Source organism: Choloepus didactylus, chromosome 7 (genome assembly GCF_015220235.1).
Source record: "Choloepus didactylus isolate mChoDid1 chromosome 7, mChoDid1.pri, whole genome shotgun sequence".
Lineage (NCBI taxonomy): Eukaryota > Metazoa > Chordata > Mammalia > Pilosa > Megalonychidae > Choloepus > Choloepus didactylus.
In genome coordinates, this window is record NC_051313.1 from 100,400,706 (window position 1) to 100,544,884 (window position 144,179).

General features: G+C 39.2%; 2 protein-coding genes across 2 annotated transcripts; both read right to left on the reverse strand.

Annotated features, from left to right (window-relative positions):
* Positions 1-9,909: 9,909 nt before the first annotated feature.
* Positions 9,910-11,241, reverse strand: LOC119540114 (keratin, type I cytoskeletal 18-like). Its single transcript, XM_037844152.1, has one exon. It carries the CDS (start codon positions 11,212-11,214, stop codon positions 9,919-9,921), a length of 1,296 nt encoding a protein of 431 aa, XP_037700080.1. The 5' UTR covers positions 11,215-11,241; the 3' UTR covers positions 9,910-9,918.
* Positions 11,242-45,946: 34,705 nt separating this feature from the next.
* On the reverse strand, positions 45,947-99,462 carry TFAP2D (transcription factor AP-2 delta). Its single transcript, XM_037844518.1, has 8 exons — positions 99,424-99,462; positions 97,889-98,386; positions 94,443-94,503; positions 84,836-85,001; positions 84,538-84,656; positions 70,775-70,916; positions 65,094-65,207; positions 45,947-46,166 (listed from the first exon to the last, which is right to left on the reverse strand). Exons 1-8 carry the CDS (start codon positions 99,460-99,462, stop codon positions 45,947-45,949), a joined length of 1,359 nt encoding a protein of 452 aa, XP_037700446.1.
* Between the last annotated feature and the right edge of the window lie 44,717 nt (positions 99,463-144,179).

Consider the following 144,179-nt stretch of genomic DNA (forward strand, 5'->3'; position numbering starts at 1 on the left):
AGGGTCCCCACTTGGCTAGAAGAGGAGGTAGTGGGGGCATCATTGCCAGTGTCTTAAGATCTGTGGGCAAAGGGCTGAGCATGGGGGAAGCCACATCCTTCTGCAATTTGGAAAGGCCTGTTTGTTAGGTTTAGCTCTCTCCTGTAGGTACCATTTCTATTGTACCAGGGAGGCTTCTGGGGCCATGCTGAGTTCCTGTTGGGAATTCTCTCTCACCTATGGCATTATGGGAATCTGCACATGCAGTTGTGTTGTAGCAGCCAAGATTTGCCTTTTAATGGGATATATTGGGTGGCAGACAAGGGGATCCTCTTAGTCCAAAAAACCTATAGGGAGACATTGTTTGTCATGCTTAGTTCAAGAACTCTGAAAGATGTATATTGAAGTGGCCAAAGCATCTAATCTAAAATCAGTCGCTAGTGGGACAAAGGGCATGGCTTAGGAAATGGTCAGTTGTGCCCATTCTTAGGCATATTGTTGGGGATCTCCCCAGTGGAAAGCAGCAGATGTACATGTGATTTTGAAAATGAGCTGTAATAAAAGTGGGAGATGTGGATGAACATGAATAAGCCTCGTAGGTGTGCATGTCTTAGTATCTGAGGTGGGTTTGTGTCTCGTGGTGTTGGGAATCTGCCTGCCCTTAGAGGACCAGATGATGCCCAGGAATTTGACAGAGGCTGATGGCCCTGTATTTAATGGGGTGCTATTGCCCAGCATCATTTTTTGTAAATGATGTATGAGTATGGCTTGGTCCTCTCAGAAGCCCTCCTGGAGTCATCCCTTTATCTGATGTCAGCTATATAGTAACAGGATTAATTAGTTTTTAAGAGGCCATTTATTAAGGTTCTAGTGGTAGCAGCTGCATTTTTTCTTTTTTTCCTGTAGGTATTGGCACTGAGTAAAACATGTTGGCCAAAGCCATCATGGCAAGGCAATTGCCTCTGCTCCTATTATATATCTTTGATTAATTAGATGTTGGGAATAGGAGCTTTGATTGGCAGGTCCTGTGTATTAAAGTTGGTGTAATTGATGGTTAATCACCCTTCATTGGCGGAGGCTTTAAGAACTGGTGAGATGGTAGATATAATGACTCCCTTTTTTAGAAGATCTTGGACTATTGGCCTGAACCCCACTGTACCTTATTTAGGTGATATTGTGCATTTATCAACTTGTTTGGCAGGGGCAGTTCCATGGGGGTCCCATTTAGCATGGCCTGCCATGGGAGACAAAGATTTGATCTTACTCCAGGTGGCATGTTAAAGCATAAATACCTATGGTGGAGAAAGTAAGAACAAAAAATGCCACCAGTGGCGGGTTTGTTTAATAAGAATTGTTCCAAAAATCACAGCTCCCAGGAGGGCAGGGGACTGGGCCTTTGATATACAGGAGGAGGGGGTGGTGGCCACCCTATAAAGTTCTGATAAGCTGGGATCTGTGACTCATGTGATTTCTCCTAATGGCCTGCCAATAGCTCCACCCCCTCTACAGGCTCCGGATAGTATGAGCCTGGCCACTAAGGCCTAGCATGGCTGCCTGGTAATTTGGGGGGGAGGGGGCTCTCTGCAAGAAAATTTCCCATGACTCAGTGTCAAAAGGGGCCCTCCTCAAGGCTGGAGATGAACTCCAGGCCTCTTCTGTCTGAATGCTCAAGAAATGTCGGGCCCATTGCATCGTCTCAATCTTTTAAGTAACAATGGGGCCTCAGTAACTGTTTGCCAGGAAGCATCTGGCCCTGCTAGAACACCTGCTAAGGACTAAAGGACTAGAGTGCCTCTCTCTCTCTCTTTCTCTCTCTCTCTCTCTGTCCATGGAGAGGGGCTTGGAATCTTTAGTAATTCCAGTCCGTTGCCTCTACTTTCTTTAATAGGGGAGGGGCTCAGAGCCTTCAGTGACACCAGCCAATTGCCTCACCCCCTCTGGGGTTGACAGTGCAACTTGGACCCCATATTAAAGACTCACAGCAACTAATCTGCCACCTCTTTGCCTTGTCCCTTCGAACAAAATATTTATTGGAGTGGGCATCAAAATGATATCTCACTGTATCATTCTTATTTTATGTGGTGGGTTCTTACTTCCTCTATACTGTTGGCCTTTTTACTCTAGATACAGGGGCAGCTCCTCTTCCTTTTAAATATAGCAGGACCCTGGCGGTTGAGGATAAAATTAGCTTGGAGGCTGGGAGGGTCCTGGGGTTGATGTAATTTGGACTCCTTGGCAATGCTTGCTAATTGTCTCACTTTCTGGAGGGGTTAATAATAATTTGAACCCTGTTAATACCCTTAGCAACCAGCCTGCCATTGTTCTTCCCTCCTGCTGAACAAAATCCTTAAGAATTGTTTGCATTTCTAGTCTGGTAAAATTTCTGGTCTTGGTTTCTTCTCTGTCTTGTATTTATTTGACCTTGTAAGGTGTTGCTATAAAAATTGGAGAGGAGCTTCTTCCATCCTGTCTCATATTCTTCTATCTCTCACTTGAAGGTGTCTCAATTGACCTCAGAGGGGTTAGGGTCTGCAGCCAAGGATTGGACCCTCTAAAGCACATGGGGTCAGGGACAAAGAGAAAAAGGTAAAGACAGTGCAACATAAGGGTCACAGACACTTTGGCCAGTGGGGGCCATGCTTTCCTGGTCAGGAGTATTCCATCTCCCTAACTGCTCTGGTAGGGGAAATATTCCCTAAACTCAAGGACAGTTGAATACCCTTGGACAAGATCTGGGAGACACAGCTCAGAAGAAATGATCAGCAGAGTCTTCCATCTTGATACAATGCCTCTGGGTGTCCTTAGGCTTCTGGGTGATAAGGCAAACACAGCCAATGGCAGGTCTGCATGTCCTTAATCCACTTTGTGGCTATTATAGTTTGCTAAAGCTGCCAGAATGCAATATTCAGAAATGGATTGGCTTTTACAATGGGGGTTTATTAGTTCACAAATTTACAGTTCTAAGGCCATGAAACTGTCATTAAGGCATCAATAGGGTGATACTTTCTCTGAGGAAAGGCCAATGGCATCGGGGTTCCTCTGTCACATGGGAAGGCACATGACTGGCTCTGCTGATCCTTTTCTCCTGGGTTGAGCTTCTGGTTTTAAGTGGCTTTCAGCAAAAATGTCTCTGAGCTTGTCTTAGCTTCTCTCTTAGCTTCTCTGAGCTCTCTCTCCAAAATGTCTCTGCCTTTTTTCCTCTCATAGAGGACTCCAACACAGGGATTAAGAGCAACTTGAATGGACAGGGTCACATCTCCATGGAAAACAACTTAATCAAAAGTTCCCATCCACAATAAGTCTACCCCACAAGGTTGGATTAAAAGAACATAAGCTTTGCTGGGGTACATAACAGATCCAAACCAGCACAGTGGCCTAAGATACATAGACCTGGGAATGGCCCCTCCTGTATTTTATGTGGGCCTCTATATCTTTGCAGAATAATAGCCAATTAATTTGCACCAAATTTGCACTGTCTCACTCAGTCTTGTGCTTCCTTTCAGGAGAGTTATAGGGACACATTGTCCTCCCTCTTGCCCTACTAAGGCTGGTGGCTGAATTAAATGGTCTCCAGAGAGCCATCCCATGTAGATCTGCAGCCCTTTAATGGATTTGCAATTTGGGGTAAGTAACCTAGGCAATACCCAACAGACTCAAAGGGTAAAGCAAAGCAGCACCAACAAACACCAGCAAGAGTGGAGCCTTCACAAGTGGTTCTAGCTACTTGGAACAGTGGTTACTAAGCAAGAGAGCATAAAGGCATTATCACCTGGGCACCATCAGTCAGCATCAAATCACCCTGCCCACTGTGCTAGTTGTTTAGGATGTTACGTGAAAGTCCTTTGGGTGATGAGGTGCAAACACAGATAGCCAGAGAGCCAAGAATGCATGAAAGGACAGCTTTGTTAGATCAAAGGCCCTGGAAGGAGAGAGGGGAAAATGAGGATGGCAGAGCAGCCCACTGGGCTTACCTAACCTAGGTTCCTGTGAAGTTCTGTGGAGGAAAAGGGCATATCCACACATGTGGGTCCCAGGGTCTTGCCTTTCTTGTGACCCAGAAGTGATGGGTAGACCTTTCCCATGTGTATGGGGATTGGAAGTTTCAAACTATATGAGGCAAAAAGCAGAAGCCATACTGTATTCAGTCACTTGGTACTCAAACAGTCCAATGCCAAAGACAAGGTGAGTGTTCTGAAAGCTGCAAAAGAAAAGCAATGAATTATGCACAAGGGAATTCCAATAAGATTAAGTGCTGATTTTCATCAGAAACCATGGAGGCAAGAATGCACTGGTATGAATTATTTAAAGTGTGAAAAGAAACAATTACCAACCAAGAATTTTATAGAAGCAAGACATTCTTTCAAAAATGAGGGAGAGATTAAGACATTCCCAGATAAATGAGAGCTGAAGACATTCATTATCACCAGATCTGTCTTATAAGCAATGCAAAAGGGAGTTCTTCAGACTGAAAGGAAAGGACAGTAGAAAGTGGATTAAAGTGGAATAAAGAAATAATGCCAGTGCTATTGTATTATATATTTTGGTATGTAACTCCACTTCTTACTTCTTACAGGTGCTAAAATATAAATGCATAAAAATTTATGATAAATCTATTGTTTTTGATATAAAATGTGCAAAGATATAAATTGTAACAAGTACAAAAATACAGTGGGGGAACAGAGGGGTATAGGAACAGTTTATGTGTGTGCTGTTGAAGTTAAGTTGGTATCAAATAAAATATGATTGTTATAGATTTAGGATATTAAATTTTAACCCAATGGTAACCACAAGGAAAATATCTGAAAAATATATTCAGAAAGAAATAAGAAGTATCTCAAAATGGTACAATACAAAATAATCAAATATTATGAAACTAAGCATTAACAGAAGAATTGAGGGTCAAAATGTAAAAGACTTATAAAGAAAAAATTAAAAAATGATAGAAGAAAGAAATGAATTATCAGTAGTGACTGTAAATGTAAATGAATTGAACTTTCCAGTCAAAAGGCAGAGATTAGCAGAATGGATAAAACAGCACAAACCAACTATATGCTGTTTAAGAGACTCACCTTAAATTCAAAGACCTAAATATATGAAAGGATGGAAAAAAATATTCTGTGCAAGTAGTAACCAAAAGGGAGCTCAGGTAGCGATATCAATAACATATAAAATAATTTTTAAGTAACAAGCTGTTACAAGGGACAAAGAAAGTCATTTTATATGATAAAGGGGTCTATTCACAAGAACACATAACAATTATAAATATATATGCACCTAAGAGCAGAGCCCCAAAATATATGAAGCAAATATTGACAGATTTTAAGGAAGAAATAGACGGTTGTACATTAGTAGTAGGAGACTCCAATATATGACTTTAAATAATGGATAGAATGTATAGACAGAAGATAAATAAAGAGATAGAAGACTTGAACAATACTCTAAACCAACTAGACCCAACAGCAGCAGAATACACATTCTTCTCTAGTGCACATAGATCATTCTCTAGGATAAAGAGGTCACAAACTAGTCTCTATAAATTAAAAAATATTGACATCATACAATGTATCTTCTTTGACCACAACAGAATGAAGCTAGAAATCAATAACAGAGGGATAAATGGAAAGCTCACAAATATGTGGAAATTAAACAATGTGCTCTTCAACAACCAATGGGTTAAAGAAGTCACAGGGTAAATTAGGAAATATCTTGAGGTGAATGAACACAAAAACACAACATAGCAAAATTTATGGGATCCAGCAAAGGCAGTGCTATGAGGGAAATTTATAGCTCTATACACTTACATTAAAAAAGAGGAAAGATTTCAAATCAGAGATTTAACTCAAAGCAAGAGGATTTAGAAAAAAAAGACCAAACTAAACCTAAGACAAGCAGAAGGAAGGAAATAAAGATTAGAGCAGAGATTAAAAAAACAATAGCATCAACAAATCCAAAAGTGATTCTTTGAAAAGATCAATAAAATTGATAAACCTTTAGCCACAATGACAAAGAAAAAAAGAGGTCACAAATAACTAAAATAAGAAATAGATAGGGGGATATTACTACCACCACAGGAATAAAAAAGGAATATAAGAGGATATTGTGAAAAAAAGTATGCTAACAAATTAGGTAACATAGATGAAATGAACAAATTCCTGGAAACACATAAACTACCTACACTTATTCAAGAAGATATAGATGATCCCAACAAACCAATAACTACTGAAGAAATTGAATTAGTAACAAAAAACCTCCCGACAAAGAAAAGCCCAGGGCAGGTGGCAACACTGGTGAATTTTACCAAACATTTCAATAAGAATTAACACCAATCCTGCTCAAACTCTTCCAAAAAGTTGTAGAGGAGATAACACCCCCTAACTCATTTTGAAGCCAACATCACCCTCCTATGAAAGCTAGAAAAAGATACCACAAGAAAAGGAAAGTCACAGACCAATATCCATTATGAATGAATATATATGCAAAAATCCTCAACAAAATACTAGCAAACTGATTCAAACAGCACATTAGAAGAATTATACACCATGATCAAGTGAGATTCATCCCTGGTATTCAAGGGTGGTTCAATATAAGAAATAAATTGACATAATACAACACATTAACAAAAGAAAGGAAAAAAACTGCATGAACATCTCACTTGATGCAGAAAAGGCATTTGACAAAATCTAGTACCCCTTCTTGATAAAAACATTTAGAAAACCTGGAATAGAAGGAAACTCCCTCAACATGATAAAAGGTATATATGAAAAAACCCACATCTAATATTACACCCAATGGCTGTACTGTTAGGTTTCTCTAGGGAAACAGAACCAACAGGAGATATCCGTAAATAGGAGATTTTATAAAAAGTGTCTCATGCAACTGTGGGGATGCACGAGTCCAAATTCCATAGGGCAGGCAGCGAGCTGACAACTCTGGTGAAGGCCTTCAGTAACTCCCCAGGAGAGGCTGGCTGGCTGAAGAAGCGAAGGTTCTCTCTCTTCTCCCTTAACAGTCTTCAACAAATTGGATTAAATTCAGTGGATTGAATTCTCTCATTGCAGAAGACACTCCCTTTGTTGATATAGTCAGCCACAGATGATTTAATAAATTGATGATTTAATAAACCAGCCTTCTGGTTCATTAACCAGCCACAAATGTCCTTGCAGTAATGCTTAGGCCTGTTCTTGCTTGATCAGACAACCAGGCACCATCACCTGGCCAAGGACACATTAACCTAATCATTATAGTTCACCCCTTGTCAATTTGGCAGCTATACACATCACCTTAAAACATACTGAATCTCTAAATAGAACACAATAACAGACATATGTTTTGCCTAACAATACTCAGCTGTCCTGCATACAATAGGAAATGCACTAAATCTCTCCAGAATAGAGTGCAAGTCCTTGGGTAACATTCACTCTTAAACTTGATATCCTATAACTTAAATATATCATAGTCCTTGTTTCTGTAACTGGTCACATGGTTGTAGTTAATATTTATCACTACCTTCTTCCACTACCCATTCCATGTTCTCTTTACCCTCAGCAAGCACTTCAGCTGACCATGGTTCTTTGCCTGGTGGGGTGACCCAAACCTTCATTCCTGAAGTTTCTGGGCCATTGGTAGTCCTGCCTGGATTGGGTTGTTGCAGTTTTCCATTGACTTTAATCACAGTGCGTGGCAGTACTAAGAGACGTCCTAGGGAATCTCCTGTATTCAGGAAAACTCTTTTTTACCTCCATTGTGTAGTTGAAATCCTATTTTTCCTTGATAGTCAGGATCAATCACCCCAGCCAGTAAAGCAATCCCTTTCCTTGTCTGTTGTTTCAGATGCATGAGAAGCCCAAAGGGGCCAGTTCAGTGGAATCGTTGCTGTGTCTCCTGGTAGGACCACTCCTCTTTTTGGAACTAAGACCTGTAGACTAGCAGAGCTTAAGGCTGCAGGGACAGGAAGCAAATTATTTTTCTAGTGGATCACTAGGGGTGATAGTGAGTGGTGCCACTCACATTTCCACCCCTTGATTCCTGGATCCATGAATCCTGGCTATGGGAGAAACAGCACCATAGAGTGGACGCTGATTCAGAGCATACACAGCCTCCTGGAGAACACTGTCCCAGCCCTGCAAGGTATTGCCACCTAGTTGGCACCATAATTGAGTTTTCAACAGGTCATTCCACAGTTTCATCAATGCAGCTGCCTCTGTATGATGGGGAAATATGGTAAGACCAGAGGATTCCATTGGCATGTGCCTATTCCTGCATTTCATTTGCTGTGAAGTGGATTCTTTGATCAGAAGTAATGCTGTGTGGAATACCATGACAGTGGATAAGGCATTCTGTAAGTCTTCGGATGGCAGTTTTGGTGGAAGCATTGTATGTAGGGAAGGAAAACCCATATCCAGAGTATGTGACTATTTCAGTTAAAACAAATCATTGCCCCTTCATTGATAGAAGTGGTCCAATATAATCAACCTGCCACGAAGTTGCAGGCTGATCACCCCGAGGAATGGTGCCATATCAGGGACTGAGTGTGGGTCTCTGCTGCTGGCAGATTGGGCACTCAGCAGTGGCTGTGGCCATGTCAGCCTTGGTGAGTGGAAATCCATGTTGCTGAGCCCATGCATAACCTCCATCCTTACCACCATGACCACTTTGTTCATGAGCCCATTGGGCAATGACAGAGTGGCTGAGGAAAAAGCTGATTGGTATCCACAGTGTGGGTCATCTTTTCTACTTGATTATCAAAATCTTCCTCTGCTGAAGTCACTCTCTGGTGAGCATTCACATGGGGCAAAAATATCTTCGTGTTTTTTGCCCATTCAGAAAAATCTATCTTCCCCTGACTTCTTTGTCACCAATTTTCCAATCATGTTCCTTTCAATCCCTGACCATCCAGCCAAACCATTAGCAACAGCCAATGAATCAGTATACAAATGCACCTCTGGCCAGTTCTCCTTCCAAGCAAAATGAATAATCAGGTGCACTGCTTGAAGTTCCACCCCCTGGGAGGATTTCCCCTCACCACTGTCCTTCAAGAACATCCCTGATTCATTTTGTTTAACAATAATGAGATATCTAAAACAATATTAGACTTTATATTCTGATCTTTCCTAATTTCCATTAACTATATTGACTTGCATCTAAGTGGAAAAGTCCCTTGATCTCTCTTTCTCTCTCTCTCTCTCTCAAACAATTGCATGGCAAATCTAGATTCATTTACCTCAAAATATTTTAAGTGGGAGTAGTGTTTCCATTTTTTTCTTTAAAAAAGACAGGACCAGCATTTTGATACTGATTTCACCAATATTTGTATATCTTAGTATCACAGAAAGATTCACAGATTTTTAAAAACAAACACAGCATGGGCTGGAGTTCCTTAGGCCAGCCTCAGAATTTTCCAGCTTATTTTGTGCATCAAATATAGGAATAATCTCATTTATTTATATCTCCAAAGCTGTTCTCTTCACCTCTCTGCAAGGAAATTGTGAAATTTTCTACATGGAAAATTAACTGCAGTTCACAAACTCTTGGAATATGTCTCAAGTGGCAAGTTGACTTTCTGAGGAGTTCATACTAATGATAAAAATGATGTAGCTTATGTCTGTAAATCAATTAGTTGTCAGTTCCACTATCAACAAGCCTCCATCCAGGGAATTGAAAACCTCGGAAAGGAGAGGTTCCCAGATGACCTGTGGTGGGTATCTTCCTGCAGGGCTTCAGCTCCTCTGGTTTTTGATGGTGAGAATCATCTTGCTCTTGGCTATCGGGATGTCTGAGGGTGGGTGTGGGTGTGGGGGGCTGGGCCTCTCCTCAGGATCTTCCCAATGCTCCTTCTCTACTAACACATACATGCTTTCCTAATAAGATTTTTTTTTTTTTGAAGATGCAGAAGTTTTTATTGGTCACCGGTTCCCCAGAGGGCACCCTGTTTCTGCTGCCTCAGTGCCTCAGAACTTTGGTGTCGTTGGTCTCAGATACCACTTTGCCGTCCACGATCCTGCGGGTGGTGGTCTTGTGGATGGTTTGCATGGAGTTGCTGCAGCCCAGGGCATTGCTGAGACTGAAGTCCTCTCCGTCTTCTAGCAGGCGGCGATGGGTGGCAATCTCGGTCTCCAGCTTGACCTTGATGTTCAGCAGGGCCTCGTACTCCTGGGCCTGGTGCTGCCCCTCTGCCCGGGTCTGTGCCAACTCCGATTCCAGGTGCAGCAGGACCCCGTTGAGCTGCTCCATCTGCAGGGCATAGCGGGCTTCCACCTCCCGCAGGCTGTTCTCCAGGCTGGCTTTCAGATTCCTCATGGAGTCCAGGTCGATTTCCAAGGACTGGACAGTACATCTCAGCTCCGTGAGTGTCATCTCAGCAGCTCCTATCTCAGCGGACTGAGAGGTGACCACTGTGGTGCTCTCTTCAATCTGCTGAGACCAGTACTTGTCCAGCTCCTCTCGGTTCTTCTGAGCCAACTCGTCATACTGGGCTCGGATGTCTGCCATGATCTTGCTGAGGTCCTGAGACTTGGCGGCATCCACCTCCACCGTCAGCCCAGAGCTGGCAATCTGGGCTTGTAGGCCCTTTACTTCCACCTCATGGTTCTTCTTCATGAAGAGCAGCTCCTCTTTGAGAGCCTCGATCTCTGTCTCCAGCTGCAGCCGGGTGACGTTGGTGTCATCAATGACCTTGCGGAGCCCATGGATGTCGCTCTCCACAGACTGGCGCATGGCCAGCTCAGTCTCGTACTTGACTCTGAAGTCATCTGCAGCCAGCCGGGCATTGTCAATCTGCAGAACTATGCGGGCATTGTCCACAGAAACCTCAAAGATCTGAGCCCTCAGTTCCTCGATGATCTTGAAGTAGTGGCTCCAGTCCCTGACCTGGGGTCCCTTCTTCTCTAGGTGTTCACGAATTTTGCCCTCCAGTCTCCGATTCTCAGTCTCCAGGCTCCTCACCCTGTCTAGGTAGGAGGCTAGGTGGTCGTTGAGGGCTTGCATGGTCTCCTTCTCGCCCTGGATGCCCCCCATTCCCGCCAGACCCCCGGCCACCCCGCCGGCCAGGCCCCCGGACCCCCAGCCGCCCCGGGAGCTCGAGGAGCAGGACATGGAGATCCAGGAGCCCGAGCCCCCGGCGCCCGCATAGACGCTGGCCGCGCTGCTGGCCGGCCGGACCCGGTGGCTGGGCAACTGGACTGAGCCCAGGGATCGGTAGTTGGTGGAGAAGGTGGTGGAGCGGGTGGTGAAGCTCATGCTGCCTGGGGAGGAAGGCAAGAGGCCAGGACTCGGGATATGGACGCAGCCCTAATAAGATTTTAAAACTTGTATTTCCAAGCTCCCCAGATCATCCTTAGATTATTTTCTAAGTAGAAGGGAACTGGAAGAAAGAGGTAGGCATTGAGAGCCTTCAAAGGTAAAATGAATTTTATCACATTTTGGATTTAAAACAGTTGCTGGCTCCCTTGGGGCACTTAGAATGAAATACAGGCTTTTCAGCGTGGCCCCATAGCCCTGAACACTTCTCCAGCCTCATCCCACCTGCCCACCTCACCCCAAGCTCCCCAGCTCCTGGCTCACTCAGTGTGTTGTGGTGGCCTCACTGAACTCTGACAGTTCCTACAACCACCAAGCACTTTTCCATCTCAGGAGCTTAGCACATGCTGTTCCTCTACCAGGATGCTCTTCCCTCTGCACTCGGACTGGTCAGTTCCTACACATCCTCAGGTTATGTTCCTTCTTTAGAGAGGTTTGCCCTACACCTCCTTGTCTAAATTAAATCCCTGACATTTTTCTTCATATAATAACACTTAACCCAAATTGTAACTACAAATTTGTATATTTTTAAATGAATTTGAATAAAAGCTAAGTGAGTGGGCATTCACTGTGAGTCTAGCAAATGCTAACTACTTTACATGGATTATCTCTTTTAATCCTCACTATAATATTTATTCTATTTTACACATGATTATAAGAAGTTATGGAACTTACCCAGGGCACACAGCCAGGAAAGTGGTTAAGCCTGGATTCCAACTGAAGCAATTTGACTCCAGAACCCTCCTCATGCCTAACTCTGCTAAACTTCCTCCACAATGGCCTGCTCTGTGCTGGGCTCTGTGGTAAGCAATTTACACACATTCATTGGCACTCATTCAGTTATGCCTCACAACAATCCTAGAAGGCAGTACTATTATTATTAGCACCCTCATTTTACAGATCAAAAAAGCAAGGCATGGACAGTAACTTGTCTAAGGTTATATACAGTTCGGAAGCATATATTTGCACGATCAAGGGACCTAACAAGATTTTGTTGAATGAATGAAAAGACAGTGTTGGTCTTTTCAATCATGGCTGAAGAATTTGTGTGTGCAAATCTACATATATTTTATCATCAAAAATTATTCTCCAAACCCTTAAAGAATACATTTTTTATATCAAACTTTGGAATATTTTCCCCCTTAGACCACTGGTACAATGCTTTTGACTACTACATGTGGCACTTCAGCAGACACATCCTCAGCTCACCCCACAGCAAAGGTGAGCAGTCCTTCGCTGGTCTCTCAGTGTTTCAAAAGGGACATCAACATATTTGCAGTATACCAGTTTTAATTGGCAACTGTGCCAGTCTCCTGTTGTTGTATAACAAACCACTCCAAAACGGAGTGGCTTTAAACAAACCGTTTGTTATTTCTTGTGGGTCTAAGTGCTGGTTGGGCAGTTCAGTTTATCAGCTCTGCTGTGCTTGTCTGGTCTTCGAGGTGCATCTGTGATCACCAGGCAGGTTAGTTGGGAACTCCTCTCTCCTCCAGGAAGCAAGTCCCCCCTCCAACAGGCCAGCCTGCACTTATCCTTTTGGCAGAGGAAGGAGTTCAAGGAGTGGCAATGGGGCAAGTGCTCATTTAAGCCTCTGCTTGTGTCAAGTTTGTTACTTTCCCATTGGCTAAAGTAAGCTACATGGTCAAGCCCAGAGTTGGTGTTAGAGGGCACCACCAAAGAGTGTGGGTACAGAGAGGTGGGAAAATTTGGGCCATCAGTATAATGTAAGACCACATCGTGGAATAGTTTTATTTCATGTGGTTGCCTAGAAGGACAATATTGCACTGACTGCAAACCAGTCTCTATCAGAGGTTCAACTGAGAGAAACAGTCTTCTTAAAGTCCTGACTAAGGGATGTTAGTTAGTTACTCTAAATATAACCCTGGATTAACCTAGTCCAGTAAAGAGCTGAAAAACTGGACTATTATTCTGACCAAAAAGGATCTTATTTTCATTGGACTGTGTTTTGACATAATGCCATTTGTCTAAGAAACAGTCTTTCTCCTTGTTGGATCTACTGCAGTGGTTCTTAATGGAGAAGAGAGAGGAGTTGCTCCTCAGGGGAAATTTGGCATTGGCTAGAGACATTTCAGTTGCCACAGCTGGGGGAGGGAGTGCTACTGGCATCTGGGGGGTAGAGAGCAATGATGATGCTAAACATCACACAATGTACAGGACAGTTCTCCCCAATAAAAAAATCACCTGAACCAAAATGTCAAGAGTGCTGAGGTTGAGAAACTCTAATCTGCTGAAAGGATGTTGTTGATAGTTTTTTTCCTCAACTTCTTTCCTAATCTAAGTGTCAGACATAGTTGCATTTCCAGTGAGCAACTGGTTTGGTTTAGTCTTAGAAACAAGCACTGTGAATTGAGTAAGTGATCAACTTTTCCATTTTGCAATGACTGTTAGAAAGCTCAGTCAGATGTAGCAAACAAAACAAAACAAAGCCCAAACAACTCTATTTTTATTAGCTTCACTTATGGCTCCGTTTTATAGCTGTACCATTAATTGCCTTTTTCTTTCTCAGCTATTTCTAATGGATAACATTTTTTTTTTTTTTTTTTTTCCATTGTGGTGGGCACTTCAGATCTGTGCATTTGACTTGGAAATTGTTTTTAAATACATATCTCCAAATTTTAAAAAGTTGGGAGAATGAAGTAGATTAGTATTGAAACATCCTTCTATTATCAAAATGGAAGGTAAAGATATTACATAACTTTACACCTTCTCTCTCTCTCTTCCTCCTTGTTTATTGTTTGTGTGTTTGTTTGTTTGAGAATTTTGCATCCTCAATTAAAAACTTCAGGAAGTGTTTCTAGAAGAGATGAATTTCTCCTCCCCCGTAGCAGCAGCAGAGACCCATTATGGCAGCATAACCTGCTCAAAGATTCTGATCTGATCAAGTGTGACATTGACAACTTTAACAAGATGCTGAATAACTTCATTATGTGAAATAAGGAAATATCTAAAACATAATTATTATTTTCCATTCTCCTTTCTTTTATTATACTTGATAGTTGGAAATATTACACTTGCAAGAAAACTAAATACAAAAGTTTTGTGAAACTTACCTTAAATCTCCTTTTAAAAATCTTGTTACAAAAGATTGTCTTACTTGGTGTTCTAGTAACTAATTTTTAATGTTACTTCTATCATCTAAAATACGTAAATATCTGGAAGGTTTTCCTAACAAGTTATTTCATTTCCCTCTTCTACTCACATGCGCAGATCTATAATGAAAGTCACATTAATTTTGCAAATGCAGTTGATTTTTTTTTTTTTCATTTTTTTTTAATCATCATTTTATTGAGATATATTCACATACCACGCAGTCATACAAAACAAATTGTACTTTCGATTGTTTACAGTACCATTACATAGTTGTACATTCATCACCTAAATCAATCCCTGACACCTTCATTAGCACACACACAAAAATAACAAGAATAATAATTAGAGTGAAAAAGAGCAATTGAAGTAAAAAAGAACACTGGGTACCTTTGTCTGTTTGTTTCCTTCCCCTACTTTTCTACACATCCATCCATAAACTAGACAAAGTGGTGTTTGGTCCTTATGGCTTTCCCAATCCCATTGTCACCCCTCATAAGCTACATTTTTATACAACTGTCTTCGAGATTCATGGGTTCTGGGTTGTAGTTTGATAGTTTCAGGTATCCACCACCAGCTACCCCAATTCTTTAGAACCTAAAAAGGGTTGTCTAAAGTGTGCATAAGAGTGCCCACCAGAGTGACCTCTCGGCTCCTTTTGGAATCTCTCTGCCACTGAAGCTTATTTCATTTCCTTTCACATCCCCCTTTTGGTCAAGAAGATGTTCTCCGTCCCACGGTGCCAGGTCTACATTCCTCCCTGGGAGTCATATTCCACGTTGCCAGGGAGATTCACTTCCCTGGGTGTCTGATCCCACGTAGGGGGGAGGGCAGTGATTTCACCTTTCAAGTTGGCTTAGCCAGAGAGAGAGGGCCACATCTGAGCAACAAAGAGGCATTCAGGAGGAGACTCTTAGGCACAAATACAGGGAGGCCTAGCCTCTCCTTTGCAGCAACCGTCTTCCCAAGGGTAAAACTTATGGTAGAGGGCTCAACCCATCAAACCACCAGTCCCCTATGTCTGTGGTAATGTTAGCAACCATGGTGGTGGGGTAGGCGAATACCCCTGCATTCTCCACAGGCTCCTCAAGGGGGCACTACATCTTTTTTTTTTTTTTTTTTCCCTGTTTGTCTTTTTTCTTTTTTTTTTTTTTTTTTTAACTTTCCCTTCTTTTTTCAAATCACCTGTATGAAAAAAAAAGTTAAAAAGAAAACAAACATACAATAAAAGAGCATTTCAAAGAGACCATAGCAAGGGAGTAAGAAAAAGACAACTAACCTAAGATAACTGCTTAACTTCCAACATGTTCCTACTTTACCCCAAGAAAGTTACATAATATAGCAACATTTCAGTGAACTTGTTCCTACTACAACCATCAGAAATTAACAGACCATAGTCATTTCTGGGCATCCCCAGAACGTTAAATAGCTTATCTGTTCTTCCTGGATTATTGTTCCCCCTTCCTTAATTGCTCTCTACTGCTAGTTCCCCTACATTCTACATTATAAACCATTTGTTTTACATTTTTCAAAGTTCACATTAGTGGTAGCATATAATATTTCTCTTTTTGTGCCTGGCTTATTTCGCTCAGCATTATGTCTTCAAGGTTCATCCATGTTGTCATATGTTTCACCAGATCGTTCCTTCTTACTGCCGCGTAGTATTCCATCGTGTGTATATACCACATTTTATTTATCCACTCATCTGTTGAAGGACATTTGGGTTGTTTCCATCTCTTGGCAATTGTGAATAATGCTGCTATGAACATTGGCGTGCAGATATCTGTTCGTGTCACTGCTTTCCGATCTTCCGGGTATATACCGAGGAGTGCAATCGCTGGATCGAATGGTAGCTCTATATCTAGTTTTCTAAGGAACTGCCAGACTGACTTCCAGAGTGGCTGAACCATTATACAGTCCCACCAACAATGAATAAGAGTTCCAATTTCTCCACATCCCCTCCAGCATTTGTAGTTTCCTGTTTGTTTAATGGCAGCCATTCTAACCGGTGTTAGATGGTATCTCATTGTGGTCTTAATTTGCATCTCTCTAATAGCTAGTGAAGCTGAACATTTTTTAATGTGTTTCTTGGTCATTTGTATTTCCTCTTCAGAGAACTGTCTTTTCATATCTTTTGCCCATTTTATAATTGGGCTGTCTGTACTATTGTCATTGAGTTGTAGGATTTCTTTGTATATGCAAGATATCAGTCTTTTGTCAGATACATGGTTTCCAAAAATTTTTTCCCATTGAGTTGGCTGCCTCTTTACCTTTTTGAGAAATTCCTTTGAGGTGCAGAAACTTCTAAGCTTGAGGAGTTCCCATTTATCTATTTTCTCTTTTGTTGCTTGTGCTTTGGGTGTAAAGTCTAGGAAGTGGCCTCCTAATACAAGGTCTTGAAGATGTTTTCCTACATTATCTTCTAGGAGTTTTATGGTACTTTCTTTTATATTGAGATCTTTGGTCCATTTTGAGTTAATTTTTGTGTAGGGGGTGAGGTAGGGGTCCTCTTTCATTCTTTTGGATATGGATATCCAACTCTCCCAGCCCCATTTGTTGAAAAGACCATTATGGCTCAGTTCGGTGACTTTGGGGGCCTTATCAAAGATCAGTCGGCCATAGATCTGAGGGTCTATCTCTGAATTCTCAATTCGATTCCATTGATCTATATGTCTATCTTTGTGCCAGTACCATGCTGTCTTGGCAACTGTGGCTTTATAATAAGCTTCAAAGTCAGGGAGTGTAAGTCCTCCCACTTCGTTTTTCTTTTTTAGAGTGTCTTTAGCAATTCGAGGCATCTTCCCTTTCCAAATAAATTTGATAACTAGCTTTTCCAAGTCTGCAAAGTAGGTTGTTGGAATTTTGATTGGGATTGCATTGAATCTGTAGATGAGTTTGGGTAGAATTGACATCTTAATGACATTTAGCCTTCCTATCCATGAACATGGAATATTTTTCCATCTTTTAAGGTCCCCTTCTATTTCTTTTAGTAGAGTTATGTAGTTTTCTTTGTATAGGTCTTTTACATCTTTGGTTAAGTTGATTCCTAGGTACTTGATTTTTTTAGTTGCTATTGAAAATGGTATCTTTTTCTTGAGTGTCTCTTCAGTTTGTTCATTTCTAGCATATAGAAACATTACTGACTTATGTGCATTAATCTTGTATCCCGCTACTTTGCTAAATTTGTTTATTAGCTCTAGTAGGTGTATCGTTGATTTCTCAGGGTTTTCTAGATATAAGATCATATCATCTGCAAACAATGACAGTTTTACTTCTTCTTTTCGAATTTGGATGCCTTTTATTTCTTTGTCTTGCCGGATTGCCCTGGCTAGCACTTCCAGCACAATGTTGAATAACAGTGGTGACAGCGGGCATCCTTGTCTTGTTCCTGATCTTAGAGGGAAGGCTTTCAGTCTCTCACCATTGAGTACTATGCTGGCTGTGGGTTTTTCATATATGCTCTTTATCATGTTGAGGAAGTTTCCTTCAATTCCTACCTTTTGAAGTGTTTTTATCAAAAAGGGATGTTGGATTTTGTCAAATGCTTTTTCAGCATCTATTGAGATGATCAATTGATTTTTCCCTTTCGAGTTTTTAATGTGTTGTAATACATTGATTGTTTTTCTGATGTTGAACCATCCTTGCATGCCCGGAATGAACCCCACTTGGTCATGGTGTATGATTTTTTTAATGTGTCTTTGGATTCGATTTGCAAGTATTTTGTTGAGGATTTTTGCATCTATATTCATTAGGGAGATTGGCCGGTAGTTTTCCTTTTTTGTAGCATCTTTGCCTGGTTTTGGTATTAGATTGATGTTAGCTTCATAAAATGAGTTAGGTAGTGTTCCATTTTTTTCAATGTTTTGAAAGAGTTTGAGTAAGATTGGTGTCAGTTCTTTCTGGAAAGTTTGGTAGAATTCCCCTGTGAAGCCATCTGGCCCTGGGCATTTATTTGTGGGAAGATTTTTGATGACTGATTGGATCTCTTTGCTTGTGATGGGTTGGTTGAGGTCTTCTATTTCTTCTCTGGTCAGTCTAGGTTGTTCATATGTTTCCAGGAAATTGTCCATTTCTTCTACATTATCCAGTTTGTTGCCATACAGTTGTTCATAATATCCTCTTATAATTTTTTTAATTTCTTCAGGATCTGCAGTTATGTCACCTTTTTCATTCATTATTTTGTTTATATGGGTCTTCTCTCTTTTTGATTTTGTCAGTCTAGCTAGGGGCTTGTCAATCTTGTTGATCTTCTCAAAGAACCAACTTTTGGTGATATTTATCCTTTCTATTGTTTTTTTGTTCTCTATGTCATTTATTTCTGCTTTAATCCTTGTTATTTCTTTTCTTCTACTTGGTTTAGGATTGGTTTGCTGTTCATTTTCTAGCTTCTTCAGTTGATCCATTAGTTCTTTGATTTTGGCTCTTTCTTCCTTTTTAATATATGCGTTTAGTGCTATAAATTTCCCCCTTAGCACTGCTTTTGCTGCATCCCATAGGTTTTGGTATGTTGTGTTCTCATTTTCATTCGTCTCTATATATTTAGCAATTTCTCTTGCTATTTCTTCTTTAACCCACTGATTGTTTAGGAGTGTGTTGTTTAACCTCCAGGTATTTGTGAATTTTCTAAGTCTCTGATGGTTATTGACTTCTAATTGTATTCCATTGTGGTCAGAGAATGTGCTTTGAATAATTTCAATCTTTTTAAATTTATTGAGGCTTGTTTTATGTCCCAGCATATGATCTATTCTGGAGAAAGTTCCGTGAGCACTAGAAAAGTATGTGTATCCTGGTGATTTGGGATGTAATGTCCTGTAGATGTCTGTTAAATCTAATTCATTTATCAGATTGTTTAGGTTTTCAATTTCCTTATTGGTCTTCTGTCTGGTTGATCTATCTATAGGAGAGAGTGATGTGTTGAAGTCTCCCACAATTATTGTGGAAACATCAATTGCTTCCTTTAGTTTTGCCAATGTTTCTCTCATGTATTTTGTGGCACCTTGATTGGGTGCATAGACATTTACGATTGTTATTTCTTCTTGCTGAATTGCCCCTTTTATTAGTATGTAGTGGCCTTCTTTGTCTCTCAAAACATCCCTGCATTTGAAGTTTATTTTATCTGAGATTAATATTGCTACACCTGCTTTCTTTTGGCTGTAGCTTGCATGAAATATTTTTTTCCATCCTTTCACTTTCAGTTTCTTTGTGTCCCTGTGTCTAAGATGAGTCTCTTGTATGCAACATATTGATGGTTCATTTTTTTTGATCCATTCTGCGAATCTATATCTTTTAATTGGGGAGTTTAATCCATTTACATTCAACGTTAAAACCGTGAAGGCATTTCTTGAATCAGCCATCTTATCCTTTGGATTATGTTTGCCATATTTTTCCCTCTCTCTATTAATATCCTTTATTGTACCCATACCGAATCTCTTTAGTACTGAACCTTTCTCCAAGTCTCTCTGTCCTGTCTTTGTTTCTCTGTCTGTAGGGCTCCCTTGAGTATCTCCAGTAGGGCAGGTCTCTTGTTAGCAAATTCTCTCAGCATTTCTTTGTCTGTGAAAAATTTAAGCTCTCCCTCAAATTTGAAGGAGAGCTTTGCTGGATAAAGTATTCTTGGCTGGAAATTCCTCTCTCTCAGAATTTTAAATATATCGTGCCATTGCCTTCTCGCCTCCATGGTGGCTGCTGAGTAGTCACTACTTAGTCTTATGCTGTTTCCTTTGTATGTGGTGAATTGCTTTTCTCTTGCTGCTTTCAGAACTTGCTCCTTCTCTTCTATGTTTGACAGTGTGATCAGTATATGTCTCGGAGTGGGTTTTTTTTGGATTTATTCTATTTGGAGTTCGCTGAGCATTTATGATTTGTGTATTTATGTTGTTTAGAAGATTTGGGAAGTTTTCCCCAACAATTTCTTTGAATACTCTTCCTAGACCTTTACCCTTTTCTTCCCCTTCTGGGACACCAATGAGTCTTATATTCGGACGCTTCATATTATCTATCATATCCCTGAGGTCCATTTCGAGTTTTTCAATTTTTTTCCCCATTCTTTCTTTTATGCTTTCATTTTCCATTCTGTCATCTTCCAGGTCACTGATTCGTTGTTCAACTTCCTCTAGTCTTGTACTATGAGTGTCCAGAATCTTTTTAATTTGGTCAACAGTTTCTTTAATTTCCATAAGATCATCCATTTTTTTATTTAGTCTTGCAATGTCTTCTTTATGCTCTTCTAGGGTCTTCTTGATTTCCTTCATATCCCGTACTAGGGTCTCATTGTTCATCTTTAGTTCTTTGAGTAGCTGCTCTAGGTGTGTCTCTTCTGGTCTTTTGATTTGGGTGCTTGGGCTTGGGTTATCCATATCGTCTGGTTTTTTCATATGCTTTATAATTTTCTGTTGTTTTTGGCCTCGTGGCATTTGCTGTCCTTGATAGGGTTCTTTTAGGGTTTGTAGACCAGTTGAAGTCCTTATCTCTAATTTATCAGATCTACAGCTTCGTGGAGTACACTTTCTCTAACTAACCAGCAGGTGGCGTCCACGAGCCACCTGTTCTCCACAAGCCAGATCTCCCCTGCTTAGCCTTTTTGGTGAGTGGGGGAGTGAGTCTTGTGGGGCCCAATTGGTTTCCCAAGCTTGCGTGTGTAGTTGGTGTTGCCTGCCCTGTATGTGGGGCGTGTTTCTGGGCAGTCGGGGAGGGGGGGTGGCCCTAACAATCAAATCTCCCTGATGATCCTAGAGTTTTAAAGCTACTGCAATAGTCTAATCCTTCAGTTCAGTCCTGCCACAGTTTGTCTCTGCCACTGACCCACAAGTCTTTGGTATTGGCGTATGGCTCCTGAGACTTGCAAGTGGGCCCCTCTTCCAGGCTGTGCACCCCGGGTCCTCTGTTGAGGGATGACTGTGCTATGTCACAGGTGAGTGCCGTCCCCCCAGGGCAGTTCTGGGCTGCTGGGCTGTGTTGGGAGGCTCCCAGTCTGCTCAAATGATGGCTGAATGGGGCTCTGTTAATTCACACTGCTCCCCCTTCCCAGCTCTGGGACATTCAGCTGAGGTTGCAGGGAAGGCTAATGTCCACGCCCAGTTTTGTGGTGTGTGCCTGTTATTTGAAGCACTTCCGTCACACTGGGTTGTCTGGGGCAGCTCTGGGCTATGGGGCTGGCGATGGGCAGGAGTGTTTCCTGTCCACCAGGATGGTGGCTGTGAGCGGACACCCCCCTTTTCTTGGGAAGTTGTGTTGTTTAGTGAATTTTCTCAGCCACTGGATTATTGCCTTTTGTCTCAGAGCTCTCTTATTTCTGCTCTTGACTTGACGTGCCCAAATTTCAATTCTTTGAAGCTTTCTGTATTGAGCTTCTTAGAGTAATTGTTTTAGAAAAAGCAAAAAGGATTTAAAAAAAAAAAAAAAAAAAAAAAAAAAAAAAAAAAAAACGGCCCTCCTCAGAGATCTAATGGGTTATTGAAATGCTAATAGACAAAGCAACCAGGGCCATTAAGGAAAGGTGCCCTGGGCAGAGAGATCAGCCTTGCTTCGGGATTTGCATATGCGCCTCAAGGCCTGATCTCCGCCCTTCCCCTTTCTGTGTTCACCAGAACTCCAAAAATCCTCTGCTTTAACTTTGGAGCTTCTCGTGTTGTTTTCCTTCTATGCCCGTCTCCTCTCTGCTGGGCTGGCTGCTCTCAGAGTCTCTGGTGTCTGGCCTCAGTCTATCTATGGTTGGAGTTTGAATCAGTAGAATGAGTTTCCGATGAGAGCAGCCACTGCAATTCTCCCTTCTCCTTCCTGGAGCTGACAGCCCCTCCTCCCCCGGGACTGAGCCTGGCAGGGAGGGGCGCGGGTCCCCTGGCCGCAAAAACTTACAGATTTCGCTGATCTCAGCAGTTCCACGTTTTCATGAGTGTTGTATGAAGTATGCCCAAAGACAGATTGCTCTGTGGTGTCCAGTCCACGCAGTTCCTGGCTTTTTACCTACTTTCCTGGAGGAGTAACTAAAACATACAGCTCACCAGTCTGCCATCTTGCCCCGCCTCCCAATGGATAACATTTTATTATTCTGTAAGTTCCTGAAATCTGCATTAAATCTTTTTTTTGAAGAATTTAGAGGCATAAATGAATAAATACCTAACATAAAAATAAAGTGTTTTTGTTCTGTGATCAAGGGTTTGCTCACAATTTAAGGGCATAATGAGAATTTCTATTTGTAGTCACTGGAAATGAGTGTAAGCATTCAGATTTAGGGCTAGAAATTAATTTGAATGTTAAACGAGACCAATGCAAGGAAAGGATTGAATAAGATTTAAAGTTCTAGAGCTGAACTTATTCAGTATATTCTACTATGTGTCTAGCAAAGTGGTGACTGGCACATATTAAGTACTTGAATGAATTTAATCTGCCTCCAACCAGATAATAAGGGTGGGTGGATTTTTTTATTTTTTATTTTCTGGGTTTAATAAAGTTTTTCTTGACTAAAGGTGGTTTGTTGCTGATTGTTAGAATTTTATTTATGAAAAAATCTGGAATTTCCAAAGTTACCATTATGTGTTCCAGGAGTTTTATGTTCCTGTAACAATTAAATATATATTTTTATACTGGATAAATTTAGCCAGACAATAAGGGGAAACTTATAAGTAGTATACTATAAACATTGAACTGTTTTTTCCTGATGCTCTAAGGAAGCCATGTGCAATCTTCTCCAAACCTCTTTCAATAAAACCACTACAACAGTCTTTTGTCTCAAATAAAGTCATTATAACAGTTTTGTAATCTCTAGGATAAAAGAGTATAATTTCCAGTGGAATTCCATCACTCATTAAGAAAAAAACTTATTCACAATAAAATGGAAGCTAACTAATTAGGTAAAACATTTATGAAGACAGAAAGGAAATGCAGATTTTCTGTGCCCCCTACCAAACCACCAGAAAAAAACAAAATCTCAAACTGTGCCAGTAAATAGACAATTAGGAACAATAAGTATATTTATAACCATTTTAGTGCTGTTCGAGATTATAATAATTTTTACAAAGAGTGCTTTGCTATAGATAGGCCAATAAGCTGTCTGTTATATTTTCTATTACTATTTGATATAAAATCTTGGTTTTAACAATGTGCTTAAAGGACTTCTACATTGGTACTGAGTTTGATAATAACTTTATTTATTAATGCATGAGATACTTTTCACTTATCACTTCTCTGGCATGGTGACTCTGAAAACATTTTAATGGCTTCCAATGATTTACGGTTGTCCCCATCTCTTCTAGAGAATCTTAAATATTTTCTCTATAAATCTTGGATTCTTTGAATTACATATGCATTTGTTTGTCTATGATTTATGTCCTGCTAATCACGAGCCAGATATTGATGAGGGTACAATATTATGCAAGACACATGGATTTCCTCCTCAAAATTTTACGATATTTAATGCCAACACCACCAATATTTGCAATAATATTAACAACTAACATCATTTGGGCCCTTACTATGTGTCAGGCAGTGTTATTGTAGTTTTTACATGGACTATCTCATTTCATTCAATGAGGTAAATAATATTGTCATCCTCATCTTACAGTTGTGGAAACTGAGGAACATCTGTCTTATAGGAAAGATTATTAGACAAATGATTATTAAAAAGTCTTTGGGAGGAGGGGCAAGATGGCAGCATAGAGAGGTGTGGAATTTAGTTAGTCCCCTGGAGCAACTAATAAACAACCAGGAACAACTAGTAAATAATCTGCAACAACTGCTGGGGGACAACCGTGACTGTCCACACATCGTAAACCAACCCAGATTGGGTGGAATGGCTGAGATCACAGCATAAAATCTGTAAGTAAAAACTGCAGACCCATGTTGGGAGCCCTGTCCCCCCATGGCGGGCTGAACTGCAGGACCTAACTGTGAGAGAAAGCGGCATTCTTGGGGCAAGCAAATATAACTCAGCCCAGCTCCAGCTGGGTTTTTTTTTTTTTTTTAATCTTCATTTTATTGAGATATATTCACATACCATGCAGTCATACAAAACAAATCGTACTTTTGATTGTTTACAGTACCATTACATAGTGGTACATTCATCACCCAAATCAATCCCTGACACCTTCATTAGCACACACACAAAAATAACAAGAATAATAATTAGAGTGAAAAAGAGCAATTGAAGTAAAAAAGAACACTGGGTACCTTTGTCTTTTTGTTTCCTTCCCCTATTTTTCTACTCATCCATCCATAAACTAGACAAAGTGGAGTGTGGTCCTTATGGCTGTCCCAATCCCATTGTCACCCCTCATAAGCTACATTTTTGTACAATTGTCTTCGAGATTCATGGGTTCTGGGTTGTAGTTTGATAGTTTCAGGTATCCACCACCAGCTACCCCAATTCTTTAGAACCTAAAAAGGGTTGTCTAAATTGTGCGTAAGAGTGCCCACCAGAGTAACCTCTCGGCTCCTTTTGGAATCTCTCTGCCACTGAAGCTTATTTCATTTCCTTTCACACCCCCCTTTTGGTCAAGAAGATGTTCTCCGTCCCACGATGCCAGGTCTACATTCCTCCCCGGGAGTCATATTCCACTTTGCCAGGGAGATTCACTCCCCTGGGTGTCTGATCCCACGTAGCGGGGAGGGCAGTGATTTCACCTTTCAAGTTGGCTTAGCCAGAGAGAGAGGGCCACATCTGAGCAACAAAGAGGCATTTGGGAGGAGGCTCTTAGGCACAACCATAGGGAGGCCTAGCCTCTCCTTTGCAGCAACTGTCTTCCCAAGGGTAAAACCTGTGGTAGAGGTCCAGCTGGGGTTTTAATTAACAAAAGTGGACTGCAGGGGGTGGGGCAAGATGACAGAGTGGTGAGGTGTAGGTTTTAGTTACTCTTCCAGGGCAGTAAGTAGAAAGCCAGGAACTGCGTGGAGTGGACACTGCAGAGCAATTTGACTTTGGGCATATTTCATACAACACTCACGTGGAACAGCTGAGATCAGCAAAATCTGTAAGTTCTCATGGCCAGGGGACCTGTGCCCCTCCCTGCCACGCTCCGTCCCATGGGAGGAGGGGTCATTGGTGCTGGGAATGAGGAGGGAGAACTGCAGTTGCAGCTCTTATTGAAACCTCAGACTGCTGATCCAAACTCCAAACATAGATAGACTGAGACCAGACACCGGAGAATCCAGGAGCAGTTAGCCCAGTGGAGAGAAGATAGGGCTAGCAAAAACAGCAAGAAAAACCCAAAAAATAAAAGTGGAGGCTTTTTGGAGTTCTGGTGAACATAGAATGGGGAAGGGCAGAACTCACGCAGAGTCAGGCTCATACGCAAATCCAGAAGGTGAGTTTCCTTGTCTGAAGAGCTGGTTTCTCTGCTTTCTTGATTGTTCCTTAATGGCGCTAATCTCCTTGTCTCTTAGCATTTCAATAACCCATTAGATCTGCAAGGAGGGCCCTTCTTCTTCTTTTTTTTAAATCTTTTTCTCTTTTTCTAAAACAATTACTCTAAGAAGCCCACTACAGAAAGCCTCAAACACTTGCAATTTGGGCCCAGACAGAGCAGAGCTAAGAGAGCTCTGAGACACAAAGCAATAAGTCCAGAGGCTGAGAAAATTCACTAAACACCACAACTTCCCAAGAAAAGGGGGGCATCCCTTTATAGCCATCTTCCCGGTGGGCTGGGAATGCTCCTGCCTGGTGCCAGCGCCAGAGCCCAGAGCTACCCCCAAAGAACCCAGTGTGACAGGAAGTGTTTCCAACAATACATGCACACATCACAATATCAGGCGTGGACAATAGCCTTTCCCACACTCTCAGGTAATTGTCCTGGAGCTGGGAAGGCAGAGCTGTGTGGAAAGGGGGAAATTAATATACCCCATTCAGTCATACTTTCAGCAGACTGGGAATGCCCCTATGCAGCCCTGCAGCCAATAACCTCCCTTGGGGGATGGCATTCACCTGTGACATAGCACAATTGTCCCTAAGCAGAGGACATAGGAATATACAGCTTGGTAGAGGGACCGACTTGCAAGTACCAGGGACCATACGCCAATACCACTGTGGGTCAGTGGCAGAGACAAATTGTGGCAAGACTGAACTGAAGGATTAGACTATTGCAATGGCTTTAAATCTCCTGGGAGATTTGATTATTAAAGCCCCCCCCCCAACTGCTCAGACACACACCCTATATGCAGGGTGGGCAACACCAACTACACACACAAGCTTGGTGCACCAAATGGACCCCACAAGACTCACACCCCCACTCACCACAAAGACAAAGTGGGGGAGAACTGGCTTGAGGGGAATAGGTGGCTTATGGATGCCATCTGCTGGTTAGTTAGAGAAAGTGTACTCCATGAAGCTGTAGATCTGACAAATTAGAGATAAGGGTTTGAATCAGTTTACATATCCTAAAAGAACCCTACCAAGTTAAGCAACTGCCAAGATGCCAAAAACAACAGAAAATTTTAAAGCATATGAAAAAAACAGATGGTACAGATAACCCAAGCCCAAACATCCAAATCAAAAGATCAGAGGAGACACAGTACTTGGAGCAATTAATCAAAGAACTAAAGAAGAACAACGAGAGCATGGCACAGGATATAAAGGACATGAAGAAGAGCACGGCACAGGATATAAAGGACATGAAGAAGAGCACGGCACAGGATATAAAGGACATGAAGAAGACTCTAGAGGAACATAAAGAAGAAATTGCAAGAGCAAACAAAAAATAGATGATCTTATGGAAATAAAAGATACTGTTGACCAATTTAAAAAGATTCTGGACATTCATAGTACAAGACTAGAGGAAGCAGAAGAGCAAATCAGTGACCTGGAGGAAGACAGAAAGGAAAATGAAAAAACAAAAACAAAAACAAAAGAAAGAATGGGGAAAAAAATAAAAAACATCATAATGGACTTCAGGGATATGATCGATAATATAAAATGTCCAAATATAAGACTCATTGGTGTTCCATAAGGGGAAAAGAAGGGTAAAGATTTAGGAAGATTATTCAAAGAAATTGTTGGGGAAAACTTCCCAAATCTTCTAAACACCATAAATACACAAATCATAAATGCCCAGTGAACTCCAAATAGAATAAATCCAAATGAACCCACTCCAATATCCTGATCAGACTGTCAAATACAGAAGAGAAGGAACAAGTTCTGAAAGCAGCAAGAGAAAAGCAATTCACCACATACAAAGGAGATAGTATAAGATTAAGAATGCCTACTCAGCAGCCACCATGGAGGTGAGAAGGGAGTGGCATAACGTATTTAAAATTCTGAGAGAGAAAAATTGCCAACCTAGAATTCTTTGTCCAGCAAAGCTCTCCTTCAAATTTGAGGGAGAGCTTAAATTTTCCAGAGACAAACAAATGCTAAGAGAATTTGCTAACAAGAGACCTGCCCTATTGGATATACTAAGGGGAGCCCTACTGACAGAAAAGCAAAGAAAGGAGAGAGATATATGCAGAAAGGTTCAGTACTAAAGAGATTCAACATTAAAGGACATTAAGAGAGAGAGGGAAAAAATATATCTGCCAAAGCATAAACCAAAGGTTAGGATGGCTGATTCAGGAAATGCCTTCACAGTAATAACGTTGAATGTAAATGGATTAAACTTCCCAGTCAAAAGATATAGATTGGCAGAATGGATCAAAAAAAAAATGAACCATCAATATATTCCATACAAGAGACTCATCTTAGACACAGGGACACAAAGAAATTGAAAGTGAAAGGATGGAAAAAATATTTCCTGCAAGCTACAGCCAAAAGAAAGCAGGAGTAGCAATATTAATCTCAAATAAAATAGATTTTAAATGCAAGGATGTTGTGAGAGACAAAGAAGACCACTACATAATAATAAAAGGGGCAATTCAACAAGAAGAAATAACAATCATAAATGTTTATGCACCCAATCCAGGTGCCACAAAATACATGAGAGAAATACTGGCAAAACTAAAGGAAGCAATTGATGTTTCCACAATAATTGCGGGAGACTTCAACACATCACTCTCTCCTATAGATAGATCAACCAGACAGAAGACCAAGAAGGAAACTGAAAGCCTAAATGTGCTAGTTTGAATGTATTATGTCCCTCAGAAAAAGCCATATTCTTTGATGCAATCTTGTGGGGCAGACATAAAAGTGGGGATTAAGTTGGAATGTTTGGATTAGGTTCTTTGCATGGAGATGTGCCCCACCCAACTGTAGATGATAACTGATGGGATATTTCCATGGAGGCGTGGCCCCACCCATTCAGGGTGGGCCTTGATCAGTGGCACCATATAAATGAGCTGACTCAAAGAGAAGAAACTCAGTGCAGCTGTGAGTGATGTTTTGAAGAGGAGCAAGCTTGCTAGAGAGGAACGTCCTGGGAGAAAGCCATTTTGAAACCAGAACTTTGGAGCAGACAGGAGCCACATGCCTTTCCAGCTAACAGAGGTTTTCCGGATGTCATTGGCCATCCTCCAGTGAAGGTACCCAATTACTGATGTGTTACCTTGGACACTTTATGGCCTTAAGACTGTAACTGTGTAGCCAAATAAACCCCCTTATTATAAAAGCCAATCCATCTCTGGTGTTTCGCATTCCAGCAGCATTAGCAAACTAGAACACTGAACAATGATAAATGAATTGAATTTAACAGACATATATAGAACAATACATCCCAAATCACTAGGATACACATTTGTCTCTAGTGCTCATGGAACTTTCTCCAGAATAGATCATATGCTGGGGCATAAAACAAGCCTCAATAAATTAAAAAAAAAATTGAAATTATTCAAAGCACATTCTCTGACCACAATGGAATATAATTAGAAGTCAATAACCATCAGAGACTTAGAAAATTCACAAATACCTGGAGGTTAAACAACATGCTCCTAAACAATCAGTGGGTTAGAGAAGAAATAGCAAGAGAAATTGCTAAATGTATAGAGACAAATGAAAATAAGAACACAACATATCAAAACCTATGGGATGCAGCAAAAGCGGTATTGAGGGGGAAATTTATAGAACTAAATGCATATATTAAAAAGAAAGAAAGAGCCAAAATCAAAGAACTAGTGGATCAACTGAAGAAGCTAGAAAATGAACAGCAAACCAATAAACCAAGTAGAAGAAAAGAAATAACAAGGATTACAGCAGAAATAAATGACATAGAGAACAAAAAACAATAGAGAGGACAAATCACACCAAAAGTTGGTTCTTTGAGAAGATGAACAAGATTGACAAGCCCCTAGCTAGACTGACAAAATAAAAAAAAGAGAAGACCCATATAAACAAAATAATGAATGAGAAAGGTGATCTCACTGCAGATCCTGAAGAAATTTGAAAAATTATAAGAGGATACTATGACCAACTATATGCCAACAAACTGGATAATTTAGAGGAAATGGACAATTTCCTGGAAACATATGAACAACCTAGACTGACCAGAGAAGAAATAGAAGACCTCAACGAACCAATCACAAGCAAAGAGATACAATCAGTTATCAAAAAGCTTCCCACAAATAAATTCCCAGGGCCAGATGGCTTCACAGGGGAATTCTACCAAACTTTCCAGAAAGAACTGACACCAATCTTACTTAAACTCTTTCAAAACACTGAAGAAAATGGAACACTACCTAACTCATTTTATGAAACTAACATCAATCTAATACCAAAACCAGGCAAAGATGCTACAAAAAAGGAAAACTACAGGCCTATCTCCCTAATGAATATAGATGGAAAAATTTTCAAAAAAAACCTTGCAAATCGAATCCAAAGACACATTAAAAAAATCATACACCATGACCAAATGGGGTTCATTCCAGGCATGCAAAGATGGTTCAACATAAGAAAATCAATGTATTACAACATATTAACAAACCAAAAGAGAAAAATCAAATGATCATCTCAATAGATGCTGAAAAAGCATTTGACAAAATCCAACATGACTTTTTGTTGTTTTTTTTAAAATTCAGTTTTATTGAAATACATTCACACACCATACATTCATCCATTGTATACAATCAACTGTCCACAGTATGATCACATAGTTATGCAATCATCGCCACAATCTATCTCTGAACATTTTCCTTACATCAGAAAGAATCAGAACAAGAATAAAAAATAAAAGTGAAAAAAGAACACCCAAACCATCCCCCCTTCCCACCCCATTTGTCCTTTAATTTTCATCCCCATTTTTCTACTCATCCATACACTAGATAAAGGGGGTGTGATCCACAAGGTCTTCACAATCACACTATCACCCCTTGTAATCTACATTGTTATACTATCATCTTCAGGAGTCCAGACTGTTGGGTTGGAGTTTGGTGGTTTCAGGTATTTACTTCTAGCTATTCTAATACACTAAAACCTAAGAGGTGTTATCTATATAGTGCATAAGAATGTCCACCAGAGTGACCTCTCGACTCCATTTGAAATCTCTCAGCCACTGAAACTATTTAGTCTCATTTTGCATCCCCCTTTTGGTCAAGGAGATACTCTCAGTCCCACAATGCTGGGTCCATATTCATCCCCGGGAGTCACCAACATGCCTTTTTGATAAAACCACTTCAAAAGGTAGGAATTGAAGGAAATTTCCTCAATATGATAAAGGGCATATATGAAAAACTCACAGCCAGCATAGTACCATTGAGTATGCTAAGAGACTGAAAGCCTTTCCTCTAAGATCAGGAACAAGACAAGAATGCCCACTTGTCACCACTGTTATTCAACATTGTGCTGGAAGTGCTAGCCAGGGCAATCTGGCAAGACAAAGAAATAAAAGGCTGCCAAATTGGAAAGGAAAAAAGAAAACTGTCATTGTTTGCAGATGATATGATCTTATATCTGGAAAACCCTGAGAAATTGATGATACAGCTACTAGAGCTTATAAACAAATTTAGCAAAATAGCAGGATACAAGATTAATGCACATAATTCAGTAATGTTTCTATATTCTAGAAATGAACAAATTGAAGAGACACTTAAGAAAAAGATACCATTTTCAATAGCAACTAAAAAAATCAAGTAGCTAGGCATAAATTTAACCAAAGATGTAAAAGACCTATACAAAGAAAATTACATAACTCTACTAAAAGAAATAGAAGTGGATCTTAAAAGATGGAAAAATATTCCATGTTCATGGATAGGAAGACGAAATGTCATTAAGATGTCAATTCTACCCAAACTCATCTACAGATTCAATGTAATCCCTATCAAAATTCCAACAACCTACTTTGTAGACTTGGAAAAGCTAGTAATCAAATTTATTTGGAAAGGGAAGATGCCTCTAATTGCTAAAGACACTCTAAAAAAGAAAAACAAAGTGGGAGGACTTATACTCCCTGACTTTGGAGCTTATTATAAAGCCACAGTTGTCAAAACAGCATGGTACTGGCACAAAGATAGACATATTGATCAATGGAATTGAGTTGAGAATTCAGAGATAGACCCCCAGATCTACTGGTGACTGATCTTTGATGAGGCCCTCAAAGCCACTGAACTGGGACATAACAGTCTTTCCAACAAATGGGGCTCGGAGACTTGGATGTCCGTATATGAAAGAATGAAAGAGGATCCCTACCTCACACCCTACACAAAAATTAACTCAAAGTGGATCAAAGATCTCAATATAAAGACAGTACCATAAAACTCCTAGAATATAATGTAGGGAAACGTCTTCAAGATCTTGTATTATGCGGCCACTTCCTAGACTTTACACCCAAAGCACAAGCAACAAAAGAAAAAATAGATAAATGGGAACTCCTCAAGCTTAGAAGTTTCTGTACCTCAATGGAATTTGTCAAAAAGTAAAGAGGCAGCCAACACAATGGGAAAAATTTTTGGAAACGATGTATCTGACAAAAGACTGATATCTTGCATAATATAAAGAAATCCTACAACTCATTGATGATAGTACAGACAGCCCAATTATAAAATGGGCAAAAGATATGAAAAGACATTTCTCTGAAGAGGAAATACAAATGGCCAAGAAACACATGGAAAGATGTTCAGCTTCACTAGCTGTTAGAGAGATGCAAATTAAGACCACAATGAGATACCATCTCAAACTAATTAGAATGGCTGCCATTAAACAAACAGGAAACTACAAATTCTGGAGAGGATGTGGAGAAATTGGAACTCTTATTCATTGTAGGTGGGACTGTATAATGGTTCAGCCACTCTGGAAGTCAGTCTGGCAGTTCCTTAGAAAATTAAATATAGAATTACCCTTTGATTCAGCAATTGCACTTCTCAGTATACACCTGGAAGATCTGAAAGCAGTGACATGAACAGATATCTGCATGCCAATGTTCATAGCAGCATTATTCACAATTGCCAAGAGACAGAAACAACCCAAATGTCCTTGAACAGATGAGTGGATAAATAAAATGTGGTATATACACACGATAGAATACTACATGGCAGTAAGAATAATGATGTTTTGAAACATATGACAACATGGAGGAAACTTGAAGACATAATGCTGAGTGAAATAAGCCAGGCACAAAAAGATATTATATGCTACCACTAATGTGAACATTGAAAAATGTAAAACAAATGGTTTATAATGTAGAATGTAGGGGAACTAGTGACAGAGAGCAATTAAGGAAGGGGGAATGATAACCCAGTAAGAACAGATAAGCTATCATGGGTAAATTTAACATTCTGGGAATGCCCAGGAATGACTATGGTCTGTTAATTTCTGATGGGTATGGTAGGAACAAGTTCATAGAAATATTGCTATATTACATTATTTTCTTGGGGTAGAGTAGGAACATGTTGGAATAAAGTAGGTATCTTAAGTTAGTTGTCTTTTTCTTACTCCCTTGTTATGGTTTGTTTGAAAATTTTTTTATTGCATGTTTTAAAATTTTTTTGATATAGTTGATGTAAAAAAAAGTTAATTAAAAAAAAAAACAATGAAAAAACTATGCAGAGCCCCCTTGAGGAGCTGGTGGAGAATGCAGGGGTATTGGGCTTCCCCACCTCAATGGTTGCTGATGTGCTCACAGACATAGGGGACTGGTGGTTTGATGGGCTGAGCCCTCTACCAGAGGACTCGCCCTTGGGAAGACTGCTGCTGCAAAGGAGAGACTAGACCGCCCTATAATTGTGCCTAAGTGCCTCCTCCTGAATGCCTCTTTGTTGCTTAGATGTAGCCCTCTCTCTCTAGCTAAGTCAAATTGGCAGGTGAAATCACTGCCCACCCCCCTACATGGGATCTGACACTCGGGGGAGTGAATCTCCTTGGCAATGTGGAATATGATTCCTGGGGAGGAATCTAGACCCAGCATTGTGGAATGGAGAACATCTTCTTGACCAAAAGGGGGAAGTGAAAGGAAATGAAATAAGCTTCAGTGGCAGAGAGATTCCAAAAGGAGCCGAGAGGTCACTCTGGTGGGCACTCTTATGCACAGTATAGACAACCCTTTTTAGGTTCTAATGAATTGGAATAGCTAGCAGTAAATACCTGAAACTATCAAACTACAACACAAAACCCATGAATCCTGAAGACGATTGTATAAAAATGTAGCTTATGAGGGATGACAATGTGATTGGGAAAGCCATATGGACCACACACCCCTGTGTGTAATTTATGGATGGAAGAGTAGAAAAATGGTGGAAGGAAAAACAAAACAAAACAAAACAAAACAAAAGGCACCCAGTGTTCTTTTTCACTTTAATTGCTCTTTATTACTTTAATTTTTATTCTTATTATTTTTGTGTGTGTGGTAATGAAAATGTCGAAAATTAATTTTGGTGATGAATGCACACTATATAATGGTACTGTAAACAATTGAATACACTTTGTTTTGTATGACTGCATGGTATGTGAATATATCTCAATAAAATGAATTTTTAAAAAGTGGACTGCAGAATACAAACTACAAACAGAAAATGCTAACAAGCAGCAAAGTACACTGAGGTGGCTCCCAGTGGAGAGGAGTTGATGCTGAAGGGGAAAAAAAAAAAGAAAAATATGGAGGGTTTTAGAGACTGACTTTGGAGAGCCTGAGGACACCAGTGCCCCAGGAGAGGGAGCCCAGAGAACCAGGCACTGTATCTAACTAAAGGGTGAAACCAGGGCACCTTGGACTGGCTCTGAAAGAGGGCTTTCTTTCCCTTTTTCTTTCTCCTAAACTGAGTGGCAGTTTTCAGTTTGCAGCCCTTTGACCCAGACAGTGGTGGAGTTACAGAGTTAGAGAGACAAAGGAGCTATTCAAATGCAGAAGATAACTCCCTAGGAGGTGTATCTTCCCTAAGAGGAAGGAGGAGGGGCCCAGCTCTAGAGCCGGCCCACCCTTCACAACTCAGACCCCAGGACTGGGAGAAAATAGTCAAAACAGAAACAAACTAAGCTAAGAATTAAAGGGGCCGCACCTCCTTGTAACAGTCGGTAGTGACAGGCTGACAGGTGACACCTGCTGGGCAGGTTAGGAAAAGCACAGTGACTAGAGGCCTCAAAGGAAAGTCTGTCAATCTTCTAATATACACCCTAAGGGAAACTTGACTCTGAATATAGCCCCACTCTGAGACCTGAACCTGGCCTGGTCTGGGAAAATCTGGTTGGGGTAACTGTTCTAGTTTGCCAATGCTGCTGGAATGCAAAACACCAGAAATGGATTGACTTTTATAAAAGGGGGTTTATTTGGTTACACAGTTACAGTCTTAAGACCATAAAGTGTCCAAGGTAACACATCAACAATTGGGTACCTTCACTGGAAGATGGCCAATGGCATCCAGAAAACCTCTGTTAGCTGGGAAGGCATGTGGCTGGTGTCTGCTCCAAAGGTCTGGTTTCAAAATGGCTTTCTCCTAGGACATTCCTCTCTAGGCTGCAGTTCCTCAAAAATGTCACTCTTAGTTGCTCTTGGGGTGTTTGTCCTCTCTTAGTTTCTCCAGAGCAAAATTCTGCTTTCAATGGCCATCTTCAAACTGTCTCTCATCTGCAACTCCTGTGCTTTCTTCAAAGTGTCCCTCTTGGTTGTAGCTCCTCTTCAAAATGTCACTCTCAGCTACACTTCAAAATGTCACTCACAGCTGCACTGAGTTCCTTCTGTTTGTCAACTCATTTATATGGCTCCAGTGATTTAATTTAGACCCACCCTGAATGGTGGGGTAACACCTCCATGGAAATTATCCAATCAGAGTCATCACCCACAGTTGGGTGGGGTGCATATTCACAGAAACACTCAAAGAATTACAATCTAATCAACACTGTGTGTCTGCTCACACAAGATTGCATCAAAGAAAATGACATTTTTGGGGGCATAATACATTCAAACCGACACAGGTAACCAAGGAAACCAAATGCCTAGACAACAGAAAACTACAAATTTTACATTAGGAAAAATGAGGATATGGCCCAGTCAAAGGAACAAACTTAGAGCTCAATTAAGATACAGTTGATATATTGTTTCACTTTAATGAAATAATCAATTAAAAATTTTCAAAGAAATATGCTAAATCATATCAAAAACCAAGTCCATGAGTTCAGGGAAGATATGGCAAAAGAGACGAAGGATTTAAAGAAAACACTGGGTGAACATAATGTAGAACTTGAAAGTTTGAAAAAACAACTGGCAGAATCTATGGAAATGAAAGGCACAACATAAGAGATGAAAAACACAATGGAGACATACAACAGCAGAGTCCAAGAGGCAGAAGAAAACACTCAGGAACTGGAGAAAAAGACACCTGAAATCCTACACACGAAAGAACAGACAGGAAAAAGAATGGAAAAATATGAGCAACATTTCAGGGAATTGAATGACAACATGAAGCGCATGAATGTACATGTCATGAGCGTCCCAGAAGGAGAAGAGAAGGGAAAAGGGGCGGAAACAACAATAAAGGAAATAATCAATGAAAGTTTCCCATCTCTTATAAACGACATAAAATTACAGATCCAAGAAGCACAGCATACCCCAAACAGAATAGATCTGAATAGACCTATGCCAAGACACTTAATAATCAGATTATTAAATGTCAAAGACAAAGAGAGAATCCTGGAAGCAGCAAGAGAAAAGTGATCCATCACATACAGAGGAAGCTTGGTAAGAATATGTGTGGATTTCTCAGTAGAAACCATGGAGACAAGAAGGAAGAGGGGTGATATATTCGACACTAAAAGAGAAAACCTGCCAACCAAGAATCCTGTATCTGGCAAAACTGTCCTTCAAATATGAGGGAGAGTTTAAAACATTCTTTGACAAACAGACAATGAGAGTTTGTGAACAAGATACCTTCTCTACAGGAAATACTAAAGGGAGCACCACAGACACATAGGAAAAGACAGGAGTGAGAGGTTTGGAACACAATTTTGGGTGATGGTAGCAAAGCAATGTAAGTACACTGAACAAAGATGACTGTGAGTATGGTTGAAAGAGGAAGGTTAGGAGCATATGGGACACCAGAAAGAAAGAGGAAAGATAAAAACTGGGACTGTATAACACAGTGAAACCTAGAGTGCTCAACAATTGTGATAAAAGGTACAAATATGTTTTTACATGAGGAAGAACAAATGAATGTCAACATTGCAAGGTGTTAAAAAATAGGGTGGTATTGGGGAAAAATACAATCATTGCAAACAAGAGACTATAGTTAACAGAAACATTGTATTAATCTTCCTTTAATGTAACAAAGATAATATACCAAAGCTAAATGCCTATAAGAGGGTGATATAAGGGAGGGGTATGGGACTCTTGGCATTGGTGATGTTGTCTGACTCTTTTATTGTACTTTAATTGTATTTTTCTTTTTGTTGCTTTTTAGCTGTCATTTTTTTCTTTCTTTTTTCTTTTTCCTTTGTCTCTCTACCTCCTTTGACTGTTCTTCCTTCTTTGTAGAAGAAATGGAGATGTCCTTATATACATAGTGGTGATCGTGGTGAATGAATAAATAGATGATTATACAGGGAACTATCAATTATTTACTTAGAATGGAATGTATGGTGGGTGAACCAAACCATCTTATAAACAAATAAACAAAACAAACAAAAAAAACGGGCTGGTGAAGAAACCTTGAGGGCACTATATTGAGTGAAATAAGTCCAACACAAAAGGACAAATATTGTATGGTCTCACTTATATCAATTAATTATAATATGTAAAGTAATAGATATGAAATATAAATTACAAGGCTATTGAATGAGGCTAAAGAATGGGGAGTGGTTGCTCATTATGAACAGAATATTTAACTAGGTTGAGCTTAAGTGTTTAGAAATGGACAGAGATGATGGTAGCACATTATTGTGAGAATAACTAACAGTGCTGAATGGTGTGTGAATGTGGTGGAAAGGGTAAGCTTAGAGTCACATATGTCACCAGAAGGAAACTTGGGAGTTAAAACATGGGAATGTATAAAACAGTGAACCTTTTGGTGGACAATGTCTGTGATTAACTGTACACATATTAGAAATCTCTTTCATGAACTAGAACAAATGTATGACACTAACTAGAAGTTAATAATAGAGGGATATATAGGGAAAATATACCTATTGCAAACTATGTACTACAGTTAGTAGTATTTTGACATTCTTTCATTAACAGTAAAAAATATACTATACCAATACTATGAGTCAATAATGGAAGGGGGTTGTTTAGGGGTATGGGAGGATTTGAGTTTCCTTTTTCTTTTAATTTCTGTTCTGGAATAATAGATGCACAGCTGTATGATGGTGCCATGGGCAACTGATTGTGCACTTTGAATGATTGTATGGTATGTGAACAATCTCAATAAAATTGAATTTTAAAAAAGTCTTTGATAAATGAGATGACAGGGATAGATGGTGGTATGGGAGCACCAAGGAGGGGAAAGCAACCTGGCTTAGGGAATCAGAGATGGTCTCTGGGGTAGACAGAATTCTCAGGATAGACTCCCAAGATTGCTATAATCTCTGGGACTGTGTCCATGATGTAATGTCACACTGGTGATTATGTTATCTTACAAGGCAAAAGGAATTTTGCTGATGTAATTAAGGCTACTAACAATTGGGCCCACCCAGAAGAGTTCCCTTTTGATGAACACAAAGTCAATCTGATCATGTGAGCCTTTAAAAGCAGAATATTTTCTCCAGATGATAACAGAAGGGAAAGTCAGAGAGACTGGAAGAAGAAGGATCTGTTGCCATCTAGCTGACTTTGAACATGGAGGGGGTCATGTGTCAAGGACTTGGGGGTGACCTCTATTAGCTGAGAGCAACATTTGCTGACAAGCAGCAAGGAAATGAAGACTTCAGTCCTCCAACAAGAAACTGAATTTTATCAATCACCTAAATGAGCCTGGACCCTCTCTCTCTGGCTAAGCCAACTTGAAAGGTGAAATCACTGCCCTCCCCCCTACGTGGGATCAGACACCCAGGGAAGTGAATCTCCCTGGCAACGTGGAATATGACTCCCGGGGAGGAATGTAGACCCGGCATCGTGGGATGGAGAACATCTTCTTGACCAAAAGGGGGATGTGAAAGGAAATGAAATAAGCTTCAGTGGCAGAGAGATTCCAAAACGAGCCGAGAGATCACTCTGGTGGGCACTCTTACGCACACTTTAGACAACCTTTTTTAGGTTCTAAAGAATTGGGGTAGCTGGTGGTGGATACCTGAAACTATTAAACTACAACCCAGAACCCATGAATCTCGAAGACAGTTGTATAAAAATGTAGCTTATGAGGGGTGACAGTGGGATTGGGAATGCCATAAGGACCAAACTCCACTTTGTCTAGTTTATGGATGGATGTGTAGAAAAGTAGGGGAAGCAAACAAACAGACAAAGGTACCTAGTGTTCTTTTTTACTTCAATTGCTCTTTTTCACTGTAATTATTATTCTTGTTATTTTTGTGTGTGTGCTAATGAAGGTGTCAGGGATTGATTTAGGTGATGAATGTACAACTATGTAATGGTACTGTAAACAATCGAAAGTACAATTTGTTTTGTATGACTGCGTGGTATGTGAATATATCTCAATAAAATGATGATTAAAAAAATAAAAAAAATAAATTGCTCTTTTTCACTCTAATTATTATTCTTGTTATTTTTGTGTGTGTGCTAATGAAGGTGTCAGGGATTGATTTAGGTGATGAATGTACAACTATGTAATGGTACTGTAAACAATCGAAAGTACAATTTGTTTTGTATGACTGCGTGGTATGTGAATATATCTCAATAAAATGATGATTTAATAAAAAAAAAAAAAAAAAACAAAGGCAAAAAAAAAAAGCAATTAATGCAAATATTGCAGGGTCTCACTGATAAGAACTAATTATAATATGTAAACTCATAGACATGAAATATAAGGTACCAAAAAATAGCTCGAGGTTTGAGAATGGGGAGCAGTTGCTTAGTATGAGCAGAATGTTCAACTAGGATGAACTTAAATGTTTGGAAATGAACAGAGGTGTTGGTAGCAAGAGATGTGAGAATAACTAACAGTGCCCAATGGTGTGAATGAGGTGGAAAAGGGAAGCTTAGAATCATATATATCACCAGAAGGAAAGTTGGAGGTCAAAAGATGGGAATGTATAAAACTGAATCCTATGGTGGGCAATGTCCATGATTAACTGTACAAATATTAGAAAACTCTTCCATGAACCAGAACAAATGTATGACAATACAACTAGAAGTTAATAATAGAGGGGCATATAGGGAAGAAATATATACCTATTGCAAACTATATACTACAGCTAGTAGTATTTCAACATTCTTTCATAAACAGTAACAAATGTACTATACCACCACTACAAGTCAACAATTGAGGGGTGTTGGTTAGGGATATGGGAGGATTCGAGTTTCCTTTTCTTTTTTTTTTTTTTTTTTTTTTTCTTTTTTTTAATCTTTTACTTTATTTCTTGTCTGGAGTAATGAAAAGGTACTAAAAATTGAACAAAAATTAAGTGCGGTGATGGATGCACAGCTGTATGAGGGTACTAGGGGCAACTGATTGTATACTTTGGATCTTTGGATAATTGTATGGTATCTGAACAATCCCAATAAAAATTAAAAAGAAAGAAAAAAAAGCAAAAAAAAAATAAAAAAATAAAAAAAAAAAAATAAAAAAAAAAATAAAAAAATAAAAAAATAAAAGTTCTATGGAAAAAACTAAAAAAAAAAAAAAAAAAAAAAATGAGCCTGGATGGGGATTCTTCCCTAGAGCTTCCAGATAAGAGCCCAGCCCAGCTGATATCTCTGTGCTATTTGTGTCCAACCTGTGAGGACTGTATGCTTACCAACTATCTGGATTGCTTTTGGATGCACCTGGAATATTCTATAGCTGCTGCACCCTCTGAGGTGCAGGAATTTCTGCTTCTTTGTTCTTGCTTGCACCCAGCAAGCATGCCATGTTGAGAGAAACTTCTTTGTAGAAACTCTAAGACAATTTCTAAAAATCATCTGCACCACACACCCCACATGGACAGTTTTTTTTGCTTCTACAGCATACTGTTTGTTTTTTCTTCCTTCCTGGACTTTTCTCTGGGATGGAGACATCACTTTCTGTCATGAGATTCCCACCCAACCGCAGCCAAAGGACATGGTCCCTTCTCAGAGATGCAATGAGGGCTAAGCTTTCCTCAATTATTCTTTTATCTTCTCGTTCTCTCCACAAGCTGGGGACTATTTTCTAGTCTTCAGAGTGTATATATACAGTCAATTTTCATGATTTGTGGTAGCTATGTTCTTTAAAGATGCTATGAACACTGAATTAGTGAATGCTGAACCATCGTTCCTAGGGGAAATACAAGATTAGGTTACTTCAAGCCTTGGTCACAACCAATCAACACATAACTTTGTTTTATGTGTGTTTCTGTTGAAAGGCACCTTATTTAATATATATTGTTAACTTCGTTAACACTGGACTCTTGGCCAACAGCACTGCAACTCATGACCGAACGAAGCCCATCTAATACGTGTATTTTCTCAGGAAGGCACACCATAGCCGTCTTGTGCTTACAAACACTAGACCACATCAGAACTCCTCTTGGGGGCCATTTTAAGCAGTGAAATCACCAACAAAAAGCACAGAAAATGTGCAAAAATGTGGCACTAAATATTCCACAAAAAGGACACTTGTTTACATTATGAGAGCTGAAACAAGAAGGCAAAGCATCAACCTGTTTGACCTCAGCTGTGAATGTGTGCATCCAGCAACTCAAACTTCTCATGGCTCTACACATGTTTGTAAATGATGGTGAAACCACCATGAGTATTGATTTGGGGATTACAAATAAATGCTAGTGAGTAGGCAAATTCTCAAATACAGAATCCACAAATAGTAAAGATTGACTTTATATATATGTCCGTGAGGGAGGAAAAGAGGTTTTAACTCATATGTTTTAATACTCAAGTTCTCCTTAGGGCCTAGAATTCTGAAACTCAAAAGCACAAAATTTGACTCCTTTTGTTGCCTGAATTCTGCCAGGTCATGTCCCTTCTCTGAAGCAGTACAGGCAAAATGTTAGCTGCCCAAGCATGAGGAGGAAGGTAGGAATAACTAGAAATACAAGGTGCATGTGTTAGTATTTGAAATAGGGTCCTGCTCCAAATGTTTTTAATTCACCCCAAACCATCAAGTACCTTTCATCCTGATTCCCACCTTTCCCTTCCCCTTGTCACACCCCACTTCCTTGATTTTCCACTCTGTCCTTTCCTAGACCCCCATCTGGTTTCTGCTGGGGCATCCTGTACATGTTTTCATCATGGCACTTACCATGTTCTGATGGTTGTGACTGTTTATTCAGTTTTCTTCAGAGGAGACTGTGAGAAACTTGTCAGCAAGGAAAATGTTCTATTCCATTCTGTACCTTCAGTCCCTGGGACAGAGTCTGGCACATAGAAGGAGTTCAGAAAACCAAGGAGAAACTGAACTCTACATAAAAAATGGTTTTATCAAACTCTAAGAATTAAAGACAGTAGCTAACACTCAGGTAGAACTAACCATACTCCTGTTCTACTCTAAGTGGCTTAGATACACCAACTCTTTGATTCTGACAATAATTCTGTAAGTAGATATTGCTTATTATTTTCATTTCATAGATGGGGAAACTGGGACACAGAGAGGTTAAGCAACTTGCCCAAGGTACAAAAGAGCCATGCTTTGGGCCCAGGAAGTTTGGCTGCAGCTTCCATGCTCTTAGTCACTTCTGGCATGCTGACCTCACCGTTGTGAAGGAGAGAGATGGCTGCTCCCTGTTTTAATCACAGTTTAAAATACTTCCAAGGAGGAAGAAAAGAAAGAAAATAAAGGAAAATGGAATTGTATTGTTTTACTCATTATCAGAAAGGATAATTCATGGACACCTTTACCTTAAAGGAGCCAGGTGACAGAAGGTCGGATGCTGAGTTCTGTCACATTCTGGTTAGGATGCTCACATTTGCTGAGCAGCCAAGTTTTCCATCCTGGACATTGAAGAGAATGTCCAAAGCAGTGAAAGGAAAAAGGAGCTGCAATCCCAGGAAGGATTATTTCTATTTTTAAGGCATCTTAAAAGAAGGGAAGAAGGAAATAGATTAGACATCTTCCCAGTGCTTGAGTCTTTCCAGAGAAGAAAAAGAGTAATTCAGACATTTCATTTATTTTTCTAGAGCCACCAACTTAAGTCGAATGGTAACTCTAACGAAGTAGCTATTGTACTGACATTTCAATTAATTGTCAAAACAGTTTCAAAATAAACATTTCTGTATTTATGAATTTAACTTAAATTTTTGTAAGTTAAAATATAAAAGATTTGTATGAATTATCATTATTAATTTGGAGTAGGTATGAGAAGTTTGGAAACTTTTTCTGGGCAAGTAAAAGTTAGTCTGGAAAGCTCTGTCTTTGCTTTTATATTACTTATTATAACACTGAAAATGCAACAGAATTTGTGAGCTATCTTCCTTTAGAATGAAATAATATTGATAATGATTATAACTTCACTTTTGTTAACATTCTGATACCTAACTTTTCTTTACTGTTCTATATTGAAGTATATCTACCTGCAATTTATGTGCTATAGAAGAGATATTTCTTCATTCAAATAAAATAATATTCCATAAATTACTATAGAAGAAGTGAGCCACATTGAAGCACTGTGTATCCAAACAAAATCAAAATTAAAAGGTCCTTTGGCCCATTTTGGACAAACACACACACATTCATTTATTCATTTATTTAAAAAGTGTTGAATACCTATTATATACAAGGCAAAAGTTGGTATGTTAACAATGTCTATTAGAATATGGTAATAAATAATGACTCTAAAGATGACCAGTCCATTAATTCATTTATGTCCTAATGGCTGGTTTAAATTATGGGTGTAGTCCCTTTAAGGCTCTAAGACACCCCAAATCCTGGTAAATAATAAGCACTTTAGTTATATTTTTGTTTCCAAAGTTAATAAACATTAACATCTAATTGAGGTATGAAGAACCCCAACTAGTCACAACTATTGGTGGAGAAAGTGAACTGTTAATATAAGCCATCTAAATTTTTGGTTGATTACTGGTGAACATTTGACATGGTATATAATTATATTAAGTACCTGGAAGATACGCATATCAAAATGCCATAATAAATACAAATGTATTGCTAGTAATAATAGGAATGAAAGAAAGTTGATGCAGAAATTTAATTAATGAAATATTAGTAGCCCACATTATCTGTAGTTTTCCTATTACTTATTGAACTGAATTATTTATCACTTTTTGCTTCATTTTGTCTCTCATTTTACACTACGGGAAATTTCATGTAAAATGGAATAATTTATTTTTGTGGTGAAATTTGGAACTGCAGTAGAATCTGGGCTTTATTCTATTTCAAAATTTATAAAGCCACAAATAAGGGTAAATTTTTTCATGGAACTAGATAAAAATATGAAATCACAATTCGTTGCTTTTACAATTCTTTATTTTAAACTCTTCGGTGTAACTATAAAACCTTTATTATGGAATTCCTTAGTTGTGTCTTCTGTTAATTGAATTTAGAGTAGAAAATTTATATTTTCCTCTTTTGTTTAAGATTAAAAATAAAGGTCAAAATGATTTTAAGAAATTTTTTAGGTAAAAATAGTTTTTATGACCTCTGCATGAAAACTCTTGAGCTATTTCCTCCCAATTAAAAATAATACTAACTTTCCTCATGGGTTTATAATATGGCAGAGATATTTTGAAAGTAATTGAAATATGTTGAGAGAAGAGAGTATTTTCATGCTAAACTAAGTATTGGGAGTCCACACATTAATAAAATGATTTTTTTTTTACATAGGCATTTTTGCCTAGAAGTCTGAAAATTGTTAACAGTAGAAAGGTGAGCACAATGGGCTGCCCATCAGGTTCCTTGACACCTTCAAGTTTATATGGACCAAATGCTCATTCAGTTAGCCCCCGTCCTTTGTAGCAAGGGACCTCCTATTTTTGGTGTCTTTACTAAAGGAAGCTATAAGAACAAGCTATGGAAAAAGGAAGCATTTTAAAAGCAAAGATTTCTCTGATCATCCTGGTTTTGTTTTCTTTATTGAATGAAGACCTGAATACTTTTGTGCCTCTAAAGGTTTAGAACACAGCTGTCAAGGAGGTGAGGAGGGGCAGAGAGGCAGCACAAAGGTGGAAGGAGAAGAATGGATCTCATTTTAACCGTATCATTATTAGCCACTGGGGCTTCCAGGGGTTAGGGTTAGGTCTCTTCTCCTATCTTTGAGGGGCAGGATTTCCTGGGCACATCCCTGTTCCTCTTCCTAAGCTTTTCTGGGCAAGCCATTTGTCCCTGTTTTCCATCTGGAGCCCGACAGTTGCAAAGCTACCCTTTCCTGTGTCTATTCTGCCTTGACCCACTAAACACAGTCTCTTTTCTTGGTGGTGTAAGGAGCTGGATAGAAGAATTCATCTCTTTCCCCTTCAGCATTGTGCTGAGTCTCTTCTTATCTACGGAAAAAAAAGGGTCGGTGGGTGGGTAGGAACAGTCATAGAGAACAGAGAATTTTCTGGAATTTTGAAATACCACCAAGGCACTGGTGGTTAAGTGGGCTGGGGGTGACCAAAATCTTAGAAATTTTATTGTTTATTCTCAGGATAAAGCTTTGTGACTGTCCTTTTCAGTTCCCAAAACATTTATTGATGGATTGATTGATTGATGGATGGATTAGTCTATTTAGTGGAAAGAGGCACTCTTGTTACGGGGAGTTAAGTCACGAAAAGTGTGGCTGTAAGCGCTGGTGGTGGATTCCAGTCTGGTCATGCTTTCTGATCCCTAGCTACACAGTTGGATAAGAAAGTGCATCAGTTAGCTGTCAAAAAAGCACGTGCTGCCTCTCTAAAGTCCAGAAGTGCTTAAAAATTATGATGTATCTAATTCGGAACAATAAATTACGTGCACAAAAGGAGTTTATCATAACATAAAATGAAAAAGTGACAATATCATTACACGGTTATACTGCTGTTTTTTTTTCTTTTTTCTTTTCTTTTTTTTTTTTTTTTTGGTTTTGCCCTTTTTTGTGTCATTTTTATTTTTCATTTTTGTTTTTTATGGAGGGTTGGGAAAGGAAGAGATTTGGTCCACTGAAGATTAATCACCCTCAATGATATATATATTAGAAAAAATATCAGCAGCAAGACTCTCTGGAAATAGATTCTGTTTGATGTAGCTAGTCTGTCTTTTCTGTTTTTCCCTCTTTCACGGCAGCCTCTGAAGTTTTCCGCAGGGGGGTTTTCTCTGAGTTGGCATGTCCTTGGCCAGAATCTGCAGCTCCACCGTTTTTGTGAGCAGTGTGTTTTTCCAAGTAGTTCAGCATTTCGCTGAGGACTGTTTGAAAAGTGCTTAGGGCTGCACATATTGCTGGAGTCCCAAAGCCATGAGTGATTAAGCTGGAAATGAGAAGTAGAAGAGAAAAATAGATGAATAATTTGCAGTGTGATGCAGGACAGCAAATCCCTCCATTTAATCCAGAACATTCAATTAAGCAGAAATTTATTGTGTTTCTAAATGGTGCTGAGCATTTACATGGAAGATACAATACTATTCAATGTTTTTCCCTTGACCATAAGAAATTTATGAACTATTTGGAAGAAAATTTATCAATAATAGACTTGATATGCACTAAATGTCAGAAAGGCTGAGTGTTTAACACATGACTTGATTCCCCATCTCATTAGGAAGTAGCTGGAAAGTGCAACTTTTCATGTATGAAAGCATCTTGCTTCCAAGAATGATATATATGCTTGTGTGGGCACAGATCAGACAGGAGTAAATCATAGTAGGCTTGGCATGCTAGATGGTTAGATGTTTCTCTAACTTCCTTCTTTTCTTCCATAGTAAAGGAGTTTTACCTCTGCACGGAGGCTACATTTCCCAGTCTCCTTGCAGCTGGGTTTGGATCTGGGACTTACCTTCCCCCTGTATAACAACAGGTAAGTAATACATACAATTCCCACATTATTTGCTTAGAAGGAAATTGATTGCACTCTCTTTTCTCTCAACATAGCACTGACCCAGTGTGCCAGTTTGGATATATTATGTCCCCCAAAAGCCATGTTCTTTAATGCAATCTTGTGGGGGCAGATTTATTAGCCTTTTGATTAGGGTGGAACCTTTCGATTGAGAAGTTCCAGGAGATGTGACTCACCCAACTGTGAATGATAGTTTTGATTACATTATTTCCATGGAAGTGCGGCCCTGCCAATTCAGGATGGGTCTTGATTAGTTCACTGGAGTATTTAAGACAGAAGCTAAGAGCTGACAAAACCCAGATGCTTGCTGATGCTTGGAGATGCAGACAAAAGGATGTTTGGAGATGCTAAGCTAAGAGATGAAGCCCCGAGTTTGCCCCAGAATAGCTAAGAGAGGACCCCCAGATGCTTAGAGAGAAATGCCCTGGGAGAAAGAAGCAACAATGCATAGAAGCTGAGAGAGGGGAGCTAAGGCAAAAGTCCAGAGGTTTTGGAGAAAGTCGTTTTGAAACACAGCCTGGGAGCAAAGGACGAGCAGACGCCAGTCATGTGTCTTCCCAGCTGATAGAGATGTTCCGGATGCCATCGGCCTTCCTTCGGTGAAGGTATCCTCTTGTTGATGCCTTAGTTTGGACACTTAGAACTTTAAACTTGTAACTTAATAAATCCCCTTTATAATAGCCAATCCATCTCTGATACTTTGCATAACAGCAGCATTAGCAAACTGAATACCCAGCTTCAGCTATGAAGATGAGGATAATGACCTTGGTGCTGGGGACACAACAAGATGGAAAAAACCTATTCATCTCCAGACTCTTAAATGAGAAAAACAAAATTCTATTTTATGTATGCCACTCTACATTTGGGTCAGGTAACTAATAAACTAATAATCATATCTAATAAGCAAATGTGGAGAATGTTTCGGCAATTTAAGCATGGGCTGCCCTTCCAACCCTGATAAATATCATCTCTGGTGGAATAAATATTCAACTGTAAATGCATTATTCTTGTGAATAGAACCCATGCAAAATGCTCCTTTTTGTCAGTTGTCTGAAGTGACCCTCTGCTAGTTTGCTCCCCATAACTCATGAATTGTGATAACATATATAAAATATGCTTGATACAAATTATACATTCCATGAATGACAGCCACCAACTGCTTACAAGTCCTAGATTGTTATGGTTGTTACTAAACTAGCACTTTTAAAATCAGAGTGTATCATCATCCTCCATAATATATTAATTAGTAAGTTAACCTTCTTAGGGGTACAGTATCTTCGGAGAAAAAATAATGACTATTAAAATGATTAAAGAGGGATTTGGGTCTAAGCCAGCCTATTAATATGCTAGATAGGATCTACCAAATGTTTGTGGTTTATTTTAAAGAGCTAATCCATGTAAAGGGCTCAGAATGATGCCTTGCTGGCTTTGGGATATTAATGATTAGAGTAAAATTTTCTGCATGTCCCTTGTTATACTTCACAGGTTGCTGCCATCTTTCCTCTGGACAGTCTATAAAGCTTGTCCTATGTCTAGATCAGAGTTAATACATATTTAAAAAAATAAACAGACTTTGGTCTCCAATTATTTAGAAAACAAGAATGGTCAATGCCTAGGCAACTAGATCCACCAAACCGTGCGATATAAGATATCATCATAGCTCAAGCATATTCATATCCTGATCACAGTGTCTTGCACTGTCAAGTAGGAGAAGTGATCTCAGCCACATTTCTACAATGATATGACTAGAGGGGAATCCATATGATCTGGGATCTATCAGGTAGCCTGGGCAACAAAAGGAATTGTTTGAAATGGGGGATGAGTGAATCATGGTGCCACCCCCAAGAAGAAGTGATTGAAACCATCCATGAATGTCTAGATGCTTTGCCTTGGGCCCACACTGCCCCCTTTTCTTTTGCTTTTTTACTCTTTAGAGCTTCTTGTACCATTAGATGAATTTGATTTTCCTTCAAATTGTCATGTCCTCTTGGTTGTGACTCTCCTTTTCACCTATAGCAGACTATAAAAGAATAGTTTCTTTGGGGTTAATATTAGTAGCCAATATTTAATGAGCTTTGATGATATATATTATCTCATATAACCCTTGCAAAAACCCTGAGAAGTAGGTATGCTTATTATCTCCGTTTTACAGATGAAGAAACTGAGGGCCAGAGAAGTTAAATAACTTTCCCAAGGAATATGATGTTCTGTATTGCCTCTGTGTTTTTGTTCCTCTGAGGTTGAGGGTATATTTATTCCTTTTCTCTGAGAAGTCATGATTCTGTTGGTAGTTTAGCTCAGTGTCTTTGACTTAACTTAGTCTGTGGATGGTCTTGTAGGATTGGAACATGATTCCACTTTCTTGTCCAAGACCAGAGTCCTAAAAAATCAAGCTCTAACTACTAAATACTTTAATTCTCCATGTTGAGAGGAGAGTTGTTGAAGCTGGTATCCCTCCATGGCTGATGGGCTTTCTTGATTCTAAAATATGAATCTGATCTTTAGCAGACTACATTGTTGGCTTTGCCCTAGATTGAGAACCAGGAATACCAAGTCTTCACCTTGGTTCTGACCTTAGGCATTTTGTGCTTTGGGGAAAGTTATTTATCCTTGTTGTAAAATGACAGTGCTCAGACTAGATCATCTGCAAGTTTCTTGCCAACTCTAAGCTTCAGTTCACTGGGACTGAGGCTTAGGGTCCTCCTCTTATAACCAAGGACATTGATAAAAGGGTACAGAAGTTGAAAAACCAATCAGCTTCACAGAGAAGTCTAAAAATTGATTGTAGAATATGCAATATAAGGAAAATAACTATTTGAACTGTCATCTTTTATATGAAAGATATTGTTTATGTAAATTTTGTTAATTTTAGTTTCCTTAATTCAGCACTAACTGCACATCAAAAAACATGCATGACACACCATATAAGGTGATATTAAATACAGGGGATAGCTTCTGTTCTAGCAGTTCTCAGTGAGCTTTATAAATCCAAATAACTAAAATGATCAAATATTGTATTAGAACAATGCAGAAAGATGTGTGAAATTACAGGATGATTAATAGGAATTTCTGGGAACATCATGTTATCTCATTAGCCGCAACCATTCTAGAAAAATATGTATATATCTCATTCATAGTGATAAGCCAAAAGGAGAGGTGGAAAAATGCAGTCTACAGAAAAATAGAAAAATAAAAAGAAGCAGTCAGGCTGAATTTCTGTCCTAGACAGAGAATAAACCAAAGTTATCTGCAAGGTGTAAGCTGTAATCAAATCTCCAAAACCTCTGATAACAGAGGAGATCATTTATATTTGTCTTTAGAAAGTACTATTTTCAGCCACAGATTATATATTTAAATTATACTTGTTATTTGCATATATTTTCATCATAACATCAGAGAGCAGTTCATGAGCAAATATCACCTTATTTAGTAAATATCACCTATCACTACTATTTAGATTAAATAGTAGCCACGGTGGTTTGAAGTAGGTAGTCAAATGCAGAAGTTTTTCCAAATTCAAGTTAAGTTAAAACTTTATCTTCAGTGAGTCATCTGGCATTGTGTTAGTTGTGTCAACTCCATGCCATATTTTAAAAAACTTTTGTGAACAATGGCAGAGGATGCAAATGTCGTACCAGATGTCTTAATGCACTGGCATCTAACCACTCCCTTTTCTTCACCTTATGTAATGATGTTTTCTATTACTTATTTTTGTAAGGCTTAGTCCAGGCTTATCTCCTCCCTATCCCCAAACTTCCAATAGACATTTCTTTTTGTGCACCTTTATTTTTCCTCCCTCTTCTTTCCAACCAATCTCAATTCCACTCACCTTTCAAAGCTCCTTTGATGTTATTGAAGAAAAGGAATTAGTTTCCTTGATTAAGGGTATTAAAAAAGTAGTACTATCAAAGGATAGAAACTCACCAAATTGAAGAGATGACTTAACTAGAATTCTGGGGAGAAAGGAGTGACATGCCCAAAAAAATATAAGACTGGAACCCAAACAGGACAACGGAAAGAAAACAGACAGATGAGGCTAGTATCCCAGTCAACAAGGTCAGGAAAGGGAGTGGGAGCAACATGGGTGGCCTTAGGGCAGAAGTGATAATCAAAGAATACCAGATATTTAATACGTGGCAAATAAGATGCAATATGTATCTCCAACAATTTATGGTATGGGCCCCCTACCGTAAATTGGAAAGAAAAAATCAGAGTCTGATCTTTAAAAAAATATGAATATCAAAACAAAACCAATGCAAATCACAAACAAACAGCAATTACAGCAACAATAAACAGGGCTGAGATAGGGAACTCTCATTAACTCCCCCCACCCCCCACCATGTTAGCTTCTACCTGGAATTAACCAGTGTTTGGATACAAGTCACCTCCAGGAGACAGTAGCTCATGGGAGAAGGGGTGGGGAATCCACTGTATGGAATAATTGAATTTACAAAAGACTAAACATTCACTGGTTTCACTTGGGAGTTTCTGATACTCAATTTAGTCTTAAAGTTATATTCCATGCAAGAAGAATTGTGCAGAAATGGCCCAGTGCTTGGGAAAATGGTGCCCTGTTAGCATGTGAAAGATTAAATAGCAATTAAATACTTTGCTTTATTATCAAGGAGTTTAATATTTAAAATTGCAATTGTATAATTAATAGAGTTAAGTTTTTTTTTTAAGTCCAAGAAACTCCTATTCCAGGCTAGAGAAAACATACTGCACATGTAGTACTAAGACATCGGAGTTGTTAGGTAATTTTTGAGAAATCAATGAAAACTGGAAGTAGTGAAATGGAATAGAGGAAAATGACTTAATATTCAAAGTGGAGGGCAGGGGGAGATGGATTTTAAAAACTCTGGGTTCCTAAATCACATTTAGCTAGATCACAAACACGTTTCTGTAGAGGGTTATTTTTTTTTAAGTCAGATTTATTGAGTTTTAATTTATAAATGATAAAATTCAATCTTTTCGGGTGTACAGTTTGTTGACTCTTGACAAACATATACAGTCATGTAATCTCCACCATTACCCCCAAAAGTTTCCTTATGCCCCTATTTAGTTAATTCATTCTCCCCACCTCCAGATCCCAGCAACCACTGATCCAATTTCTGTCTCTATAGTGTTTCCTTTTTCTCCAAAATTCCATGTAAACAAAATTGTATTTGTGTGATTCACCCATATTGCTGTGCTTATCAATAGATTGTTTCTTTTTATTGCTGGAAAGTATTTCAATATATGGATTTATCACAATTTGTTCATGTAATTTAAAAAATCTGAACACTTAGCATTGAAAACTAGAAGCAGTCATTGAAATGCTGCATGGGTGCATTAAGCAGTCCCAATAAAGTAACATTACTTCTTTTTATAAGAGTTATTAGAGCAGTAGCAATGCAATTTAATGTAGGTTTTTAGCAACTCATCTGACAAGATCTCCCATAATACCATGTGATAAATTGGTGAAAAAATTAGCAAAGTGATGTCAGAGTAAGGTAAATTCATAGCTGGTTGTACAGCAATACCCAAAGTGTGGATTTAAGGGTAGTTGTCAACAGTGAGAGACATCTATAATAGAGTGCTATGAGGTTCTTTATTTAATCCCTCTCTGCTCGAAATACTAATTAACAATGTGATGAAAAATATGGAGAAGACATCATGGATTTTTTTGTTTGTTTTTGGATTTTTAACTGAATGTCTGGTATTAAAACGGAGAGAAAAATTCCTGCATTGGATAACAGAAGCAACATAATGAAATATCTCAATGTGGTAGACAGCTTCATTAGTGGGCCTAAATCAATGATACAAAATTTAAGGGAGATTAAGAAAAACATGTCCATTTGGATAAGAAGCAAATTAGTGTTGCAGTATACCAAGGGAGACACCTGACTTTACAGCAATTCATAGGAAAAAGGCTTACAAAATCAGTGTCTATGCTGCCCTCCCCCCTCTACGTGGGATCTGACTCCCAGGGGTGTAAATCTCTCTGGTAATGCAGAATATGACTCCTGGGGATGAATCTGGACCCAGCATTGCTGGATTGAGAACATCTTCTTGAACAAAAGGGGGATGCGAAAAGAAACGAAATAAAATTTCAGTGGCTGAGAGATTTCAAATGAAGTTGGTAGGTCACTCTGATGGGCATTCTTATGCACTATATAGATGTCCCTTTTTAGGTTTTAATGTATTGGAGTAGCTAGAAGTAAACACCTGAAACTATCAAACTCCAACCCAGTAGCCTTGACTCTTGAAGACGATTGTATAACTATGTTGCTTACAAGGGGTGACAGTGTGATTGTGAAAACCTTGTGGATCACACTCCCTTTATCTAGGGTATAGATGGATGAGTAGGAAAATGGGGATAAAAACTAAATGAAAAATAGGGTGGGATGAGGGGGTGATTTGAGGTTTCTTTCTTACTTTTGTTTTTTATTCTTATTTTTATTCTTTCTGGTGTAAGGAAAATGTTCAAAAATAAATTGGGGTGAAGAATGCACAACTATATGATGGTGCTGTGAACAGCTGACTGTACACCATGGATGACTGTATGGTATGTGAATATATCTCAATAAAACTGAAATTTTTAAAAAAGTGGATGGTACTGGAAAAAAAATATCAGTGAGTCTAAACCAGAAAAGCAAGTGTCAAAAGTGGGGGTTTGGATTAGAGCTAGTCAGATTTAGAAGCTACATTTACTTTGGACAGCTTCTCTCTCTCTCTTTCCCTCTCTCTCTCTCTCTCTAACTAGATTCCAGCTCATTAATTTCTCTTTCCTATTACTAATTTCACACTGAGGAGCAGGAAGGTTCTGACAACTGACTGTGAGCAATATAGTCACCTGCTGAGAAAATCCAGACTGCTGTAGTTTATGGCACCTAATGTTAGAGAAAATGTAACTTATATTTAACAGTCATCTTCTTAATTTTATTCATAGTTTTAAAAACTCCTATTTTACTAGACCTCCCAATTAACTTTCCCTAAAGCATCTTTCTGCAACATAAACCATCTCTTCAAATTGGCTCAGTTCAAGAAGGTGGTGACTGTTTTCTGGATTCAGAGGTGAATCTCTACTTTTTTACTTTCTCATTAAGTGTTAGGATACGTTCAAATTTTATTGTTTGAAAAGACACAACAAGGTAGAGCAGCCCTTTTCAGGGAGATTGTGTGTTGTTGTGTGTGTGCATGTGTGCCTATGGATTTGTGCTGTAAGTTTTTGCCTTTTTATAAAGTGGCATCTTAACCTCTTCTCAACCAAAGGACTTGACTTGATAAGTTCTACTGATAGACTTTTAAAAGGAAATGATTAGCTACAGCACAGACAGTATTCTCTGTCATTGGGTATTTAAAAATGAAGAAATGAACCCAGAAATGAAACAAGTAACAGAAGATGGAAGAGAAGAGACTGCTACTTGAAGGCATAAATTATGGTCCTTTCTTCCTTTAGTTTTGTAGGATTTTGTTAATACAATGTTATTAACAACCCATTTTAAACTCAAATGACGTCTACACTTATAAAATACTTGATATTAATGATGAGATCCAATGAGGAAATTTCCATATAATAGAAATTTTACAAACTTCTTTTTACACTTTAAATGCATTTCTTGCTTGTAGTCAGGGCCTTATCCATGTTTACTTTTAAAGGCTCCCAAAGCTTCAGTGCTTATTAGGAATATAAGTTAACAAAGGATCTTTCAGAGGGAAAGAGCTATTTGACTTTCTTTATTCTAAGTAAAATACGGTTTACATTTTACCAGTTTTACCAGATGCTAAATAAATGTTACAAAGGTGCTGCCATATTGCTTTAAGTGTCCTTCAGAATGCTTTATCATTATATTAATTAATTTGTCTAAACTATTTTAAATTACACCACTAAAATAATTTTCTAAAACGTAGCCTAAAGCAAGCTCCTATGGAAACTTCCCTTGAATCCTTTCTATCTTGGCAAAAGAATTGAGCTTGGGATGCAGCGCATCCTTTCCACCAACTAAACTAATACCAATTTAATATGCACCAAAAAGAAAATGAACGTCTCTTTAACATTTGCTGGTAAATACTGGGTCACTCAACCACGGATAGATTTTTCTAGCTTTCTCTTGGAGTATAAGAAGCTGGAAGTAATAGATACTATTTACACTACAAACTAGAAGACTGAAAATCAAGAGAAAATAGTCTGCCATCACCTTTGAATTAGAGTAAAAGGCAATTTGATTTTGTAAAATATCAACTTTCTATCTGGAAAGTGCTTGACAAACTTCTGTTTTCCTCCACTTCTGGCATGTGTGATCATTGAAAAAGAGTTTGGGCTATTATTCCTTATTCCTATTATTTTGTTATTTTGCATCATTCTGATGGGTGCTTGCTATCATGCATCTTTTGATTTCCAGACGTGCATACAGATGTCACTGTCACCAACCCCAGTTCTGCTTTTTGGCCTCCAGGAGGCATGCAAGTAGCAAGATTTAAAGGCAAAAAAGCCTCCTTTCCCTTCCCTCCTGGTTCATTCAGCTACTGTCTGGTAGCTCCACATGTAGCCCCAGGCTCTGTCTGTACTTCCCCAGACAGCTTAAGGTGGTCACCGTAATAATGCCCACCTTGACTAATGAGAACTGCTGTGAGGGCAGGAGACTGGGGAACAGACTGGAGAACACAAGCAAAGGGCTGTGGGGCTTCTCCGCCAAACTTCCTTTCCTTTCAGAGCTATGAGGATAAATAAGGCACTTCAAGCTTCTGAAGCAGTACAACCCATGAATAAAGGCCATGGAGAGGGGCCCTCCCCCTGGGGAAAGCAGCTGGAGTCTTATCCTTCTAGAACTTCATGTCACCTATTCTTCCTAACCTAACTGGTTGAAGGACCAGAGGAAAGGAAAAACAGGCTGATTGTGCTCAGTTTTTGGACTGTTTCTATTATCTCAGGGCTTTAAATGCTTTTAAAGTGGAATTTAATTAAGGTGCATAATTAAGGTGTGTAGTTCTCTGGTGGTATGCAATCTGAAATCTACGCCCTGGCCATGCCTTGACAACACTCACGAATGTCCTATGGTTGCTTCAGTTGGTGGTTCTCAACCCTCCGTGCATATAAGAATCACCTGGGGAGCGTCTTTTAAAAATCCCACCCCGAGATTCTGATTTAATTGGCTTGGGATGATTCCAAAGTAATTTTTACACAGTTTAAATGCATTCAGTTTAAATGCAGCCAAGGAATTGGCCATGTTTCCTCAGGGGCAAGAAATGATGCCCAAATACAGTATCTGCTTTCCTCCCTGGGGTAGAGAGGTTGAAGAACTTCTTCGGCATTTCCCCTAGGAATTTCTGCAGAACATTAGTTCCATGGGATCTTAATAGGTATTTTGAGGGGAAAACAAAACAAAACAAAACAAAACAAAAAGTGTTTCCTTAATCAGTTTTGAAAACACAGGGCTAAGCATTCCTTCCATTCAAAAAGGGTTCTGGGAGCCTTTGATACGCTAATGTGCATTGTCAAACTTCAGGAGGGGTGTAGTTGACAGGGTTTCTTGAACCACAAAAATATTTTGACTATGAGAGGACTTTCAAGGAATATCTCATAGGACTAGTTTTCTCTAGAACTCACTTTGGGGAAGTGTGTGTTTATGACCCTTCTGAATCTCTGCCAGATTGGGAGGCATGTGCCCATCTACCACCCTGAGGTCACATTACTCCTTGTCTTCTCAGCCACTTACCCTGATGCCCAGGAGGGCCTGGGTCCTCATGATTCACTTTTACATCAATTCAGCTCATTAGCCAAGCAGGCTAAGGATACCATCATCACACATGGATTAGGAGAGACCACAGTCAACCGCACCCAAATCCACGTTGTGCAGGGAAAGACAGTTTTTTTCCTTCCTTCCTTCCTTCCTTCCTTCCTTCCTTCCTTCCTTCCTTCCTTCCTTCCTTACTTCCTTCTCTTTCTTTCTCTTTCTTTCTTTCTCTTTCTTTCTCTTTCTTTCTTTCTTTCTTTCTTTCTTTCTTTCTTTCTTTCTTTCTTTCTTTCTTTCTTTCTTTCTTTCTTTCTTTTCTAACATATGGAATGGAATTTCAGGGATAAAATGAACTTCTCCTAAATTTAGGTTCCTCTCAGATCACTATCAGGCACTTCATATTTTCTATTTAGAATAGGGTGGTGGAAACACTAAGCTAGGGTTCATATATGTTTTTTTTAATCAACTTACCAAACCTTAGACTTTTTAAAGTAACAGGTTGATAGAACATAAAGAGAAGAAATAAAATTGTGTGGAAACACAGCATAAATAATGATTTAAAATGGAGCAGTAAATCAAGAATGGGGTAAAATATCATTGGTCCGGAAGGAGCCTTAGGGCTTATCCTGACTAACTGTGGCCAGTTACAGATGGACACACAGAGCTGGAGAGGAGACGCGCCATTCTGGATCCACACATCCAGGCTGCAGCATGAGGAGACTAAGCTGGGCCTCCTGATCCCCGCCCTGAGTGCTCCCCACCATCTCATGTTGCCTCCCTGTGCACTCCTCCTAAATCCAAGTTTCCACAAAGGTGGAAATTCTTTAAATAAAAATTTACCAAATTTCTTCCCCAATGTATGCATTTCCTAAAGTCAATTATTCACACGTAGTAATTGACCATGTCTGCAACCTGCTAATAAGAAATGGTTGTTTGGGCTTCTGTTGTTTGAATTTATGGTCTCCAATGTGCTCAACCTAAAAATCCATTAAAATGTCATCAAATGACTTGCAATGGACACTTCTACTTTATATATTATCTCCTGCAGCATCTAGTTTGGTGCTTTGAAACGTGACGTACAATAAATGTTGGGAACTGATTTACTTTTTAAATGTCCCTCTTAATGTTCAATGAATGTAAGAAATTTAATGTGGGTTCATATAAGAAATTTAATGTGGGTTCATATAAGAAAACTGTTGTCTATTTTATTTTCAGTCTGCATTTTTGCTAGTGAAGATTTCACTTCAAGAGAGGCTGTTTTTACTCTTATTTAAATATAAACTTTCTTATTTAACTAGTGAATAAGACCTGACCACTTACAGTTATGTTTTTCTTCTCACCTGGGTGTGGCACTCATTTTTGGAGTTTAAGTTTTAAATTTTTATTTCAAACTTAATAAAGTGGCTTAAGTTTGGGAAACACTGATGGTATTTTTTTCCTTCACAATTCAGGACTACTATTTCTGATAGCCTTAAATAAAATAATCTTCAAGTACTCTTTGAACTGGCAGAACATCCTGAAGGAGGCCTGATAATGTTATTTTTTAAATGCTCAGTCTAATTGTGTAATTTATTTCATGATGTTTTCTTTGGGGACTAGAGATTTAATTGAAATCTCTTCATTTGTCTTCTGGCACTAAATGTTTTCACAAGATTTAAGAAACTCACCCGCAGCCAATTACCTTCCCCAGCCACTTTCCCATCCCAAGAAAATGAAAAAACAAGCAACCGAACAGAAAACATATACACTGTAGGCTCCCTGAAGACCAAATATGCTCACATTTAAGTAGAGACTGCATCCTCTCTTGAGCATGTTGCCAAGCAAATTAACACTCAGAAGACACTAGAGAGTTAACTGGAATTCATGTCATATGTAGAACAAAGAGGAAATGAGGATGAATAGTTCAGGAAGATAAAACTGGGGAACATGAGAGCTGCCTTTAGAACTTGGTGGGAGCAGGGTGGTGAACAAGATTAAACTGACTCCGTAAGGTCCCCAAGGAGTGGGACATTAGGGAGACAGGTGTTGCCTCAGTGTAAGGAAAGCATTTTTAATAGAGTTGTCAGAAGATAGAAGGGAAGCCTAGGTAAAAAGAGAGCAATCCATCATTGAAAGTTTTCAAGCCCAGGCTGACAACTTGACAGGGATGTTGGAGAGTCCAAATGTTGAAGAAGAGGAAATGTAAGGAAACTTCTAACAGTAAGAATCAAGGTGGAAAATTTAATCACCAGCCAACAGACAGATAATCTGCAACTGCCTATACATTTCTTACTTCCAATGAAGTATGGGATTGGTAGGTGGGCCCATTTCTAAGAAGGTGTGATATCAGCACTTTCTTTTTTTTTTACTTAAACAGGTGAACCATGCACATTGATCCTTTCCCTTTCCTGGTTCATGGCCCAGTTAAAACACCATGGCCCTGGTAATGAACAAGTGGAAAATACATAAGGACCCAATTGAGATATTATCATAATCTGCATTTATTAACATATATTTATTGGACAAATACCATGTGCCCAGTACTGTGGATAGAAAGATGAAAGCCTTTCCAACCTGCCCCAGTATTTGTCTGTACTCTGCTTAATTCTGGATTGTAGACTCTCTCTGATATATTATAGTTCTTTGTAATTGTTTTCCTCCTTAGATTAGAAGTTCTTAAAGAATAGGATAATACCTTAGTCATCTTTGCACTTCCTGCCATTAGCACAGTTCAATCAGAGAAAATAAATTTTCAGTCTCCCAAGAAAACTTCTATATTTTTCTGATAGGCTGTTCTCTCTGAACTGAGCATTAAAGATAGTCTAACTTCTCCCCTTACTTATATTGTCAGACCTACATTTGCTTGACTTCAGATTCAAGGAGATTATAAGAACATAAGAGACAAAGAAGTGAAAAGTTGTTACAATATCCCAAAATTTCAAAGAGGGAAATTCCTAACATTTCAGGAAATTAGGGCTCTGGTTTCCTGTGTGATCTGAATCTGTCTGTGAAGCCCCTGCTTGGTCTAATTGCCACAGCCGTTCCCAGAAATTGTGGGTCTGCGGGGTCTTCTGATTCAATCAAATCTCTTTCCCTGTAAGGTAGGTGTTGTGCTATCTGCTGTGTTCTGTACAGCAACACACACCTTTGATGGTACTCAGTAAATTATAAATAAATTTGCTTCCTGTCATTTTGATGGAAACAAGCAGCTTTCCGGTCTGTAAATGATGAAGACCATCACTGCCAGGTATGAGGTTTCTGAGAGTGCCCTAATACGGCAACTGGCACAGAAAACAATGCAGCTATCTGTCCTTTGCAAGGCTAGCTCATTCCCTAGCTTTACCCAGACACATTCTTTCTGCTGAAAGTAAGCCACAGATCTCAAGGTATCAAGTCCACCCCATACAAGGTGTTATTCAAGTGGTCTGCCTTGGGAAGGAATTTTTGACTAAATAAAATAATAGCACAAGTTAACATTACTCATTAGAGAGTCCTCTATGCCTATCCAATCACTCTCTCCTTACTTCACTCCCAGCCAGCACTCAGCAAAAACAGTGGAAAATCAGACTCTATCAACCGCATGTTTTCAAGGTCAGATACAAGATGCTTTCTTTCTAACTTGTGTTTCTCTTGAGCTTGTGGAACTATCAAAATTAAATTTACCACTGTCAGTAGGAAAGTATGAAAGAAACACACTCTATGCTAACATAGTTTTACCTAGATAATTAGCAGAATAATAAGAGCAGAATTTCTATATTACGTTAGTGTACAAGACAGAACTTTACATAATTTGCAGTGCCACTTTAAAAATGAATTAGAATTGTTTTTCTTCCAAAGAAAAAAATAAAAGGTAATGGGTTTAGGAATATACTTGGACTGTGGTTCTTAAACCTGACTGACTATTGGAATAAACTTCAGAGCTTAGAGAATAACGAATGCCTAAGTCCCACCCAAGACCTATTGAGTCAAAAATTGTGCTGCCATTCTTGAGATTTTAAATAGCTCTGAAGTGGCTATTTAAGTGATTCAGTTGTGAAGTCAGGTTTAAGGGCTACACTTGTTAAGTGTAGAGTCCTTTTCAAGGTTAGGCAATAAGCTGACATCTGTTGTCTTATTGTTAGGAATTTCTATTGATGCCTTTTAAAATAAATGCAGTCTCCCTGGCAACATGGGACATAACACTCGGGGAAGAACCTGGTCCCGGCATGGCATCGTGGGATTGAGAACATCTTGACCAAAAGGGGGAAGAGAAATGAAACAAAGTAAAGTTTCAGGAGCTGAGAGATAACAAATAGAGTCGAGAGGTCATTCTGGAAGTTATTCTTATGTGTTATATTGATTTCCCTTTGCAATTTTTAGTGTATTGGAATAGCTAAAAGGAAATGTCTGAAACTGTTGAACTGCAACCCAATAGCCTTGATTCTTGAAGACGATTGTATAAGTATATAGATTACACGGTGTGACCATGTGGTTGTGAAAACCTTGTGGTTCACACTCCCTTTTTCCAGTGTATGGACAAAAGAGTAGAAAAATGGGGACCAAAATTAAATGAATAATAGGGGGTGAGGGGATGGTATGTTTTGGGTGTTCTTTTTACTTTAATTTTAATTTTAATTTTTTTTGGAGTAATGAAAATGTTCAAACATTGATTGTGGTGATGAATGCACACCTATATGATGGTACTGTGAAAAACTGTTCACTTTGGATGATTGTATCATATGTGAATACATCTCAATTAAAAATGGAAGAAGGAAAAACAAAACAAAACAAAACAAATAAATGCATTTTTAAAAACATGCGCACTTCTTCTCTAAACCACCTCAGCAGGTGATCTCACTGCCCTCCCCCCTACATGGGACCTGACTCCTAGGAATGTAAATCTCCCTGGCAATGCAGGATATGACTCCCAGGGATGAATCTGGACCCAGCATCGTGGGATTGAGAACATCTTCTTGACCAAAAAGGGGATGTGAAATGAAACGAAATAAAGCTTCAGTGGCTGAGAGATTTCAAATGGAGTCAAGAAGTCACTCTTGAGGGCATTATATAGATAACACTTTTTAGGTTTTAATGTATTGGAATAGCTAGAAGTAAATACCTGAAACTATCCAATTCCAACCCAGTAACCTTGACTCTTGAAGACGATTGTATAACAATATAGCTTACAAGGCATGACAATGTGATTGTGAAAACCTTGTGGATCTCATTCCCTTTATCCAGTGTATGGATGGATGAGTAGAAAAATTGGGACAAAGCCTAAATGAAAAATAGGGTGGGATGGGGGGGGATGGTTTGGGTGTTCTTTTTTACTTTTATTTTTTATTCTTATTTTTATTCTTTCTGGTGTAAGGAAAATGTTCAAAAATAGATTGGGATAATGAATGCATAACTGTATGATAGTACTGTGAACAGTTGATTGTACACCATAGATGATTGTCTGGTATGTGAATATATCTCCATAAAACTGAATTAAAAAAAACACATACACACTTCTAAATTCAGTCTATATCAGAAGGCTTCAATCTGGGTTTTAACCATGTGTCTTTTGTTTAAAATAATATAATTTAGGAAATGTCCTATAAATTGACTTTTGGCTAAGTGATTTCTATCATCCTTCTAACTTCCATTATAAAAATAAAAGATTTCATCTAAATAAATAGTCTAGGATATATTTAAAGCAAAATAACTGAAAATTTGGCAAACATTAAAAAAAGGCTAATAAATGTGAAATCATAACTTTTTGATATTCAAAACACTTAACAAATAAATATGCTAAAATGTATATAGGTGATACTATTATAAATGAATATACCATATAATGTTAGAATCTTTTAAGGTTTGGTTATATGCTTTGAAATGTTGTGTTTGACAATCAGCAGTAATATATAATCTTGAATTTTCTATCTAAAATATAATCCCCCTCTCTTTTAATGAGGGGCAGGGACTACAATTTACTCTAGATTTAGCTCTACTCTTGGTAACACCAGTTTAGCTTATTAACATATTCTGCACAGGGAGGTAAATAAGAGCATATAAAGCCCACCTAGGAAGCCCTCAGTTCAAGTTTAGAAGTGAAAGCCTTATGTAAAGAGTTCTAGGATATTAAGTTGACAACTGACTAATGGATCAACAGATGAGAAGATTGTGCCTATAATGAGCAACCAAATGGTTTGCCTATTTATTTCACACAGTTGCTGATATTAAATTTACAAATCAATTCTGTATTTTGTTTTGAGCCTGAAAAATGAGAGCTCATGGTCCCATGATGGCTGAAGTATCTGTACTTGGAAATAACCTAATAGATATGATATGAGAGTCCCAGTTCTCTGTAATTTTACCAGTAAACTGCTCCTCCTTGGAGTAAATTTCTAATTTAACAAACTTCCTTAAGTTCAGAATTGAATGTGTATAAAATTGCTAACTTCTGAATTGAACAGAAGTTATAAATATTATAATTTATAAAAATTATAAGTCCGTTTAGTATGTACAAAAAATATGGAAAATATTTGTGCTGATTTGACAGTGGAACAATTCATACCTTTTAAACTTGGATTAGGGAAGGAGGTAAATGATGTGTCATTTATTGAATGCTAGCTTTATACTCATTATCTCATTTTAGCTCACCACAACCATATTATGAAGGGATTCTTATCCCATTTATAGTTAAGGAAATAAAAACTTAGAAAGATTGCATAAGCTGCCTCAAACAACCCAGCTTACATATATAAAGGCCTGGATTGGAAAATGGTTCTATTGACTCCTAAGCCTTTTGCTCTTAACTTACAGCCAATATTCTTTCTCCCAGTTTTACTACACTCACCTTCACTAACTTAATTGAGTGATAGGAGAAAAGTCTTGTGAAATAAATTCTATGTTTGGTGCATTTTTGGAAGATAAATACTAAGTTTAGTCTCTAGATCCATGTCTATTACATCTTGAGAAGCTTTGTGACATACTAGAAAATAATATATTCTATGTAAAAGTCTCTGATATTGCAGACCAAATCCCAACTTATTTAAAGGTCCATTATTTTATGAGTACCCCTCTCTATGATCATCGAGAAGAATTGAAAATATTTTAAAATTTCATGTATATTAGTCTTTCCTCAGCACTTTTTTCCCAATTCAGTTTTATTGATATATATTCACATACCCTACAATCATCCACAGTGTACAATCAGTTATTCACAGTACTATTACATAGTTGTGCATTCCTCACCAAAATCAATTTTTGAACATTTTCATTATCCAAAAAAATTAAAATAAGAATAAAAATACAAGTAAAGAAGAACACCCAACCCCCCCCATTATTCATTTAATTTTTGTTTCCATTTTTCTACTCATCTGTCCATGCACTGTATAAAAGGAGTGGGAGCCACAAGGTTTTCAAAATCACATGGTCATACAGTGTAAGCTACATAGTTATACAATCATCTTCAAGAATCAAGACTACTGGGTTGTAGTTCAACAGTGTCAGGTATTTCCTTCTAGATATTCCAATACACTAAAAACTGCAAAGGGAAATCAATATAACATAAGAATAACCTCCAGAATGACCTCTCAACTCCATTTGAAACCTCTTAGATCCTGAAAGTTTGTTGCATTTCTCTTCTGCCTTTTGGTCAAGACGCATTGTCAGTCCCATGATGCTGGGTCCAGACTCATCCCCAGGAGTCCTGTCCCACATTGCCAGGGAGATTTACACCCCTGGGAGTCATGTCCCATGTCAGGGGGAGGGCAGTGAGTTTACCTCCTGAGTGGGCTTAGAAAGGCCACATCTGAGCAACAAAAGAGGTTCTCTTGGGGTGACTCTTAGGCACAACTGAAAGTAGGCTTAGCCTCTCCTTTGCAATAACAAGCTTCATAAGAGCAAGCCCCAAGATCGAGGGCTTGACCTTCTTGAATTGGTAGTCTCCAATTCATCATTGTTTTCAACCAAATGATAATTAAAAGAGGAAAAGATTTTTATACCAATGAGAAATATCATGTAGGTATTAGAATTCTAGTTTTAAAACTGGAAGACAACTGAGAAATCATCCTGTACTTTCCCACATTGTTCCTAGGGCATCAATTAACCAGAAAAAAACTATTCTATTCTATTCCAAAGCACCTCAGACTATGAAATTTAAAATCTGCTTTCAATAATACATTCCAGTATCTTCAAAATATGCTTCTGTGGCCTAACTTAAGAACCTCATGTTATGAGACAAACCCATTTGCAGCTTCCAAGTGGGTGGCAATTATTAACATACTATTAAGAAGTCAGTCATGATATGCTCTTAATTTCTGTCATATAATCTATCCTTTCAACAATTTACCTCACCAAGATACAGAACTGTTTAATTGAAGGATTTCAGAATCCTGATGCAAAAGTGATAAATATAATTTGAAATAATAGTGCTCATTTTGTAAAGTCACAATTTCCTCATAATCGCATAAAGATTTTTAATTTTCCAATCCAGAATGCTTCACGCATTCGTTATTTTCTCAATTTGATCTTGGCACTTAGCAGTTCAAAAATTCAGTCGCCATATGAATATTTAAGTGATATCTCTAAATGGAATTGTGGTACGAATACCAAAACTTCTGGGTCAGTGAGATAGCTTACCAATTTAAAAGAGAGTCCAAGCAAATTGGAAAACCAGTCTTACCTGAAATGCGTTAAGTGTCTCTGGATGTCCAGGTCTAGAATTGGAGTGGGTCTGGAGGATCCTAGCGGTGACCTATCTTGGCTCAAGAGGTCTTGGAATTCTTTACAAATTTGTCTTAAAAAAAAAAAAGATTCAAACTGTAGCTAAACACTGGAAATGAGGCTTCTTTAATTTCATTCCATGATATATTACCCAAGGTTTGTTCTCTCTTTGAAATAGGACTAGATAAAATAGTTCCATCCACAGCACAAAGATGAGGCTCATGACGGAAAATTTGCTCCTAAGTACTATAAGATGAATGTAAAACTTTTTAAGCAAATAATAAACCAAGGGCATTGACAACATCAATGTTTGTTTCCAAGATGAATATCCATAGATTAACCTCAGAATAAGCAAAAATCCACATTAAAGGATTGCAATTAATATTTGCTTTTAAAAATATTAAAATGTGATTTTTTTGTATCATATCTGTAAAGAAGTTTAATTAAAGTTATAAGCATTCTTCAGAGCCATGCTTCAAATAAATTTTGAAAAATCCTTTTTCCCAATATTTTATTATAATTCAGATTCCTGTGCACTTAAGTTGCATCTTAATATTTGAAGCAGATGGTCATTTATCCAAAATTTAGTCCGCCAGCCTCATAAAAATCATGTTATGTCCCATTGTAAGTTGTTTTTTGCAAAAAGAAAGTACCTTCAAAAGCACTTTTCTGCTGCCTTTCTTGCTTTAAATGCTTACGATTTCTGGGCTTTGGTTTTAGTCTTAATTACAGATTAGTGTATGTGTTGGATAACAGTAAAGCCCTTGTGATACTTGATTACCTATTGTTGAAGTCCAAAATGACATAATTAGAAAGTAGTAAAATATATAGAAAAAAATTATTAATAAACAAAAGCAAAAACAAAACAAAACAAAACAAAACAAAACAAAACAAAAACAACACTAGATTAGCGCAGTAGCTTAAGAGGGAAGTAAAGGACTGCCAAAGAATTGCTCCAAAACATCTAAAAGGGATATGATAGTGATTAGGTTTTTTTGTCTGTTTTTACAGTGTCCAGTCCCCAAATGTAATCATACAGTCCTGATCATGATCATCAGTGTAGCCAAATACAAGTACAAAGGGCCAAATTATCCTGAGTGAATGTCACTGCATGGACACAAGTCACTACTGGGCTCCAAAGTATTTGCGTTATTAACAAATGACTAAAAAGTGACAAAGTATCTTGAAGCACAAATAATATATCACTGAGTTAAAATCTGTGGAGCCTTGTTTATTAGTAGGTGTTTAAAGTGTATCAAATTCTGCCAAAGATCATTTGTGATCTTTCATATGGACAATAAACCTCTGGTTCATTGCCAGGGATCAAATCTTGTCATTTCATAGAATTTGCCTTATTCATTTATACAGAAGGCACGTGAAAGTAAAGTTATAGGGAGAAGGAAAGTGAGCAAGCAAACAAACAAGAAGCAAAGATAAGTCCTTATCTGCTATAAATAAAACAGGATCCTCTATCTTTCCTGGCCAAAATTCTGGTTGAGTCTCAAAGATAAAGCATGTTTTAAATAATTGCACATGCATACTGCCATTGAGAATATTTGCTCTTAACTCCCCACTTTTTCTGTTCTGAGCAAGACTCAGTAGAGTGATCTTTAGGCGTACTGCTTATATTTTAACAGATTTGTTGGCAACTTATTTTAAGTGTTTGATGCCTTTTGTGGATATTATCATCTATTATGGGTACTTTGTGATATTTCAAATAATTAGAGATATTATCTTTGTTTTTTAAAAAGTCTAACAAATATTAAATATAGCCTCATGCTATCATTCTTTTGACCAACAATACAAATTACCATCTCATGGACCATCACTGTGATACAGAGTGAGAACGGAAGACTGGAGTTTTTATGAGACCAGTTTTAAAATTTTCTATCAGATTAAAATAAATAAAAAAAATTAAATAAGGATTGAAATATTGCTTTAGTTCTTGAAATACAATATGGGGAGTTATTTGGATAATTGAATAAACTAGTTTGCAAGTTGAGAAATCTGCTTTCCTCTTGTATAAATAATAGAGTGAGTTACATTAAAGTTAGTGAAGAAATGAGGAAAAGGTAATATGTGGAAATGTTTAACTCATGCTAAGCAATTTAATTACAACACATGTTAACCTGCAATAGGGCATGGATTAGAATTCTCAACCTTTGGTCTTTAATTCTGTTGCTTAACTCACTGATCTAGACAGCTTCTAGACCTAAAAACATAACAGATTCCCCTTAAGCAATTATCATCATCATCATCTCATTATGATAGTTAAAGAACTAGTATTTTTATTACTAGTTTTATTGTTATTTAAATTTTTATTTGTGAAACTACAATAAGATACACTTTCTCAAAAAATAAAATGTCACATTATGAATTACACAACTCCAGAAGATCTTTGATGAGTCATAAAATTCTAACTTTATCACTTACGTCATTGTCCTCAAGGGCAAAATTTTTTAGTTGATAGCTGAATTTAAACTTCTGCTTTTCTCCTTTTGATGATCAATATTATGGTACCACAATAAAAATCAACTAAAAACTATTTTGCTTTACCGTAATGTAGATCAAATGTTTAGTATATTTAGTTCTTAATGCTTTTACCATTGGGAGAAAATTGGAAACTACTCAGAACCCATGCTGGGTCCACTCATATGTTGCAAAACAGGCATGCTATTCTTATCTATTCCTTAATTTATCTGCTTAAATTGATTACTGGCTGTACTGTGCACTGTTTCCTATGACTGCATAGTCTCTAATTCTCTATTTCCTGCTTCACCTTGTCTAGTAAGGAGATGGAGTGCATACAAAAAACCAAAAAGACAAAAAATTTATAAAGGCTATTTCCTAATTTCTAGATATTTATGGAGATCTTTTTTCAGGCCTATTTTCTCTTCTGTAAAATAAGGTAATTGAAACTAGTGAACTCAATTCTTATTCAGCATTTAATGATCTGCAAATGTCTAGCTATGGATGGAGAGATCAAATGAAGTAATATATTCTTGCAATGATTTTAAAATCAAAGTTTAAAATGTCATCTAAAGTAATATACATTACTTAGACCTGGGTAAAGAAAAATACTGTTTGCTAGTAGGAACCACTACTCTGAAATAGAAGTCTCAGCATAGTTTTTCCAAACCATTTGTAATCCTGTTACTTCCCTCTAGTTATTCTAAATCTCAACATCAATCTGAATGCATGCAGAGACTCCTGAACTCTTCACCAGTGTTCAATTTAAGAATTATCTAACTCAGAGCCCCCAAGAAAATGGCAAGTTGTGTCTGGAATATCGATGTTGGCATTGCTGTGGGTGATAGCAGTGAATAGTTACATAATCACCCCCAGGGAATGAGGGAAGGAGAAGGGTTTATCTGAGTTAGGAGGTGAAAATCATAAAATATGCATGATAAAGTCATTACCTAATTTTTTTCATAGTTTGCATTAGGTGTATTTTTTCCAGATACCACCCTATTGTTGATACCTTGTAATAGTGACGTATACTTGTTATAGTTTAGAACATTCTTACATTAGTACTATTAACCACAGTCATCAACCACAAGAGGGTTCACTGTGTTATACAGTCCCATGTTTTATCCTCTAGCTTTCCTTCTAGTAACATATTCAACCACATTCACACACATAATTCAGCACTTCATAACCAAGAAATTTTGAGGTAGAAAATGTGAAGGTGCTTTCCCTTGCATAATTTGTATTTTGGCATCATAGTGTCATTCAGGGCTATTGTATGGGTATGCAAGTTGGGAAATCTGCATGGTCTGCCAGCTGGAATGATGTTATGCTTTGGGGATATCTCAAGAATACTACCTAAATTATAGTACTTGTAATGTCTTTTGAGCTGTAACAAGTTTTTTTTTTTTTCTTCTGGAGCTATTATATTAAGGTTTCAAACTACCTACATACCCTTTCAGTTTCTCTGGAGATACTGAAAGGTGACCAATAAAGAAGAGCCCTCAGGGTCCAGAAACTATTTGGAAGAGGAAAAGAGTATAGACCGAGTGGAAGCAAAGACCCCCAGGAGGCAAACATATAAAAGGCCCAGTTTAGGTCTTCCCAATAGCAAGTTTCCAGGAGCTTCCACAGCACAAAGTTTATACCAAAATTGTAAGTCCAAATTTTATATCTGCATCATATTTTCTTTTTCTATGTCTTGGTCTTTATTCTCTTTCTGCTATCCCTCTCCCCTTTATCTCCTTGACTTGCCTTTCCTCTTCTCCTTTTGCCACCAACTTTTGTTTTTCTCCTCTTGGAGGCAAGATGAGAGGATCATTCAGTAATCTTGGAAGAGCATTGCATAAATATAACCCTAGGTCCAAACAGTAACAGCCACAAGCTGCATAAACCCCAATTAAGAGAGGGCTCAGTGTCCTGGACAAGCCTGTAGGACTGTAGGTGTTCCATATAACCCCATACATTTGTAAAAAGATCTATGTAACGTTAGCAGCTTGTGGAGGAAGGCATATTTGGTTTTGGTTTTATCATTTGGGTCAGCTGAATCTTAGCCAGCATGTTATAAAGTTATCAGATAATTATTTTTTATCAGTTTTTATAACATCTTTAGACAATTATTTTTCATTGGTTTCCAAGAAACAATGTTTCAACACCATCTATCTTGAACTCTCTTCTCAAAAGTTTTCCCCAAATAAGAAATTGAGTTACAAATGATAATTTAAACACCTGGATCTAACAGTTTAAATCTGAATGTTGAGTTAGAAAATTAGAAAACATTAAAGGCCTATAGGTAGAAACAATTTAATAAAGAGAAGATTGCAAAATTAGCTACAACATGAAGGATTTTGCTCTAAAACTTACGAACGTGACTTGCAGCAGTACTTAAACGTTTCTGTTAAGATTTCACACAGTAAATGGTACTTCTTTCATTAGTTATCATTTATCATTTGAAGGAATTAAGAAGTCAACTTAGTCAAGCTTCCCCTTTTCAAATGGTCCATTTGCCTGCCATGCCCCCTTTATTTTAATTTGCATCTTACTTGGACTTTTTACAATTTTCAGGATTTTTCACGTTATGTTACACTTTCTCTTTCCCACAATATCCCCATGGTGGTGGTGGTGGTGGTGGTGGTCAAGGAGCAGTATAAGGATTATTTGCTTCATTATAGAAGAGAAGAGAAGCGGAGAGTACTGATGGTGATCCTTGGCCCCAAAGGTCTCCTTCTTGTTAACCCTTACCTACCAGGGGCCTCGTTTTTTTCACATGCTCCAAACACTCATGGTGTTTTGAGATCTTTATTCCCTTTTTAAAAGGCACAGTGGCTTAGACCAAATTACATTAGCAGTCAATGACATTTGCCTGGAATCTACATCTCCTAAACATGTTTTTCTCCTTAGGAAACTCTGCTTGTTCTGGAGAGTCCTCTAAGAACTTCCATCAGTGCCAGTGGTAACGCCATCACTAATCAGGTGCAGTTTGTAAACCTTGCCATGGGCCGGGGGAGCCTGGTCCTTGTTTGGTGTATCTAGCTACTGTTGTATCAGATTCCTCCTCCCTGCCACCACTACCACCACTTGTTTTAGAGAACTGGTGCTTTACAGACTTTCCCTCTTAAAGAAAATGGGAAAACTAAGGGTTAAGGCATACGGAGGCTTCCCCGTTCTGCTTACTTGGTGGCTAGGATCATCTTTTTTCTTGCTGTCTGTTCTTTCTGTTCCATATGTTGTCTGGCAAGATGTTCTCCTACTGCTTTGGCTGGAAACTCTGTTTCACAAGTGTAGCCAAAATCCCGAGCCAAGTGTAAAGCCTCCCCTGTTGGCAGATAATACTAGTAAGTTTCTCAGGAATGTTCAACCTCAGTAAGAGCAATACCTTACATTTTCCTCTAGACTCATTCCTGGTTGCAGTCAGGTGGGTCGTTTTTCCCATTCTACTAACCAATCCAAGGGAAACGATATTTTTTTTTGGAAGAGGAGAAACTGAGGAAAAGAGAAATTATTTACTTGGCAAAGGCTCGTGGGGGGAAAATAGAAGCAGAATCTGGGAGTTTTGACACCCCTCGCAGCTCTGGTCAATAGACCAGACTAACTTCCAGGAATCTACACATTAACACCATAGGGAGAAAAGTTCCATGGGTGTATTGTTTCGTTGCTGCTCAGCCTACAACCTACTCTCAGTACATCTGAAATATTCAGATGTGTTTTCCATGTGGCCTATTAAAATATTTGGCTAAGGGTCCAAATAACTTTCAAAGAAATTGGAGTACTTTGGAAAGCAAAATAAATGAATTGTGTCAATGTCATAAAATTACATAATTGAAGACAGTATATTATGTAATTATAGAACTAGCGTTATCAGGCCTTGTGGAAGGCTTCAGTACATTAGAGCACTATGTACAATGCTCTTTAATTAAAATAAAACCACAGATAACCTTTGTTCTTTCACAAAATCAGTGATCTTAAACCTGAGCAACTTTTCTTTAGTGAGGTAAAAAAGGCTTATCAGCATAGCAAGATTTGGTGATGGAAATCGTTCTGGAAGAAAAAGGTTAGTATTTATAAAGTGTAATCAAGCCAAATCTTGCCCATTCGTTAAAACTTGAAAAATAAAGTTTTCAGTGCACTTATACTGAGTACCAACTTTGTGCAAGGCTCAGTGCTAGGTTGGGGTATGGAGGCATATAAAAGGGCACCAAAGATTGTCCCTGTCCCTCAGAAAATGGCAGCCATAACAATAACAGATGCTGTTAATTAAACTATCCCTTAGTAGCCCTTTACACTGCACATATTGGGTAGAAGTAGCAAATGAGGGTTAAAGACAAAATGTCTTACAGAAGTTCAAAGAAGCAGAAGGTAGTAATCATGGAGAGGTGATCTAACAGCCACCTGATTAACCAAACTTTACCATGAAGAAATAAAGAAGAGGCAGTCTTGTTGACCAAATCATATGAAGCTTGTTTCATGACTGCCCAACGTAACAGTGTAAGAAGAAATGGATTTGATCCTGCTTTATACTCACAGAATAACAGAGTATTCAGTGAGTTACCACCAGGAATAAATTAAAATGGTTAGCATTAATAAAAAATTGTATAGATATACAAAACAAATATACAAAATAGGCTAGTTAACATCAATGAGAGTACCCTCTGTAAAGACTGTATTTTTTTTCTCACGAGAAGAAATATTAATCTTTTAGATTGGGATAGGTAATACTCATATTTACAAAGAATGATGTCTTTGTAACACTTCAGCAAGGGAACTGAGAAAATGTAATTCTGAGAGTAATTTCCCTTTAAATTATCTGTGAATACCTTGCGTTTCTCAAAACCAAATTTTTTAAAAATATGAATCAATTCCTAAGTTTCTTCCAAACATCTTATCATGAAAAAATTTCAAATGTATAGCAAAGCTGAAAGAATTTTACAATGAACATTCATATGCTCACCCTTAATATTTTATTAAACTTGCCTTATCACATATCTATTCATCCTTTTATATCTTTCCCCATCCATCAATCAATATTATTTTTAATGCATTTCACAGTAAATTGCAAACCTCACTACAAATCTCTCTAAAAACTTCAGCATGCATGCCATTGACTAGGGTTAAATATTTGTTTATAGCTTTCTTCTTTCCTAAAGGCTTTTAGCGTGAAAGATTTTTTTCTGACACATATTAAGAAGAAGAAAGGGCAAAACTAACAAGTCTTTAATGATGATGAGTTGTATGATTTATACCTAATGACTAATAGGAACTGGTGGGGTCCTGACAGAAAAGCACATTTGGACAACAGAAAGGTCTACTATGATGAGTACACAGCTAATAGTTAATATCCTGATTTGAAGTTTCAATGTGTACAAATATTAACCAAGCAGCAAAATTAGATTCTTGCATTTATGCAAGAATGTTTAATTTTTATTTATGTTTCCAACATTATGTTGTCATTCATTTCTTCATTCATTCACTCAGCCTGTAACCATGTATTTCACCCTCACAATGAGAGAGATCTCATTCTAAGCCTTGGCGGAAGAGTCTGATTAATATTAAAAATGTTACAATGAAGTACACACATTAGTGCAGATAATGTTTTGTGAACTATACAATCATGTACTTTTCCCCCTTCTGTTTCAAATGAGCAGTGACAGCTCTTTACTTAAGATTTTAATAGTCATGTGGTAGAAAACATTATCCCCATGACTCCCAGGGGTGTAAATCTCCCTGGCAATGAGGGAAGTGTCTCCTGGGGATGAGCTTCGTCCTGGCATCATGGGATTGAGAAAATCTTCTTGACCAAAAGGGGGAAGAGAAATTAAACAAAATAAAGTGTTAGTGACTGAGAGATTTCAAATGGAGTTGAGAGGTCATTCTGGAGGTTATTCTTATGCATTTTATAGACATCCTTTTTAGTTTTTAGTATATTAGAATAGCTAGAAGGAAATAACTGAAACTGTTGAACTGCAATCCAGTAGTCTTGATTCTTGAAGATGATTATATAACTCTTTAGCTTATACTGTGTGACCGCGTGATTGTGAAAACCTTGTGGCTCACACTCCCTTTATCCAGGGTATGGACAGATAAGTAGAAAAAAGGGGGACAAAAAGTAAATGAATAAAGGGGGAAAGCAGATATGGGATGTTTTGGGTGTTCTTTTTCCTTTTATTTTTATTTTTTTTTTGCAGTAATGAAAATGTTCAAAAATTGACTGCAGTGATGAATGCACAACTATATGATGATACTGTGAACAACTGATTGTACACTTTAGATGACTGTATGGTACGTGACTATATCTCAATAAAATTGCATAAAAAAAGGAAAACATTGTCCCTTCTTCCCTTATTTTAAATAGAAAGAGGACATAACCAAATAGAAAGAGTCTCTATATATTCGCTAGTCTGAGTAGTTCTAGATACTGGAGAGTCCCAGTTTGAAATAAAGGTGTAACGTACCAGCAATATTTTAAAAGTGCTAATTACCAATAGTTTATCACCATAACCAATTAGGGAAGAAAATGTGTACATATTTGTCAGAAGTAATGGCACAAAGGATTTTTTAAAGGAACATTATAAAGCCATATAGGTTGATCACTGTTGCTAGAAAATGCCAAAGTTATATTATTTAAGAAATTTCAAATTTAGAAGTACAAAGGCTAAACTTGACCCATCAAGTAGTAGCTAAGGCAATTCATCTGGAGATAAACTACTTTCACCTAATGTGGATGTTAGGACTTGTTGTCGGGAGGCGATGCAGAACTTAAGAAACAGAGTAACAGTTGCAGCAAAGATGGGAGCAGGGGACTCAGAGCCTAGCTGGCAAAGAGAGTCTCTGCTTGTTCCACATCATATTTATTAACTTCATTTTATCACAGGAAATAGAGGAGTTACAAACAGGCTGGAGAAGGCAAGATAGGGAAGTTAGCAAGATAGGGAAGTCATGGACAGGCCATTTGAGACTTGCATGCTTCTTGCATAAACAATGCGGGTGCTGCCCTGGACAGTGTTCCATCTGGGCAGGACTTGGTGTTCCAATGTCTGCACCCTTGAGTATGCCAAGGACGCATTCCAAGCTCAGGCCATTTTCCCACAAGGACTCATATTTATCTTACAATTAACACAGTATCACCATCCATAATGTCATCTCTGTACAGCAAATTGAGTTATTTATACTGGTATATCTGCATATTTCATTATTCACACAGAAATAGATATTTAAATAACATTTTACAAGAGATTACTATGTATTTTTTTCCTCTACTGTTTGCGCAATAGTGGGAGAAGTGAAACGGTGCAAACAGGAGGATGGCAGCATGCCTTTTGAATTTTGTGCTAAAACCTGATTCTTGAATATCTGGCCCACTTTATGCAAAGCTCTCACCGTGTGGTAGTTTTAAAAACAGTTTGAAAGGAACAGCTGCTATTTACATTTACACTGACAACCAGATCCTTCCTTCCCTTAGTTCTGTTTACTGCTTTTTCCTCTTGCAATGTAACATTGTTATAGGATATATAGTGATGCTACATCCAAAAAAGTGGCAAGTGTAGACACTCTGATGTGTAGTTAAAATGTGTACATCATGCCGTAAAAGCTTTGTATGTGAGTAGTCAAGAATAAATGAATGAATGAATGAATCCATGAATTAAAATACACATGATTTTCAGAGATGATGACAAATCTATAGCTAAATCCTTTACAGCAGATGTCTTAGAGTCAACAGGTTTAGAAAAAATAGAAATTTTAGGATCAGGAAAGCATATGAATAAGACTCTAGGGGATTTGGCTGACTCATGATAATGAAGAACTCTGAGCTTCCCTGTCTCTCTGGTGGGAAAAAGTGACCATGTGTACAATGAGCAGGAGCAGTAACCTATGGTGGAAAGAGGGATCCAGGAAGGGCCAAGAATGCTTTCCTACCTATTACCATAATAGCAAGTAGGAATGCTGTTGCCTTATTTCTGTGACAGTTGAGATAGTATGCACTAGTTCTTTTGTTTTCAGAGTGGGTTTAAACTATCCCTTTACTTCTGTGTATTGTGCCACTTGGCAAACTATCTCTTTTTGTTTTCACAACTGAAGCAAACAAACTAACCTAGACAAGTACCTCCATTTTTTTCTCCCAAATGCAAGGCATTAGGCTCTACATACCAAGTAAGAATATTCCCCTTCTAACGAAAAAAAAAAAAAAAAAGGAAACCATTGTGGAATATTTAATTTTTCAATAGTAGTAGCAGTAGCAGAAGTTGCTGACTCATATTAACTCTCTCTCTCAAAAAAAGGCAATTGCAAAACAAGGGAAGAATGCAAAAAGAGAATTATTTGCTCCCTGATTCCAGAGGACTCATTTTTCCACAGTCCAAAACAAAAAGCAAAAAACTAGGGAAAAGTATTAGGAAAAATGTAAACGATAATCATTGATGTGTCCCAGAAGTGAGAGATAACAGAAAATGTTTTCTGAGGAAAAACTCTTTGTACTGAGATTCTGGGTTCTCAGATTATTTTACAAGATGCAGAGCTAAATGCACTTTTAAATATAAATAAATGCACCTGGTTTTCAACCTTTTAGACAGACATTAAGGTTTTTTCCTTCCTTAAAATTATTGCATTTCAGGGGAAAATGTATATTAGACAACTAAAAATCAACATCTAACCCTAATTTGTATTAAAAGGTCCTTCTACATTGTTATTCACTGGATAATTCTTACAAGCTATCATTATAGCAATATTTCCTTAAAAATGTTTGGGCCTAGCTTAGTGTTACAACACCCATTGTTATTAAATAAAAGCAACAAATTCGAATGTGTTAAAGTCCAGCCGCATATCTATGATTTCAATCTTATGGTATAAGGAAAAAAATCTGTCTACAGGATTATTCCAGGAAGTACCTATTAGAAATCAAATTTAAAAATATTTTCCAATCTGGATAAAATATGATATAAAATAAATTATATTATAAAATAAAACTACAGTAAACTCCAGAGCTTAAGAACAAAGTTAATGTGTCAGTTATAGGATCCACAAATAATTCTGTAACACTATACAGTATATGATAAATGATATAGATAGGTGCCTTATAATGTAATGTTACCTGAGCTCAATAATGATTTTTTCAAATATCATTGCTTGGTTTTTCAAAGCAGTAGTTTTGTTCCCCATTTCATACCCTGCACTTAGCATGGCACCTGATTCATAGTAGGTACTCAGTAAATATTTGTTAAATGAAAAAGCCTTCAAATACTTTATTGGTTAATTATGACAATATTCATATGATGCACTCCCTCCAAAGAATATAGAGAAAAACTAGAACAAAATAGAATTGTTAAGAAAGAATGAATTATACAGGGAACTGATGAAAATAGAGTAAACCGCTGTGTCAGTAGTCATTTACTATACTTGAATCAATATTTCTTTACCATTGCTTCACAATAGAATAATCTAGGATGTTCATTAAAAAATTACCATTGCCTGGATTCTACCCCACATCAATTAAAACAGAGTCTCTGGACCCAAGATATCTGAATTTTTGAAAGCTCCTGAAGCAATTCTCTCAAGCCAGCATTGAGAAGCACTGAGTATAGGGATTGACATAGCATCTTCCCCCAGTTACAAGGATTCTGCGACCCACACAAAGGGAAGGCAGACAGTATAGAGTTAATATTAAACTGTAAGAGCCTCTGTCTAGTTGGGTTCTTGCATAACAAGTTCTGCTTTGTTTGATGGATACAGTATAAACAACTCTAGAAACAATAAAGGAAATGTGGTGGTAGAATTAGAGATAACCCTTTTAGGGAAACAGTTATCAGTCTGTTGAAAAACTGTATTTGAATAGGGGAATTTGGTATCAAATGAAGGTTGCTTTTCAAAAAAACAGATTATCAATAAAAGATATTGGGACAATTGGGTGGCCATCTAGAAAAAATGAATAATGTGTGTAACATACCATACATCTAACAACAAAGTAAATTCCAGATGGGTCAAAGATTTCAACATAAAAAATATATATTGGTAAACCTATAAAGTTTATGCAAAAGATGGAGAAAGTTGAAACTCAGTGCTTAGAAAACACACAAGATGAGGCATAAACTTTGAAAGGGAGAATAACAGGAAAAAGAAAAGAGTCATATAGGAAAGGAATGCAAGGACATTCTTTTAAGAGACCATGACTATTTGCAAGAGCAAGTAATGAACCAGACCAAGGGGGTCAGGGACAGGACGGAGTCAAATACTTGGATATATTTGCCTTTTTGTGCTGCAGTCACCATGAGTGGGAGCAGGGGTTTAAGGACATCCCAAGCGTTTAGGCACAAAAGCATATGTGTAGTATCCTACTTTGCCTGCCCCTTCATACAAACATCTTTTATCACTAAAAATGAATTCAATCATAAAATTCAGGTCAGGAGAGTGGTATTAGGAAGTGAGAAAATGATTAAAGAAAATATCCTCTAAGATGGTGTCTATTTATGCACAATATTTTATGATACAATCTCACAGGTTCATTGAGACTAATTAATGAAAATCCTGATAAACGTTAGGTCTTAAATATTAGATCACAATTAGCTTACTAAAGCAGATTCTTGAGATAAAAACAATTCTGTGCCCAGAATAAGAAATGGATAGACAGAATAACTCCTACTGATAAAAAGTCCATTTTTCCAGGAGATAGCCTAAAATGGGTGATTAACATAGTCTCTGCTAACTTTTCATTTATTGATCCCAATTACATTGTCAGCTCTGAAAGTCAAAATTGTCCCCAAAAAGACTTTGTCAATCCCAGAATGCTTATGCACAAAAGGAACACCAGGGTCCCAGAGGGATTGGGCCCTCCCGGTGATTGTGTGACTAAAGTCACGCCAAATAGAGCTACTGTGGTAAGGGCTCAACATATTACCCTTTTCATAATGCATACATTTTAAGAAGGTGGCTGCAAATCTTTAGACCATATGAGAAACTAATATGGGAACGTGATGTCTGGAGAAGGCCAGTAGAAGAGCTGTTTTGAGATGACGGTCTTTTCAGACCTAAAGCCATGACATGGGGTGCTCAAAGATAGCCTTAAGCTCCACAGATCTGGAAAAAGAAAGCCCATTTCTGAGGCCTGTAAAAGGGCAAAGGAGAATATCAATTGTCCCAAACTTCTTGAGAAGAGTGACTACTGTTGAGCCTGTCCTGTGCAGATTTTATAACTACACTTTGAAAAATGATTCTGGTGTTTGAAGCCTACATGCATCAAGACACAAGCAATATCTTTTGCTAAAGTAAAAAGCCATAAACTAATTGCATCAAGAAAACTTGTTCCCTATCTCTCATCTATAGGTAAGTGTTCATTTCTATGTCAGTTGCTCTTTTTCATTGTTCCACTAGAAATGCAATCATACAGGCTCAGGGTTAAAGGCAGAGGGTAAGTAGCACTAAGTGGCAAGTGCTATTTGGGCAGTTAGTTGTAAATTAAACCACCCAAATAGTATCTCCTCCTTTCAGCGGATTGTCCGGAGAGGAAGGTAGAGTTTGCATAGGGTAATCTTATAACTAACATCATCCAAACTGGGACCCTTTTGGAAGTACAAGGGGATACTACTAATAATTGTTCTGGGCAAGAGGAATAGTCCATGTTTTAATGTCACCCTAACTTTGAGGGATTAACTGGGAGCAGAGGTGCATTCATCAGGATTTAAAAACCTTATACCAGTAGACACAAGAAAGTTCTTGAAATCTGCCCAGGATTCCTAGCAGCGAGAGGTCCAACGCAAAGTGAATAGCAGGCTCAAGGATTGATAACTTCTTTCTATTCCCTAGTTTTACCTTAACCAAATTCAGAAGTAGCACAGCAATGCAATTGTTCCATGCCATAAATACAAATTTAAGTGGAAAATATACTGTGGTGTTGCAAACTAGAAGATCTTGTTTCTCATACTTGCTGCACCCAGTTTTATTATCCTGTGCACGATAACTAATCTCACTGAGTCTTAGTTTTCTCATTTGAGAATAATGATAACCAGTATTCATTCATCACTGACATTTTGTTGGGTGCATGCTACACGCTTTACAAATATTCGGTTTAACTCTCACAACAAACTTATGAGGAGGACACTATTGTTAACATCATCTTATAGATAAGGACATTGATACTCAGAAAGGCTATGTGTCTTCACCTATTGCATATAGCTGGCAAAAGGGAGAAATGAGTTCAATCCCAGATTATTTATTCCAGAAGCCACAGTCTTAATTGTGATGCTCTAGTGCCTTAGACTATTCAGTCTTCTTTTTTTCTCCAGTGCTAATGTTTTAATGAATAAATTTTGTTATTAAGCAAATTGTTATTTAGAGAGAAGGAAGCTAGAGGACAGGTTCTGATCTTTACTAAGTGTCTCTTTAGCACAAGCCATCAAGTGTTTAATCTATGTGAATATATTTAATCCTACTAAAGACACAAGGCAGATGTGGCAGAGACGAGTGTTAGACAATCAAAGCATTTCCTTTCTTTACCTACTATCAATTTATTGCTGAGAAGACTCTGCACAGCTAGACTACATTTCCAAGTGTCCCCCACTCCTATATCTGAAACTAGGTGGGGCCATGTGACTAGTTCTTACGGAATGTGAACTGTAGTAACGTGGGTCACTTCCTGTCTGGAATAGAAAGAAGTTGTTTACTTTCCCCATAGTGTCTTTCCTTACCTATGAGTTGAATGAATAAGACTCTTAGGAACTAAGAGGAGGGCAGAGCTACAGATGGAAGGACTCTAGGTCCCTGAACGAGCCCAAGGCAGGAAGGAAGTCCCCTAAAAAGGAACACCCACATTGGACTGTGGGAATTAACTGTTACACTAGCTAGCATTACCCTAGCTCTTACGTAACCAGACCAAAGTCAGGCAGTATTTTAGAAATGATCTTATTAGGAGTGGGGGAACTTGTCTAATGGATAACAGATTTAGCAAGTGGCACAACTAGTTCACAGGAGGTAAGAAGTGCAGGGTAGGGTCTGGGTGCTTACATTTTTTTAAGCTAAAGAAGAGAGCAAAAATGACAAAGATTTTAAACCAAAAAAAGGATGAATGGAGATCATACACAGCATTTGCCAACAGTCCCCTTTTCTTTGCTGATTTACAACCTTCACTGCCTGTGCTGGTTGAATCTATTATGTCCCCCACAAAAGCTATGTTCTTTAATACAATCTTGTAGGGGCAGACTTATTAGTCTTTTGATTCAGGTGGGACCTTTTGATCAGGTTGTTTCTATGGAGATGTGACTCACCTAACCATAGGTGAGACCTTTTGATTTAGATCATTTCCAAGGAGGTGTGACCCCGCCCATTCTGGGTGGGTCTTAATTAGATCACTGGAGTCCTTTAAGAGAACTCACACAGAGAAGGAGCTCAGAGAAGCTGAGAGAGACATTTTGGAGAGAAGCTAAGACATGTAGTCCAGAGTTTGCCCCCAGGAGAAGCTAAGAGTCAGCAAAGCCAACACAAACACTTGGAGATGTAGACAAAAAGACATTTGGAGAAGCTAAGGTAAGAGATGATGCCCAGAGTTTGCTCTGGAGAAGGTAAGAGAGGACTCCCAGATGCTTGAGAGAAACATCCTGGGAGAACAAGCAAGAATGCAAAGGAGCTGGGAAAGAGAAGGTAAGAGAGACAGAAGCCCAGAGACATTTTGGAGAAAGCCATTTTGAAACCAGAACCCAGGAGACACCAGCCATGTGCCTTCCCAGCTGACAGAGATGTTCTGGATGCCATTGGCCTTCCTTCAGTGAAGGTATCCTCTTGTTCATGCCTTAGTTTGGACATTTTTATGGCCTGAGAACTGTAAATTTGTAATCTACTAAATCCTCTTTATAAAATCCAATCCATTTCTGATATTTTGCATAACAACTGCTCTAGCAAACCAGAACATGACCCTACCGTGTTTTTTTAAAATATGTAAACAGAATTTGACTTCCCATGTGAGAAAATGCAGCCTAAGACGTTCATGTTTAAGGTCTTAAATAAACCATTCTTTCAGAACCCTGAGAGTTGCCTGAGAATGTTATATGAGCTTTCACAAATTCTCCCAGGAGAGCATCCCACTCAGGCTGACAGAACTGCCCTCTAGCAACTCTCTGCAATGATAGCCATCATGGAAAACCACAAGTGAGGAGAGAGTGATGGGCAGGAGTGATTAGAACACTGATCAGATCATTGACTCCTCATATGTATTCTAGCAATCACCAACTCTGCAAAGATTCTTCTGGAGTAAAATATAAGGGAAGCAATGACAGAAGTAATAAACACACAGTAAGGGTATTAGAACTAGGACAATAATATTGGTCATGTTCTTTGAATTTACTCCAGAAATAGAATTACTTTCACTCTAGTCTGGGCTTATCCCAAATCTCCTGGGGAAGATCAGTGCATTGGGTTAAGAAATTTGAAGCAAATATATCTACCAGGTTAAAAGCTCTCTACTCTTATGGATACCAGAAAGGAGAAAGGTGAAGTCACAAGAATGTGGTTAACAAGGGAAAATAAAAAGAACTTCATGCTTACAATAAAGTGGGATATAATAAGCTCGTGCTTATTATTAGTTATATGTTTAAAACCCACTAGATGAAGACATATTACATTTTAAGGATTCTGGATTAAAATATTCCTATCTCATTCTAGGTCCAATATATCTATGTTATGTTGACAAAAGAAGTCCTCACTCTAAATATCTACTTGGCTAAAATGTTTGCTTTTCAAGCAATTTCATCAAGTGAAAAGATTGTCAGTCTCCTAGTTCTTCACCCCATTGGTTACCAGATATAATGATATCTGTAACAGAGATGCAGTAAATTATTGAAATATATTATAAAATTGCATTAATGTAGCTCTCTCTTATAAATCCCAAAATAGTCCCTAAAAATAATGATTCTAATAAGTTGATTTGTGAACAATGCTAAGATGGAGCTATTAGTAGAGTGACTCCATTTAAAAAGAATATAGAAAAATGATTATAAACAATTTAAAAACTAAAGGCAAGGACAGAATTCTGGAAATATAAAAATGAAGTCTGTGGTTATATCAGTTACAGAGATAGTTTGGAAAAAACAAATGTTCATTCATTAATTTGAATTCCCATCATGAAGTGCCTTATGGTTCATTGACTGGATCCTAACAAAGATTAATTTATCACAGGAGAGGTATACTAAAATAGTAGATAGTAAGGCCACAGAGGCCATCCTAGGATTTCATGTTTGACCTGCACCCTTGGCAATTTCCACACAGAATACTCTACTGCTTTTGCCCACTGTAAAAACCAATAAGAAGAAGTGTAAATACCCTCTTGTATTACTCTCCGTATTTCAGTTTGTACCAGTCAGTACATTTACGGGCACAGTAAAGAAAGGTTTTTCTTTGGTTCTTAATTTTTACATCAGTTATAACTTCCATGAGAATTTGTAGTTAATGAATCCTGGTTAATGGAAAGGATCCTGAGGATCATTTACTTCCATGATCCTTAACCCTTAGTACACAGTAGAATCACCAGGAAAGTAGAAAAATATATAAATGCCTGGGTCATAACCCCAGAGCTTGAGTTTAAATTGGTTTGGGGAAGGAGCATGGGCATTTTTTTTTTTTTAAATTTTCCTCAGTGGATTCTTCCATGGAGTTGTGTTTGACAACTACTCAAATCCTACCACCCATATGATCCTTGAATCCCCTCCACTACATCCTGAACAAGTGTTTTATTCTATTTCAACATTCTTACTTAAATTGAGCAGGAATCTGTCTCCCTTAGAACCAATCCATTAGTCATTTTTTTTCTACCTTGGCCTTTTCCCAGTACCTCCATCTCATACAGAAGATAATAGTTCAAATCCCTTTTCAATATGTTAACCTTTCAGTAGCAGCACACATAGGCAAACCCATCACACAATGTAGAACATATTAACACTTATTAAATATTAGTGGCTAATGGTATTATTTGTGTAGTTGTTATTATCATTACTGTTAGGGAACAAAGCAAAAATCACCAAAGCAATCTTACTTAGACCATGTGAAGTTGTACAGTAAATAGTATGTATTGTTAATCTGAAAAGGCAAGATATTTGGTTTTGTGTTTCATTCACTTATAACTTCCTACCATGCAATACGGACAGGTAACCCATGCAAGAAAAGTGCCACAGGTGTGTTCAGGTGAGCCTTTGCAAAAAGGCTCCTGCTTTTCATATTTAAAACAATAGCATTTTGGATTAGGGGAGAACTTTCATTTGGCATTCAAAAGCTCCCCAACAAAGTTAAAAATAAAAATAAGGCACCAATAATACTACTTCTTAAAAGAAGGCTGGATGAGAATGTGTAAAGTTTAGTCCTTATGGAAGAAACAAAGGGAAAATGGTAAATTGGAAAAAAAAAAAGCTTCTGGGACTATATTTCCATCTCCATTTCTATACCACTACTTAACCTTAACCTTTCTGTGACTCAGCATATTCACCCCTAAAGAAAGCCATTGAACTTCGCCATATTTTTAAGAGATGTCTGCTAGGATTAAGACAACGTGCTTTCAGACTCGGTATCAAGCCTAAACTCTTTGAACACTTCATAAACGATAATTATTTACCTATAGATCATGTTGCCCTGAATTATAATGAGTTAAACCAAAGTTATCTGAACTCTAAAATGAACAATCATAAAATTGAAAATAAAACAGCCAGGTAATACTTTGCAGTACCTAAATCTTCCATTGTCTTCTTTTTGCTATTAATACCAAGATTAGTAAATTAAGGGATTTTTTAGAAATTATCTAAGCCTTACACCAAGACTAATTTAATCATTATTGTCAAGATTAATTGGGAAAATCATTTATGATTGTTAACTGTCTTGATTAATAGTATAGACAAAAATAAAACAGCATACTCTAACAAACCTGAATTTCAATGATATGCCAGCCCTTCTTCATTACTTGGCAGTGCTGAAAGTCATACCTTCAACTAAGGAAGTGAGGAGGGTAACATTGGCTGCTTTCCGTCTTCCTGCTGGTAAATTCAAGCCAAGCCTATCCAGTTTCTCTCTCAGGCAGCGGCCCCCATTCTTGGATTTTGCTCTATTCAAAACCAAATAAAACCTGAGTTATGAAAGTTCCCATTCTGAAGAAAATTTATGAAAAGGCTTGCTCATATAGGGAATTCAACATCAGAGGGAAGATATGGGGACTGATGGTTGAGGAGCGTGGTGTTGATACAATCAGCAGAACCATAACGCCAAAAAACAACTTTGTCTTACCTTCTCAAAATGCCTCCCAAGAGTGAAGCATTGAGGCACTCAGGAGGTGAGAGACGCCTCTTGACCTCAGCAATGGTCACCTTGTATTTGGAAGTAGAACTGAGAAGTGACAAACGGCCAGGGACAGAGCAGAACAAGTCTGTGGGATTGACCACACAGGTGCCACCTTGGGAGGGAAGAGTATACACATATCAGTGACAACAAGAGCGGATAAAAGCATGAGAGGCAGTTAATACCAAGGTTCCACTCGGGCTTTGGGAATACATGACAACAATCATACTTAAACATCACCCAGATCATCTTAGAAAGCTGCTCTGAAGATGTCCTTTCAAATAACACACAGGGCTTTGTCTTTCAAATATCACATAGAGGGTATGGTTATAATTTTAGAGAAAATCAGCATCTCTATTTTTATCTCAAATTGTCTGGCCCACTACTGTTCATTTTGACGTCATCTACACCAAGAAACACTTTAATTAATTAAAAACCCTAAACTGCACCAATTAAGCCCACAAAGGGTGGTTGTCTATGGCTCTTTGTGTGTGTGCATGCATGTACACAATGGATAGACACTTTTTATCCGTTCTTACTATATAGATGAAAGTTTTGAGGGTCCTTTTCCAAAATGTTTGAGAACTTCCATCTCCTTTCCCTCATCCCTATACCAACTAAAGATACAATAAGTCATGTAATCCCCAGACACCACTAAAAATCATTTGTCCATAACTAGAAACTTCTGAAAGTGCAGGCAAACAGTGACATGCTGAGACTCCTGGAGACAAAGCCTTGTATCTCTGAAGTCCAGAAAGCCCCTTGAGCTTTTCTCTCCTCCAGGAACAAGAGTGCAGTCGTTAACCTCAGGCAGCTGATAACCAAAGTGGACTTGAGGACCCAAGGGTGATCATGGCTAGGGAGGGTTTCCAGCTGCCCAGTTCCTCTCCCACTGCACAAACTCTATGCCGATGTCCTCACTGCTAGCATAACAGCTATATGGCCCTGGAATCCAGAGTACTTCATTACCTGCACTGAGCAATCTGATGATGGAGTTTTTTCTTCAGTGGCAACTTGGAAAAAAAATCATTTATGAACAAACATCCATTAAACCCACTTCCATTAAAGGTCAAGATTCTATGAGGGACGGCAGAAAATACAAGGGTGTGTAAGAAAAATGGGCAAAATAATGTTATCTAAAACCATATTTTTTGTTCAATATGTGCTCCTTAACTGGCAGCTTGAGTCTCCTGGGGGCTTCTTAGAAATGCTGAATGCCAGACTCAAAACCCAGAACTTCAGAGTCAGAATCTGCATTTTAACAAGATACCCCCCCCCCCAGCTGGTAAATCTGTACATTAAAGTTTGAGAAGCCCAAGTCTAGGACTCACCACTTACCTCCCAGGTAGTTCCCCCCTTTTACTAACAACTCAGACGGAATGGTGTGTTGGTGGCATCTCTGGCACTCAGATTTAGGTGTGTTCTCTGGCACAGAGGCTAAAGAATCTGGGAGGATGGAGGATGTTTAAAAAGGCAAAGTGGTCCTGGGGACCTGGGTAAAGAGAAGAAGCTAAACTTGCCCCATTCTTAAAGTGTTTCTTCTCTTGTACTTTCTAGAATCCCTCCTGGCTGTCTTATGATCATATAAGTATGCAAAGTCCTGGGGACCAAGGTCTCTTTCCCTATGCATTCTGAGGCCCATGATTGCCCTAATGCCACAAAAAACAGGAGTGGCAACAGCGGAACATCAGGGCAGTCAGCCCTCTCCAAGCTGGGAAACAAGTCCTGTACTCAGCTGAATTTCCAATGGCAGTGCCTGGAAATCTGCCTTCAGGTGAAATCTGAGAGATCACAGTTTCCACTGTCAAACTGAAATCCCTTTCCTGGCATCAAACTTGTGTCAAATACCACAGAAATCCTTGCAAACACCTGCCTCAGGAGCCGGAAACCCAAAGTCGCCAGGGCTTCCCCATCTCACATTCCCAGAGAGAGTTTTGAACCACCACTCCCTCCCCCTAAAAGTGTGCCTAGATTTCTGGGCCTGAGGCTACCATTCCACTTTCACTGGTATGTTCTCAGTTTACCTATAAATACAATATAGGTAGTTTTTAAAAAGACTTCTTAAGTAATTTCTCAAAAGTTGAGATGAACAGGAAAGCAAATTAAGTTGGGTATCAACAAATCTAGGTTTTAGAGTCATACTGTGGATATCATGATCTCATTTTAGAATTTAGGTCATTGTGAGGTCAATTTGAAACAAGAATGTTAAACAAGAAAGTCATAATGTCTATATTCGAAAATCATAGAAACCTCTCTCCCCACCCACAATTACTATGTCATAAGCAAATTCATATTCTTGCATAAAACATCCCTCCCTTGCTCATTAGCCACTATACAAGTGAGGGCACAACGAATCTTACCCAACATGGCTCGTTTATTATGAGTGAGAGAAGAGAGTGTTCGAGTATGTGTAGGTATTGTTTTCTTGCTCCTAAGGGACGGGAAGGACACAAGTTTAGACCTTTCCTATCTTTACTAATTTTCAATGGGTTAAAAATATAATTTAGGAAAATGCAGAAAATTATCATTATTGAAAAATGGGGAGTTAAATCAGTCTCTCTCCTATTGGAAAACAGTCCTTTTTTTTTTTTTTTTTTTTTTTGGCAAAGTGAACCCCATATGCTGAAAGCCAGCTGCTTCCAGGGAAGCCACTGGGTCTGCTACTTAGCCATATCCTAACTCCTTAGGACCTGGGCCTTTCTCTCCTTCATCCAGATTGGGTTTCTGGCTTATGCTCAAATAAGCATTTATTAGGTAAGTTACACAGGCTGCATATTAAGAGTATGCACACACAAATTGCCTGGAGGATTTATTCTGTATTCAGGATCAGCTATCAACTCTAGAGTCTTTTATTTTTTATGTCACAGAATCTTTAAAGGGAATTTCTGTTGCTTTGATACTTGGCATAGCCGCAGCCTTGGGGAACTCTCTCGTCCAGGCTAAAGATTTGGCAACTTGTAGAGTTTGCAGCAACATGGGGAACCTGATATCTTTCTTTCCAGTAGATTTAAGAGAGGTAGGAAAGAGTAATAGGTCAACATAATCAGAGTTTTGCATTTGGAATGAAGGCACTGGTGGAGGAGAACTTCTTTAAGGGGATCCAGACTACGGACGGCAATAATGACATGTCAAAGAAAGGAAATTAATGAACAGCAGAGGAGCCAAGGCATTTATAGTATTCATCCCCAGTGTTGCCTGTTGAAGTTCCTCATGGTGCTCATGTTGCATACCAGCTCTTATTTAAATGGTGTGCTATTCATTCTAGATCAAGCAAGGGATATCTCTGGTGGCACAATCACAATTCTCATGAAGAACTGCTCCAGAGTTAATCTGTTACCCACTCTTCGTGTGCAGAAGCAATGCTTCCACGGAGGTCACTGTTTTTAATATTGGAACATGGAGATGGGCCATCCATTTCCAGTGATTCAGCAAACTCAGATGTATAGCTATGGTAACAGCAAATATATATGTGTGTATACACACACACACACACACACACACAACTTAAGGTCACTTGTCTAGGAGATGGTTATCATAAAAGAGTTAACTTTGCCATAGCTACAGGAAGAAGTAAGTCAACTACTTAGACCGAGTGTGGCAAAATCAGACACAAAATACAGAAGGCAGCTCCTCCAGCTGCCAGAGCTTGTTAGATCCCAGGCGGCCATTAGAAGCACCAGTTGGGGCTCTGCTCTTCTTTGTATAGCTGGAAATGTCTGGCCCCTTGTCTGCCAGCACGGTGTGGGGTACTGGAAACGGTACTGGACCACGAGTAGGAGCCTGGTGAACTAGCGACCCCCGTGAACGTGTGAGAGTCCTTTCGCCTCTCTGGGCCTCAATCTGTCCATCTGAAAAATGGGGATGCTCAGAATTTATCTTCTCTCCCCACCTTACGGGGAGGTGCAATGGAAAAAATGGACGCACGCATGCTCTGCAACCTGGAAAATGTCACCAAAACCCACCATTGCGTTGAACAGCTACCACAAGATATGCGAGTTGTGGGGCGCAACAAGACCTCCACCTACAGTTTGCGCTGCAACAAAAAAACCCAGCGCGAATGTCTGCGCGCGTTTTTCTTTCTCTCTTCCGGCGCAATTAGAGCAGAGGAAACAACCTGGGCTGTCTCCGAGGAGCTACGCTCATCCAGCGCCCCTAAAGCTGTCTCAGAGTCACGCGCCCATCTCCGCGCTCCCCCCCTCTACGAACAGATCCGGACCTAGCAGGGGGCCCAGGGCTCTCTCCAGGAGCGATCAATACGTCCTGGCGGCCTTCCGGGTGCGGGCTCAGTGTGCGCATCCTCTCCAAAGCCGCGGCACCGCCCGCCTCGCCGCAGCGTCGGTGTTGACATAATTAGACTAAATCTTGAGAGCAAAATAAATGTTCTGTTCGCCTTACAGCCAAACAGATGTTTACAATTCAAATGAAAGAAATACAAACGGCAGGGATTTTCTCTCCCTTTCTTCATCTCCAGCGATCGCTCGTTTTTTCTGACACATTAAAAATGTGTAAGCTATTACAAGAGTTTCCTGTCCCTGTTTGTTCTGCGGTTGCATTTCTTCGAGGTGCGTGTGTGAGCTGGGAGGGGTAGGATCATTTCTTGGCTGTTTTCCCTCTTAGTCGCTTTTTCCTCTCCCCTCCCCCCACCCCCACCCCGAAGGCGGCAGATATTAATTGTAATGAAACAGCAAAGGAGGTGCGGGCTTAATTGAAATTTAAGTAGGCCTCTGATGATGTGTCAGCAGTGAGTTGCGCTGTTTGGGGAAGGATATTTCATTGCAGGTATAACTGGATTAACAGGGCTGAAAGCGCCCCTCCCGGCACAGATTTCAGACAGAACAAAAGAAAGGGAGGTCAACACTGGGAGATCCGCTGGTTTAATGAGAGGTGGGTGTGCTGTGGTGGGGGTGGGGGTGGATAAATCCCCACCGCCCAATGCAGAGAGCGCTTTGGCCTTTGGTGATTTTCAAATCTGTAAAGAGAGAGGCAGTAGGCAATGGAAAAGCGCCCTATCCCCTCGAAAAATATTTCGAACAAACCATGCCTCTAGATTCTTTGGCGTATGAGTTTTAGGCTTCGAATAAAGGAGTTTGAATTTCTAATTTGAAGTATCTGCACGTGGGTCCTCCAGATATATCTTTGGCTCTATTTCACCCACAATGGATGCGCCATATAAATGAATTTTGGAAAATTAGGTTAAAGAAAGGTTCTGGGTAGTCTTTCTCTAATCCCGGGCCTTGACATAGGAAGAAGAAGGCTTCCCATCCCTCCCAACCTTGCTCGTCCCAGGGAGCGGCCAAAAGAGCAAAAGGCTCTCTCTAACCCAGGTTCCACCACTTCAAAGGATCCCGCGAAACCGGGAGAAGGCGAGGGATGCGCAAATTCCTGACCAAGCAGCCCGCTGGCCATCATCAGGGCCGCAGAGGAAGAGCAACCAGGCCATCCACCCTGTTACTGGCAGATCTGGGGCTACCGATGCTGAACTGAAAGCACTTTTAAAAAAATTAAATCAGATCTGACAATGTTGTACCGCAGCGTTAATGCCTCCGCCTTGGCGTGCCTCTAAGCATTCTGACAAACTCCAGCTCTCTTAAAACGTGCAGAGTTCAAATCATATTAATTCCCCCAAAATGTTTTGATTCAAAGTAGTTTGTATTTTGTGTAGCCACGGGCAATCGGGAAAGAGCTCCTGCCTGCCGGTGGCCGGGTCCGCTCCCTCTCGGCTTGGCCCAGAGGCTATGGCGGTATTTAAGTTTCTGAAATTAGCCTGGGGCTGCAAGGCAGAGTGATCACAAAGAGAAACAAGGGCACTTCCCCTCTTCACTTTTTTATTTTTTCCTTCTCCTTCCTCTTTTTTTTCCCCCCTTGTTTGCTATCTCGATTTCACAAAAAAGGCCAGGGCCAAAATGTCCCTTTTCACCCAAATATGGAAACGCTGGGTCTTGTCTTCTCACCTGCATTTTCCTCTGAAGGCCACAGACCCCTATACAATTGAGCCCCTACCCCTCCTGTTCCAATCTGGATCCATTCATTATTAGCTTCACCATCATCATCATTATCGTCATTGTTCTCCTAATAGTAAATACTCAGAGAGAGAAATGAAAGGGGCTAGCGTCTGACGAAAGGGAGGGGGCCAGAAAGGAGCTTCAGAAGATTCATGGGGAAAAGAACAGTGGGTTTTCCTTTCTTTTTTTAATGATTAAAAACACAGACGACTCCTGTAAATAGAAGTCTCATTTCTTCAAGAGATGACTTTTGAAACCCGGTATCCGAATATTCAGCGAAGGCAAAGCTCCACTCTGTACGTACAACATTAATATGATCTCTGCAGAATTTGCTACTCAGAAATATTAACATATCAAAGCCAACGCCCTAGGCGAGAGAAGCTATCGATACGCGAGCACCCGGTAAAGTAAAGATTATTGGTTCTGATGGTTGGAGTGACGGAGCTGCCGGCGAAATCGCGCACACCATTAACCGAGAGTGAGCGCGCCGGGAGCTGCGCCACCGAGACAGTGGCAAATATTTTATCTAGATGGTAATTACCTCTGCTGCTGCCGCCTCTGTCGCACACTCTTTGGCTATTTCGCCTTCATTAAAGGCAAAAACAATGCAATTGCCTCTTACTAAAGAGAGTCCCGGAAATGATGTTTTGTTCTTTGCAAGTAGAAGTGGTCAAATTTAAAGAACGCCTCCCTGCTCCACCCCACTCCCCCCATTGTAACCCAGGACAGCCACCCCTTAGCGAACTCAGGTAGAGCTCTCCGGGTTCTGTCTTTCTTCAGAAAGAACATCCGAGGTTCTTCGGAAGTGAAACCTAAACTCCCCACCCCGGTACATTCTGGAAATTATTAGAAGCGCAAGTTTATCCGGTAGGTTAAAAGGAGAGGGAAATTAATTTTTTTTAATGCGCTTTTAAAGAAATCGTGTTTCATGTGCATTCATCTGTAAAGCAAGGATTTTAGGAGAAACAGATATCCTATCTAAGCTATTACCCAACATTGGGTTGTGTGAGGGATGGAGGCATGGCAGACAGTCTAAGTAACATCATCCGGATTTTTTGATGACTAAAGGTGACGTGAATTACTGATATTACGAATTCTTCGCCCTACCGTGACCATATAAAGAAAGGGTTTCCTTAGCGTTTCTTCAAGAAACGGTAGTCCAGAGATGAGGGGACCGGGCAAGCTTTGGGAGGATATATGTCCCCTATTAATGCAAGATTTCTTTGCAATCTTTGCTATTCTTTGGTAAATTATCACGAACATTAATCATTTTAGAGCAAACACAAATACATAGACGCACTCTCTCGTCTCCGAGACTCAAACAGGTTACTTGGCCTATCCTTAAGACACGTGGAAATGAATTCTGAGCGGCTAAAGTCCGAATTTTTTCTCAGTGGGGTATTTAGAGTCTAGTCAAACAAAGCAGACATAAACCCCAAGTTACATCCCTTTTTCTTTGGATCGAAGCTGCTCTACTAAAAGATCACTATTTGGTTGAAAATAGCAGACTCAGCACTGTTGTGTTTCTTTTTCTTTTTTTTAAAAAAAAATTAAATGAAACGAATATCATCGTTTCTACAAGAACAACAAACATCAACTAAGACCATTTCTGTGGCTCTGATGGGGTAGGTCTGCAGCTCCCATCTTGTGATACCCAAGAGGGGTAGCTTTTCTCTGTGGGGATAGTGAAGGCTGGGGGACTATCCCCGAAACCTCTGTCCGGAAATTCCACTGATTCCACAGCTGCTGCCCCTCCAATTCCTGCCTTCGGCCCTGAATAATCCCCACCTACTGTCAGCTGTTGTACGATCAGATGCTATTTTCAAGTATTTTGAGAAAGCGGTCTTGGAGAAAGTGAAGAAGAGAGCAGAAAGACCGCAGTAGCGCAAGCCGGGATTAGTGCAAAGCTGGTTTCGAGCGCTAATTAGTGGCGCTGTCCTTCAGCACCACCGGCGTCTTCTCTGTGCGCCCGAGTGCTGGGTCTCACCTTTAGCATTACCGCCCCTACATACCCGATCAGCATTCTTCACCTAGCTCTTCTTTCATTGTTTGTTTTTACCCACTCCTCCTGTGAAAACAGTGTATATATTTTATTTCTATTTTCACCAGCCTTGGGCCTGTTTTATGTCATTTAAATATGGCGGAATTTTGCCCGGGTTGACAAGCTTAAAAAATGCTCAATTTCTATCTTTGTAGAGAAATGCATAGTTTTTTTCTTTAAAATAGTTTTCCAACTTCCTTGGGGGAAACAACAGAATTGAAGAGCTATTTTAAATCTAGCAGAAGTTCCAAGTATCCACTATGACAATAGCCAAATTCCAAAAGGAAAGCATTCCTTGTTTTCTTTTCCTTTCAGTTTAAATGGAGTTTCACATTGGACATCAGGTTGTGAGATTTGCAGTTTAAACACAAAAGACTCCACTTCTTCCTATCAACATTTTCCCTTTGTGGAAAAGCATTGGAATCTTTCAAGATCCTTTGAAAGGGTTGGAGAGAGACTGAAGGACATTTATTTGGTGTCATCAGAAGTGACTCAGTTTTCAGTGATTCAGTAACTAAAGACAACTGTGGCCCTGGAGCTGGAATTAGTTTTGGTGAATAGGCCATGTTTTATTAATTGGTATAAAGTTGGGATAACAGCTGGTCCCCTTGCCTTGTATGCTCCTCTGGTTACTCAGCCTGCTAGGAAAATAAGCTTCAGAGGCTCTGGGTAGAGTTAAGTGGGGAAACCAGTGAAATCTGCACTGCCTTGAGGCTCTGAGAATGTCATAGTTCAAAACCTTTTGTCAAATGGAACATCTGAAAATAGAGCCTCCTTCGGTGTCTGAGAGCCAGCTGAAATCAACAGCTCTCTTCTCTCTTCTTGCCTTTCCCCCACCTTCCAATTCCATGGGTAACTCTGGATTCAGATGTTTTCCTCAACAGATGGGAACAAGAAAGCTTTTTCTAGTACAGTTAACACCACCTCCTCCTCCCACCCTCTCTTAAAGAAAGAAATGTTCTGGACACTTAGAAAAATAAGGGCAGCTACAATATTGGTGTTTCATTAGTCTCCCCTGAAACTTCAATGGATCCAGCCTTTCACAGAATCCCTCAAAGCCTCAAGCTAACACCATCACCTCAAACACCCAGGCTGTGGCTGGCACATTTAGGGCTAAATGATACCCAAAATTCTGCTCCAGGATGTGGTATTGGGGGAAGGGAGAGTGAGAGGTATTTTTTGTTTTGTTTTTTTTTTTTTGGTTGTTGTTGTTCTTGTTATTTATTTATTTTTTGTTTTTTACCTCTAACTTTGACTTTGTCACTGTGCTGTGAAGAGCAGTAAATTTCTCCTCCCACAGATCTTTTTGGCACAGGCTGTGTTCCAACCTCATCAGAGGAAAGGAGGCTTTTTAATGTGGGTATCTCCATGTGGGATAAAAATGTCCCAGACCAAGAGCAGTTGTTTTCTTAATCATCAGACATGGAATCTGTTCTTTGAAAGCACCAGTGGATCTTCAAAACAAAGCAACAGATGAGAGAAGAATGCTTAAGGTTAACACATTGTTACTTACCTCTTCTTATCACCCCACCTTGGCCATTGAGCACCAGCCCACACTGGGCTTCCACGGAGCCCTTAAAAAGAAAGAGAAATAAAATCACTCAAATAGAAACTAATAGCTATGACTTTTAGGTAAAGTCTTTCAAACAGCCCCATCTTCAAACCCTTCTCAGTAGGCATTTAAAAGCAACCATTGAGCAGGAGCAAGCTTGGCAGTGAACATGATTTCAAGAGAAAAAAAAATTGTAAGAAAAACCACAACCTAAAAGTTGTATAAATCTTAAGGCATGCATTTTACAGGACCATCCAATATTACACTTCAAAGTGCTTGGGTGTCTTTCATCTTGGCACAGAGGAGCAGCCCTTTGAGTCTCCATCAAGGTACCCAGCATATTCATAGACAATATATACTTGTTCTTTCTGAGTGGAGCAAATTACAACTAGAATGCCATGTTCTGGGACTGTGGGCTTCTTGAAGGATCAGAAGAGCCATTTCATGTGTAGGATTCAAGATATCTTATGGGGGTCCTATTTCACCACAGATGTAGGAATACCCAATAATGCTACCCAAAATGGGCCTTATGGAGGAAACACCCTTAGGTTCACTCACTGCAGATCTTCATACTCCTAATGGATTGAAGAATAATTTGAGTTGTGAAGAAGGAGGGGGTTTGCTGATTTTTGACTAAGAAAAATAAAAATTTCTCTCTCTCTCTCTTTTGCTGAATGGAAATGTGTTAAAGGCTCATTTTCCTTTACAAACAAACGAGGTATTGGACATGAAAGAGGCCTTGAAGGGTGTTAACCTACCCAACAGCCCGTGAAGAGTTAAGTAAATGCGGAGAGAGTCGGTGCATAATAAAAACCCACTTTACAAAACAACCTTTACAGCCCTGGCTCCCTTTTCGCCTCCCCATTTTCACCATATTGAGGCAGGCCTGTAAGACCCCCCTTTTCAACCTACTCACGAGCTCTTTCTTATTTTAAATGTTCTGCCTTAAAGTGATTATCAAATCAATATGAAAAAAAAAAACTTGGAGACTGAGCATAAATTAAAGCGGTGATGGGAAAAGGTGTGACAGTTTCCTTTGTTGGCCATAGCAAATCTTTTTAGGGGACTCAAAGATGGAACTGAAGCCACAAGACTGTTTGCATCTGTTAGGCAGACTTAGACTGCCCTCCAAACCATTGGACTTTCACTTAAAATTCTGTGCAGGGAAAAGTATATTTACATTTGTTGCATTTGAAATGAGGCATATGCTGATGAATGTTTTAAAAAGGAAGAAATAAAAGGAGAGAGACGGGTTTCTGCCACACACCCCTCCCTATTTCTCTCTTTAAAAGTAGCTATGACTCTTTCTTTCTTTCTGTTTCATTCTGCCAACTAATTCCAGGAAGAGCGGAAGAAAACAACTTTCCAAATTCACAAATTTGATATATAGATAGATCGATCTATATCTATCTCTATACATGAAGTCATTCACCACATTATTTTGTCTAGCATTTTGGGGTGTTTCTCTCAGTCCATGAGTAACAAATGGGGAAAGAGAGTTAAAGATATAAACTGTAGAAAAGATTTCAAAATACATAAAATTTACAAGGTAAAGAGCCTCCTCGGAGCTTTCCAGAGGAGAGAACCGCAGTCTCTGCCACTCTCTGGCGCACCGTTAAGATGTTTATTTCTTAGGAGAAACGAATTTGGTTCTCTTCACTTAACAAACTTTTCCCCCTCATAAGTAAAACATGTTGTTTGGTCGGATGACATTGCATAAATGACCAGTTGAATGGCACTAAGTCGAAAATTGGATAAACTACGGTGTCCTTTTGCACGGGATTCGCTCTTTGTCTGATGCTTGCAAATGTTCTAATCCCCTCTTTTGAAAAATGCCCGGCTTTGTGCCTACCACAGAAAAAAAATTTGTACAGATACAAAAAAATCAGCAGCAGACGCGGCTATAAAAAGAAGTAAATAGGTTTTAGTTGAGCTAAGCATTGAATGGCAGATTTTTTTCCCCTTGAGACATAAGGGGACCCTTGTGAAAAATGTAAAAATGCCCGGAGCGTATAAAATTATTTCGTGAATATAAATGTAGAAAGTCAAGGTTTATGGAGCCAAATCTTTTTTCTTCTGTACCAATCCTGCGGCTATAGCTCTTTGTTGGGACTGTAAGGGCTTTCACTTTAATTTTAAAATAATCCCTTGCTCGGAGGTAAATGAGGGGAAAAGATTTTCTGTGCGCAACAAGGGATCCCATACGTCTCCAACTTGTGCTCTTGAAATATCTCCCCTTTCCTTGCCCAGAGAGTGGAGAAGGTGATCAGCTTTGTGCGGACTGAAAAAGTATGGACTCGCCGGACAGCTGCATTTTGAGCCCAAAGAAGTTTGATTTTGTGTCTTCTAGGGTTCTTTCGAAGATATTTATGGTTTTATTTGTTTGAAATGTGGCCAAAGCAATATCGTTGCATACTTGTAAATTGTATTGTTGACAATGAAAGTGCAAAAATGCGTTAAGGAAGAAAGTGGGAGAGATCATCTGATTGCGTGATGGCCTCCACAGGTCTGCGTTCCTCTTTTCCTTCCTTCCTTTCCTTCCTTCCTTCCTTCCTTCCTTCCTTCCTTCCTCCCTTCTTTCCTTTCTTCCTTCTTCCCCCTTCCTTCTTTCTTTCCTGCCTCCCCAGACCCCTTTCTTTCTTCGTGTTCTTTTTAAGGAGTTGCAGCTTATGTAAAAGGCAATGGTTTGGAGAGGAAAAATATAGTTGTGAATTATAGAACTGGAAGGGTTTCGGCTCAGGCCAAGCAAAGAAAATTAGGCGCAAACCCACACCCAGGCGAAGTGAGCGGCGCAGACACTTTCTCTGGGATTAATTTTTGAGGCTTTCATTTGCTTTCCTTTACTTTGCACGGCAGTTTAGTACATTTGGTGAGCTAGAGCTCAGAATCTCAACAATTTTCTGACCCATGCCTTTCCGAGAACAAAGCAGACCCCCAATTAGTAGTAAGATCCCTATAAGCTCAGTTTGTTACAAACGCCTGGAAAAGCGCCCTTAGACCAGTAAAGTGCCGCGCGATTGGTCATCAACTCATCGGGTCTAATTCTGGGTTCAGTTGGCTCAACCCCAGCCTCTTGATCTCTCTCATCTCATCCCCTCGGGGACAGAAATGTGGATTCACGAAAGACTTCTGGGCAGACAGACGGGAGGTGGGAGGCCGCAGATAGCCGGACTCGGTCGTATCCAGGTGAAATACCTCGATCCAATGAGAGGGATAGAACGGGCTCACGCCTCCTCTAATTGTTTCTATAACTTTCCGTAAGTGGGGGGGGGGGGAGAAAGAGAGAGAGAGAGAGAGAGAGAGAGAGAGAGAGAGAGAGAGAGACGGTTTACAGTCAGCATTAACGGAGAGGGAGGGGGAGAGCGAAGAGGGGAGGGCTCACACAAATTCGCCGCATGCTTATTTACCTGCAAGTCGTCTGCTCCCGCGGCGGCCAGCCCCAGGCTGGGCCCTGGCAGGAGTCTTTGATCTGGGTGCATTCCATACTGAGAGCCATGGCTCATGAGGGAAAGGTCGTGGCGGCGGTAGGCATCGAGGCAGCCCAGCTCTCGCCTCTGCTCGTCCAGGCAGGACGACTTGAGCGCCCGCGCATTGTGCAGGTTAATGAAGTCGGTGGGCTCCCCGTGGTGGATCTGCTGGTAGTACTGTTGCGAGTGGTGGAGCGAGTTCAGAGAGTAGGCGTCGGGGGTGACGGCCGGGTGGCTGTGCTGAAACTCATAATGGAAGGACTGATGGTGGAGCGGTGTGTACTGGTGGTTAGTGGAGAAGTAGGGGGACGCAAACTCGGTGCCGGTGGTGGAGTAAGTTAAAGGAGAGGAGGAGGAGTAGGCGACAGTGGAATTGGCTACGGACTCCAGACAGCCAAGCTGCATCAAACGGTAGCTGTTTGATCCGTCGTGACGTATCTGGAAGGAAGAGGGGGAAAAGGGAGAGCAGAAAAACTTGAGGTTTGTCATTTTGCAACCAAGGCGCCGCTCTCCCCAAGCCGGGAGCTTTCTCTGGCCCTCCGAGGAGAACGAGTGCGCAGGGCTCGGGCCGAGCCGCAGCCCCAGCGCAACGCCTTTGCCAGAGAGCCCTTGCGAGCAGGCAAACCAGGGGTGGGCGGCCTCGTCCTCACAGTTGAGAGAGCGGAAAAAAAAAAAAAATTCCCCACCCTATATAGGTGCGGGTGACACACACAGACACACACAGACACACACACACACACACACACACACACACACACAGCCCCTGCCCAATATGCGCAGGGAGCTGGGCTTTGGGAGCCAGGTTTGCAACTGACTCCCGGGCGGCGGAGAGCAGAACTAGAGCGTCCGCACGCACCCAGCTCCGGCCGGCGCTTCGCCACCTCCTACCAGATCCCACACCTAGATTCCGTGCCTGTCCATGCGGAGGAGTTCATCCAAAACCGCTCAAAATCATTATCCACATACATGTATTGTATTCTAGTCTGTGCAAATCTCTTAACTTGCTCATTTCCTAAGCCATTTGAGGGAGGGAAACCGATCCCCCTTTCTGTGTCCCCTTTCTTGAATAAGCCCATTCCAAAACGGGTGCGTTGTTCCCCACCCCCCTTGTCCACCTACCGCTCCCCCCGCCATCAGTCCCTTTACTTTTCCTTTCTGAGTATCATTTTTCCGTCTCTATCTCTTTCTCCTCACCCCTCCTCCCTTTCTTTGTTATTAGGATTATGTTTTTCCCCTTCATTATGGCAAATGTTTCTTAACGTGGCAGAGGGTTGCCCTTCCTGGCGACAGATGTAATAACGAACTTTCTCCCCTTTCCCTCCTTAACTTCCCCCCGAAAGCCAGATTATAATTAAACTTAACGGTCCAATATAGATAAGAGACAGGGGAAGCTGCCACCGCCGCCGCCACCGCTGCCGCCGCCACACACACGCGCGCTCAAAAAAAAAAAAAAAAAAAAAAAAAAGTAATAATACCTCGGCATCGTGGACTAGTCCCGGAAAGGTAGTTGACATGTTGGGTTTCTCCGAAAGCTTACGATGCAATTTCCCCCTCCAAAAAAAGAATCGGAAAAAAAAATCCAAACTTCTTGTATTTTCCAATTTTTTTTTAAGGAAAAAAATGTTCTATAGATAGAGATCTAAATTGTAATGGCTTTGCCCAGATCAGATAGCTCCTTGCCTCGTACCCACTTAAAAACCTGTAGGAACAAAATTTTCCCTCTGCACAAAAGCAGCTCCCTGGAACAGATTTTGTACTTGCTGAGTATTTCTTTGGCTGATGTCGTAGGTCCCTTGGTAATATAGAAGTTTTGAAAATTAAGCATCAGCACTGAGAACTGGGAGGACAATAGGCAGAAGAGATTTATCCCAGGAGACAAGGAATAAATATTGTATCTTCGCCTAATAAGGAACAGGAGGTTCTTTCAACATTTTTATCCATTTTTTCCAACCTTTACCATGCTTTTCTATACCGACTGAGGTGGGGACTCATCTCTATGGAGAGTATTTGCACACATTTTATTGTGAAGATAGAGATCTAGCTCTGATATGTGTATATTAGAGATAGAAATATATATTAATTAAAGCTTCCTTTTACATGGGTAAGTGTTCATTCCTATTGGTTCCACTCCCTGGATGCTGAAAACTGTTTTTTTTTTTCCCAACAAGCACCCAAATCAACTTCATCCAGATTGGGGTGTCTGCCTTCACCCAAGTGGAAACAATGCTGCTCTTTCCATATTTACATGGAATTTGGGTTCTTTCTCCCTTTTTGAAAAGCAAAACCGGGAGGTGGTTTACACTTCTCAGCAGCTTTAAAAAGAAATAAAACCGTGAAGGACACACCCAAGTTTCCATCAAAAGGTATAGCACAATTGGCAATATATTAAAAAAGAAAAAAAAAAAACCAAGAAAATAAAAACGCGTGTCAAGATTCTACAGTTAAGTAAAACGTTGTCTTCCACTCCCCCACCCAACCCATTTTCCCCCCTCTTTTGTGTTTTCTTCTTCCCTTTCAGAAACAGTACTGGATGGAGAGGGGTGTTTGTGTAAACCATTTAGCAGTGACACCAGGTATTTGAAGACCATTACCCCTCAAATAACCCTTAAGTGCTTGGAAGTTACATTTTACAAAAAGAGGGCACACCCATCTCTGTCTCTTCGGTGGATTTCTCGACTTTCAAACAGTTTTGAGCTTTACTTAGTTCGAAATTCGGCTTCCTCCACCCAGTCGTCTAGAGCCTGAGGGGATGGCGGTGGCTACACGTCCGCAACACTGAGGCGCAGCAAGGTCTGCTTTCCAACCTTGTCTATCTCATAACAACTGGCTGGCCCCACAGACTCATCTCAGAGATAGAAGGGGTAATTCAGTCTTAATTGTCATTTCATTTGGCTAGCTTTTAAGTGTTTAAGCTGAAAAGGTGTCTTAATAATAAGCCGCAGGCAAACAGGCATGTGGCTTTTTTTTTTTTTTTTAGGTTGGGGTTTGGGAGGGTTTAATAGGATCTGCTCAAGCAGGCTAACTGGGGCTGTCACTCAGCAGTCTTTGCTTTAAACGAATGGACAAAGGCACACGACAAGAATTGAAATGCATTGTCTGAAATGGAGATGCGCGATGCTCCAGCCCCTCGTGGGGGTCAGCAGCCAACACTTGCTCCCCTTTTCAAGGTGGGCTAGCCGCTCCCCTCACCCCACCAGCTGCTTGAAACTCCATATTTTGGTCTAATGAAGACAGGAGACTGAGAGCCCAATGAAGATGAAAAGGAAGAACGCCTAACTTGATTTTTATGTAGGAGGGGTAAGATGAGTACCATTGGCACTGGGGCTGTATCCCAAAACGCCTGCACTGGAGTCTATTTGCCAGGCCTGAGCAGAACCTCCGCAGCTTCCCACGGAAGAACTAAATAAATCCGAGAGAGCTGGGGGCTGCTCCCATGACCTTACCCTGGGAATATTGCCCCTGTCTAGTTTCAAACTTCCTTCCAGAAGAGTGTGTAGGGCCAGCAGGTTTTCTTAGGGATGGCCAGATACCCTTTTCCTGATGAATGATATTGGCTCCTCAGTTAGTTTGAGCCCAGCTGGAAAAGGATGGCCCCTCCTCAGAGACCCCCCCCCCACCTCTGCCCTCATACTATCAGACGCATCTTCTCTGAAGATGAAGAGACCTTTTCTCAGCGGCTTAGGTCCGGGCAGCAGGTGCCAAAGCCTTTTCCCCTGGGAACAACCAGGAGGCTCAGAGCCTGCCTGCTTTGCTTGCTGTCCCGGAGGGTTTGACCCATGTGTCTTTCCCTGCCCAGGAGAGGAGCCACCCTTAGCCCCTTCACTGGGAAGATGTAGCCTTGTAATACTCTCAATAATAAGCTCTGGCTTCCATCTGTGTCCATCTCACGGAATGATCTCCAGTCGCCTCTGTGGTCTAGATACTTCAGTACATCGCTGAAGACCTGGCAACCACACCTCGTCATTCCATCCCCTATCCCTACCCCACTTTCCCAGGTGACTTTTAGGTACCTAGAAAAGAGTGTCTAGGGCTTCATTTACAGTGCATCTTGATAGGACAAGGAAGCCGGAGGATAAAGTGCATCTCTCTTAGCTTAGGGAATCTACTTTTCCAGGGCGCAACTCCTTTGCAAAGCTCTATTCTCACCCCCATGTCCCAGCTTCCCACACGGGCGTCTGAACTTTACGGAAATTCCATTTGTCCAACTGCTCCCTCCCGCCTCATCCCAAACTAAATTTAAAAAAAAAAAAAAAAAAAAAAAAAAAAAAAAAAAAATTAAAGAAAGCTAGCAAGCAAGCAAGAAAAAAAAAGCTGTCTCTCTCTGAAAGAAAAGTTGAGGAAATCATCCGCGCCATATGTACATACTGGTCAGCGCTCCCTTCCATCTGCTCTCGGGTTGCTCAATGCGCCCCTTTTCTAAAGAAACACATCGAGGCAGGTGTGTGGGGTGTTTGGTGTCTGTGTTTGTGTGATGTGCACGCGCGCGGGATATGTTTGTGTCAGAAATCCCCCCCACCCCCGACCGCCTCACCAATCCAATTAATAGTCTTGAGCAATTAGTAAGTACCATCCCGCTTGACTCAAGGGCTGGGCTTTTCAGCAAAGTTAATTCTTTCTCCCTTTTGCCCCGTTTCCCGAGAGCGATTGGCCACACATTCTCCAGCGGGCGGCGTAATTAAATTAACTGGCCAAAGCGCTTTAGAGACTCAGTGACAATCGCCCGGGGCCTCCCCCCCCCCTCCCCGCCCATCCCGGGAACTGGTGGTGTGCATACCAGTCTAAGCCCGAGGCGGGGCAGACGCCCGCCCATCGAGACAGCAACGCCAGGAGCGCAAGTGAAACACCGCTAGCCCCACACCCTAGAGGGTGGGTGAGTGTGTCTGCTATCGCCGAGTGCTTCTCCTGCTGGGTCCACATGCTACACTCCAGGACTGGCTGTCTTACAGCAGTCGCTTTTGGAATCTAAACGAAATTTTTTACATGTATCATTATCGTTTGGGTTGGGATCCAGTGCTGGAAGGGAGTTTCTGGGGATACACATCCCTTCCCGAGCTTCTAGGCCAGTTTCATCCAGATCACCTCCAAATCACCTCAGCTTTCATCAGATCCCAAACATCTCCTCTGAAAGGGTTGGCCATCCTCTGCGTGTGTGAGGTTGGTGGACAGTTAAAGTGGCTGCATGGTCCCTTTAGCTTTATTAATCATATATTTCTTCTGTTCTTTTAGGTAATTGGGGTTTCCTTCACTCCTCCAAATTGATTTCATTTGTTTTCTTGTTGCCTGAAGAGACTTCTCCCACAAAATCCCTCTATATATGTTAAGTGAAGTGGAATAGCTGATTATTTGGGCAATTTTTTAACCAAAAATATTTCCTTGGACACAGGAGTCAACCAGAACATCTTCCTTCCTTCATTTTTTCTATCTACTCTTCCTACCTGCATTCCTTCCTTCTTTCCCTCATTTTTGGAGGAAGGTAGAGAAGGGATTGAATCCATTAAACTGTGCCTTAACTAAGCATGTGTGTACATTGTCTGAGTGAAATTTAGTGTGTTCTGCTTGGGGGAGTGGGAGTGTGCTGCTGCATAACCCAGACATGAGTTTGAACAATAGGATACAATTTCCATGGTCACAAAGACTTGGCTTTGGAAGTGCCCTCATACCAGAGAACAATGGACTACTGAAAATCCAGTATAGTCAGGGGAAGAATGTTCTTTCCACAAAGCAAAACAAGAGATGAAGATGTGAATATTCCCATCTCCCCTTACTGCTTCCCCTCTTTCCTTTCACTCCCTGATTTTGGATGCATATAAAGAGCGGCTAAATTAAGTGCTTTTAAAGAACAAGAGCAAGCCAAAGACTTCACCTGTGCCCTCACCAGCCTTGTTTTTGTTCCACCTGTCCTCAAACCTATGTTTCCTTTCAGCATCCTTCCATCCATTTGCAAACACACCTTGCCTTCCAAGCACCTCCACCCTAGGCTAGGCTTCCAAGAGGCACTCAGTCTGGTCTCCAACAGCCAACTCCACAGGAAGCTCTCAAGGCTTTCCCAGTTTGAAAGTCACTCTGAGTTTTAATGACTCAGAAAGATCTTTTGGCCCAAGGACCCATTGTGGTGTGATTCTATTAACCTCTCCCAGTTACTGATTGTTGGGGGGGGGGGGCGGTGGGACACAGTTCTTCAGGTTGTGGGAAGACAAACTTTGGGCTCCCCATGGCTCTGTTCCCAAGCCCTGGTTCATTTATTTTTTCTCATCAGGCAAGGTGGAGATAGAAGAGGCTTCAAACACGTGGGAAAATTTGGGCTAGAGCCAGGAATCTAAAACCTGACTCAGTTTCGGGGGCCAGGATATCTGGAAAGAAAGGGCATGACATACCGGCATTCAAGAGTAGAGGAACGAGGTCCGATACCTCCCACCCCCACCCTGCCCAAGAATGAATTGCTTACCTTATTAACCTGAGCTGATGCTGAGACCGGGTCTCCTTCAAAAGGTGTCCCCCTCCCCCCCCTTCCAGTTAGAATTTGGTAACTCTTCTAACTCCTCTCCACTTCGCATCTATCCATCCCCCATTCCACCTTCAATAGCAGAAGGCCACTTTGTGTAAAACATTACTTAATTGCAAACCAGAAAAGGCAGGCTTTTTTCTTTTAAGGGCTTTGAGATATTTAGGGGAAATTAACCTTGCTGACAAACTCTGCAGTCATTTCGGTTAAGGGTTGTCATTGATTTTTTTTTACTCCCACCCCCCTTTTTTTAAATAAACCTCTTCCTGCATGACCCTTCCCAGCCCTCTCCGCTGTTTATCGAAAGCCTAACGCGGATCTGTATTCTGCCTCGGTCTTGCAGCCGACAGGAAACACGGATTCCATGATCGTACAGAGAAAATGCATTTGCAAGCAATTAAAACGCCTTGCGAACGTATTAATCGAGAATTAAATGGGAGAACTCTCTCGTCTGAAGTCTTCTCTTTGATAACACTGAAACTTGGAGCTGAGGCCTTCATTTAAGACGGCAGACTCCTACCACTCTGCCACAGCTACTACATTGGGCCCAGACAGGGCGCAGGCTGGCCTGTCCTCTCGGCGCAGCCGGGAGCCCTGGCCTGTCCGAGGGCGTTTAACTCCAGGCGGCAGAGCCAGAAACCTAGGGGAGGGGTTGGGGAGGAAGCCCTGTGTCCTGGGGCTGGCTGTACTCCTTTAGGCAGGACTACAGCTTTTGTTCTCCCAATGGAAATCTGCCCCTTTCAGTCAAGAAATTCTTGAGTTTGGAAAGGGGCTGTCCGTTTTCCTTCTCTTTCAGTTGTTTGACTTCGTGCCCCAGGAAATTTTCATAGTCCGTCTGCCGGCCATCGGGTTGTATATAGAGCCTTAGTTTATCAAGTACTTTTGCAAATATTGATTCATTCGATCATCGGAATACTCCCCTTCTCCACAAGTCAGGTAGGGACGGCATGTATAATTATCATCCTCATTTTACAGAGGAAAGAACAAAATAACACTAGCATCTAAAATTTATTGAGCACTTACTATATGCGTCAGGCCCTGTTCCAAGGTCTTACAACAACCCCGTGTGGAAAGTTTGCCTGCAGTACCACCCGGTGAGGTTGCTTAGCTCCCACCCCCCACCCCACACCACCCTAGCAGGTGGGGGACCCAGGGAAGTGAGGCTTAAAGAGGCATATGTTATTGCCAGGATCACATGGGGGCTTTGCACTCAGAGATTTTGACTCCCAAATCCAGAGTTTTTTTCTATTACATCTTCAGTCCTCTTCTATATTTAAACTCTTCCAGGTACTTTTATTTCCTCCCATTATCCCCTCTCTCCATTCCTTTATAGACGCCTAAAAGAAAACCTCCACATGGAGGTCTAGTCCGGGTTTCTTTTGCAGCATCTTGAGATCTTTGAGCGGAAGTCATCTGGACTCCCGCGGCCTCAAATCCAGCCTCCAGAATCTTGCCCTCCTCTTTCCCTATCGCTAGGGGCTACCAGGGCCTGTTCCCTCCCTTGGCGGGTCGCCCTCCGGCTCTGTCCCCAGGAGTCTGTGACTCGGCTTCGGGCCCCGGCCCCGCATGCGTCTGAGGCTGCGGCGCGCGCGCGGAGCCTGGCCGCACAACCCGCGGGTCTCCTGCACTCGCTCGCCATCCCCGCCGTAGCTGCGACTTCGGGGATGCAGCGCGGGCCTTCCGGACGCCCTCGAAACCGAGTTTTGCTAACCAAGCCGCGAGAGGCACGAGGGCTCTGGAGTCACAGGGCCTGAGTTTTAATCCAATTTTAATCTAGGTTCTCCTTTTGAATGGTCCCTTTAGGCAAGTTACTTAACCTTTTTTGTGCTTCAGTTTTGTCATTGGTAAAACGAGGATAATAATACAAACGCTAATTTCGTCCCACCGTTGTGAGGCTTACGTGAATATGTATCTCCTCCTGAATCGTTGGAAGTGCTTACAAATGTTGTTAGTAATTAAAAATAATTATTAATTATTTATAAACATTATTAATACATGCTTTTATTTGTGAAGAAGGCAACTGAAGGGAAACGCTAATAGTTGGGCATCGTTGGTTCCCTGGGGTCAGTTTCACAGCCTTTGGACACAGCACTAAAGAAAACCCGGCTGAAGGAGACTTCAGGGGCCTTCAGGTTCTACCCTCTGCCAGAACACAGAAGCTCCCAGAGGTACGAGGGCACATGGTCAAGCAAAAATGGGCTAGGAATCAAGTGCTGGTGCCCACACAGCTGCAAGATTCCAGGGAATGGACAGCTCAGTGCTACCTTCCCTCTCCCCGCCCCCTCATTCACTTTTCTTTGAAGGCTAATTAACATGTTAAATGAACTCGTTAACATTTTGTCTTTTAAACTTTTTAAATTTATTTATTCTCTTTTCTCTTCTCTTCTCTCTCTTCCCCCTTTCCCTCTCCTTCCTTTCTTCCCCCCTCCTCCTTTCCCTCCCTCCCTCCACATTTGCCCTCAGTCTGTCCTTCAATGCTATGTCCAGTTAATGGATTCCAGAGTTCCCTGTGCTTTCCTGGAATTCTGCCCTTACTCAGCTCCCTCCCTTCTAATCTCCAAATTGTTTCTATTTCACTTTTGCCTCAATATCCTGAGGATCTTCTCAGTGACACGGGGAGGGGGTGCTTCTCCATTTGCAATACTTGAAGTTCTGGTCACCCTAGAACATATCGTGTCTCTTATCTTCTAACTAAACCCCTGGATATGTCTGGATGCTGACCCCAAACTCACAGCACCTTTGTCTCCTAGTAGCCTTGGGGAGTTCTGAGGCAACAAGGCCTCCAGTTACTTTTTTTTTTTTCCTAAAAGCTTTGCCTGCCTCTTCTGTCAATTACCCCAGCAGCCTCTCAGAGGCCCGCTTATTTTCCATTGACCTTTTCTTCCTTATGTACTGGAACAATGCCTTATTATTTTATTTATCTTAATCTCTGGTGCAATCGCCCTTTTATTCTTCAACTTGGCTGTGCTAGTGTTTGCCTTTACACTTTCTTGACTTCATTATGTACTCTTGCCGAATCTCCACGCTCTATGCATGCTGCTTAGACCTCACGTCTGTCTTTTACTTACCCTTGAATAGTTTTGTTTTGAAACTTCCTGGCCCATCCATATTTACCCTATTCCTTTGTTTTCTATTACTCTGTCTGCTGCTCAGAATGCCCATAGATAATGTTAAGAAATTTGTACCAGTTCTGCTTTATTACACATCTTACCCAACAGGACACCCCATTTAAAAAATATTTCCCTACTTTGGCTTTGCCATTTTTGATGGCCTGTGATATGCCCCTTCCTCCAAGTCAGTTCTGGTTGTGGGCATCATCTGGGCACTAGACTTTTGCTAGGATCAATTACTCTGCTTTTGTTTCCCTTTGAGCAAGTGGCGGTTGGTGAAGAATGCACTGACTTGCTCTGTGACTTTCGACAAGTTAACATACCACTCTGTTCTCATAGACAGGCTTATTAAATGGAGGCTAAAATATATGAAAATAATTGTAAAAAGCATATAATGTATAATTTACTTTAAAATTGGTAGGCATGATTTATTTCTGCAATTCACCTTCCTGCTGGTAGGCCAAGCCTTCTGATTGGATTAATAGTAACCCTAACAGGGATGAAGAGCATTGCTTCTTTTCCACGTCCTAGCCTTCCCAATTCTTATTTGTAGTCTGTTCTCATCATCATGGACCTTCTATTGATTTTCATGCCAGAAGACAGTGTTCCAAAATTCTGGATTCAGAGGGGATTCATGTGCCATGGGAAGCCTTGAGGCAACCTAGAGAGTCCCTTCTGAATCTCCTCCTTCTCTCAGTGGGTGGGGGGAAGGCTGCAATCCCAGAAACAGACTTATCTCCACTACTGCCCTTGGCTAATCCTCTCTTGATCAATTTCCCCTCCCACTCTCTTTCTCTCTCTTTGTCTATTTACATAGAGGGTCTTCAGTGAAGAAAGAAATGATTGCAATCAAGAAAACAACCCACTCTAGTGATTCCTGGCGTCTCTTCCTTTTTAGGGGCATATTGGCAATCTGGCTGGGCACAGGCCATATCACAGAAAGGTCATTTAAAGTTCAGTGAAGTGGTATGGTATGGATTTGTGCTTTGCTAACTTCAGATGTGAAAATATCCCTTTTCCAGCCCTCCTTTTTGGAGAAATAGGAGACCAAATCTAGCATTGAGACTTCTCTGTGGTTTCAGACACTAGAAACATGTGTAGACTGTGATGTATTAAATATGTACTCGATATTAGAAATGTCTGTAATAAATGCAGACATTGTTATAAATAATACAGGGAAAGGTTCTTTGTATGGTTGAACACTATCTACTTCTCATATATTTATATGCTGGCAGTTAAAAAGAACAAGTTTCTTTCCTTAGTTAAATACATTGAATCAGCATTAGTCTTTTAGGAGAGTGTTTCATTCTGAATGTTAAGATTCAGATGGTGACAAAACTAAGCACATGTAGGTGCTCTTCCTTGGCATATTCAATTTTGATTTAGAGGGGGAAGCTCTTCCATTAATTATCTGGATTCTGGCTGTGGAGAGGAGGGAATAAAGCAGAATGTTGGAGAGGCATCATTTAATGTGCTTTTCATTGACAAAGTGAAGTGTGTCAGATACATTTGACAGCAAAATTGTACATCCTTGAGAAATGGAAATCATATATCTTGACAATATGTTTATTTATTTTCATTATATAGATTTAGAATGGCCAAAATCACCCAAGATTTAAAGAGGACTGGGATTTCAGATTGTTCACTGTAATAATATTTTTTCTTCCTTTTCACAATCAGCAAAGGAAAGGTAATTTCAAAGTCTGTGTTTGTCTGAGAACATGAGCCTACTTCTACTTCCATAGATACATAAGGCTACTGGGATGTTAGCAAAGAAGTATAGAAAATTCATCTTGTCCCTTCCCAAGATGGTGTATCTAACATGGAGACAGGGGTTATATTATGACTTTTACTAGGTGGGGAAGACTCTCAGTACAGTGGCTTGGAGTTAGGGTTTTTATGATAGCATCAAATCTACTCTTAAGAACTGATTCACTGACTAGCTAGGAAGTATTAAACGGTAAGTTGATGTGTTAACCTCTTCATTTAACTGGTCATGCAACTCCACTCTGATGCAACAAATTGGACCACCTTAACACCTAATCACAGAACTCTTCATCATGAAGTCAGTACAATATGTTACAGGAAAAGAAGATAATGAAAAGAAAGACAAAACAAAAGCCAGAGCCCATCATCAGTAGTGATTACACTGAGGAATTTCTCCAACTACTGTGAATCTCTAGCAAATAGACACAATCAATTTCAGATTGTCTATAACTGTGCTGCCCTATACAGTAACTACTAACCACGTGTGATTATTGCAAGCTTTGAGTAAAAACAAAACAAGAGACAACAAAACAGACCCTGACATTCAGGAGCTAGTCTGGTACTGTATCTTTCAGGCCTTAGTGTTGCTACAAACTGAGCTGGCATTGACAGCTAGGTTTTAATATTCTGTTGAATATGAACCATTGCACAGGACATTAACATCAGACAACACTCTGTGACCATGATGGAGCAAGACAAAAGAAAGACCATGCCGCAATCATGTCTGAATAGACACAAAACATGGAGACTGTCCAGGCTTCAAAATACCAAGCATACCCCTGTCCTGCTAATATGAGTGTCTCAGTTTCCTGGGACTGCTATTACAAATGATGACAAACTGGGCCACTTAAAACAGAAATTTATGTCTCACAGTTCTGGAGGTTAGAATTCAAAAATCAATGTGTCAGCAGGGCCTTGCTCTCTCCTGTGGCTCTAGGGAAGAATCCTTCCTTGCCTCTTCCTAGCTTCTGGTGGTTTGTTGGCCATCCTTGGCATTCTTTGGCTTGCAGCTACAGCACTTCTCTCTCTGCCTCTGTCACACATGACCACCTTTTCTCCTGTGTCTGCCTGTCTTTGTATCCAATTTCCTTCTTCTTGTAAGGATACCAGTCATATTGGGTTAAGGCCCAGTGCAATGGTTAGGTTCATGTGTCAGCTTGGTCAGGTGATGGTGTACAGGTGTCTGTTCAAGCAAGCACTGGCCTAACCATTACTGCAAGGACAATTGTGGCTGGTTAATAAACCAGGAGGCTGATTTATTAAATCATCAGTCAATTGACTGCACCTGTGACTGATTACATCAATGAAGGGCATATCTTCCTCAATGAGAGAATTCAATCAGCTGGATTTAACCCAATCAGTTGAAGACTTTTAAGGGAGAAAGAGAGAACCTTCATTTCTTCTTTGGCTAGCCAGTGAAGCATTTCCTGAGGAGTTCATCGAATACCTTCATTGGAGTTGCCAGTTTGCTGCCTGCCCTATGGAATTTGGACTCGTACATTTTGCCCTACAGAATTTGAACTCGTGCATCCCCACAGTTGTGTGAGACACTCTTATAAAATCTTATATTTACAGATATCTCTTGTTGGTTCTGCTGCCCTAGAGAACCCTAACTAATACACCCAACCTAACCCAGTTTGACCTCATCTTAACTAATTACATTTTCAGAGACCCTGTTTTCAAGTAAGGTCATATTTACGGTATTGGGAACTAGGACTTAAACTGATCTTTTTGGGGGACGCAGTTCAACACAGAACAGTGAGTGAGTGCTTCTTCTTTCTCAGTTACAGTTTTAGCCTCTGTCTAGTCTTCTCTCCCTATAGGTAAGTTTATTAAGATACCCAATCATAGAGTTCTCCCTGCTTTCTGACAGCACTCAATCTAGTGATTGCATTATCCCTGGAACCACCCAGCCAAAGGTCAAATCCTAAAGTAAGTCCTTTCTAACACCTTCTTATTGAGATGTCTAATGCTTTCCCGTGATATGTGTTCTCCCTTGCTGCAACAAATTATGAACCCAATTCGTTAAACTATAGTTGTATTTTTGGCAGTATTTCACTGGAAGCCATTGAAAACTTGAAATGAAGCTAGTACAAATTAAGATGTTTTTCAAGTGTAAAATACATACTTGATTTTTAAATACTTAGTATGAAAAGAAAATGGAAACATCTCATAATTTTGTATTGATTATAATAATAATATTCAGAATATATTGGGATAAATGAAGTATATCTTTGAAGTTAAATTTACCTGTTTAATTTTACTTTTCAAAATGTGGCCCCTATAAAATTTAAAAATAATATATTGCTTTCATTATTTTTCTGTTGATATACAATGTCCCAAGAAAAGACAATTACTGACAGTTCTGACTATGTGCAGCTTACTATTTTTTTCTTTTAAAGGAGTTATTAGTCAGATTAGGAGAAGCTATACTGTGGTAACAAACAACTCCCAATTCTCTGTAGCTTAATACAACAAAAGTTTATTTCCCTTAAACACACAATCCATTGTGGCTTTGGACACCTCACCAGGGCAGCTCTCCTCCTTTTGGTGGCTCAGGGATCTAGTGGGAACTTTATCCCTACATTATCGCAAGGCAAGGGTTGGGTGGCAATGCTGCAGGCTCTTGCACAGATAAATAAGTACTTTTTCCCAGAAACGCATTGGCCAAATCTAATTTTGTGGTCCCTCTTAACTATAGGGAGGTGAGAGAATGTAATCTTCTCAAATGCCCAAAGGAAAGGGAGAACTGAAAATTGGGAACAATAGTAATATCTACCATAAGGGCACAAATGCAAACAGATACACATATTCTAGTCCTCTAGTTTAACAAAGTGTGACATTTTTGATATAAGCCTAAAGTATTTTGTTAGGAGGCCTGTGATCAGGGGACATCAGCATAGATGATGGAGCTACAATAAAAAAGATCCCTATATTTGCTAGTTAACATTTCCATGATAGCATTTTAATGTTTCCAGCCACTTAAATGCAATGCATAGGTACCAACAGCCCACGATTCTTTATGTCTTTTCATCTTTTTCTAATACTGAGATGAATTTTAAAACAAAGCTCCAAATCTTGGAAAGCTATATGTAATTGGATTAAGAAGAAAAGAAGGTTTTCAGAATCATTGATATTTTTAAGTTGGTTGATGAGGCACTATATCTGTATCTATATCTGTGTATCTATGTCTATATCTACATCTCCACTTCCGTATTTATTTCTCTAGACACACACACTTGCACACATACAAATATATTTGCAAAATGCAGACACTCATACATGCATGTATTACTTTTTTCAACAAGGTTTCATAACATTAAAAACTAAGTGTGGTCCTAGAGATTTCATTAGTGTAGAACCCTCTCATCTGCAGGAGGGATTCATAAAATGCAGGCAAACTTGCCTTTCTCATCTTCAAAGGTCTCCTCCTAGCATCAGAAAAGTTGTTTGTAGTAAGCCCATGGGAAGGAGGAGGGTCTGACAAGCTTTCTCCTCCCCTTTTGTGGCTGAACTGATAAGGCTTCTAGTCTGACTAATTCTACCAATATAGATCAGTAGGTTAATTTCTGGAGGAGGTAAACCCATGGCTGTGTGGGGTAGAAGAAGGAGGGGAGCACTTGATCTCACTCTCTGCCTCCCCCCCTTCTTTCCTTCCCTATCTCCAGGGTTTGCAGCTGCCCTTATAAACTGCTAGCCCCCAGTGCATCAACGTAAGAGAAAGGAGCTATCCGTTCAGTACCAGGGCCACGTGCAACCTGCTCGCCAAAACACAAAGAACTGAAATATTAATTAAAAAAAAGCCAATCTGCTCAATCCTCCGCCTGCAGGCAGGCTCTAACGGAAAACCGCATATGCTTTCCCTTTCTCCTCAATAAATCTTCATGTGGGCATTAAAATTCCTAAAAGGATTAGTCGTTGAATGCTTGTACATTTGGCTTAATTCGCAAGAAAATGTATGTCATAGGGTTACATCAGAACTGCAGTTTAATCTAATTTGCAGTATTTGCGTAAATGCTTTATTTCTTTTGCTGATTGTTACAGAGGATAATATTAATATCCCAAATGTCCAGAGGGAGAAGGTTAACACACCAACATGGAAATGAGCGGGATGCTGACTGATGGGTAAAAATATCAAAGTGCCTTTTAAGGTAAAAATGACAAAAAAAAAAAAAAAAAAAAAAAGAATAACTGGAATGCTACTTTTCCTCTTCAAGTTGCACTTATTATTATTATTTATTATTTGATCCTAAGTTAATAAGGAAAATGCCTTTTTTGAAAATGATTTTTGCACTTCAATTGGATATGCTGTCCTACATACCTCATTCAAAACTGTCTATATGAAAACAGTGAAGCAAGCTTTCAAAGGATTTGATTGCAGAATCATTTTTATTTTCTTCTGAGTTTCTTTTGTAGCAACAGCATCCAATCCAGTCATATGAACCACAGCCCCTCAGTCCCAGCTCCCCACCCCCCAAGTAATTCTCCTTCCACAGAACTACTGGAGTATTTGTGTATGATGCATCTGTATCTGGCCCCAATCACTTGCTTTTAGGTTCTCCTACATATTTGCTTATATAATTTACTGGATGGTAAGTCCACAGGCTAATAGGGATCAGAGCCATGACAATATCTATAAAAATGGTTTCATCCATTAAATACATATTTAAGAAGTCTGTGAGAAGTCTGTTGTGAGAAGTCTGCTGATATTTAAAAAAACAGATCCCCTTTACTGGTACCTGTAAATTCAGATACAAAGTTTTCCCACAAGCAACCAGGCTGACAAGGCCTCCTGGGCAAGGCGACAAAGGGAAGAGGTGACAGGGCAAGCCCAGTACCTGGGCTTCCTGGTACAGACACACAAAAAATAAATAAATCGTAATTCTGACACTCAAGGACAACATAGAAATTATAGTGCAAAACTCAACATCTACAACATATTAAACCCTATGGAACCACCCTTCACTCTTTGCCAAGTGGTCTCAGCTCATGGGTAGTCTGCTGACTTTTGCTAGTAGTATATTTTCTAAAATTATTTGTTGAATATATATTTTGTTTACATACTAAATTATTGAAAGAAGCCCTCTATTTTGGTTAATTCCGGACTTCCTTTGTCAGAACTCAGATAGAATACAAGCCAATGTTTTCACAAAAGGTACAATTTTTAAAAATTCAAAGTTTTCATTTATTTTAGTGGAATTGGCTCTTAAGAATCCAATGAGATATTTGAACATGAAATCAAATCCTGATTGTCCAAAAAAGTAGTCTTGGACTGGTAGAGTCCATGCCAATCCAGGTTCTTCCTTTGTCCATGATGTATTGTATGACATGTACAATTATATTTCTGCTACCACCTGGGCAGATTAACAATTAATATTCCAATGATATATTGTGCAGGTGGTGAACAAAGATAATAAGTAGACATTTTGAGGCATTCCTTGGAAGAGGAGATTCTTTTTACATTCAAAATAATATCCTTTACAAATGCACCAATATGAATTATTATTCATGAGATGTGGGTGGGTTAAGTCTGTATATTGTGGTAAAAAGGGAACTGGCAAAGAGATGTCTCATACTGTTACCAGTTTTGTCACCAATTTTCATACCCATGGCAAATCTCAGAAGCTCTTTTGGTCTCAGATGCCTCATCTCTCACATTAAACAGATACATCCTTAAGATATCTTCATACTCTGACCTTCTACGATTCTAACTGAAAATTTTCAACTTTTAGATTTTTCATGCCAAGTTCTGATCATGCCATTCTTATGTAAGTTAAAGTTGTCTTCTTTGAGTCACTTTGAGTTTGAGTCTATGCAGGGATAAATAATGTGGGAATTTTCATCAGGTGAAAGCTGAAATCACAATCATTTCAGCTTATACTCATTTTCTCTGACAATTTACAGTTTATTTTTACTCCTATCAAATTAATTTATCTCATATAATTGCTGAATAAGTAATTATTTGTCAAAATACAAGTGATTATTATTTCTTTCTTTATAGACAATCTGAGTCATGACTTGATTTATTTATCATCAAAGATTTGTTTTAATTTGAAAAGAATAATATTACAAAATTAAACTGATACTGATACTCAATGATTTTTTTTACCCTTCTTTGTATGTAAACTTAATATGTTGATTTTCAATAATTTCATTAAATGCACATAAAAACAAATAAGCAATTAGTAGGCACCTTTTATACTTATATCAGTACTGTATTAGACAGTGAAGAAGGCATTATAAAAGTATATAAAACATAATTTTAGGTATTCAGGGAACTTACAATTTTGTTAGAGGAAAAGTAATCACATATAAGAAAAAAGTGAGTGAAGAACACAAAACCAATCAAAAGGAATGGCAAAATGTGGTGACAAATGTGGTGACAAAATGTGATGCCAGAAGTGGAGTAGACTATGGTGTTGGTTTGAGTTTTCTAGGACATGGTAGAGGGAACATTTTAAAACAACATGGTCATAGCCTAGATCTTGACATGTGGTATGAAAAAACAAAGCTATAGAAGTACAATAATTTATTCACCCTTTCAACATCTAACTTTTCTTCCACAGAGTAATTTTTTCCCTTCCTGTGTATTAGAACATGGCTATCATCTTGCCCTTTATGTAAAGCTTTTTTCTTCCCAGGAAACTCTCATGCCTTCTTTGCTTTAAGGAAGGAAACGATACTCACATTCAAAGCATAAATCTGAACTTCCCATGAGACTGCTTGGATGATAAAGGGATAAGAGAGTTACATTAGGGCAGAAATGCAGGTCATAGCAATATCAAATGAAAAGCATGAGGCCAGAGTCAAGTCTGGTGAATTTTGTTTGCATCTGATCATTTTCAGGCTAGCCCTACAATATAAAGACTATCTTAATTAAGAATAATATTGCTGTCATTGAACAGTAAATTGGATTTCTTTCAAAACAGTAAGCTAGAAACAGAGTTCTGCAGGCTCAAAGTTTAGACTTGATCTGGAATAAAATGGGCTGAATAACTCCTAATTTAAAATAATAATTAAAATATGTATGCCATAGTATTGATTATTTAGAACTTTTAGACTTGATTTAACAAATGCATCATTTCTAATGCATTGGTAGTTGTGGAGAGGGAAGTTTTGGGGAACTTAACTACAAGACTATTTAATATCATCTGTTCTCTACAAAAATACATGGCATTTACATCTAATTTGTATTTTTAACAATTATTTTGAGAAAGTTCCTGCTATGACAAACACTATTTTGCTAATATATTCTGTCTGCTACATTTGAAGCATATTTGCAAACTCTGAAAACAGAATTTAGGGCAAAGGATGCCATCATAATTACTATATATATATATACATGTGTGTGTATACATATATCATGTGATATGTAATAGATTTTATTTAAATAATATTTGAGCTATAGTCGTAGATTTCAAAATATGTGGTGTGTTCAGAATTCTGGACCCAGGATATCCATACAAAAATTTATGATATGACTCCCAAAATATAATAACATAGCATGTGGAGGTTTTAAAATGCATCCTCAAAATCGTTTACACTCATTCCACCAAGAAGTGTGTGTGTCAGGAGGTGGGGAGATGTCTGTGTGTGGGGGTGGGTGGAGGTGGGGGGAAAGGAGTGGCACTGTGTTCTCTAGCTTTGAATCTGTGCTGAGCTTTTAACAATTAAAATGCAGTGGAAGTGATGCCTTGTGACTTGAGAAGCTGTGATGGCGTCCACCTTGTGGGCTGGGATACTTGCTTTTGGAGCCCATAAGACTGTTGGATGTAACTAGTTAGACTACACTGAGGCTTCCCTGTTGTGGGAAAGTCCAGGCCACAAGGAGAGGCCCTTTGTAGATGCTTCAGTCAGCCATCCTAAATTTCATGTCCTCTCTGCTCAGCTGCCAGACATATGAGTGAATGACCCTTCAGATGATTCCAGCCCCCTTGTCCAGACATTGAGTAATCCCCAGAATTGAGGTCTTTCTGGCTGAGGTCTGTCTGAGACATCATGGAGCAGTGCCAAGCCATCACCACTCTGCCCTTTCCAAATTCTTATTCTGCAGAATTCGCAAGCAAATGAAATGACTGTTGCTTTATGACAATACATTTGGGGTAGTTTGTTATGTAGCAGTACTAATTGGATAGCAACAGACAAGAAAGTGCATTTCTTGTAGCTACCAGATACATTTTCCACATGACATAGAAAAAGACAGACCATGGCTTTCAGTACCAAGGTACACTTGGAAATAATGCACAGGATAAAAAAGTAAAGATTCAGTTTAATATTTGCGCTCTCTAAAAATATAAGTATAAATATAAATATAAATAGAGAAAGTAAAAGTTTTCAGTAATTTTCAATCCAGAGTTACCATTAATAATATGTCAATATATGTCCCCGTTTACTCACACATGCATATTCTGTTTTCATAGTGGAGTATTCATCTCTTTCTCTATAATATGTAATAAATATCTTTCCATGTCAATAAATAAAAGTTAATTTTAGTGGCTTCATAGTCTATATCTGTGGCATAATTTGTTTAACCACTCCCTTGCTGATGGATATTTAGTTTGTTACTGATGTTTCTACTTCAGTGTGATGAAGATCTTTGCAGCTACATCTTTGGGCACTTTTCCAATTGTTTTCTTAGGGTGGATTTGCAGAAATGTTACTGCTGTGTCAAAGTGTGTGAATATATTAAGACTCCTTACCTATTTTCATGTTTACTTCTCATCCTATCTAAACTCAACTATAAGATCTATTTTTCAGTTTTTTCTCTCTTTTATATGCCAAGATACTTGACAATTTTTTTGGGGGGGTCAACCCAAGACTTCTTGTAGTATTCTAAAACTTGTTACAGTTGGAAGAAACAATAAGTGATTGCTAGAGTTTGGTAATATTCACCAGGAAAAATTTTAAAGTATTTTGATGTGGGCCTTTCCCTTCTATCTATTCTTAATTTTGTGTATCTATGTCTCTGTATTCCTTTGATGCCTCCTAGATATAGTAAAGTACTTATTTCATCTTTAGTCAAGATGACAATGAACAAAAGAATATGGCCCTTGCCATCTATTTATTTAAATATGCTCATGAGGTTTAAATTTTTTAAGCTACTTGGTCAAACAGCTGTCCTCTGTGGCACCTACCTTGGTGTCCCACAGTAACCCGCCTTTCTTGGAAATCAGTAGCACTAGCTTTGTTTTACTCAGTCCCCATAGAAACGTATTCATTAACAATTATTGATTTGGCACATATGTGTGAGGCACTGTGCTAACTGCTTTATATAGATTGCTTTAGTTATTTATTCCAAAAAGTCTGTGATGTACTCACTATTGTTTTCCATGATTTATAGATGAAGAAATAGGCTTAAAGAGGTTAAGTCACTTGCCCAAGTTAACTTCTAAAGTAAGGGCAGGAACTAGGATTCAAACCCAACTCTGCCTGACTCTAGAGTTAAAGATTTTCTATATTTTGTTCCCTCAGAGTCTTGTTAAGGTACAAGGTGATCTAGGAACTCTCTCCCCCCAAACACACATGCACACACCCCAAAATAATTTTGATTTGATAGGGACCTCTCGTGGCTTTGATGGTAGGAGGCAGTGATTAGGAATTTCAAACAATTCCTGAGTAACCAGTGTGAATTGTATTTTTGAGAGGATTGAAAAAACAAATTGCCATGCCTCTAGCATTGAGTGCCTTTTTATATAGACTTAACCCTGCAAAGAAGTCATATACCACTGTTGCCAATTTTAAAACAAAAACAACTTGATGTAAAATGTAAGATGTCTTCTTTGTAGAATTTCCTCAAAATCAGATATTTATTTCATTTTGAATATAATTTATGACATTTTCACAGAGATCACTTATTTTTATAAGTATGAATAATGCTAAAAATGGAGCATTGGTTAGGGCAATGGTTTGGCTGTTCTAACATAGGCAATTATTATAGTGTCTTAACAAAGATCAAAGTTTTTTTCTCTCTTAGCTGGTAATTCTATATTTAGCAGTCCAGGGCTGATATGAATGGTCCTAAAGTCTTGGGAGCCCAATCCCTTATAGCATGCTTGTCTTCCATTCCCAAAATGCACCTGAATTTCAGCTCATGGAAAAGGAAAAGAATAATTCATGGGAATATACCTTCTTTTAAGAGCACTATCCAAAAACTGCAACAGTATTTCTGCTTTTGTCCCATTGGCTAGAACATGGTCACATGGTTACATTTAGCTCCAAGGGACGTTGGAAAATGTAGTCTTTTTTGGAAGGTCATGGAACCTGTGAGGAAGGTGTGCTGATTTGGATTTGTCACCCAGAAAAGCCATGTTCTTTAATGCAATTTTCTGGGGGCAAACTTACTAGTCTTGATATGATTCACCCAACTGTGGGCAAGACTTTTTGATTAGATTATTTCCAAGGAAGTGTGGCCCCACCCATACAGGGTGGATTTTGATTAGTTCAACTGGAGTGCTTAAGAGAGCTCAAGAGCCAACACAGGACATAGATGCTAACACTTGTAGATGCATACAGAAGGATGTTTGGAGATGCTAAGCTAAGAGACGAAGCCCAGAATTTGCCTTGGAGAAGCTAAGAGAGGACCCCCAGATGCTTAGAAAGAAATGCCCTAGGAGAACAAGCAAAGTTGCACAAGAGCTGAAAGAAGGAAGTTAAGAGAGGACCAGAAGCCCAGAGACATTTTGGAGAAAGCTATTTTGAAATGCAACCCAAGAGCAAAGGACCAGCAGATGCCGGCCATGTGCCTTCCCAGCTGACAGAGGTGTCCTGGATGCCACTGGCCTTCCTTCAATGAAGGTATCCTCTTGTTGATGCCTTAGTCTGGACACTTTCATGGCCTTAAAACTTAGGTTATTTGAAACCTAATAAATCCTCTTAATAAAAGCCAATCCATTTCTGGTATTTTGTATGATGGTAGCATTAGCAAACTGGAGTAGAGAGGAAGAGTGGATGTTGGAGGAATACCTAGCAGTCTTGGCCATAGTTGAACTTTGCTTAATAGTTGTCAGAAATCCAGAGTGAAAATCGGAGCAAATCAGGGATTTGTAGACCAACTGAAATTAAATGAGGTGGCATTTGAATTAGGCATTTAAGGATAAAAAGGAAGATGTGAATTACAAAAGAGATGGATTACATTTTTAGACTAAAAAAAGAATTTGGGAAAAGGCTCAGTGGAGATAGAATACAGTGCATTTGAGGAAACAAAGTAGTTCATTATGGCTATCTTGGAGGTGTTTGTGTATTTTATAAATAGGACCTTTTGAAGATGTTGTTTTTAGTTAAGTTGTGGTCCAACTGAATCAGTGTGGACCCTAAACAGTATTACTGTAGTTGTTTATAAGCAGAAGAATTGTGGACACAGTGAATCAGAGAAGGCCACAGGGAGAAGTTGGAAGTCAGTGGAATTTGGAAGATCAGACACAAGGAGAAATCACCATGTGATGGGAGGCAGAGATGCAAGCTGGGGAGCCCCACAGATTGTGGCAAATGAATACCAGCACACTATAGATTTTGGGAAGAAAGAATGGTCTTACCAATGCCTTGATTTTGGACTTCCAGTTTCTGAAACCATGCACGAATAAATGCTTTCTGTTTAAGCCAACACAATGTGTGGTATTTCTCATAGCAGCCATGCAAACTAAGACTTCTAACATTCTTCAGTTTGTCTACTAAATTTCTGAAAATTGGTTCCAACCACAATAAAGGTAAGAAACACTTTCTTGTTACTAGCATATGGAAGATGGGCAGATATGAGAGGTGGTAGCGGAGCAGATGGTTTTCATTAATTTAGCGGCACATACAAACTCAGTTAAGCACTAATAACAGGGATTTCGTGTCATATAGTGGGAACTCTGAGTAATGATTTTCCATTGCAGGAAATGCTCTCTGTCTTATTAGATAGAAAGATGTGGAGAAGCAGGAAACCCACATTTATGTGATGTTTATTAAAGACCAGATATTTTTTATATGCTATAAAATCATTATGGCAACTTTTATAGCATATAAATAGTTGTTCCTCTCTATATATTCCTGTAGTTATGGGGAGTAGAGATAATAGAGCTCACCATTTTATTACCCAGCCTCCCTGGGAGCTAGGCATGACCATAAGATTAAGTTCTTTCCAACAGAATGTTATTCACTTAAAAGGAAATTACTCGTTTTCCATGTACTTGCTTCCTTGTTCCTGTGGTGGTCATTACCATTCAACCAAGAAGATTAAGATGACACCTAGAGTAAGGGAGAAACTGGGGTACTGAATGACTACATTGAACAGACTTGCCCCCTAATCTGAGCCACTCAAATCTGGATTATTATTTGTGACAGAAATAACTACTCTCTCATTTAGCAATTGCATTTTTATGTTTCTTTGGTACCACAGTTTAGCCTTTAAGATAATCAATTCAGTCCTTCAAGGTCAGTTTTTATAACTGAGGAGACATAAACTCAAAATAAATGTTTGGTCCAAGATTACACAGATCTGCAAGTCTTCAAATCTCATACTTATTCTGCTGTACTACACTGATTACACAGACTATGGGAAGGATGCTAGGAGCTGAAGTGAAACAGATTTGGGAGCTCATTGAAAAGCAAACATCCATGGTACAAACATGAAAGCTTTCTGGGACCTTTTCTTTAACACTTAGTTCAGATCAATCAGCATTTATTGAGAACTTTCTGTATGCTAGGCATTTTGCTAATCACACGGTTTGTAAGATGAGTAAGATCCAGCTTCTGTCCTTGGGTTTCCATATCAGGCAGGAAACAGAATTCAGCTAAGATGATTCAAGTGATGGGACTTTGTAAAGGGACTATTTACAGAGTGTGGGCAGTGTTAAAGGAACAAAGGATGTTGAGTTACCCAGAGGGCAGCAAGATTAGGAGGCCTTTACCGTTGCTAGGACAGAAGAGACAAATCAAGGAAATAGTGTTATTAGAACTTGTTGAGAGCTGGGTCAGCCAGGGAGAAGGGGTCAAAGACATGGTGCAAATCAAGGAGAAAATCCTCCATCTCAAATTGTTGCCACCCGTTGACCAATCCAAAAGGAAAGATAAATGGCCAGGGAGCCCAAATAAGGTATTCCAAATATTAGCCTACTAGGGCACAGAAAAGTATACAGGAGGGTGGAGAATGATTTCCCAGCCCAAGGGAAGCTAATTGAGAATAACTAGAACAAGATACTTACAGCCTATTTGAGAGATAGAGGTGGGGTAGAGACCATGTGTGAGGGAAGACAAAATATAACTCAAGGAATGTATTTTAAGTATGTTTACTTTGTGTAAAAAATGCACTCATTACTGAAGGCAAGAGGTAGTTTATTGAGGTTGTTGATTGAGAGCTGTGAATCCACCATGGTAGAAAAAACATGGGAATGTCAAGGTCAAACTGTCCCATTACCTACTTAATTTCATTTTAGAAGGACAAGCCATTACTAATTTCTTAAGGTAGTTCTGACTAGTAGATTGTATGCCATGGTTCCTTCATCAATTGCCACACACCACAGCTAGCATATTTCATACCTTGATACCTCTCCTGCAAAGCCCCAGGTTTCCATCATGTACAGCATGGCATACTAGTCAAGAGTCCTTGTTACAAGCAACCAAAACTATTTTTAGCTGATTATCCAGAAAGAGAAATTATTATAATGGTTTTGAGTGGATCACTGGACTGTCAGGAGGCAGAAGAACTTGGCTTGGGAAAGCAGGGTAAAGGGGCCAACCAGCAGGAACATCAGGCATAAATCATATCTCAGAACCGCTCTAGTGAAGACAAGACTGCCTCTGCTTATTGAACATTCATTGCCACCCTGAACCACTGCCACTGCCTCCAACATGGACCCTATACAACTCCTGTCTTTTGTTCTTCTACCTCTGGGAGTTAAACCTGGGCAGCTTTTTTCAGTTGGTTAAGCCTAGATCATAGCCATGCTTAGCTACATAGGAGGCCAAAAAGGCAAGTATCTGGCGTTCTTAGCTTTTTATTTTCTGCCTCCTACTAAGACTCACAAAGTGAGGAATTTTGACTTGGGAATTAAAATACTGGGATTGAAATCACACATGGTACCCGTGGTGGTTTGGACCTATGTACCCTGAAAAACATGTTCTTAAACTTGATGCATTCCTGTGAGTGTGAACACATTCTAAGTACAACCTTTTGATGAGGTTACTTCAATTAGGGTGTGGTCCAGCTCAATCAGGATGGGTCTTAATCCTGTTCTGGAGTCGTTTGTAAGAGAGTGAAATTCAGACACACACAGAGAGAAAGCCACAGGAAGCAAGAAGCTGAAGGCCAGTGGAATCTGGAAGAGAAGAGAGAGGCCAGAAGAGGCTGCCATGACTGCCATGTGCATTGCCATGTGACAGAGGAAGCCCGGGCCAGGGATAATCGGCAGCCAGACCCCGAACACCTGTCTTGGGGAGGAAAGCAGCACCTTGATGGAGCCCTGTTTTGGACTTGATTTGGACTTCTCCTAGCCTCAAAACCACGAGCCATTAATTTCTCATTGTTTAGTCAACACTTTGCCTGTTATTTGCTTGAGCAGCCAAGGAAACTAAAACAGTACCCTATTTTGTATCTATAGCCTGGATATATTTATAAATACAGTGTGCCGAGATCATATAAAGAACTGTATTTTAGGGTAAATTATAGTTCACAAACCGTACAGTCATCCATGGTATACAATCAACTGTTCACAGTATGATCATATAGTTATGCGTTCATCACCACAATCTATTTCTGAACATTTTCCTTACATCAGAAAGAATCAGAATAAGAATAAAAAATAAAAGTGAAAAGAGAATACCCAAACCATCCCCCCATCCCACCCTATTTGTCATTTAGTTTTTACTCCCATTTTTCTACTGTTTTTTTTCAATTTTTTAACTTTGTTTATCAAAAAATTAAAAACAAACAGGCAAACAACAACCAAAAAAACCCCACAACATTTCAAACAAAGCAATGGATTAAGGAAAACAAATAACCTAAAATAACTACTTTGCTTCCAATATGTTCCTACCATATCCCAAGAAAATTAATAAACCATGTCCAAACAGAGGAGTAAGAAAAACAAATAATCTAAAATAACTACATTGCTTCCAACATGTTCCTTCCATACCCCAAGAAAATTAACAACCCCTAAGAAAACAAAGGAATAAGAGAAAAAAAAAAACCTAAAATAACTCTGTTGCTTCCAACATGATCTTACTATATCCAAGAAAGTTTACAAACCATAATCATAATCATAATCTGTTCTTATTAGATTATCATTCCCCCTCCACTAATTGGTATCTCTAGGTCCCCTACATTCTACAGTATAAAACATTGTACATTTTTCACAGAATTCACATTAGTGGTAACATACAATATCTCTCTTTTTGTGCCTGGCTTATTTTGCTCAGCATTATGTCTTTTTTTTTTTTTTTTAATCTTCATTTTATTGAGATATATTCATATACCACACAGTCATACAAAACAAATCGTACTTTCGATTGTTCACAGTACCATTACATAGTTGTACATTCATCACCCAAATCAATCCCTGACACCTTCATTAGCACACACACAAGAATAACAAGAACAATAATTAGAGTGAAAAAGAGCAATTGAAGTAAAAAAGAACACTGGGTACCTTTGTCTGTTTGTTTCCTTCCCCTATTTTTCTACTCATCCATCCATAAACTAGACAAAGTGGAGTGTGGTCCTTATGGCTTTCCCAATCCCCTTGTCACCCCTCATAAGCTACATTTTTATACAACTGTCTTCGAGATTCATGGGTTCTGGGTTGTAGTTTGATAGTTTCAGGTATCCACCACCAGCTACCCCAATTCTTTAGAACCTAAAAAGGTTGTCTAAAGTGTGCGTAAGAGTGCCCACCAGAGTGACCTCTCGGCTCCTTTTGGATTCTCTCTGCCACTGAAGCTTATTTCATTTCCTTTCACATCCCCCTTTTGGTCAAGAAGATGTTCTCCGTCCCACGATGCCGGGTCTACATTCCTCCCCGGGAGTCATATTCCACGTTGCCAGGGAGATTCACTCCCCTGGGTGTCTGATCCCACGTAGCGGGGAGGGCAGTGATTTCACCTTTCAAGTTGGCTTAGCTAGAGAGACAGGGCCACATCTGAGCAACAAAGAGGCATTCGGGAGGAGGCTGTTAGGCACAACCATAGGGAGGCCTAGCCTCTCCTTTGCAGCAACCATCTTCCCAATGGTAAAACCTGTGGTAGAGGGCTCAACCCATCAAACCACCAGTCCCCTATGTCTGTGGTCATGTTAGCAACCATGGAGGTGGGGTAGGCGAATACCCCTGCATTCTCCACAGGCTCCTCAAGGGGGCACTACATCTTTTTTTTTTTTTCCTTGCTTTTTTTTTTTTTTTAACTTTCCCTTCTTTTTTAAATCAACTGTATGAAAAAAAAGTTAAAAAGAAAACAAACATACAATAAAAGAACATTTCAAAGAGACCATAACAAGGGAGTAAGAAAAAGACAACTAACCTAAGATAACTGCTTAACTTCCAACATGTTCCTACTTTACCCCAAGAAAGTTACCTAATATAGCAACATTTCTGTGAACTTGCTCCTACTATATCCATCAGAAATTCACAGATCATAGTCATTCCTGGGCATCCCCAGAACGTTAAATAGCTTATCTGTTCTTCTTGGATTATTGTTCCCCCTTCCTTAATTGCTCTCTATTGCTAGTTCCCCTACATTCTACATTATAAGCCATTTGTTTTACATTTTTCAAAGTTCACATTAGTGGTAGCATATAATATTTCTCTTTTTGTGCCTGGCTTATTTCGCTTAGCATTATGTCTTCAAGGTTCATCCATGTTGTCATATGTTTCACGAGATCGTTCCTTCTTACTGCCGCGTAGTATTCCATCGTGTGTATATACCACATTTTATTTATCCACTCATCTGTTGAAGGACATTTGGGTTGTTTCCATCTTTTGGCAATTGTGAATAATGCTGCTATGAACATTGGCGTGCAGATATCTGTTCGTGTCACTGCTTTCCGATCTTCCGGGTATATACCGAGAAGTGCAATCGGTATATTTTAACTTTATATTTGTATATTTTAACTCTATATTTGTCAAATATGACTGCTCTTTTTAAAGTGAAAAATGGATCCCTGGTATGATTTCTTGCTGTCTTCTTTACAATGACAGTCCCTCTTCACACTCCGCTTACTTCTGTTATCCGATGGTGTGATGGTTAGGATTATTGTTCAACAAATATTCACTCCCCACTATCTGCACTGAGGGTGGGGTGTACTCTTCTGCTGCATTTGGTCATGTGACTTGCTTTGGCTCATAGAATGTAGTAGAAGCCTGAATGTTTGTCACAGTTTTGCTTTGCTTTTGCACTTCTGCCATTACCGGGACTATATGTCCCTAGTTGCTGCTGTTCCTTTATCCTGAGCCCCAGAACGAGACCCACGAGACCCATGGAACAGATGTGACCCAGCTTGTGGCCTGGAGCCAAGCCCAGCTGAGTCTGGCTGAAATCATCCAAATACCAACCAATTCCCGTGAGTAAGAAAAGTAAGCATTTGTTGATGTAAGATAATGAGATTGTTATTCAGCATTATTGTAGCAATAACTGATTATATAGATTATAAAGCCATTGACCTAACATTTCATAGTAGATACATCAAGACAAGAAAAAGAATTTCTAGGGTCTAATGAATTGTTACAAAGATACTGGGCATATAACTTTATTTCCCTTGAAAGTAAATAGCTTATTTTACTATGGTTGATATTTAACATTAATGGGACAATTACTATGTATCCTACACTATGCTATATACTTTACCCATATTATCTGATTTAATTGCACAATAACCCTGAGAGATAGGGTGAATTAGCACTGTTTTAGAGCCTGGGAAACATAGGCATAGAAAGGTTAAGTAACTTGATCAGAATCACCTAGCTGGTAAGTGATGGATTTAGGATTTGATCACAGGTAAGTGGACTCAAGGGCCCATTTTTTCTTCTTTTTTTAAAAATGCAATTTTATTGAGATATATGCACACACCATATAATCCACCCAAAGTATACAGTCAGTGGCATACAGTAACGTCATATAGTTGTGCAATCATTGTCACAATCAATTTTTGAGCATTTTCATTACTCCAAAATAAAGAAAAAATATTAAAAAATTATAAAAAAAGGAAAAAAGAAAGAAAAAAGAACACTCAGACTATCCCATACACCTTATCTCCCCTATTATTTACATATTTTTTATCATTATTTTATTACTCATCTGCCCATACACAGGTTAAAGGGAGTGTCAGTCACCAGGTTTTCACTATCACAAGGTCACACAATAAAAGCTATATTGTTATACAATTATCATCCAGAATCAAGTCTACTGGATTGTTGTTCAACAGTCAGGTATTTCCTTCTAGCTATTCTAATACATTAGAAATTAAAAAGGAATATCTATATAATGCGTAAGAATAAACTCCAGATTGACTTCTTGACTCTATTCGAGATTTCTCAGCAACTGAAACTTTATTTTGTCTCATTTCTTTCCCCGCTTTTGGTCAAGACAGCATTCTCAATCCCATGATGCCAGGGCCAGGCTCATGCCTGGGAGTCCTGTCCCTCATAGCCAGAGAGACTTAGAACCAAGGTAAGAATGACATAAAGTAAAAAATCCTCTCTGGGTGAGGCAAACAGTTCATCCTGCTCAATGCTGAGACACTTAATGGAATGCAAAATAGTATTTTGTGTGAAATAATCATTGTCTTTATTTACTTTTACTTAAAAAAAACCCCAGAGATATGTAATTAAATTTCCTTTATTTAGCTGTAGGTTTATCATTTGATCCTTTTTCAACCTATATGTCTCTGCTTCTAGCTCATGTCACTACTTTATGCAAACTGTATCATAAATTTACTATTCACATGGGTGATTAATTTATCCTAAAATATCACCTTTCAATTTCATGGTTTAGATCTTGGTTGTGAAATTTTAGGATTTGATGGAAAATTCTGGTTGACCTTATTAATATTTTTAATATAAATTACAAACTTTGGTACTTTCTCAATTTTATTTTTCTAAGATTGTCCCATCTGTCTAGCTAATTACCTTCTGTGGGTTTTCTCCAAACCCTTTCTTCAAAAAGTAGTTCTTATTTTGCACTGGAGTTCAATTTTTAATTTTGTTTCCAACTATTTTCACTTGTCTCCAACTGTCTTTCTGGACATGTCTAGGATTACTCTGGACCCGCAGGCCCTGGCCCTTATGATCTTCAGGGATACGCACTATCTATAGGGACTTCCGATGGCCTTGTAAAACAGACTCCAACACTTAGGTCACATTTCACCAATGGCAGTTTAATTTTCCTAAAATGAGTTTCACATCAGATTTTATTCAGTTTTGAGTTTCTCTCTGATAAGGATGCCCGTATTGCAACAAGATTGAGTTGGTTGACAATGTAAGTATTGAGAGACCATCCATATATATTATAGATACTTTTGGAACATTGCTGACAAATGTCACACAGTAAGGGGAACATAAGCATGTCCTTGCTAGAGTGTATGATTGACAGAGTAAAGTGGGAAGCATTTTGTGTTTCTGCCTTGGCTACAATCTTCCTTCAGCCAAGACTTAAATAAGAGAGGACAAATAGTCTTGGTGGCAGGAGTTGGGTATGATTAATTCTTATTCAGGCCAATAAAAGTCAGTTATAAATAATCTGAAGTAGAGAAAAATCTAACATATAGATTGGGTTGGGATTGAGATTTCGTTCAGAATAGGACCAGTTAATTATGATTTTAACTGACTTCCCATTGCTTTAGTGGAATATCCTGGATGGTTTACTCAGTGATGAAATAAGCCTTTCAAAGGTGCATGAGTAGAAAGTAGCAAGGTAGATATAGACGTACTCATACCCACACACATAAGCATACGTGCATATGTACACACTTGAGCTATGTTCCCTGTCAACTGAATACTATCACAGATGCATATTCCTTTGGGTCAAGTTTTCACAATGCTATGATTTGGGGCCTCAAGTCTCAAGGCCAGTCATGTTATAATATCATTACTCTAGATAGATTTTATTTTCATCCCTTTCTTGGCATTTCACAAGTACAAACAGAACACATTCATTAGGCTAGAAACATAAATTGTCATACATCTTAATGGCAAAAACATTTTTTTTCATTTAGTATCTTATTTTCTTAGCAGACTTACGGCCTTATGTGAAAATACAGGTGATGTGACAGTCATTAAATAGTAGCTTGTCATGGGTCAGAGGCTATACACCAGTTCAAAGTTTTACCACAAACACCAATGAAAACACACAGGGACAGAGCCAAAAGAAAGAGGGAGGGGAACTAGAAGGGCATTCTTCTCCCTTCCTCTTCTCTCCAGGGAGACTTTCAAAGAATAGAAAGTCAAAACCACTGGATATCTACTACTTTTTATTATAACTGTAACTAATTTCTGCATGTGATCATTGACTTTATGTCCTTCTTTTTATCTGCCTATATGTACCCCTGGACAATACCTTGAAAAGGAGGGAGGGTGCTTTGATGGGTGAATGAAAATTGTCTACTAAACAACAGATTCAGCAGCACCATTGGATAAAAGTAATATAATTTTGGGAAGAAGGGTGAATCACTAAAAAAACAGAAGTAGCAAGTCAGTTTCTGCTTCCCCCAAATTTCAATCAGCAACCTCCATTTTGAATAGCTTGACTGCAGTTCAAGGATTCACTTGAAACCATGTGAATTTGACCCTCTGGATTAGGAACTAATTTCATAGTTGTTTTCTTTTTTTAAACCCTCTTTCTTTGTTTTCCTAACTCTCTCCAGACTTTGCTGAACTTCAGTTCTCAACTGTCATTCCAGCAGCTTATATTCAGAAGCTTCCCTCCAGGCTAAGAAATCATCAGAAGGTGGCCAAACATCCTCTTCCCTCAAAAAAATAATGATTTCATTTCCTTTTATTTACATTATATGTAAATATGTATTTACTTACATTATATGATGTGAAGCTACTGATCTCTTTTACTCCTTCACATTCAAATTAAATTTATAGGACTTATTCGTTACCTATGTCTTCTTAGACAGAGTGAATTCAAGCATAAGTCTGGCAAAGTTGAATAATCATTGATTCTATAAAATTTTCATCTGTTAATATGTCTCACTCTCAATGAGAATTTTTTCTATTTTAAGTATGTTAAAATCCAATTGTTTCAAAAAAGATTTATGTGTCAATTACAAATAACTCTTGCCTATTAATGAAAGAAAGACTCTGGAGGACTCTCTTAGACAATGCTTCATAAATCTGTTTGAGATATTTGAAAATAGGTTGTATTTCTGAAAAATAATTTCTAGTACAGATTTTGTGTTGTTGTTTCTCCCTTTCTTTTAATTCATTCATTAAACAAGTGTTTATTGAGATCTCACTATGTGTAGAACACAGCAGAGAAGGAGATTAGACACCGCAGGAGGTTGGCAAAGAGGGGTTGAAATTTTACATGTGGATGACTGGGAAGATCTCATTGAGTTGACCTTTGAATAAAGATCTAAAAGAAGTAGGGGAGCAAGTCACCTGGGAAAGGAATCTTATAGGCAGAGGAAACAAGTGCAAAGGCCTGAATAGGGAGTGTACCTGGAGTATTCAAGGAAGGGGAGACAGCAAGAGGAAATGTAATACATCAGAGAAATTCTAAGTGGCCAGGTCACCTTCATGTTGCTATTTGGTGTGTGTGTGTGCTTTTTACCTTTGAGTAACATGAGAAAGCATTGCAGAATTTTGATCTAATTTGACATGTCTTAATAGGATCATTAAGGCAACTGTTGAGAATTGCCTGGAGGCAAATAAGAGCAAAGTTAGGAAACTATTGCAATAATCCTGGTGAGAGATTATTGTGGTTTGAGTCAGAATGGTGGGAGTGAAGGTGGCAAAAAGTGGTTGGGTTCTGGATATATTTTTAAAGATATATAGGATAGAAGTTGGTTATAGATTGGGATGTAAGAGAATGAGCAAAATTAACAATGACTCCAAAATTTTTAGTTTGAACAATGGGAATTGTGGAATTATAATTTTTCATGATGGAAAAACATGGAAGATGAATAGGTTGAGGAAGAAGTTTATGATTTTGATTCTTGAATGTGCTGAGTTTAAGAAGCCCATGAGACTTTACAGTGCAGAAGTTAAGGAGGCAATTTGATATACAAGTTTGGATATTAGGTAGTAGGTTAGGACTCAGGGTGTAAATTTGGAAGTTGACAGCATGTTGGTGATTTAAAAACTATGGGTGTGGCTTAAATAACATATATATAGAAAAAGTGTAGATGGAAGAAGAGAACTCAAGAGCCTGAGCCCTGGGGACTGCCACTGAGGAAATGGGGAGAGAAGGAGGGATTAGCAGAGGAGACTGAGAAAGAGTGCCAAGAGTAGAGTCAGGAAGTGTGGCATCTTTGAAGAGAAGGGAATAAAGTGTTTTAAGGAAGAAGGAATGATCAACTAAGTCAAATTCTACTGATAGTTCAAGTAAGATGAAGACTGTTAATTGATCACTGTATTTAGCCATTGGAGGTTGTTGGTGACCTTGAAAAGAGCAGACGTGGTAGAGTGGTGGAGGATGTGATGCAAAAAGTGAAAAGGGGCAGTACCTAGAGGCAGAAGTGGGGTCAAACAGAGTTTTCTTTTTTTAAGATGAGAGAAATAATAAGATGTTTATACACTGAGAACATTGTGACAATTTCTGTAATAGTTGGACAAAGTGTATTCATTATTTACTTTACACCCAGTAGAACTCAGTCTTTTACATAATTGGTCACAGCAAAGTAAAAAAATGTTTTTTGCAGGGTACGGTCATTTGCTTTGATCTTTGGCACATCTGTGTGAAATGTATCTGTGGTATTTGTAAGTGTTGTGAAGCATATGTTTTAGGGAAAATCTTAGAATTACAGAAAAGCAGAGCTTGAATGGAAGATATAATTCAATCACTTAATTTTACTGGGTCTTAGAGAGGGAAGGCAATTTTGTTTTAAAAAGACATGCCTGGTTTCATTCAATCCAGGGCTCTTACTGCTTCTGCAGGCACTAGACCAGGACTCCACTCAACCTGAGGTTCTGCAGTAATTCTTACTTGTCTTTCTAACTGGTCGTGGATCTTGACCTTTTCTATTTTGCATGACTCCTCACCCTCTCTTAGTTTGAGAAGAGAAATTGGTCAGATTTCTTTCGGAGGTTAAGCCTGAAAAGAATTAAAGCAATCCAGAAGTGAAAAAGGAGACAAAATAACAGAGAAAGTAAGAAATTCTTTAGGATGGAGTCACTACAGGGGATTTGAATTTTCTTTAGATTTCTGCCTTTTGTTAATATAATAAGCATTTAGTGAAGGTTGATTATTTATCGTCAGTTATTGTGGTGCATATACGATACAAAAGGAGGTCTTCACCTTTGAGAACGTTAAAATCCATGGGCTAAGTGAGAAAACCCCCTTATTTCTCCATTTTGTCAATCTTCCTTTTGTAGTCTTCTCCATTCATATTCCAGATTTACAGAGATTCATTAAGTGAAGGAAAGCATTACGTAATGAACCCAGTCAGTAGCTTTCACCTTATATCTCTGACAATATCAACTAGGTTTGGGTAGACAATACATATAGAAAAGCAAAAAGGATTTTTTTCTAAAGGACATAATAAAAACACATAGTTCAAGCAGTTCAGTTAATTAACTAACTAGTGAGCTAACCTTTGAGTGCCTGTTATATGTCCTGAACTGTTTCAGAAGCGAAAATGTGTGTGTGTGTGTGTGTGTGTGTGTGTGTTTGTATACATATATAAATTGTTCATGCATAATATATAATACATAAAACATGAAAATTGCTGGTTGGTAATGAGTTTGAGTTGAGAAATAATCTTTTGTAACATAATTTTCCAAATTTGTATACTTGAATAAGAATCTTTTTTTCTCTTTTTTGAGTCACATACTGCTAGTTAATGAAATGATTAAAGGCTGGAAATCTATCCATCTATCATCATCACTTAGCTAACTACATCTATCATCTATCCATCATCTATTTATCTGTCATCTATCTATTTTTTTAAAGGATAAAGGAACAATGACAATGTAGTAGATGACCTGGTTTTGTGTTTGGAAGTGAAGGCTGCTGGGAATTAGTGGGGATGGGACCAGAATGGAGTGCACAAAACACCCTTCCTAATGATCTTAAACAAATCACTGGATGAGATATTTATTATAATTATTTATTTTTGGCTTGTAATTCCCTATTCACAAAAAAACAAGAAAATTGGAAAACCATATCCATCTTGTGCCATTCTTCTGGCTTTTTCCTACTGGTGAACAATCTTCCCTAGTTCTCCATTCCTTTAATTGGTCCTTGGAGAGTCCTCTAAACCTTTACAGTGACATTCAGTGAACATTTCTGAGTGGTGCCAAGCCAGAATCTCTGTGATAGCTCACAAATTACAGATCGAACTAAAGCTGTATTACTTCCTTTTGCAATGTTTAATGCATGAGTTTTCCTATTTGGTATGACTAAGCTGATGACATACAATCTTTGTGTTTTCCTAAAGCTTCATGAATTTCTGTTGACTATGGTTTAAAATATGTTCTTTAAAAATGAGTACATGGCAAACCTTTCTTTCTTTTGTTTCCTTTGCACATGTTCTGAAGCCAAATGATTATACTTGAATGGTACATTTCTGGAAAAGTAGAAATAGCCTGCAGAGGTTGATTTAAGATACTTAAATGTCACTGATTCTGCTTTCACAGCTCTGCCCAAAGATAAGTGAATTTTGAAATATTTGCAGATCCCTACAATATCTCATAAATTAAATAAAAAGCATGTTTTGGTGCTTTTTTAAAATCAGCTTCAAAATACCTTTCAAGTAGTTTAAATAGAGCTTTAGAGAGAAGAGGAGATTTTAGAAACTTTCTTCATAAAGAAATGCAGATTTGTTGTCCACTTAATAGAGGAAAAAGGAAGAAGGAAAATAATTTTTAAAAGTTATTTATTTGTGGGTAATTGCTATTTTTTGTTTTTGTTTTTCTGTATTTCAAAATTATTGAACATACTGTACATAAAGCTCTAAATGTTATTTTGAAAAATCCATTAACTCATTAAATAATACACTTCTCATCTCTCTTCACTTCCCATCCCCCTTACAATTCTTTCCTTTTTTTTTTTTTTTAACATTTATCATCTTTGGGCATATTTTATAAATATCAATTTTCTATTGACTGGCTTTCTTTCATGCTTGGAATGAGAGCTCCAATAGGGCAGGGACTTGGTCTGTTTTGTTCACTGCTCTATTACCAGTGCTGAGAATCAAGTCTAGGGAATAATTGAGGTCAGTTCTAACTGAACAATACATAATGAATTGCCCATTTGCTTTTTTTCCCGAAGGAGTTAAGAACTACTAGAGAGAGAAAAATAACTGAAGTCTACTGTATTTGATTCCTTGGTTTCCTAAGGGAAACACACACAAGCACATAAGTGTGTGCTTTTTCCATTTAAGATTTTAAGAATCATTCTAGTTGCAACTGAAAATGCACTCATTCCTCCCCAATGAGAGACACATGTCACTTCCAGCTATTGCATTTAGTACAAATTCCAGCTTCATATGTGATATGCTTTCCTTGAGTTTAGGTCCAGATATGATTCCACATGGTTTGACCAATTTACAAATTTAACTATTTCTAAACTTCTCTTGAGAATCTCTGCCCCATGGTTCCTTGGTAAACTCAACAGAAGGCATTGCCACTGCTTTCCATGATCACAACTGAAGTGGGTTAAGAGGGATTTCTCTTCTAGGAGCTGCACCACTTTAGCATCTCACTTTCAGTAGGTGAAGTTTGTTGGAGTGGAGGAAAAGGTAGAGAATGAATTACCCAAATCTAGGGGATAAGCAAAGATAAGGCCCTGTTTGCCAAGCCTGGATAGTAGTTTTTGTTCTTTCTTGGCAGTACAACTCCCTTAAAAGCCTAATAAGCTGCTAATTGAATTTCTTTTCAACTGTGTCAGTTATCAACAAATGTTGGAGCTCTGTGCATGGATTTTTTTAAAAAATTCAATTTTATTGAGATATATTCATATACCATACAACATCCAAAGTGTACAATCAGTTATTCATAGTACTATTATATAGTTTTGCATTCATCACCACAATTAATTTTGAACCTTTTCATTACCATACATACACACACAAAATGTGAATAAGAATAAAAATTAAAGTAAAAAAGAAGACTCAAACATCCCATCCCCCCATCCCTCCCTATTATTCATTTAATTTTTGTTCTCATTTTTCTACTCATCTGTCTGTACACTGGTTAAAGAGAGTGTGAGCCACAAGGTTTTCACAATCACACAGTCACACAGTGTAACTTATACAGTTATACAATCATCTTCAAGAATCAAGGCTACTGGGTTGCAGTTCAACAGTTTCAGGTATTTCCTTTTAGCTATTCCAATACACTAAAAACTAAAAGGAATATCTATATAACACATAAGAATGCACTCCAGAATGTCCTCTCAACTCCATTTGAAATCTCTCAGCCACTGAAACTTCATTTTGTCTCATTTTTTCTCTTCCCACTTTTGGTAAGGAAGTCTTTTTCACTCCCATGATGCCAGGTCCAGCTTCATCCCCAGGAGTCATGTCCCATGTTGCCAGTGAGATTTACACCCCTGGGATTCATGACCCATGTAGGGGGAGGGCAGTGAGTTTACCTGCCAAATGGGCTTAGAGAGAGAAGGCACACATCTGAGCAACAAAGGAGGTTCTCTGGGGGGTGATTCTTAGGCACAATTATAAGTAGGCTTAGCCTCCCCTTTGCAGTAACAAGTTTCATAAAGGCAAGTCCCAAGATTGAGGACTGAGTCTTCTAAATTGGTAGTCCCCAATGCTTATGAGAATATTGGTAATTTCCCAGGTGCAGAAGTTTAATATTTCCACATTTTCCCCCAGTACCTCAAGGGGGCTTTGTAAATACATTTTTATTCTCTGCCCACACTAACATGTACAAGCCAACCAGATCTCACTCCCTATTCAAAGTTCCACGTAATTATGGTGTTTGAATAAACTGACCATACAAGTTTACTTATACAGTGTGCTACAGAAAATATAGATTTTGCACCAAATGAACGTCTCTTCCTTTGGTCTCACACAGAAGTTGAAGTTTTAAAAGGCTGTTCTTGGTATAATCACGTATTTATGCATTTACTACCACAATCTATATAAGGACATTCCCATTTCTTCCGCAAGGAAAGAGGAAGAGGAGAAAAAAGAGAAAAAAAATGATGACAAAAAAAGAAAAAATGGTATTAAAATAGAATATGATAAATAGTTAAGACAAAACAACCAACACTAAGAATTCCATACCTCTCCCTTATATCCCCCCTTACAGACATTTAGCTTTGGTATACTGCCTTTGTTACAATTGATGGAAGCATTTTACAATATTACTGTTAACTATAGACTCTGGTTTTCATTGACTGTATTTTTTGCCCAATACCATCCCATTTTCAACACCTTGCAAAGTTGGCATTCATTTGTTCTCCCTCTTGTAAAAACTTTCTTATATTTGTACATTTGATCACAATCATTGACCACTCTAGGGTTCACTAAGTTATACAGTTCCAGTCTTTATCTTCTATCTTTCCTTCTGGTGTCATACCTACCTCTAAGCTTCCTCTTTCAACCATACTCACAGTCATCTTTGTTCAGTGTACTTACAGTATTGTGCTGTCATCACACAGTATTGTGCTATCCATTTCTGGATCTATACAATCAGTCCTCTTGAATATTCCATACTCCGTCAGCATCAAATGTCCCATTTCTACCCTATTTCTATCTCCTGATATCTTCATTTCTACACTCCTCTTGAAACCTCTCTCTTCTACATCTATAGCACTCCCTTTAATATTTCTTGTAGAGGAAGTCTCCTGTTCACAAACTCTCTCAGTGTCTATTTATCTGTAAATATTTTAAACTCTCTCTCATTTCTGAAGGATATTTTTGCTAGATATAGGATTCTTGGTTGATAGTTTTTCTCTTTCAGTATCTTGAATATATCATACCTCTGCCTTCTCACCTCCATGTTTTCTGATGAGAGATCTGCACTTAATCTTATCGAGCTTCCCTTGTATGTGATGGATTACTTTTCTCCTGCTTCTTTCAGAATTCTCTCTTTGTCTTTGACATTTGAAAATCTGATTAGTAAGTGTCTTTCAGTATGTCTATTTAGATCTATTCTGTTTGTGTTACACTGCACTGTTTGGACTTGTAATTTTTTGGCTTTCATAAGAGTTGGGAAATTTTCATTGATTATTTCCTCTATTATTCTTCCTACCCCTTTCCCCTTCTCTTCTCCTTCTGGGACACCTATAACATGTATATTCACGTGCTTCATGTTGTCATTCAGTTCCCTGAGACCCTGCTCATATTTTTCCATTCTTTTCCCTATCTGTTCTTTTGTGTGTAGGATTTCAGATGTCATGTCCTCTAGTTTACTGATCCTTTCTTCTGCCTCTCCAAGTCTGCTGTTGTATTCTCCATTGTGCTTTTCTTCTCTTCTATTTTGCCTTTCATTGCCATAAGTTCTGCCATTTGTTTTCTCAAGTTTACGAATTCTTCCTTATTGTTGCCCAGTGTCTTCTTTATAACCTTCATCCCTTTTGTTGCATTTTTTTCAACACGTTGATTTGATTTAGAAGATTTGTTTGAACATCTTTAATTAGTTGTTTCAACTCCTGAATCTCAGTTGAGGTATTAGTATGTGCCTTTGACTGGGTCATATCTTCATGTTTCCTGGTGTGGCTTGTGACTTTTGGCTGTCTAGCATCTGATTTTCTTGATTAGTTTATTCTGGATGTTGTTTTCTCTCTTTTGCCTAGGGTTTTCTTGTTGATGGTCTTTGATCTCTATCTTTTCTTTGTTTCTCTTACTGGCTAGTTGTCAGATTGGCTCTGCCCCCCAGTTCCCCTCCCAATCAGTTGCCCACCATGCCTGCCACAGGAATGGTAGGTAGGCCCTGGACTCTCTAGCAAGTTCACTGTGTGTGGTAATACAAATCTGCTGGCTTCCAGTGGTGCTCTACTTTCCACTGGCCAGCAAGACCTAGGTTTGTTTTAGAGCTCTGCTTTTATAGTTGGGTCTTCTGTATTTCTCAGCCAAAACAGGGCAGGCTTTCTAAACAGGGTGTGTAGGCCAGCTCCTGTTATCTTAAGAAAGGGCATGGATCATCTTTATAAAGTTTTACAATTCCCTTGCACTTTCTGGACTGTCCAGCAGATGGGGCTGTTCAGTAACTTAATTGAACTCAGAAGCTGCTTTGCCTCCGAGCACAGGCTACACCTACACAGGTGAGCTGAAACTTCAGGATTCCTATGCCCACACTTTGCTGACCAAAATCTGGCTTGATGTGGGCCTCCACCTGTGACAAAGTACTCCCTCATCTGACCCAGTACCACAGCTGCCCTCCAGGCAAGGAAATGGCTGCTGGCTGCTGCTTTTGTCAAGGGTAGGGGAAAGGTTTTCAGACCCAGGGCTAGAAATGCAGTTTCTGTCCACATTTTCTCAGTCTGTTTGTCCTCACTAACCTGGGCCTTGAGATGTCCTACCCTGTCCCCCAGGTCTTCAAACAGTGGGGTATGTCTCACTGCTATGAGAGATTTTAGTCTGTGTCCATGGTGGGAGGGGTCCTGTCTGCTGATTCTGTGCCTTTCACACATGAGACAAAGTGAGGGGGAGGGGAGATGGCTAACTGGTCTGGGACAGAAGATTCCTAGGTGATATTTCTTCTCTTTCTTCAATTTGGCATTTGCAGGGTCCTCCTCCAGTCTATATCCTCTTTCAGAGTTTCAAACAGTTCAGAATTGTCCTTCTTTCCATTGAATCTCTGGAGAGAAGTTTTCAGTAGCTGTTTACATCATCATGTTGATGACATGACTGTGTGTGGATGCTGAACTCCACTACTCTGCTGAATTCACTTACTAGATCTAGTGGCTTTCTTGTAAACTCTTTGTGATTTTCAATGTATAGGGACATGCCATCTATGAATAGAGATAGTTTTATTTCTTCCTTTCCAATCTGAATGCCTTTTATTTATTTTATTTTCCTAATTGCTGGGGCTTGCACTTCCAGTAAAATGTTGAATAGCAGTGGTAAAAGTGGACATCCTTGTCTTGTTCCTGATCTTAGGGGGAAATTTTTACTCTTTCACCACTGATTTTAGTTGTGGGCTTCTTCACATATGTCCTTTATCATGCTGAGGAAGTTCCTTTCTATTCTGAGTTTTCTGAGTGTTTTTTCCCCATTTTTAAAATTGAGATTGTTCACATACCATACAATTATCCAAAGATCCAAAGTGTACAATCACTTGCCCCTGGTACCAACATACAGCTGTGCATCCATAACCACAGTTAGTTTTTTTTTTCAAGGTTTTGAATATTTTCATTACTCCAGAAAAGAACTAAAGACACAAAAAAAGGAAATTGAAATCCTTCCATACCCCTAACCACCCCCCCACACACACTCCATTACTGATTCATAGTACTGGTATAGTACATTTGTTGCTGTTGATGAAAGAATACTAAAGTACTACTAACTGTGGTATATAGTTTGCAATAGGTATATATATTTTTTCCTTTATGTCCCTCTATTATTAACTTCTAGTTATAGTGTCACACATTTGTTCTAGCTCATGAGAGAGATTTCTAATATTTACAGTTAATCACAGACATTGTCCATCACAAGATTCACTGTTTTATGCCTTCCCATTTTTTAACCTTCAACTTTTCTTCTGGTGACATACATGACTGAGCTCCCACTTTGCACCACCTTCACACACCATTCAGCACTGTTAGTTATTCTCACAATGTGCTACCATCAACTCTGTCCATTTACAAACATTTAAGTTCACCCTAGTTGAACATTGTGCTCATAATAAGCAAATTCTCCCCATTATTTAGTCTTGTTCTATATCCTGATAACTTACATTACATGTCAATGAGTTTACATACTATAATAAGTTCACATCAGCGAGACCCTGCAATATTTGTCCTTATGTGTCTGTCTTATTTCACTAAATATGGTGCCCTCCAGGTTTCTTCATGAACCCATTTTTTAAAGACAGTTTTGTTCACACACCATACATTCCACCCTAAGTAAACAGTCATTGGTTCCCTGTATAGTCATGTATTTATGTATTCACCATCATTGCCACTATCTGTATAAGGACATCTCCATTTCTTCCACAAAGGTGGAGGAAGAGTCAAAGAAGGTAGAGAGACAGGAGAAAAAGAAAAGCAGAAGGAGGAAAAAAAGAACAGAACAAAACAAAACACGGCAGCTAGGAAGCAACAAAAGGAAAGATAGCATTAAACTAAAGTAGAATGAAGAGTCAGACAATATTATGAATGCCAAGAGTTCCATACCCTTCCCCTATGTCCACCCCCCCAAATACATTTAGGTTTGATATATTGCCTATGTTATATTAAAGGAAGTGTAATACAATGTTTCTGTTACGTGTAATATCTAGTTTGCATTGACTGTATTTTTCCCCCAATCCCACCCCATTTTTAACACCTTGCAATGTTGACATTCATTTGTTCTACCTCATGTAAAAATATATTTGTACCTTTTATCACAGTTGTTGAGCATCTTAGGTTTCACTGAGTTATACAGTCCCAGTCTTTATCTTCCCTCTTTCCTTCTGGTGTCCAACATGCTCCTAACCTTCCTCTTTCAACCATACTCACAGTCATCTTTGTTCAGTGTATTTACATTGCTGTGCTACTGTCTCCCAAAAATTGTGTTCCAAACCTCTTACTCCTGTCTTTTCCTTTCTGTCTGTAGTGCTCCCTTTAGTATTTCCTGTAGAACAGGCATCTTGTTCACAAACTCTGTTATTGTCTGTCAGAGAATATTTTAAGCTCTCCCTCATATTTGAAGGACAGTTTTGCCAGATATAGGATTCTCAGTTGGTGGTTTTTCTCTTTCAGTTTCTTAAATATATCACCTCACTTCCTTCTTGTCTCCATGGTTTCTATTGAGAAATCTGCACATAGTCTTATCAAGCTTCCTTTGTATGTGATGGATCACTTTTCTTTTGCTGCTTTCAGGATTCTCTCTTTATCTTTGACATTTGATAATCTGATTATTAAGTGTCTTGGCATAGGCCTATTCAGATCTATTCTGTTTGGGGTACTCTGTGCTTCTTGGATCCATAATTTTATGTCTTTTATAAGAGATGGGAAATTTTCATTGATTATTTCCTCTATAATTGCTTCTGCCCCCTTTCCCCTCTCTTTTGCTTCTGGGACACCAATGACATGTACATTCCTGCATTTCATTTGGTCCTTAAGTTCCCTGAGTCATTGCTCATATTTTTCCATTCTTTTCTCTATCTGCTCTTTTGTGTGTAGGCTTTCAGGTGTTTTGTTCTCCAGTTCCTGAGTGTTTTCCTCTGCCACTTGAGATCTGCTGTTTTATGTCTCTATTGCGTCCTTCATCTCATGTGTTGTGCCTTTCATTTCCATAGATTCTGTCAGTTGTTATTTTGAACTTTCAATTTCTACCTTATGTACACCCAGTGTTTTCATTATATACTTCATCTCTTTTGCCATATCTTCCCTAAACTTTCTGAATTGATCCAGCACTATTTGTTTAAATTCCTGCATCTCAGTTGAAGTGTAAGTTTTTTCCTTTGACTGGGCCATAACTTCACCCCTCCTAGTGTAGGTTGTAGTTTTCTGTTGTCTAGGCATCTGGTTTCCTTGGTTATCCCAGTCAGGTTTTCCCAGACCAGAATATGCTCAGATCTTGGAAGGCGGCAATAGTTTCAGGTCTCCCTGAGGGTGTCTTAGAAGATTGATGCACCCCATGAAGACTCAAGTCACTGTGCTTTTCTGCGCAGCAGGTGGCACTGGTCAGCCTGTAGCTCCAGACTGGTGTAAGGAGGTGTGGCCCATTGCTGTTTTTCCCCCAGGCTCTGGGGTCTGGTTCTGAATGGAAGGCAGGTAGTAGAGCTTGGCACCATTTCTTTCCTCTTAGGGAAGATATACCACCTAGGGAGAGGTCATTAGCATTTGAATAGACTCTGACTGCTATTTCCATCCTTGTCTGGGTCAGAGCACTGGGAATTGAAAATGGCTGATGCTTTCTCCACTGAGCCATAAAAGGGACAGAAAGACCCCCTTCAGGGTCAGTCTGTAGCCTCCCTTCGTTTCACCCATCAGCTAGAGACAGCACCTGGTTCTCTGGGCTCCCCCTCCCTCCCAGAGAGGTCCTCTGGCTCTCCTAGGTCAGTCCTCACCAAAAGCCTCTGTCTGCTTGTTGGGGATTCTTAGCTCATATTGAGTGTGTGCTAATTAAAACCCCAGTTGGAGCTCAGCTGAGCTATATTTGCATGCTCAGAGAGTGCTGCTCTTTAGCACACAAGGCTTTGCAGTTCGGGCCATGGGGGTAGGGGGCTCCCAGCTCAGGTCCGCAGTTTTTACTTACAGATTTTATGCTGTGATCTAGGGCATTCCTCCTAATTCAGGTCGGTGTATGATGAGTGGACTGTCATGTTTTTCCCTGTGCAGTTATTCCAGATTATTTTTTAGTTGTTCCTGGCTGTTTATTAGTTGTTCCAGGGGAACTAATTAACTTCCACTCCTCTCTATGCCACCATCTTCTTTCCCTCTCTGAGTGTTTTTATCAAGAAAGGATGCTGGGCTTTGTCAAATCCCTTATCTGCAGCTTTTGAGATAATCACATGCTTTCTTCTCCTTCATTCTATTAATGTGGTATATTACATTGATCTTCTTAGTTTAAACCATCCTTGCATTTTTGGGATAAATCCCACTTAATTATGGGACATTATTTCTTTCCCTTTCTCTCTTTCTTCTCCTTCTGGGACTCTCATAATGTGTAAATTGTCATGTTTGTTGGTGTCTCACAGGTTCCTAGAGGCAACTGTGGTCTTCAGCTCTGTTTGGCTCCTCTTTATGATTTCTATCTCTTTGTTGCACACTGAGCATTTTGATATTTTAATGTGCTATCTCTGGAATTCAGTCGCTGACTTGTCTGTTCCCTAAGCTTATATCCTGCTAGTTTATGACAGAGATTTCTTTGAATGCTAGGAACTTCCAAAAAAGAAAAAAGAATAGAGAACACCATTCCCAGTCTTTCCAGATAGACCTGTGTGACTGCTCATTGATGAATTTAAAGAACAGTCTGAATCAAAAGTGTAATATCCTATTCAGTCTTTTTTGAGCATGCATTTTGACCTGGGCATGCATGGCCCTAGGAATCCCCCTAATTACACCGATCTAAATGTATCTTTCCCTTAGTTATAAAGCATTTCTGCCTCATCTTGGCTGCTACACTGAATGTCCAACAGCTGGCAATCCTTTGCACCTGGAAGCTGTGATTTGACTGTTTCCTACAGCATTATTGCTGCTCTGTGAGCCATCTCTTTGTGCAGGACACATTCTGGGATGGAGACCCCATGATAGGTTTCTGGTTTAGTCCTTCAGGCTGCTGTCAGACATATTGGTTCAGGTATACTTGCACCTTCATATGTGCACAAAGGTCACTCTGTTCCCTCTGAAACCAGGACCAGCAGCCTGCACTGGGATCATGGTATGGCTCTGCACAAGTTGGGGAGGGGGTGGGGGTGGGGTCAGCAACAGCACTATAAGGGTTTCCTACCATTTTTAAGTTTTTCTTAATTCGGTTCTTGCTTAGTTACTGCAATCCCTAAACTGTTTTCCAGAGCTCAGAGAAAGGTGGTTTTTCTAGACTTTGCTTTTCATTTAAAGCTTCTGTGGAGTGATGGAATCCTGGAGTCTTCCTTTACCATCTTGGTGACAT

What these genes read in the sequence shown, in the direction of transcription:
- LOC119540114 (XM_037844152.1), bottom strand. Translation starts at nt 11,214, where the DNA reads ATGAGCTTCACCACCCGCTCCACCACCTTCTCCACCAACTACCGATCC.
- TFAP2D (XM_037844518.1), bottom strand. Translation starts at nt 99,462, where the DNA reads ATGTCAACTACCTTTCCGGGACTAGTCCACGATGCCGAG. An exon ending in GACTAGTCCACGATGCCGAG is followed by an intron (nt 98,387 to 99,423) that starts GTATTATTACTT and finishes TCTTCCTTCCAG; the next exon opens with ATACGTCACGACGGATCAAA. An exon ending in CCTCACTTCCTTAGTTGAAG is followed by an intron (nt 70,917 to 84,537) that starts GTATGACTTTCA and finishes ATCTGCCAACAG; the next exon opens with GGGAGGCTTTACACTTGGCT.